This window comes from Ochlerotatus camptorhynchus, unplaced genomic scaffold, assembly GCF_037179485.1.
Source record: "Ochlerotatus camptorhynchus isolate MF236.1 unplaced genomic scaffold, CSIRO-AGI_Acam_v1.1 ptg000041l, whole genome shotgun sequence".
Lineage (NCBI taxonomy): Eukaryota > Metazoa > Arthropoda > Insecta > Diptera > Culicidae > Ochlerotatus > Ochlerotatus camptorhynchus.
In genome coordinates, this window is record NW_027040532.1 from 2,223,838 (window position 1) to 2,354,399 (window position 130,562).

A 130,562-nucleotide genomic window follows, 5' to 3' on the forward strand; every position below is an offset into this window, starting at 1 on the left:
TTGTGAATTTTCGTCCATCCTTTCTGGTGGCTTGGCTTGGCTTCACATTTTGCTTGCTAATAAACTCTTATGTACAATTAACAACGATTTAAATTAACTAACAATTTGTATCAAAAAGTACTGCTGTTTGTAATAAATAACTGGTACTGGGAATGTTCCGACTGGCTCTTTTGTGTATGTGTGTATTTGTGCGCGATGGTTCAGGGATGAAATCGCAAACGATCTATTATGGCTGATTGTTGGAGGAGGAGATGGAGGAAAGAAATCAACGATGAAATCATCAAAGTTCTTTTTTTTGTATCTACAAAGAATGGTACGGAGATCTTTTCATTTACTGAAATGTTTTGAATTTTTGCGCATTTTCCACTGAAACAGCACCTTAGAATCTAATCAACAAAAAAAAAACCTACGCTTGGGGGGCAACTTGGACCGGGTTTCAATAACTTAAACACGGAATTAATGCAATGAGATTCAAAAGTTCTACCTGTCATCAAGTAGATTAAATTGTATAAAATGAAGTTCCATTCAACTTTCAGAGTATTGCTTCGCGTTACATAATAAGTAGGTTTCTTCTATTACATAGTAGATACAGCTCTAATAGTGAAGTGTGTAAGTAATATCGACTCTGTTGCGCGCGCTTCGTGTCTCTCAGTGCCGCTTCATGTGGAGCGACAGGTGATCCGAACGGCTAAAGGAACGTGTGCACAGCTTGCAGCGGAACGGCTTGAGACCGGTGTGCTTCCGGTAGTGCCGCGTCAGCTCGTCGGACCGAGCGAACCGCCACACGCAGCCCTCCCAGGTGCAGATGTATGGCTTTTCACCTGTGGGGGGAAAGAAGAAGAGATGTTAATAGATTAACCTTGAATTTGAAGATGTTTGGGAGTTATTTGATAGCGCTGTCTCTGGTAGCTTGTACATGCTTGTTGTTTTTCAGGAATTATACCACAGACTTTAAATTGATCAAATACCTGCATAACTCTCTCATAATATTTCGGCCATTCTTCTGGAGATCTTTTATTGTTCTGTAGTTCAAATTATGCTTCTATGAGTCGGTTGATCAGGAATTAATCCAAGGACCTTCAATTGATCAAATATCTGCATATTTATATTTTGGCAATTCTTCTGATTGGTTAGCAATTATTAAATCAAATAAATTCTCTAAGATATTCTTGCAAGAAAATCGGTTCATCAGGAATTATTCTAAAGACCATCAATTGATTAAATACCTGCATAATGTTCTCTTAAAAATTTGGCTATTCTACTGGTTGATTAGTTATTTTTCTGAAGGTTTTTAATTGTTCAATTGATCAAATCATGCCTCTAAGACAAGCTTGCAATCTATTTTATAGCAAAACACTCATCTTAGGATATCATTGCAAAAAAACTCATTTGTCATTCTCTTATTAGACTAGTTTGCAAATAAAAGTATAAAAAAATGAACTTGAATCTTTTACCAATTATTCTTATTTAAAAATGTAGTCAAACAAAATCTCAGTAGGGTAGTTTTCGCGATACAGGTAAAGCATGAAAATTTACTTTAAAAAAGTTTGTTAACTAAAATACAAATATCTCCGGTTGTAATGAGACCGGCCAAATTAAAGGTAAGAAATTTTTCGATTTTCGATCAACTGGACATCAATTTTCTGTGAGATTAGTGGTATTGTTGTTAATTAATATATTGTTTATTTTTTTATATTTTGCATTTTTCTAAGAATTTGAATTGAGTTTTTGCTTTTAAGCAGTGTAAATAAAAATGTATGTAGTGGTTGTACTACTAATCTCACTGAAAAATAGTTTTCAAACGATTGAAAGACAATTTTATCATCTTTAATTTGGCGTTAAAATATTTAATATAACTTCATTATATCGACCGGAGATGTTCGTATTTTAGTAAACACATTTTTTTAGAGTGAAATTTCATTTTTAGCTAGGGGAAATGGATGTAATGTCGGCCTAAATGCCCCTAATTTGGGCCCATACATAAATTCAGCAATCGAATCAATTTTCAATAGCGACCAAAAATATCCATAAGTACCGTCCCAATGACGCGTTCATCTAGATAAAATTGATAAATAGCAGATTTTGAGCGATGGGCCCAATCTTCAATCCATAGGCCAACATTAGAGCCATTTCCCCTATTATTGAATTATATGAGGTGGTGGCTGGAAATCACTAGCCCGTGCCCTCCCTTGCCCATTCGGTCCTTACGACATAAGATGCGCGGATACTAGCCTCTTCACAGCAGCATGCAGAAGTAGCTGAGCTGCGCACTCCCCCATTTAAATAGCACCGTAGCTTACCTACGAGTGCAATGAAATACACTCAAGTCTTTTTTTACACGGGGGATACGTACCGTGTAAAAAAACCGTGTTGTTTCAAACAACCGTGTAAAAAAAACCACGATTTAAAAAAAAAACCGTTTAAAAAAAATTATGTGTTTCACAAAACCGTATGATAAACCCGTGTTATTTCAAAATTCATCATAACAAAAAACTGAGCAGTGTTCATGGAATTTTATTCGGTACTTGTAAGTCATGATCACCTAGAACATATTCGTTCATGATAAAGTTCTTCTGGTGGTAAAGACCTTCCGAATGCTCAGTTCACACCATTTCGGAATTTTCTCTCATTTGTAAATCCTAACCATCTTTTAAATTCTAACCATCTTGTAAATCCTAACCAGCTGGCTTCCAAAAAGCTGCTCCTGTAGCTGAGTAATGAACAGTACAACGTTGTAGGTACATACATATGTGTATGAATTCCATATCTACGTGGGGCAAATGTGCATACCGTGGTGCATCCTAATTTCAATTCATAGTGATAGCAATGTTTAACATATTAAGCAGGGTTTTAATCATACAAAGCAAATCACTAGCTTTCATGCTAAAAAGTACTGGTTTTCGAGTCAAAAGTTATTATACGTCGTTTGGTGGCCCCCTAAGGTTACTTAAGTCAAAGTCTTTTTACCAGGATATTCGAGAGAATTATCAATCACGTCTCTTTACGTGCAGCCCATTCATCATTTTAGGACCACCGAAATCATCTTAGCAACAAACAGTTCGATTTATTCACTTTAATAATGAGAAAGCAAAACGACGAGGGCAAACATACTTTTGAATATAAAAACTAATTGCTTTGTAATGGAAGTTTGCCGTTGAATTAGGGTACATTACGGTACATATAAACTTGCTGATTATGGTGATCCTCAAAATTCCGCCAAATAGCGAAAAATTGAACGATTTTCAGATTTTACCTCTCAGAATTACATTAAGCTGAGGGGTCAGAAGGAAAGGGTGTAAGTGACTTTGATCGATTCTCTTCATCGACTTTCTCTTTTGATAGCAGCTTTATAAGCAGATTTCGCGCTATTTCTGCCACATAGTTTGATAAAGAAGCTTCTAATCTAGTATCAAGAATGACACACGCATCAAGGAATGTGTTTGCAGCTGAATTATTAACGAAAGAGATGAAGAGAATCGATCAAAGTCACTTACACCCCTTTCCTTCTAACTCCCTCAATTGTAATTGTTCGCTAGAGACAATGAACCAGGTTTGTGTTGGAATTCAGCCATTTCCACTCTTGCATGGTATAATCTAGACGTGTAGAGGCCGGAAATCGATGCTTCATGCCATTTTGGAATCCAAGATGGCGGCTTCCGGTTTTGTGAAAAACTGTCAAATAGCCAACGATATAGATATTTTCGGAACGGGAACGACGTGTAGAGAACGGAAATTGATGATTCACGCAATTTTGGAATCCAAAATAATGGCTTCCGGTTTGTGAATGTTTCAAAAAAATGTTATGCAACAAATTTTAATTAATTTTTTTTTCGATTATCTGTAATTAATCTTCTTACATTTACAAGAACTTCATAAATTCAATGTTGAACAACATGTGATAACAGTGACTTGGTTGTGGAATGCATGTAGCACTAGAGGTTTTTTTGTTTTTTTTTGTTTTTTTTTTTTTTTTTTTTTTTTTTTTTTTTTTTTTTTTTTTTTTTTTTTTTTACAGGGGGAATCTGCTCACAGACACCTGAGAAGGAACTCAGGGTGTGGGGATGGGAGAATTTCACATAGTTTGCATTAGAGGTTATACAGGTACAAGTGGTAATGGCCTGCCGAGATTTGCTCAGCCGAGCTCGGTAGAAAAAGCTAAGTGTGTGGATACCAAAATTGCGTGAATCATCGATTTCTGGCCTCTACACGTCTTTCCCTTTCCGAAAATATCCATATCGTTGGCTATTTGACAGTTATTCACAAAACCGGAAGCCGCCATCTTGGATTCCAAAATGGCATGAATCATCGATTTCCGGCCTCTGCAATGTCGTCTCGGTTCCGAAAATATCCATATTGTTGGCTATTTGACAGTTTTTCACAAAACCGGAAGCCGCCATCTTGAATTCCAAAATGGCATGAATCATCGATTTCCGGCCTCTACACGTCGTTCCCGTTCCGAAAATATGTATGTACCCATGTTGTCCGGTGAATCCACTCGAAGTACACTTTCAAGTTTGTTTTTTGGATAAGTCCAGTCCTCAGAAAACACTTAGAATGTTTTGGTTCTTTAACCGCGTTATTTAAAAAAAGCGTGTAAAAAACCGCGTTATTTAAAAAAAACCGTGTAAAAAAAACCGCGTTATTTCGAAAATCGTCGTAAAAAAACCGTGTAAAAAAAAACCGTGTAAAAAAAGGCTTCAGTATATAAGGGATATCGATTTATAACCACTACCTACTTCTCTCCCTTCCGCTCTCAGGATTAACTGATTCGGTATCTCTCATTGTGTGTTCTACTGAAATTGATAAATATTCAATACCGCAAAATATCTCCGTAGTAACATTTTCTTTCGGCGCAGATTATGTGCCGGAAAGGAAAATTAAGAATGTAGGGGAAATGGATGTAATGTCGGCCTAAATGCCCCTAATTTGGGCCCATACATAAATTTAACAATCGACTAAATTTTCAATAGCGACCAAAATATCCATTAGTACCGTCCCAATGACGCGTTCATCTAGGTAAAATTGATAAATAGCAGATTTTTTGCGATGGACCCAATCTTAGATCAATAGGCCAACATTGGAGCCATTTCCTCTATCTCAGCATTTACAATAATAATCTAGCACATTTTCATTCACGTATTGAACTGCAACAGCCGAACGTACGAAGGAGTAGGGTGCCCATAGGGTGTTTTAAGAAAACGTCGCAACTTTTCATAGGTGTTTCAAATCAATAATTTCGAAGAAACCATAAGACCTACAAGGTTACTGCCAACTTTCATTGTAACTTCCCTGAAGATTCCGCGATGTCCCTGAAGTTTTCGGACCAAAAATTGAAATTCACGGAATATTCCATAATTCGTCGGAACTCATTGAAAGTTTCTGCAATTTACCTGAACTTCATGGGACTGCTCTGAAGTTCTCTGATCATCTTCAAAGTATTATAATGAAACTAGCAAAATAGCTATGATCTTCTTTGAAATTCTTTAGACTTTCGTAAAACTTCTTAGCAACACTCACAACTTTCTTAACATTAATGGAACTGACTCTGATGTTCTTCGATCTTCATTGAAGTCCGAATTCGTTTTAAGCTCTCGAATCTGCCCTTAAAAACACGGAACTTCCTTATTCTATTTACGTTAGTGTACCTTCCCTAACGTTACCAATATGTTCATAAGCTTCTCGGAGATACTCTCATAATCTCCTGAAGTTATTGGTTCTTCTTCTTATAAGCTTTTTACGCTTCTGTAGCTGGAGTTTTGCCGGCTCTCACTTCTTCCACAGTTATTAATTGAGAGCTTTCTATGCCAGGCAATGCATGAATTTGTATATTGTGTTGGAAAGCACAATAATACCAACAATCAATACGAAACTAACGATTTTAAATTGGCTCACTACTTGACTAGCCTATTGGTCCCAAGCAAACGATTAACGTATCCCATTCTAGTCGAAATTCTACTACTACACAATGTTTGTTTTGATTCGCTATGAAAGTTTGACAGATAAAATGAGGGGTTATTGGTTTTTCCTATGTTTCGAGGGGTGAATCGATTAGCTTGGGACCGAAGAGAGTACCAGAGCTGAGCCAAAAAGTTGAGCACGTTATTTCGGGACCTTCTTGTCTTAGAGTTACCTCTATGATGATACTCTATGCCCAGGAAAGTCGAGAAAATGTTAAATCCGAAAGAAATCTGCTCCACGAAGGGTATTGCGATAAAATATCAAATATAATCGAAGAACTGATCATAAGCACGCAGTGAGCTTTAAATTTTCATGGGATAGATTTAGTAATGATCAGTAATGAGGATTTGTAATATTTGTTGTTAAGGTAATTCGAAAAAATCACTAATGATTTACTACAGCCACTAATTTGCTTTCTCGCTAGAAGTCATTTGAAGTTGATGCAGAAGTCCTCTGTTGCCAAGTGAAAGGGAGGGGAATCTTTAGAAAACCGTGATGCGAATTCCACTGTTTTTCCCTTGACGTGACTCTTATACACCAATTCTAATTATAACCGCTCAATCTTAGCAACCGGTGGAAACTAACGATTTAAATTGGCTAACTACTTGACTAGCCTATTGGTCCCACGCAAATCGATTAACGTACCCTATTCTAGTCGAAATTCTAGTACTACACTATGTTTGTTTTGATTCGCTATGAAAATTTGACAGATACAATGAGGGGTTCGTGGATGTTCCTATGTTTCTAGGGGTGCATCGATTAGATTGGGACCGAAGAGTGTAACAGAGCTGAACCAAAAAGTTGAGTACGTTTCTTCGGGACCTTCTAGTCTTAGAGTTACCTCTATGGTCTTAAGCCGTTCGCAATGCTTTTATTCAAAATTGTTTAAAACTACTCGACAGGTATCAAATTTGAAACTGCAACACGATCAGCGCAACGCACAGATTTATAAGGTGGTTGGTATTCATCTCTACATATGTGTGCAAAGTTTGTTTGCTTCGGAGATTTTAGCACGAACGGAGAAGGTGATTCTCAAGAACATGTTTTCTGGAACAAGATGGTTACAACAACGCAGTCCAGTGTCAGGTAACGAGTTCGAACCACGAGAAGAGGTCCCGGACGATTCTGCTGTCAAACAATGTAAAGATTGCTATTCGATGATGGAGGAGCTTTCGGTGTCAATATTATCAACGTTATGGGCACTAGAATCATAGAGGTAACTCTAAGACTAGTAGGTCCCGAAGAAACGTGCTCAAATTTTTGGCTCAGCTCTGGTACTATCTTCGGAAAAAAAAACGCAGTAGGCTCTGCCCGTGAACGGTTGGTTTTGTTTTCGCTGGCGCTGATTTCATCTGTTTTTCGCATATTTTTTAATTGTACCAAATTCAACAAATATTAGTTTTCGCGTGTGGATAAGTGTAAATTAAGATCTATCACGTCTTAAGAAGTTTTTTTTTGTGTTATTGTAAATAACGTGAAAAGACTGGGACAAGAATTTGTTTCGAGTAGCTGTGTTGCTGTGGTGTCGCGTCGGTCGGTTTTTCTTGTTTTCGGCTTGTTTTTGGTGCTTTGCCTCCCTCCCAAGAAGAGTTTTACCGGGTATTTTTTTCTTTTCTTGGTGCTGGCGTTCCGCCTTTCGGAGGATGCACGCGAATGAGGTGTCAAGCAAAAATTCGGTGCAAATGAAAAACTTCGAATGTGATTCAAAATGTCGTGTTGGGTTGTAAAAACAACGCGGAAGATTTTTTCAATTACCGCGAGTGAACAAACCGGTCCTTTTTCGGAGGCAGAATTTGGTGAGATCCATCTGATTTATAATCAATCATAAATGCATATTTCCATACATTACTAAATACGCGCCAGATTTCGAAACATCACATTACGAAATCTGGAAGTGTGTTTGCAGCACCTGGAAGTGTGTTTGCGGGGCTTATTGTATGTGAAAGTAACCTCGGAATGGACGTGAATTACCAGGCATTCTGAAATGGGTTGGTGAATCTGCAGTAGAGCTATCGCTTTCTAACTCCCGGACTAAACTTGCTTTAAATTATTACATCAAGAATTGTTGTAAGCAAATTTCTTCCATAATACCACTGCCGGCCAGAGGGGGTTAGATTGAATACACACATACACACACACAGCTCTGGTACTATCTTCGGTCCCAAAGTAATCGATGCACCCCCTCGAAACATTGGAAAATCCACGAACCCCTCATTTTATCTGTCAAACTTTCATAGATAATCAAAACAAACATTGTGTAGTAGTAGAATTTCGACGTTAATCGTTTGCTTAGGACCAATAGGCTAGTCAAGTAGTGAGCCAATTTCAAATCGATAGTTTCGTACTGATTGTTGCTAGAATGGTTCAAAATTTGAACTTTATGTTCTTAAAGTCCTAGTACTGCGCCATAATGATTTACGAAAAAGCATTTTCATCTGCTCTTATGTGAAATTTCATCAGCTGCAACTTTGCGATAGACCACTTCATGCATAGACTTCAAGGTAATCAGTTATTAATTGATTTCGAAGCCAATAACTTTCTGTTATGATTTATCGACAGTTTTCAGGGCAACATAGCATCTTGCACTTATGGAATAGTAGTCTGAAATGTTTGCCCTATTCTTCGCGCCAAGTACACTCAGAAAATATTCAAATCTAAATAGTATAAAAGCTACGCTAAATCGCAACTCTACCGACCGACGCATAGATCGGTATAAAATGAGAGAATACGTACTTAGTATAAAAATGGTTTATACACTGAAATGTATAAAGTCGCGATATTGATAGGATGTATACAAGCTGTTTATTGATTTTAATTTTTGTCAAGTAACTGAATAAGAAAAAAAGTAAACAAAGTATTCTCAAATACTGAAGATATATTTTCATAGATGTAAATTACAATAAATATGTACAGAAGCGACACGAGTACCAGATGATCGAGAATGGTTATAATAAAGTGCTCGTTGAACTCCGAGTCAAAGTCAATAAACTGCGGACCATGGTGCTGATGATCTGTGTCCGACTGGCGAATTTCCACGTGACCAATGCGCTTGCAAGAGGGAAAATGTTTTGTTGAATTTTCAGTAATATTTTAAGCGAGATAAAATATTGTCACCTATTCAAATTTGTGCTCAGATGTGTTATTATGTTATGTTTATTATTTGCCATCGGGAAGGCGTTCAGTTATAACTCCTCCAACATATTTAGACGCGACTGATTGTTTCAAGCGCCTCGGTTTTTCCAACACGACTCACAGTTCCCTATGAATATTTAATTAACACTTACTACCGGATCCTTACCGTTTCTTGACTGCGACTGTGGGTGCCATCGTGATTGATATTACGTGTAAAACTTGTCAATGTTTATATGTAATTTGGAAAACTCTGAACGAATTCAACACTGTTATTCAGATTTAGTATAATTTTGTAATCAAATAAATGCGTTAATCATGAAATGATTAAATTTAAATCATCAATTGTTTAGTAATATTTTTGAGTGTACACCAATGTTGCCATCTTGCTAATTAATAAATAACGTATTATCCTGACGTTCAAATCAAATGCGGTCTTAAGCAAAGTTGCAGCTGAGAAAATTTCACAGTAGTGAAGGGCTAGAACGATGAGAACAAAAAGTTAACTTTTCTCATGGTAATTTCCATATAAACTTCAAAGTGCCAGGGCAGCTTGATTTCGCATCCAAATGAGCTCAAATTTTACGAAGACCTGCTTTGAAATCGATTGAGCCTGATGGAGTACAATCGATATTTTGAACCACTCTACTGGGACTGATTCGGATAAGGAGATTAGTGGTAAGAATCGATACGGATATGTTGAAACGGTATGCTGCTTCGATGGTGTAAGCCGTCAATCAAGGAAACCTAAGCAAAAAACAGGCTCTGGATTACATGGAAATTAAGCTGCTTGTGATGTGGTTTATGACGGCACCTTGCATAACACAACGGCTGAGAGAAGGCGACCTGCGGTCCTTTAAGGGTCCCTTCACAGATACTTCGAGGCTGGCGAAGTGTGGCCATGGATCGAGTAGAGTGGAGACGACTTCTTTTGACAGCAGAGGACAACAAGGCCTTAGACTGATTGGTAAGAGAGAAGGCTTTGTAGATCTCTAATCACTTGATGATTAGGAATATTTTATACGACACCTGATTTCATGCGAGCATTGATAAGAGACGTGTTTTGAATTATTGGACTGTTTGAGATATTCAGAATGTTACCTGATCAACCTCATGCCTTGAAAAAATATCCTAAGGATTTCATGGAGATCAACCTGAAGGTTTTTTTTTATAATTTCTGACTCACGTAGTATCGTAAGGGAGTATCTGAGAGACGCAATTTTAGGTGTTGGATATCATCAGAATGGTACCTATTTAACCTGCACTGAAAATATTTTTTCGTTAAATCTCTCATGCCCATTTCGTAAAAATGGGTTTCGTAGATATAACATATTTTTCGTATATTGTACGAAACATTTGTAATGTATGTTGTCAGGCATGATGCTAACATTACGCTTAGTTCGTACGATACAAGAACTGAATTTCGTAGGAACGTAAACACTGCCTTCGTTAATCATTAGTACGTTCGTGTAAACTACGTTCATCTACGAAAATCATTCGTGCATTATAGCATTGGACGCTCATTAATATTATGAAACAGTCCGTATGTGAAACGAATGTTTGTAAGTACAATCACAGCTAGAAGAAAACATATATTTGTGAGCGAAAGTTTCTCGATTTGTTCGACATCATCATTGGACTGTAGAAGACTAGCGTTGATTTTTGTTTGGTCCGATCCCGGCGTCGAAAATGCACCACGGAGGAACAAACATGGCTCAAGCTGGGAGTCCAGTCATAAACTATGGCCATCCTGGCGCTGACCATGGTTACCTGAGAGCGATCATGGATGTGACAAATACGTTTTCATCGAGGGCTATCAGGAAGCTCACGGTCCCTGATGAGGTGAGTAATTACCATCGTTTTGCAATTTTTAGTGGAATCCTTGTTTTTTTTTTTCAATAAACACAGCATGTCAATCGTTGTCTAGACGAAAGAGCAGCCGACGTGAATTTTTCGGTGAACATAGACCGCATTCTGATCTTGGACACAGCCGACTCAACAAATCCCCAAGGCTAAATATTTTAGCGAGACCGTGCCACCGACTGGTCGGGAAGGCGTTGGGCTGTTCATCGGAGAGATAAAGTTTTTAAAATGGCTTCCAAAAAAGACAATTTTATTTTCCAACTAAATGTTCGTGTTAAAATTTGTTGTTAGTATGTGGATGATTCGTAATATTTTCAGTCCTTCGATTTTTTCACACGGATATATTCGTATTTAGTTTAAGAAATATTCGTAGCAAGAGTGGCAACGCTGCGTAAAATACACGAATGTTAGGAAGTGAATGATTTTGGAATTTTAAACGAACACACTAAGATTTTGTTTCCGTATTCGGTAAATTTTACCGAAATCAGAACAGCTGAACGTTCGGTAAAACTTTGACCTTCATTTTAAAGGCAATTGAATTTGAAAATAGTTTCAAAACATGTTCAACCTTGTTTAAATGATCAAATCTTGCCATTTCAGTGGAGATTTAGTTTCAAAGTAGCTGAAAAGCATTTGAATTGAATTGCATAAATTTTACCGAAAAGTTCAGCTGTTCAGATTTCGGTAAAAATTACCGAAGTAAGTATAATTTCTAAGTGTGAATCAAGTTTCTTAGAGCGTACGAATATTGTTCGTTGCAGAAAACAACGAAAGAATTCGTGAAGCAAACGAACGCTTTCGTTGTATAAACTAAATTAAATTTTCAGTGTGAAGGCTTGCAAAAATAACCTGAGCATTTAATGAAGATCTCTGATCACCTGATGGCCTGTGGAATAATTTTTAAGCAACTTGGTATCATAACAGAATATCTGAGATACGTGGTTTGATTTAATGGACAGTATAATTGATCAACCCAGAGTATTGAAAAAATATCCAGAGAAGTTTTTGGAAAAATTAGGAGTCATCTGATTTCCTGAGAGAATATTTGACAGACATAATTTGAATTGTTGGACAGTTTGGAATCTTCGGAATAGTATCTGATCACCCAGATGTCTTCAAAATAGTATCTGAAAAAATATCCTGAGTACTATCTCTGCCGAAAAGTTATGAAACAATGTCTAAGTCACTTGATATCGTATGAGAAAATATCTCACATATTTGGATGGTTGATTATTTATGGAGATGGCCTTTTAAACAATTTCTAAGCAACCTGGTATCGAAGGTGAAAATCTGAGAGACGTTTTTTTTAAATTTTGGACAGTTGAAGATCTTCAGAATAATATATGATCATCCTGAAGGCTTGAAAAATTATCATAGAAAGCTTTTGGAGATCTCTGCTCACCTGAAGGTCTTTGGAATATTTTCTGAGTCACCTGGTACCATGAGAGAACATGTGAAAGATGTGATTTGAATTGTTGGACAGTTTGAGATCTTCAAAACAGTACCTGATCATCCAGAAGTCTTGACAAAGTATCCAGAGGACTTTGTGGAAATCCTAAAACACATGAAGGTCTTTGTAATAATTTCTTAGCTGCCTTGTATCATATGAGAATCTGAGAGTTGTGGTTTGGATAGTTGAATAGTCTTTAGAATAATACCTGATCATCCTGAAATCTACGACATTACGTGAACTTCAATTATACTCCTTGAAACTGTTTAAAAATGCAAGTTTCAAAAAGTTTTCTGTTCTCTATGAAACTCTCGTATTTTTATGAAGTTCTCCGAATTTCTCAGAAGTTCCCAACATCTATAAATACATCTAAAAAAAATTGAAACTGGTTTCCAGTCGTTCCCGTTCAGAAATAAAACAGGATAGTCAAGGAGTTGCTAACCTGGTGCAAAATAGTGCTCGAATAATGAAATTTGCAACACAGCATTGCGAGGGGTGCGTTTCTGTTCTAGTTTCAAATTGAAACAGTCCATATAAAATACAACAGCCTTAACGGCCTTAACATAGTGTAATAAAAAATGGTCAGACTAAGCAGTTATAAACTGTTATAAGCCTATCTTGATAACATTTTTCTTGTCGATAGTTATTATAACACGTTATAACTTTGTAGTTTGAACATAGCATAAGATTGTTTCAAATCACTAAACTACTATTGTGACATACCTGTATGCGTGCGCTTATGCGCCTTCAGGTGGGAACTTTTAGTGTACACTTTATCGCACCCCGTTGCATCGCATCGGTGGATCTTCCGATTTTTGGTCGTCCCACTTTTGCCTGGCTCACCAACACCACCGCCGCTACCCCCGCCGCCACTCCCGCTTAGATCGGGTGGCGGTCGTGGAGACAGTGAAAAATCTGTCCGTTCCGATTTGAGCCTATCGGGACTGGTGCTGTGATGTCGAGCTTCCAGAAGGGCACGACCGGCGGCCACTGCGGCGGCTGCCGCTGCCGAACTGGCCACGATTCCCGATGCCGAGGGGGAAGGTTGTAATAACCGATGAAAGGCTGCGGCTGCCGTGGCGGACTCGCTCAGCGGGTGGTTTTTGGGCAGGCTTGATGCGAGACTTGCTATAGATGCCGCCAACGGAATCGGTGGCATCAGCTTGGAACTTAGTACTGGCACTGGTTGCAGCGGGGACGACTGAGGAGATCCCACCTGTTGATGATGGTGATGGTGGTGGTGGTGCTGCTGCTGTTGGAGATCCAGGAAGGAAAGTGGCGGTGAATGGCGAGCTATGTCCGCATGGGGATGATGTGGGTGGGAATGGTGCGGGTGATGGCTGAAGGCACCGGGGCCAAAGGGCGGAAACAGTTGCGTAGGACTCTGCTGAACACAATAGTTGTACATAGGATACGTTTCACGAAAGGTACTTGTTTTCGACTCATCGCTAAGGTAGTTGTTATTGTTGTTAATGCTAAGGGTGTTGTTGTTGTTATTGGCTAGGGCGACGGCAGCGGCGACGTCTTCGTCTTCGCTATTGTTGTTGTTGTTGTTGAGGATGGTGCTGCCGCAGAGCGACGAGAACAGTTGACTGGCTGTGAATGGCGAGTGGGGCGGTTTACTGGCATTGTTGTTGGTGATGGAGAACAATCTGAAATAGAAAGATATTCTTGATGAATAATTTATCAATTAATATCACATGTCCATGATGTCTCTTTTGTCCGTCTAAGTGTCCCTAATATTGGGCCCAAGTTTTAACTCCGAAATAAAACAATTCTTATAAAGTTTTATGCAAATAGCAACCTACAACAGCTATTTGTATTGATCAAATAACCCAATGTTCGAAGCAAATAATAATAACGGGGATTATTATCGATATGGGACAAATCTTTCCCCTATCCCGTAGAACCAACCAAGCTTACGATTTTAAATTGGCTCACTACTTGACTAGCCTATTGGTCCCAAGCAAATCGATTAACGTACACCATTCCAGTCGAAATTCTAGTACTACACAATGTTTGTTTTGATTCGCTATGAAAGTTTGACAGATAAAATGAGGGGTTAGTGGATTTTCCTATGTTTCGAGGGGTGAATCGATTAGCTTGGGACCGAAGATAGTACCAGAGCTGAGCATGTTTCTTCGGGACCTACTAGTCTTAGAGTTACCTCTATGATTATAACACAGACAAACAGACATAACACTCGCAAGTTGTTCATCGAACAAGCATTTAACGGTCAATTTTAAAGTATCGTAGTTGGTAGTACCGCTACAGTGAGAAATGTACAATGTGTTATGTCTGTTTGTCTATGGTTATAATATGTTATAGCGCTATCTTGATGGTGGTTTCTGTGTTGCAATTATTTGACAACCGTTATAACATGTTATAACTCTCCAGTCTGGACAGCGTTTTATGTAAAAAAAAATCCTAACTGATCAGCTGTTGAAAATTGGTAAAAATGACCGAAATTAAATCGGTAATATTTCTTTCGAGGCAAGGGAGAGTTGATTGTAGATGCATTATAGAAAATAATGTTCCATTGTTGAGAAGGATTTTGGCGTGTACGTACACATCATTTCACTAACACTATCACAAAAAGCGAGGTTGGAAACAAAACTGATGTTAAACCTAGTTTTAAGCGAAAAACGAAATAAAGGGTGTCCCACATTAAATTGCGAAAAAAACGCTGTAGAAAATTACCTACATGACCGACCCTTTTCATACTTTCAGACAGCAAAATATAATTGTTAAATAAACGTTTGGCATATTTATTTCATTCAACTTCAATGCCATAACCGTACGCTCGCACCTTACGCTTAACTCCACTCATTAGGTACTGTACAACATCTGGCTGCAGCATTTTCTGTACGGAAACCCACTTTGTCTTCATGTCTTCCTCAGATTTGACCTCCTTAGGATGCTTCCGTAGTGCCTGCTTCATAATAGCCCAGTATTTTTCGATGGGCCTTAGTTCCAGTGCGTTGGAAGGGGGGAGGGGCAGATCACTCATGTATTTTCGTATCATCCAAACGTATTGGGAATACGTATTTATGCGTATTGTTGAATTGAAATGCATTAATGCCATTTTGTGTGATAATTATTATTTTACGTAATGGCGATTATTTACTTGTAGAATATGCACTAAACGTTTAATGAACAATATTTACTCGCATTACTATTACTATTCGTGTCGTGTTTGTTTACATTTGTGTATGAATGACTGCGAACTAAAGGTACCACGATGCGAGCCACGAAGGCCTCAAAAATTTAATCGAGGGTTTTCTCCACATCCCGAATTACCTCCCAAGCTATTCAAAGAGGGAGGATTATTGATCCCCTCATAAATTCGACGGCACGTTTTTCTAAAAAAAAAGTATCCCTAATTATTTCTAAGCAAATTTTTAGCTCTCTGTCTGCCTCATTCCGGTAGGTACGGATATTTTCCCTACGGTTCTGATTATGGTTCATTAGCAGCATAGAGTAAAATATTTCATTTTTAAAGAATATAGTTTATCAAGTGCACACAAACAAAAAAATGGAATCCCTCGGAAAATGATTTGTTCAAATCTATTCTGTCATTTGATCATCATCCTTTTTCTCGGTTTTGGCTGCCGTGGTGCCATTCTCTTCCATGCTGTTTCGGGGCTCTCCGAGGAAGACTATTTGTTCTTGCTCGCATCGGTGTTCTTTTTGTGGGCATTCTCCTAAGCTTTGATGAACTGTTGCAAATCGCCATTAGCTGAAATTGCGATTCGACCGGTCCCAGCTGTCCATATTGCAGAACATTGGAAAACATGGACACCGCTTGTTGGAATTGCGGTGAGGATAGTGCTTTCTTGAGTTGTTGTTTCTTGTTTTCATCGCCTTCGATGTTGGGTAAATGTTCCACTAGGGCATCAACCTTGTTCTGATCTGCGACACCCGACAAAAGAAATTCGGTATTGACAGCCGTAGAGAGATCAACATTGCCTCGCTGCCCGGCACCCGCAGTAGTTGAGTTCATTCCTGTCAGATAGTTCTGCAGATCCGAAAGGAGGACACGGTGACAGTTCAAATCGAATTGACGTGTATTGAAGTTTCGATTGGCGTATTATAAAGGCTGTTCGAGTATACAACCACCCGAAACTACAACCCTGGTCCAGCATCCAAAATCAGTACAATACAACCGGACCATACAACTGTGTGGTCATTGTTTTGTATTCCTTGGCTGTTCGTTTGCTGCAATAGATGGGATGGCGCACCGACGAAGATCACGAGTGGGAGTTCAAAACTCTCGCAAGAGCATCATCCATGACGTCACCCGATATCTACTGCAGTGGTGAATTCCGGCTGGAGAGGATAACGGCAGGAGAGGACCGATCGAAGATCATCGCAAGCGGCGATCCCAGGCTGGATGATGACCGTTCGTGGAAGAGCTCGTCAGTTGGTTGTTCGTACATCCCAGGTCAAACACGGCGGTAGACCTCACGCGTAGTATAATTAAATAGCTTAGTGTTTAGTGTAGCCGCGAGTGTTTGTTATTTTGTTGGATTTCCTGAAACCAAATCCTTTGGAAGGATTCCATAGCCCAAACATACTGGTTAGCAGCAGGCATACCCCAATCACCTTGGCAAGGTCACGGATAGGTTCGAGTGTTGGAGGAACATCGCCAGTGCTATCGAAGTGAGTACTCCGTTCCCCAACAAAGGCATTACTGATTTATTGATGCATTGATACATTAGTGGCGTATTTGTCTGAAATTAGGTATTTTTGTGCATTTAAATAGAATTGAAATTGTTTACTGCATTTTAATGCATTTTATGTGAATTAGTGTAATATGTGTATTTCACGATTCATTGGCAACGTTTCGAGTGTTTACAGATTTTTAAGTATTTTTTTTTAACAAAACGTATTTTCGATTCAGCACACCACATAGTGATTTGCCCCTCGGCTAGATCCTGCCAGAAGATCGTAGGACCCTCGTGTTGCTTCAACAGAGGAAGCAGACTCTACTGTAGACACTCCTTGAGGTAGGACTTCCCTGTTTACAGTCCCGGTAGCCACGAATGACGCACTCCGTTTGCCACATGAGCAGATTGCTTGCCAAATCATGTATTTCTTGGCAAATTTTGAAAGTTTCTGCTTCCTTACTTCCTCCAGAACATCAAACTTGTGCTGGGCGGTGAAGAACAGTAGCTCCGAAAGCTGCCGGAAGTTCGCCTTGACGTAAGTCTCATCATCCATGATGAGACAATGAGGCTTCGTCAGCATCTAGGTGTACAGTTTCCGGGCCCGTTACTTTCCCACCGTATTTTACCGTTCGTCACGATCTGGAGCCTTCTGCACTTTGTACGTATGCAGTCTCTTCCGATCCTTGGCTCTCTGAACGAAAGACTTGGACAGATTCAACTTTTTGGCCACATCCCTGACCCAGGGTTGAAAATTCTCTGGGGAGAATCACCCGGGTGCGAGAGATATCATTATCTTGGGTGAATCTCTGCTTGTCTCCTCGGAAATTTATCCTGGCACCACTGGAGAGATTGTTAGACACAGCACGAGAGAGTGAGAGAGTTGACTGTTTTCTGTTTGTCTGTTTATACACTCACTTCCGTGAGAAAGATGGCTGCGCAAAGGCGTTACTGTTTCTCCAAAGATTCCGGCAGAGCTTACGTGAGTGAGTTAAAACATCAATAAAAAAACTGAAAAACGTATACAAGGGGACAAAGTGCGAAGTTTTTCACGAAGAAAAAAGTTCGGTTTGATGACGGTACCGAAAAGGTGGTTGTGAATTTTGTGCTTTGCAAGGCAAATGGAAAAACATTCAAAGTGGACACGGTATTGAACTTGAAGCGGCATCTCGTCAATATTCATCGGGTGTTCTGGTGTTGCTAGATCACTGCTCCTCTCTCCATTTTCGCTGCAGCTGCTGACGGCATTCCAAGTGCCTTCCATCGATGACATTCTCCACGTTAAAGACGGGCATCTCCCTTCGCACTGTCTCGCACCTTTGACAGTTTTCTATTCACCCAGGTCGAAAAAATCTGTATTAGTCTACGTGTCCATCTACCGTTCTCCGCCGTGTTCCACTTCTGTTGCCACTTAGCCAACGATTCCGCTCTCACAACTTTTCTAACTCTTCCGGCATCTCTCCGCCTGTAGTGTAGCACTCGCTCTCCTCCGCCAGGGCGATGCCGACAGGGATCATTCCGGCGAAAACGCATACTGCTTCCGACGAGATGGTTCTGTACGCACTCCCGACTCGCATGGCCATGAACCGGAACGTACTGCTCAGTTTCTTTTGGTTCTGCTTCGTTTCCAGCGCTGGAACCCAGGTTGGACCTTCATACCTCAGTATCGACGACAACATACTGGACATAAAATGCTTCTTGCTACTGATGGGACCAGCGTTTCTCGGCATGATTATAGCTATCGCGTTGATGGCCTTCGAAGCCTTCATACAGGCATATTCGACGTGGCTGTTGAAGTTTAGCTGGTCATCGATCATCACTCCCAGGTATTTCAACACATGCTTTGAGGTTATGGCGTGCCCCCCACGGTGATATCTGCCCGCTATACCGTTTTACAGTTACTGGCCAATAGCACTTCCGTTTTGTTGGTGGGCTATCTGCAGCTTCGCTCTTTGCATCCAGTTACCAATCATGTCGATCGCCTCGGTCGCCAACACTTCCACCTCTTCCAGCGTCTCGCCTGTTACCGTCAAGACGACGTAGTCCGCAAATCCAACGATCTCAACTCCTATGGGCAGCTTCAGCTTTAGCACGTAAAATCTCCAAAATAAAGATTAAAAAAAAAGCTTTAGCACGCCATTGTCCATCCCGTTCCAGAGCGTTGGACCAAGGATGGAGCCTTGTGGAACTCCCGCTGTGATCCTAATCGATATTTGTCTCATGTCTGTCTGTCGACTAACAGAAGCAAATTTCAATAACGATGCGCTGATGCACTTCCCGTATTCGCATTTCCAAAATGTGTACATTATGATTTTACAAAAAAAAAAAAAATGACTACCTACTGTACGTTAATAGAAAAAATAATCTTCAAAAAATCTTGTATGCAACAAACTAACAACCAAAGTCTTCACCGAGGTGATTCTCCCCGGTGAAGCAAACGAACTCTCTACGGTGCTCCCTAGTGATCACTCATATTCTCCGGTGTGTTAGACTGGTCGAGGTGCGAACGTCAGAAACTGTGTTTGTTTGCGAAGTGGGAGAAGTGGTATACAGTGAAAACAAAATAAGATCTCTCGGGTGAGTTTGCTTTTGTCGTAGTGCGAGGTGTCTTTTCAACTCTTCACCCTGCTTACACTGGGGAGAATGGCATTCCTGCCCTGACCGAAGCATTGGGATTCCGCTTAATCGCTTTCACGACACGCTTGTGATCCTGATCACTAATAGAACTGACAGCGACAAAAATACAGTGTAAACAATACACTCTAAACTACTTCTACCGAAATTTTCATGAGAAAATACCCAATGGGTAATTTTCTACAGCGTTTTTTTCCGTGATGCAATTTGATGTGGGACACCCTGCACATTCTCCATGTTCCTGAAATTATTTTATTTAAAAAAAAACATCACTGAATGCTATGACGAAGCTTTCACAAATTTATAGCAGCAGAATAAAGATGATGAAATCACAAAATAGGTACATAAAGCATCTTATGTTATGCTCAGGCTGACTAGTTATAACATATTATAAGGGGATGTGGGACCTCCCTTAGCTCAGTCGGTAAAGGCGCAGCTACAAAGCAAGACCATGCTGGAGGTGGCTGCGTTCAATTCCCGGTCCGGTCTAGGAATTTTTCGGGTTCGAAAATTTCTCGACTTCCCTGGGCATAAAAGTATGATTAGACTTGCCACACAATTATACCAATGCAAAAATGGTACAGGCATCGAAAGCTCTCAATTAATAACTGTGGAAGTGCATCTAGAACACTAAGTTGAGAGCACGCAATAACCTAATTTGCGATATGCAATAAGCTTGAAATGCGAGAACAAGAAGAACAAGGGAATGTGAAACAAATGGTCGATGGTTAAAACGTCGAATGACAAAACTTTCCAATGACAAATTGCCGAAAGGGCAAAAGGTCGAAGGTACAAAAAGGTCCAATGATGCGAAGGGGGACAAAAGGTCGAATGGAACAAATGGTCGAATGAACGAATGGTCTAATGAACAAATGGTCAAATGGGCAAATGCTTGAATGGGCAAATGCTTGAATGGGCAAATGCTAGAATGGACAAAAGGTCGAATGGGCCAAAGAGGAACAAAAAGTCGAATAGACTACACTGAAAACGAATCTTACCATTACACGTATGGAGAAATTTCTAAAAGCGTAAACTCAAATATTTTCAAATATAAATAGATTAAAAGTTACACTAAATCGCAACTCTCCTTACCGACGCATAGCATACTATAAAGAGAAAGAATTCTAACTTAATATAAACTGGTTTATACATTGGATAGCATTAATTTTTGACGTATTCAGAGTTGCGACCTATCACAATCACGATCGTTAAACAGCTGATGGTAGTAACGTTTAGTACATTCCTATCAATGTGCTTGTCGAAACATTATCCATGACCATCCTTCAAGTTGACGAAAGAAGTAAAAAGCAACTGGTGAATGTTGTCTTCTCATCACCGATCTGGTCATTCCCGACAATCACGACACTCATCTGTGCTCGTTTTGAAGCAGCTGCTGCTGTGCTTGCTTATGTGAGTGTGTTGGTGAGTGAGCCCAACAGCTTCCGTTTAATTTTGCCAGCTTTGTTTGAAACGCACACAGTCACGCGTGCCGAGCCGAACTTGGAATGATTAGGCATTGTTTTCATTTTCTTCTGTCGTTTCCCTTTTTCTCATCATCGTACTGCAGAAGTCTTCACTGTTTTCGTTATGCTTTACATCATCAGCAGAGAGTTTTACGTTTTGCCTGTGATCACCGACCATTACTGGTGATTGTTGTTTGCCATGGCTCTACTCCTTGCTGCGTGACAAAACGTTCTGTCAGCGATAGTCGGTTGATGCGTTGATGAGTGTCGAGTGAGTGTCATGATATTTTGCATCTCTGGACGTATTCTTCAAATGTGTATTGAGCGTTTATTCGCCAAATTCGATTATCCTTCAGTTTCATGTGGTTTGTTATGATCGAAAAAGTTGGACAGGGTGAGCGATATGGACATACATTTATATTTTTATTATTTAAAATTTAAAAAAAAATAAAGAAGTTATGGTTGAGGCTGTTCGTGACAGTAATGACTGACATAGTTGATGATGACTCGGATATACGTAAAGAATCGAAGTTTTGCAAGAGATGTTTCAAAGTCGGATCCATCAGCGGAAATAGTCACCTATACGTATTCCGGATTACGCCCTTCCAGATGTGCCTCATCATATTTTGCTTTTATACTCCCGGTAAATCGAATACTCACCATACTACGACACACGGGATATGGACTAGAGGTGGGCAAAACAGCTCATCTGGCTGAGTGGATCAAACCCATCCAGCTCACTAAAGGGAGTCGATTATTTTGAATAGCTCTTCAGCTCACATTGAAATTATGACACAAATTCAAAATCGAAAAATTAATTAGTGGTTTTAGTGCTTAAAATTGCAAAAAATCGTAAAAGTAGCCTAACCCAATGGATCCGTACCTTAAAACATGGCCCTACTTTTCAATGGAAAACGCCACTAACGCAACAACTGATCAACCATCGCGTTTACCAAAATGCGTGCAAAATGTGCCAACAACATATCAGTAAAAGCAAAAATATATGCGAGAGAGCTACACCTATGTCACACGCGATCGACCTTTTCTCAAGCTATGCAATCCAATCTACATACAAATTTTATGTGTGATGTTAATTCTCCAGCAGAATTTCTCTCACTATTCTCGGCTTCAGCTCCAGATCATCAGCTCAGATCCGGATCCGGAGCTGAATCGTGAAGAATAGAGAGAGAGAGAAAAAAGATCCGAAGAGCTGGATGGGTTCGATAGCTGGACGGGTCCGAGAGTTGTCAACCTAAACAGCTCCCAGTGAATTATTCGAGTAGATGATTCGGATCCGGAGCTGAAGTGATAAGCTGGAGAGCTGCATTTCGCTTTTCGGTTATTTGCTTTTGTGCGGATCTTTCGCTCCCCAGAGAATGATGGGAGGAGAGGTGAGAGCACATTTGCTGAAGGAATAACATCAGCAATAAGAGCCGGGTACATACATAAATTAACCACTTAATTCGAGCAGTTAAAATGACGTTTACTACCACTCGAACTTTGAAATAAAACATTATTTTGAGATTTTTTCTTCTAGAACCACGAGAAAAGTAGCCAACATTTGTGCGTTTCATAAAAACATAGAAATTAGTTGGTGCAGTTTTGTGAAATCGCTGGTAGAAAGTCACACCAAAACTGTTTGACAAAGTGGTCAATTGGATAATACCAGTAGAAAATTAACATCGTGTAGCACATGTGTATATATCTCTCTCCCCAAACAGCCGCTTGGAAGTTTGCTTTTACCATTGGTGCTGTCGATCAGTAGGCACATGGTGTATTACACGCGCGTTTTGGTTTACGCGGTGACTGGTTTGAATGGTTTAGACTTGCGATATCAGTAAGCTGATGAGCTGCGTTTCCTTAAAAATGAACCGTGGGTCATCAGCTCACTATAGAGAATCGGGTTTATAGAACAGCTCGGGAGCGGCGGATCGCCCATCTCCAGGCATGGAAAATCATTTACATTCATTTCATGCATTCATTTACATTCATTTGCCTCTAACTTTTTTTCATCAACAGAATCCCGCAAAATGATGTATGACACTTTTGTAGGTTTTGTTATAAGCTACAACTTTTGTTTGTAACTCAAATCTGTATCTCTTATGCATCACGAATTAGAGCGGGCAGAACTTATTACTGTTTTTCAGTGAATGTAAAATACATTCACTTAAAAACAGTAGTGGCTTCTATTCGCTCTGGTTCGTCATGCATAAGAGATACGGATTTGAGTTGTTAGCAAAAGTTGTAGTTAATAATAAAACCTACAAAAGTTTAATACATCATTTTGCGGAATTCTATTGATGAGAAAAGTTAGGGGCAAATGAATGTAAATGAATGCACGAAATGAATGCAAATGATTTTCCATGCCTGCCTATCTCTAATATGGACATATGGTCGATCCGATTAAGGTTGTTGTAAGACCAATCCTCAGCTCTCCCAGATACAGTACACTTTATACCGGTAAAGTTACCTTTATTAAAAAATATACCCTTTGCCCCCCTTCTAATCAGTCGACCTCTGGTCCCTCTTCTCATAATTTAACCGTTTGCCCCAATTTGAACAATTCGACCTTTGTTCCATTCGACCTTTTTCTATTCGACCTTTTTTCCATTCGACCTTTTTCCATTCGACCTTTGTTCCATTCGACCTTTTGAACCTTAGACCTTCTGTCATTCGACGTTTTGTCCATTCAACCTTTCTATTTTGTCCCCCTTCTCATCATTCGACCTTTTGTCATACCATCTGGATTTCAATATTTTGTATTTTCATAGTTTTTATACCTAACAAATATTAACCCGATAAAATATACTCACAAGTCTTTCGTTTTGTGCCTTAACGCTAACAGGTGCGGTGCGGAGATGAGCGGCGGCGGTGGCCGTTTGAGTATACTGCTGCTGCGGACGCGCAAACTACCGTCGGATTTTGCTGTTGCATCTGAAACGGAGAGGAGGAAAAAGACGAAACAAGATTCAAATTAGTTAACCTGTGGTTGGTTGGCTGGTTAGTGAGCGACATACACGATCCGTATCGGATCATGCCTGCTGGTTTTTTCGCTTTATCTGATCGTAACACATGGGGTGAGTGTGATACATCGTTTAGATCTAATCCGTTTGCACCGTCGTCGTCGTCGTCGTCGTCGTCGTTTGACACCGAAACCGAGACTGCTCCCATGACCTTTCCGGGTTGAAACCTGGCCGGGTGGATTAATTGAAACCAGAGGCAAACAATTATTTCACGGATTTGAATGGCCTCACTGAGTGCTTGTAGTTCACCGTAGGAGTCTTGATTTTCCATAAAGCGATCAGGACTCGTAACGAAAACAAACAACGCCGTAAAGGTAAATCCGTTGGTAAGTGGTCCAACGATTCCTCCAATCATATTTATTATAAATCGATTCCAGCGATGGCAATAACCATTCAATTAAATGTGTTTCCTTGCGGCACAGATGTTGCGGCGATTTAGTGCGCAAATGAAGCTGAGGATCTTGCTGGTGTGGTGCGATCGGCGTGGCCTTAGCAGCCCACCTCTTCCAGAAAGAAGTCAAGCAGAGGTACACCACCTTTCATTTTATGATTTGCTCATGCTCATGCAGGCTCAGTTAGCCATGACCGCGCGCGCTCTCGGTGGACAAACGAGCCAAGCCATTAGTAGTGATTGCTATGGTCAATGCCTGCTTCGTTCACGGGCTTCCGAGTAGGCAGCTGCTCACCTCTGTAGGTTCATTGGGTGCAATTTGGCAGAGCAAGTATGCTCGCAAGATAAGGCTTAAAATGCGAAATGGCCATAATCCTACGTTATCAAGTGTTCGAGACGCGAGACTGCTATCTTCTGACTGCGGCATAAGAAAGTGGTTATGTGTTCCAGCGATCCAGGGAAGGGATCTTCGCGGGTGTGTAAATGTTGACGAAGATTTTAGTGCTTATCAGTGAATGCTGTTATCCATTTCGCACATTTCGGTGGGACCTTTAAGGTGCCGTTATAATGATCGTCATATTAACCCCCGCGTGTCACAGGCCGCTCATCGAGGTTAATGGACTTGAAATTGATGGTTTAGTTTTCGAGCGGTATCTTTTCACAAGGTCGACGCAGGGACGAGCGAACGAAGGCAATCAAAATTAGTGAGATAAAGAAGAGTTAGTGTTATACTTTCTCGGGATACGGGAATAGATATTTCGTATCGTTCTGCCAGATGAACAAAAATGACGGTCCTCGGTGACCTCTCTGACGTTATTTCGTCATATTTGCCTCTTAACAACCACCTCGGAATCACGCCGTGATCCTCTGAAAAGGACACCGTAGCTTTAATTTAATGTTTTGACTTTTGTACGGGAATCCATTACCATTAATTCGTCGCTGATGGCAATCGCGAGAAGCAAAAAAGAAAAATGAATCTGATGCAAATCGTGCGATAAAAATCATTGAACATTAATTTCGCACCATGTGATAATTGTCCATTTTGATGATAATTTATCGCTTCGGTAGTCCGATCTTGAAGGAGTATCGGTTTCCATCTTCAGCTCCGTCCCAGGAGAGCAGCTGGCCGCGTGGGACAAAGCGAGGTAAATGGGGCTTAATGAAAATATTACGACTGCCCATTCGTGTCGTTCCAGTTGTCAACGGAGCTGTGAAGGTTTGCGAGTCAGTGTCAGCCAAGAACCAAGGTTCTCATGAATAATGGGGATTTTATTTTATTTCGATTCTAAATCAAACAATACAGCGAGCGGCGAGTACTATAAAACAATCAAAGGCTTCGTTGGATCGTATGGCACATAATATATAAAATATAATTTAAATCATTTGTTTGAGAAACCATATTTACATGAGTCATATTCGGACTTTTGTAAGCCTTGTTATTGTTATGCCTAAACGCATAGTATATTTAGCAGAACCAGGAGCCTTTAGTATTATGAATGCTACAAGCTCTTGTAACTTGCTATTCGATGTAATTCAATTGGGAATTACAAGTTCCCAGTTTATCCGAATATTAATTGTGATAAAAGCTTCAAATTTAACATTAACTGGGTGATAACTAAAAAACGAGAATAGCTCCAACTCCCTCATTCCAAACCACAAATGTCCACAAAAAGGAGACAGGTCACCGATGATGAGAATGATCCATAATCCAGGAAAATTCTAGTAAACTTTCTCGGCTTAATGCCAAGAGGGAAAAGATTCCCCCTATTGTGATAACCACTTCCGATTTGCATGCTCTTCGCATGGAATTTTTGAACTTCGTGAAAGTTAAGTTTTCACTACAAATTGGACGTCTCAAGTATATTACTGAGAAGCCGCACACATGTTTTACTTACGACACAAAAACTGAACGTATGTTCAAGGTTGTCATGGAAGGACTGCCCAGTGGTGAATCCCTGGATCAGATGAACTGGCAAAATTACTTGGAGTTGTGCCACTCCAAGTGATCAAAATGAAAATGAAATCCCGTCCTGGCGATTCGCGCAACGGGATTTCTAATGATTTTTATTAAGTTCATTTCAAGTCTGGTGAACTAAACAACCTTAAGGCCTTACAAAAAGTTAGCCATATCCGAGTGAAGTGGGAACACTTCAGGAAGACTGGAGGAAATTTCCAAAATCTCACCCAGTGTCGTAAGTCCCATGGATGGGGTCCCGGAACAAAAAACTACTACATGCCAGCTAAATGCATGAATTGTGGTGATTCCTCTCACGCAAAGGCCCGGCTGTCCTGTGAAGGACGATCCTAAGAAATTGCTCGTTCTAAGCGACAGGTAGGAAACGCTCCACGTTTCCGACCGGGTACAAATTCCTCTGTTGTTAACAACGGCCAGCGAGGAACAAATTCTAAATTCGTACCCGTAAATAGCTCCCCTGCTTAAAATTCTTCCTCTATACCTGCTGCTAACAATGTTGAGCAAGTAGATGGAGCTACATATGCTGATGAGTTTTTAAAGCGATGGGAGAAATCTATCATTTTTATACCTTCCCCTTGGCTAGTTTTTGCACCTTGCTGTTGGTGGGCGGGCTTAATTTCATGCTTTTTAGTGGAGTGTTGGAGACGGTAGGTTTATGGCCGGCATTGCTGGCTCATGTCGCGATAGAATGGCGCCATGGGCAGGCAATGGGGATTACTAAGCTTCCCCTCTCTGATAAACCACTGCATGAGAGAACCAAAGATCTAGTCTAGCAGTGATAGTATCACACTTGTTACTCCTTTGATTGAGAGCCGCGTCGTAGTACGCTTACGTATAGGCACTGACGTTGGGTGTGATACTGGCGGGTTTTGCCGCAAATCACTCTTAATTTATTTATTTTTACGCAGATAGATTTATTTGTGTTTGCAAGGGAATTATACTATTCAAATATTTCAGAAAGTGCCCAACAGTGCTCCTTCTACTTGCGTGACAAGCTTTCATTGTTGTTTTAATTGAGGTATTACTCAGGGAACAATGTTAAACACCATTTTTGTACATGGTATTGTAACTAATCTTATATGTGCTTCATTTTGATTTGGGATAAGTGTTTGAACTATGACTCGGGACTTCCACTGTGGTGTGCTTCTATTGTGACATACCCATATGTATTTTTGTGGTGCGACATAGTGGAAACGTGAGAGCGTAATTGGAACATTTACCTTATACAATATACAATTTAAAATTAGCTTGGAAACTAACTTCAAAGTGAAGCATTTTACTCACTTGAAGGTGTCACCTGGGACGAACAAAGATATACTTAATATATGTCAAAGCCAGAAGTATTATTATTATTTAACTTTATTAAGGAAGCTTTCAGCCTTGGGCTGGTTCGCCTCCAAAAAGCCAGAAGTACTTGAAACACGTTAAATTTTAGTTTAAAAGCATGGGTTATGATTGTGTAGGTAGATTAGAGATTTCAGTTATTTATTAAATAAACATAAACTTAAAGAATTCAGAAAGTTAGTTAACATAAGAGATAGGACGCGGGGGGTCTGCTTAGGGAGGCGACTAGCCTTTGAAGTTGTATAATAAATCTTCCTATTTAGTGTATTTGTTAATTACAGACAATGTCAATAGCGAAAGTCATATCTTCAACCATCTTCAAACGAACAAGCGAAGTTTTAAGAAAGATGTGTTACATATGTTGATAGGTTTGAAATAAGAATTAGGATTGTTGTGCTTTAGTTTTCGGTAAGGTATGATGTGTCAACAAAACCCTTTTGAGCAAATTTTCAAACATCAAATTGATTGAGTGATTTATTGAAAGACGAAAATTGACAAGTCATACTATCTAGTCATCTAACATAGTAGTAGTAGCAGTGTCGCATAATCTTATCACAATTGCTGCAAGGGGCCGGCAGGGCTGAATACAGATCAAAACTAACATAACTACTAACACTAAAATGATCCCGGAACTAACACTTATCCATTGCACTTTTAGTTATATATTAGTTTTATTTTTCTACTAAGTCATCTATGCTTCTTTCCATTGTTTGGATCAAGTACAACTAATACTAATCTACTTTTATGTATGTTTACTCCCTTTTAACCCATTATCTTTATGAATGGCGAATCATATGACGTGAGACAGGTACTAGCTGGAACCCAAAGAATTACTTCGAACAGGATATCAAACAAATTCAGGACTAATCCAAATGAGACCAGAAACCAACAAGGCATCGGGGCGTTATATACTCGGAGAGGTATTTGATAAATAATCAAAAGGTGGTAAGTTAAAATCATAGTGGAGCCAAGGATCATGAGAGGTAATTTCAATCATTAATTAGTAGAAATCTCGACAACTTTTTCAAGGGCACGTATCGGCTTTTGTAGGCGGCGCGTTTGGTCGTCTATTTGGCGTAGCTGGTGGCTCGCCCACGCATACTGGCACTATCATCAGATAGGGGAAATTTTCCTCTACCTGAAGGTGGTGTTGGTGAGCGTGTGCGAGCTGCCGATTGCGCCGGATCGACGATCGGATGCATTGTTGGCAGGAGCTGGTGCTTTCCTTTGAAAAAGTAATCGAGAAATAACAATATTATCCTTTCAATTCCGTTATAATTGCTTATCTTTTGACAGATACGCGTATTTCGTCTACTACTTGTAGACTTCATCAGTGCCAAGTACTCAACACCACTGAAGAATCCATCTTTTATCTACGAGTTATATACTAATCAATAGGTACTAAAAATCAGCAGGTATCCACTGCCATGTCAAAATTTACCTAAACAGGTACCTAAATTTAGTCTCCAACAGGTAGAGGCATGCTACGATGTGTTGTTTTAGGTAGCATGCTAAAGAGTCTCGAGTATCCGTTTCCTTGATCTCTATTAAGCAATGTTGATGGATTATGTTTAAATATTTCTAGACTTTCGGCTACGTCTAGTTTCCAAGGTGAAGATACAGTCCGCAGGATATTAATGTTTTCCTTAGTCAAATTGTGTCCCTTTTTAACGATATGTTCTGCAACCTTGGATTTAAATTCATAATGAAGCCCTTTATCCATCTCTTTGTTAGCCTTTTTTACCTCTGCGATGTGTTCCTTAAACCTTGTTTCCAAAGTCCTTTTCGTCTGACCAATGTAGATTTTATTGCAATCTGGACAAGAGATTTTGTAGACTCCGGCTTTCCCTAAGACATTTATTGAATCTTTAGTTGATCCTAACAGTGACTTCAGCTGATTTATCCTACTGCTGAATACTAAATCTAGGCCAAAACTTCTAAACTTTGAAATCAATGGTTTGGTAATGTTTTTGTCGAAATTCACCGCTACCCGTTTTAAACCCTCAGTTACTGGTGTAAGAGTTGTCGAAATACGCCTAAAATGATCCCTTGTTCTTTTATCGATTACTGCTTGAATTGTTTTTTCTTGATACCCATTAAGTCTAGCGATTTAAAAAATGTGAGCTATTTCCTTTGATTTGCCTGTATCGCTAAGAGGAAGAGTTTGCATCCTGTGAACCATGTGGTGAAAAGCGGCCATTTTGTGTTGATGGGAATGGTTTGAAGTGTTTGGTATTACTCTCTTTGTGTTTGTTGGTTTCCTATAGATTTCGAAATTGAACGAAGACGTTTCCCTGATGATGAGAAGATCTAAGAAGGGGAGTTTGCCGTCTCTCTCTTCTTCGTGAGTAAATTTGATGTCCTTGTGAACGTTGCTTATGGCCTCCAAAGTTTTTGATAAATCTTCCCTTTTGACAATGCTAAAGATGTCATCCACGTATCTATACCAACATTTGGGCAACAAATTCCTATCCTCCAGAGTATTTTCTAGGTTAGCCATGAACAATTCACATAAAAATGGAGAAAGCGGATTGCCCATAGGAGCGCCTTTAGTTGGTTTATAGAAATTTCCTCTGAAAATGAAATAATTTTCCTCCATACAAAGACGAGTAAGCTTGAGATATGACCGAACTTTGTTTTTCCAAGTAGAATCCTCACGTTGTTTCAGAAGCCAGTCCTCTAAAAGGCTGATGGCTTCCTTTACTGGTACACTCGGAAAAAGTGCAGTGACATCAAATGAAACCATGACTTGATCTTCCCGAATCTCTCCTGATGCCTGAAGTTGACTTGCGAATTCCTGTGTGCTGTTAACTGAGCGAGTGGAAAAGGGTTTAGGCATATTTTGAAATTCCTTTACTAGCCATTTGGCAAGCTTATGAGTGGGGGATCCTTCAGCCGAGATAAATAAACCAACCCACTCAAAGCTCTTCATAAAGGGATTCCGTTAAGAGGTTCGACAAATTTAAAGGATTAATATTATCCTGTAATTGATATTACTATTTTTATATATCAATGAAATTAGTCATGACAGAGTAACAGAGGGATTTTAAAAACAGATGGGGAAAGACAATAGACACAAGTTGACACAATACACAAGACAAAATGACAAAATGACAAAATAAGTGACGACAGAAGACAAGACTGGGACAAAAATCAACCGTTTAAAAAAACAAGAATGCGCACACAAATATTATCAAAACTATTTGGATCAACACAAAAACAACAGTGACCAAACGGGCACCATAGCCTAGGAACGTCTGTGTGTTGATTTAAAATAGAGGCTCATAGAGGCAAAATTTATCAATAAAAGGGGTCCAGTGTAGAGTTTAAGCAAGTATATGCTGCCACTGTGATCACTAATAAAAAAAAAACAAATCTAGTACACACTAAGATTGTTTTACCGGGATCTGTGGAATTTTACCGGGGTCTCAGCAGCTGGGCGTTCGGTGGACGGTTCGGTGATTTTTCACAGATTTCCTGAAATTTTTCACAGATATTCGGTGAAGAATTACAGGAGGTCTGTGAGGGGTCGCCGAGCTGTTTGCCGAACGTTCGGCTGTTGGGATTTCGGTGGAGTTTCGCGGATTGCGGTGAAGTGATCTTAGTGTGTACTATGTGTCATTCCCTCAAAACCCCCCAATAACCGACCTCTTCAATCCCTTCCTTTTTCCCATGGCGTTCAAGTGGTCCGCATAGACTATTCAGCCATTACCCTTCCTTTATCCTCGGCTTTGGATTGACTTGCGCTCCCATTGCCCCACCAAACGTTGCAAAATGAAAATGAAAGTGATGGGAGAAATCTACCATTTTTGTAAATAAGAAGAGAAAATATCTAAACTTTTCTGTTGTCTGCTGTAAATAACACGAAGACTTCTTCCTTTAGCAATAATGCCTGTGTCATCGATGAACAAAGATGTGTGGCAACCCTGAGGCAAATCAGGGAGGTCCGAAGTTAAAATGTTGTACAATATAGTCCCAAGAATGCTACCCTTAGGAACTCCAGCTCCTAAAGGAAGTCGTTCAGGTTTGGAATTTTGATAATTTACCTGCAGAGTTCTGTCAGTTAAATCATTGTGAACTTATTTCATAGTATAGAGTGGAAAATTCAACTTCTTCAATTTAGCAATCAAACCTTCATGCCAAACCCTGACGAATGCTTTTTCTATGCGTAGAAGAGCAACTTCAGTTGAACATCATTCAGATTTGCTTGAACGAATTAAATTGATAAGTCTTAAGAGTTGATGAGTAGTTGTATGTCCATGGCGAAAATCAAACTGTTCATCTGCGAAAATTGAGTTCATATTGCTATGAAGCATCATTCTACTCAAAATTATCTTTCAAAAAGTTTACTCATTGATGAAAGCAAACTTACTAGCACGGTAGCTAGAAGCTTCAGTTGGATTTTTATCTGGCTTCAAAATTGGAACAACTTTTGCATTTTTCCATTTATCAGAAGAGCCATGCCAAATGGAAATATCTGTTTTTTGATGAGGGTATATAAAATTCCATCATCACCTGGAGCTGTCATATTTTGAAACTTTTTAGTTATATTTCTTACTTCGTCCAAATCAATCATCAAGCATATTTTCCCGAGAGAAAATATTCAGAAAATCCCGAGCAACATGATTCTCAATAGGACTAGTAAGACCCGACTGAAATTATGGGAATTCTCAAATTGCTTGGCACGTTTCTGAGATTTTTTCGAATTAGTGTTCAAAATTTTACCACCTTCTTTAAGCGCTAGAAAAGGCTATTGAGGTTTTTTCAAAATTTTCATGAGCTTCCAAAAGGGTTTGGAACTCGGGTCTAATTTCGAAACAATATTTTCAAAAGTTTTGTTAATCAGGGCAGAGAATCGCTTTTTAATTTGTTTTTGCAAATCCCGCCAGATAACTTTCATGGCAGGATCGCGTGTTCGTTGATATTGCCTCCTACGGACATTTTTCAGACGGATCAAGAGCTGAAGATCGTCGTCTATTATAAATGAATCGGATTTAACCTAGCATTTTGGTACTTTGGTTTGCAAAGGAATGTTTGGATCGAAGCTATTTCCATAAATGTTCGATATTGCTCCCAATCAGGTCTATGGTAATTTAGAGTAGAGCTGTTGGGATTATACTTTTTTTCCTTGATTTTTTTCCGTCGATCTTGTGTTTTCCGTGCTGAGCACCAATGCTACCGACGCCAGGGAGGCAGCTCCCACACCTGGACCCTACTAATAGACCCATAAAACTCATTAACCGGGTACCAACGGCTTTATTTCCATTCCGAAGGAAGGCGTGATCAGAGATGTTATGCCTCAGAACATCCTGGCTGCGCCGACTGGGATTGAACCCAGGCCTGCTGGGGTGAGAGGTAATCACGCTTACCACTACACCACCGGCGCCGCTATGTGTGAGTAAGTGATGAACATTCTTATGTGCAATTCACTTTAAAAGGTGCGTTTAATATTTAATCACATGTAGTTCGAAACAGCCTGAACGAAATGTGGCGCTTGCGAAGATCTCTTGAAGATACAATATGACGGATCATTGATACTAATTGTATAAAAAAACAAGTAAATTCTTCCAGAAATTAGTAACGATAACATATTGAAAAATAAGTTAATTGTTAGTGAACAAATGTAATGTTGCATTGAAATACGTGTTGAATTTAAATGTTCCCTCATTTCACGTAGTTGAACAATTCTGAACGGTCATCCCGTTGTGATCATATTTATCACATCATTGCTAATATTGTATATATCTATATTTTTTTCGGTACCATGGAGTCGACAAAATAAAAGTGAAATAAGAGCTGCAAAATGGAGCACAGACGATACGAAAATGGAGTGATGATCGTTAAGAAAATACACGGAGACACTGTCCATTTGCCGCGGTTTTATAAGACGCAACTAGGAACTCAAGATCATCATACAAAGATAATGGACGTCGAAATATCGTAGAACATATCAGAAACAACATGGAAAACTAGTAGCGACTAGCAGTGAAGCAGAGAAGGACAACGAGTACACAAATAGGCGCAAAAATTGGACAGAAGGGTGAAGAAACAGCAAAAGTTGGTGACATCGTTTTAAATTTTTAATTTTTTTTATTGCTCATATACCTATATAAAACAATGCTGGGATTAGGAGGGACCATAAGGGCACCTGATTGAAGCGATTTTGATGGGGAGAGTGAAATTGTCAACTCCCTGTTGTTAACATCTCGTGGAAAACGCCGGGCTCTTCTCCACACTCATTGGGGTATCCTTCTGTCGGACGGCTCGGTTTTTGACCAATTGTATTGATCATGTGGCTGGAAGGAGAGTCTCTTCCATCCCGTTAAGGCGTATAGGTGAATTTACCTATCGATCCTTCTTCTTCTTATTCGCATTCCAAGCTTATTGCTTAGCGCATATTAGCTTATTGCGTGCTCTCAACTTAGTGTTCTAAAATGCACTTCCACAGTTATTAATTGAGAGCTTTCGATGCCAATACCAATGCATGAATTTGTATATTGTGTGGCAAGCACAATGATACTCTATGCCCAGAGAAGTCGAGAAAATTTCCAACCCGAAAGATTCCCTCGACCGCGGGAATTGAACCCGGGGCCTACTGACTAGGCTATGAGGCCCCTATCGATCCACCAAACCCGTTTTTGGTATAGTCGCTATATTTATAGTCTGGCGGATAGAATTTCGATCTATCAAAAAGCGGAACCAATTCAATAAATTGTAGACCAGCAATCAGTGCTGAGATTTGTCATTGTCATTGATAGACTTTCGCGCGATATTGACAAAATTGTTCGTCACATAGTCACTGACAGACTTGATCCTCAAAAAAACCTCCGTCAAAATCTCATTAATTTTTTCGTCAATGACAAAGATTCACCTGGTAACAAATCGTGTAATGTAGTACATTATGTGTCACATTATTGTTATCCCAGTAGTTCAGGACGTAGATGCTTGTTCACTAAAATGGTTCCATGTAATTGTTTTGCTCAAGTCATTCAGTTTCGTTACAAATTTAGTTAATATAAAAAACTACACATGTTCGTCACTGACAGCATTGTCATTGACAATTGACATGGTTTGCCTTGACTATGACTGTTAGCTCAAATGAGTGACCAAAACAGAATTGTCAATATCACCGTGTCCTGTCGAAATTTTGCAGCACTGCCAGCAATTGAAAAGTTACTACCAACTTTTTAAACAAAACGTTGATTATGGTGTTGAGTACTTGGCACTGATGAAGTCTGCAAGTAGTAGATGAAATACGCGTATCTGTCAAAAGATAAGCAATTATAACGGAATTTAAAGGAAATAAACCAACCCACTCAAAGCTCTTCATAAAGGGATTCCGTTAAAAGGTTCGACAAATTTAAAGGATAGTTGATTATTCTTTCCTCGCCAATCTAACGGAAATTACCAGCATCATCGGATAGGGGAAGCTTTCCCCAACCCAATGATGTTGCTAGTTTGCGTAGGCGAGCCTTGAGTCACGAGATAACGGTTTCCGAAGTTTTCTTCGCAATACATGATGTGCTCTTTTCTGTTGTTGGTCGTGATTTGCTCGATTGGTTCCACTATTTGACAGCTCAATTGGTTACCGAGATTCTATCCGCCAGACTATGAATATAGCGGCTATAGTTTTAGGCCCTTCATACATGTTGAGGACAATCAGAGGTTATTAAGCTTGATCAAATCAAACAGTGAGGAGTGCCCACTGCTATCGGTCTTAGTTTCCGTGCTACAATGAGTGGTTGACAATTATCATACATACATATCATACAGCAATGCTACCTAAGTAAAATTCATCAAAATTTCTGTTCAGTCCGCATCGTGCTCTCTTGCCATGCGGATTTTGCTTTTTGCTGAAGGAAATCTTACTGCAACATAAAGCTACACAAAATTGAAACAGCTCAATATTACCTGCAAATATTCTACCTTTTTTAACTAAAAATAAAACATTGTACAGATTATGAGCAAGTGATTGAACGTGTTACAATTTTGAAAAGAGCACCACATTTTATCCATCAGCATAAAAAACACCAATTACACATTTTTTTCAATTGCTCCCCGTAAAGATTTTAACAGAAAATTTAGGGGTGGGCGGAAGTGGGTTGTCAAAAGTATAAATTAAGACTTATTCCGGCCTTACTTGAAGAAAATATAATTTTGGAGTAATACTTGTGAACTAGGCAAAAACAGTCTTCATGGGTCTTCAAATATCTTGCCAATTCATTCTACTGCACGAGACCAATGCATGGCAGGTGTTGCTATCTTTTCGCACGCTTTCACAAAGCCCTTCTATATCTCGGTTCCTAGAAAATCCAAAGAGCTATATGCTGCAGTAGGTAGATGCATGCAATTCATCCACTCCCTCCGCACATACCGGGACGGCAAACATATATTCGTTTTCATTATTCAAATCAATGGACAATAATATTATGTAAATTCGATTGAAATGTGCTTGATGCTTTGAAAAATCGTTTCTGCATGCATTTTGTCTACCCTCGGCGCTGAGCTGCATTGTAGGTGCATTTGACGTGCAGAGCTACCACATCGAGCAGCTACTATCTCCCGAGCCGAATGAATGCGCGTCCAGTAGGCACAGGCACTGCCACCCGTATCGAAGTTCTTTTTTGTGTCTCTGCACGTTGTTGTCGCGCCTATCGCGAATTTCCACTAGATTGATTCGACCTTTTCCAGCGCTGCTGCTGCTGCTGCTGCTCCCACACGGGTGATGGGAAAACCTTTCCGATAGAGCCGGGGTGAAACCGATCCTCTGGTCGAGGGATTTCGCGTGCGGTGGCAGTTCGGGTGCCTAGTACCAACCGACCGTTGGTTGTTGTCACCGATGGTGGTGTTCAGAAGAAATTGGACACCCAAACCCAATGGCATCCATTCGGGGAGGGTGTAAGAGTTAGGAGACGTCTTGGAAGTGACCTCCTCTCCTACAACAGTGGAAAACATAAATCCGTTGACAGTTAACAACCTCCTGTTTCTCCGGTATGCTGCAACAGTGCCGTTGGCTGGGTCCAAGATGCTGCTAGAAGTCGGACAAATGAAACAAGAGTCGTCGGATTCGTTTGTCGTTGGTTGTCAACCTGTGTGTGCTACACAACAGCCAAGCTGGTTATGCGAATGAGGGTCGCTAGCTCTGAGGGAAAAAAAGTACATCTCAAAACAACAACGTTTAATGGCCACTTGCGATTGGGTAGTGCGGTTATTCCCCAGCCTCGCGGGAGAGGGAAGGGAAGAGGCTCAGATTTATGTTATGGTGGTACCTCCCTGTCCTGCTTGTAGGCATTTTTTTGTAGTTGGGACAGGTTCCTCGAATACCCTTTTGTTAGATGAATTCTTAGTTTTTCCTGTTGCTGTGTAGCAGCCGCTTGTTGCTACTAGGGATGTTGGTCAGCTCAAGGTGCATTTGAGTTGTAATATATAGGTTAACATGGTACAATGCTCGTCGATCGGAATGGAGAGATTGAATATCAGGTGCTGTTTTTTTCACTGTTGGTCAAAAGTTAAAATATGTATTATTGAGAGTCGTTTCTCAGGTTTGAAGGTTAAAGAGATATGTGCAAGAAATGGAAATGTCATGAGAATTACGAGTTGTTCATCTATGAGCACATGTGATCCTTTTGGAGTCCTTTTAGAAGGACGGTTTCACAATACTCGATGCACACATGCAATAAGCATTTCTTCTTTTTCTTTGGCTACTACATTCTAGTCCCACTTCCACCTGTTAACCCAATTTTTACCCCTACCCCGAGCATGCCACGAGTAATCGGTCATTAGTTTTAGGAAAATTTGTTGAACAAAAAGTGATCTTCGGCTCCGTGAAGCTAATACGAATGAGCCTTGACAAATAAACGAATTATATAAATAAGATACATCTGTTTACCTTCAACTTCGTGAGAATTTCTACAGCTGAAAATTTAGAACTTTTTACCTGCACCATTTTTGCTTTCATGTTTTGTGTGGCAAACAGAGAGGTCGGGACATTTTGAAATTATAAAATTTCTTTGAACTGACTGAGAACTGAACTCATCGTCACGCCATAGCTGACCAGGTGTTCAAATTTCCCTTTGTAATAAAAGTTTTCTGTTTCCTGGAATACCTCCAACTGAACCTAATGATTCATTCAATCCCCAGGTGATCATTATTCCATGTTTCTGCATTGAATATTTCCCGCCCCAGAATGGCACACATGATCGTAAACCGACAATTAATCGTATTTGTAAACCGATACCCCGGGTAACCCCCTGTGGAGGTCCCACCTGGCAAGGCTACTGCTCACAGCTTGCCCCTGATGAACATGTTCAGGATATTCCGAATCAAGCTCCCAAGATACAAATCACACACTTCACCGAAACCCTGTCTTCACCGTCAACCACGCCGCTCTGCACTAGGTCCCATCCCATTAGTGTGAATATAAATTTCGCATACTCGTCAAAGCTCGTAAAACAAAGATCCAATCGATGTACCGTAAAATTGCAACCGATCCCCCTTTAGTTGTGCCTTCACTATTGAGGGGTGACCACTCTCTTGTTTTAGCCACCACTGAAGCCAAAGGGAATTCTGCGATTAGAAAAAAAAAGTCGCACTAACGATCTTGCCCTCGTTTTGCCCAACTGCTGCTGCCGACATATCGATTCCCACGATTCGATCTTCTAGAGGAAAAGCCAAACAACAAAAAATCTGCACCTTCAGCAGTGCCTACCTCCAGCAATCAAATACGCACTCAGTACCGCAGTACGTTATACGGGCACTTGATCAGCGTGTTTGGACAAAAAGCGACAAAAAGGTTCAATAATTTTTACGAGATATATTTTCAGGTTTTAATCCAGAGGTTGTTAAAAGTTTTTCTCCTCCAATCGTTCGTCGGTTATTTGCTAGGAGCTAAGGAGGAGGGAGTGTGAATCGTTTCACTTTGTCACTGCAGGTCGCCAACTGCTTGTGGTTGGTGTGGCTCAACGTTGATCTTAACCGAGAGCAGGAGCGAGTAGGAGGAATGACATAAAAAGATCAATCCTTTAGCTATCAAATGCAACAATCAGCGATGCATAAAGTCTTCATGTTGCATTTGCAGTTATTGTAACGTAAATGCTAAAAAACGGTTTAGTGAGATTATCTGGGTGCCATAAAAGCTGGAAATGCATTCTAAATATCGACATTGCGAGTCAATGTTTCAATTATTAACAACAACACGGAATAATTATCTTACTATTGACTATTCAATCGGTAATCGAAGTTTGCGGATTATTTTACGATTGTTAACAATTCATGTACAGTGAATATTGAGAGCATGAGCACATGTCAGCATGAGAGCATGTAAATTTCCGCCAAGGTTGAAATTGGTTAAATTGCATCATGGAAAAAACGCTGTAGAAAATTACCTAGTTGACCGATCCTTTTCAAACTTTCAGACAATAAAATATAACCTAAGCTTTTGGTATATTTATTTCATTCAACTTCAATACCACGCTCGCACTTTACGCTTAACTCCACTCATTAGTTTCTGTACAACATCTGGCTGCAGCTGCTTCTGTACGGAAACCCACAAATTTGACCTCCTTGGGATGCTTCCGTAGTGCCTGCTTCATAATAGCTCAGTATTTTTCGATGGGCCTTAGTTCCAGTGCGTTGGGGGGGGGGGGGGGGGGGTCCTTGAGTACGAAAGTGACCCCGTTGGCTTCGTACCACTCCAGGACAACATTTCAATAGTGTCACGAAGCTAGATCCGTCCAGAAGATCGTAGGGCTTCAACACAGGAAGCAGACGCTTCTGATGAAACTCCTTGAGGTAGATATCCCCGTTTACAGTCCCGGTAGTCACTGTAGGATTCAGGATTTTCAGGAATTATTAGGATCACAACGGAGTATTAATATTTCACAATTTTTTTTTCACGTCCACGCTATCTGTTGCTCCGTATACGTTCTCACTCCAAACCTAACTGTCCGTCTTTCCTCTGCCTACTATCATCTATCATTTTCTTATAATTTCCTGAGGTGTAGAACCCTACAATCCCTCTTAGCTTTTATTATGTTGGAATATAATGTAACAATTAATATGGGACATAGTCCTACTATTTGGTTGGTTCACGTTTTCCGTGAAGTTGCTCCTCTCCTGAACTTGTTTCTGCCACCGAAGTATCCGAAACCTCAATCTTCTCAAATATTATAAATTAACAATATGGCGAGGGGCACGCAATAGCCTTTTTGACTGCGTTGGATTTAAAGTACAAGGTGTTTAACTATGTAATTAAGTAATTAAAAATGAAAATTAAGTATTTCATGTAATTAAATTTAATTTCGCGTAATCAAAGCAGTGCCAGTGTAATTACTGTAATTAAAACACGTTCTTCAATTTGATTCGTAATTAATGTAATTAAAAATTAATTTTCTGTAATTAATGTAATTAAAGTTACACAAATGTAATTAAAAACGTACCCAAATCCTTATTCTTGAACTATTTTTAAAAAAATGAAGAAAACCCTCACCTCATACTCGGATGAATTTATTTATTTAAAAACTCTTCTTACACCCTGAAATACGCATATTAATGTTTTACTAGACAACAAATATGACCAATTCTGCGAATACTTATACTAAATTTCTTGGAGCACCATGCTAGAGTTGGAAACTGAAATAATCCACTCGCGACAATCGATTTCACTTTCGTGTTGTACGTTCAACATAATGTCGTATCTAGTGCACTGTCTTCGTTGAATAATGCGCTTTAATGCAGAACTAGAATAAAATCGATTGTCAATAATGGGTTATATCGGTTTACAACTCTAGCGACAATATATACAGTAAAAAGGAAGTGATACTCATAATGAGGACTGTGATTGCCATACAAATGAAATGGGAATCTCTTAGTTGTGACGACAAGTCTTCAAATTTTACATTTCCTTAAATTCAAGCAATTCCTCAAGCAAATTTCCTCCCGATCAAAAAATGTTCGAATTTTAAGCCATGTTCGCAGCACAGTTCGACAGATGATGATATTAGCTTGTGCCTGAATTAACAGATTCAATGGAAGATGCATATGCATTTGCATTAATTTTCTGATGTTACGCGTGAATTCTTCGATTATTTCAATATTTCTTTCAAACTTAATATTATTATACTAATAATAATTAACAGATTTAAGGCAGAGTTCATTAACAAAAAAATTATAATCAGGTTTTGGTTGCAGACACTAAGATGATGCAAACCAATTGTGTGCTTTTATTTGTATTATCGCCATCATATGATCACATCCGTATTCAGAATTGTCGCGATAGCATTTATGAAATTCGCCTCCCCATTGTTCGTCTTTCCATGCGTCAACTAAACAATACTATGGGCAGAACAATTAAATGGGACTGTGGACTGTCTAAGACCATTATTAGCCGTGCAGAATCATGAAGCTTGATATGTCGCACGAAGGATTTTAGTGCTTGTCGATAATTGAAAATATACCCGGGAACACCGGAACATGCCAGGGAGGGCCAATGGGATCGTGGGCCATTACTGGCCGAGTTCAGCAGAATCATAAAGTTTGATATGTCGCATGACGTGTTTTGGTTCTTGTCTGGGGACACAGGAATATGCCCAAGAGGGCTAGTGTGACCGTCGAGTCTCATTAAGGCCATTACCAGCCAAAATTTGGAAAATCATGAATTTTGATATGTCGCACGATGGGTTTCGTTCTTGTTGAGAATTGGTCACTTCCCCGGGGGCACCAGAACATTTCCGGAAGGGCTAGTGTAACCATGGACTTTCAATAAGGCCATTACTGGCCAAGATTTGTAAAATCATGTTGTTTGATATGTCGCATGATGGGTTTTGGTTCTTGTTGAGAATTGGCCACTTCCCCGGGGGCACCGGAACATGTCTGGGAGGGCTAGTGTGACCATGAACTCTCAATAAGGTCATTACTGGCCAAGATTTGTAAAATCATGAAGTTTGATATGTCGCATGATGGGTTTTGGTTCTTGTTGAGAATTGGCCACTTCCCCGGGGCACCGGAACATTTTCGGGATGACCTCGAAAGGGCTGCCACTGGTCCAATTACATCGTTTGAGAGAAAAAAAACATGATGTTCATCGTGTGTATACTTATTACAGAACAATAAAGCCGAATGCCGACCAAAAGCGACCCCAACGGGAACCGAAATAACTCCGGAACCATGAATTGATCAAAATATTTTCAGATGTATTCAGAAACTTCAATAGATTCAAGACAAAATTCAATTTGTTGTATATTGAGAAATTATGTTTTTATAGCTAATTGAATTTTGAAATCTATGCAAATTTAGACGTTAGGCACGCAAAGGTTAACATAATTTTCTATTGTAATTCTGTTTTCGTTCGCATCCTCCAAATTAAATTCGTTATTTCTTAGGTTGAACCAGGTAGCACAAACAAACATTCCTTTCATTGTCGCATTCTCCGGTGCTTTTACAGGGGCGTGATCCAGGATATAGTTCATTGCCCTGCCAACACCTCGGCAGTATTGAAATCCGACTACATTTCTAATCACGAACCGATCGTTGTATGTGAATTGGCACCAATCACCAACTGACATTATCCTTAACTTAGCAAAAGGGCCTGTGAAATTTTATGTTTCACGGGCCAATAACGAAAGGGTCTAACGGTACGCTGGGGGAAATTTAAGTACATTTCTCGTTGTACATTAATGGAGTTAATGTACTTAATTTATGCGACTTGTAATTAAAGCTGAAATTTGTACCTAAAAGTAATTAAATCAAAAAATTTCAGACGCTCGTAATTAAAGTAATTAATCATGTAGTTAACTGTAATTATTGTACTTAAAAAAGGCTTACGTAGGAGTTAAAGGTTATTGCGTGCCCCTCGCAATATGGTTCACTTCCAGAATTCCCATATATTTCTGAAAAGACGCATAAGTAATATCCTCTCCCGGTGAGAAAGGTGACTAAAAACATTCGTGGCCTTATTATTTAAGCGTGTAATCAATTCATACGCTTAGTCAAATAAAAGGTGTGGCAAATAGTATTAGCTTTCTCATGCATGTTACACGCCTACCCTGACGTCATGACATTGTTCTACGTTCAGACTATAGTTGATATTAATAACGTAATAATGTTCTATAATATGATATCAAAAGTGCCTAAATAACGTGATATCTGCTATAGTTTGAATGTACAATAAGCTTAGAGGTAATCCAAACAAATAAAAGAAAATGCAGATTATATCTGCCATCCCTCTTTACATACCACATTGGCAACTGACAAGAAGAAAAACATTTCGACACGCTAATAATCGTTAACCCAATTTTGGGTAATAGATTAACAAACACGGTTAGAAAAAGCACTCAAAAACACTTGAGTTTAAAAAAAGCTCAAAAACAAAAAAATAAAAATGAATTCGATTTTAAGTTAAAAGTACTCAACCGTCATGTTTTCACCATTGGGAAATTTTAACTTATTTTTGGATGAAAATCATAGCAACCTGCGCTGCCTTTGATACTGTCATTTTTGTGTGCTTCATCGCCTTCGTTCGTGCTCCATTATTGGCGTTAACGGCACCGTCGAAAAATGGTCTCTTCTAGAAATGATTGACAGTTTCTTATGGGATTTTTCGGTGAAGTGAAAGGATAGTACCATAAAGCTTTTTGACGTTTAATCGGCGCACACTACTGCACAATTGAAATCGAACGAGTGCGAGCAAGAAGGAAACAGATTAGTGGGAAAACAAACCGTCCGTTCATCGATGTGTGCTAGATAGAGAAAGATGATTAAACGTTAAAAAGGTCTATAGAGGTAACTCTAAGACCAGAAGGTCCCGAAAAAATGTGCTCAACTTTTTGACTCAGTTCTGGTACTATCTTCGGTCCCAAGCTAATCGATGCACCCCTCGAAACGTAGGAAAATTCACGAACCCCTCATTTTATCTGTCAAACTTCCATACAGAATCAAAACAAACATAGTGTAGTACTAGAATTTCGACAACGTACGGGCAACAATCAATACGAAACTAACGATTTTAAATTGGCTGACCACTTTAGTAGCCTATTGGTCCCAAGCAAACGATTAACGTACCCTATTCTAGTTGAAATTCTATTACTACACTATGTTTGTTTTGATTCGCTATGAAAGTTTGACAGATAACATCAGGGGTGTGTGGATTCATGCAGGACATGCAGGGGTGAGTGAAATAGCTTGGGACTGCTTGGGACCGTTGTTCTGGTACTGAGTGAGCCAAAAATAATAATGATTTTCTTCGGGACCCAGTGGTCTTAGAGTTACCTCTATGGTACGGGTACGTTAATCGATTTGCTTGGGACCAATAGGCTATTCAAGTAGTGAATCAATTTAAAATCGTTAGTTTCCACCGGTTGATAGTACGAAGTCCACCATGTTTCACGCACAGTCTGAAGTTTACTTAAGGATTTTAACATAGGAGTAAAGAGCTACAGAGTCGCTGTCAACGCCAATTGCATTCAATTGATGGTTAGGTAATTTACACTTAATGGATTATTGATGAGGATTTCTCAAAATTTAGTTCTCATAATTTATTTAATTTTACGTAGCCTCATGAAGCCACATGATGAGTGAAAGTGAACTCAATTTTTAACTAACTGATGTACCCATTATTGGGTCAAAAATATAAATTCAGTGCCAACATTTCAAAGGGGCGTAATTGCTTTTGTAAACAATGGCTTTAGTCGTCGATTTCTCGCGAATGAAAGCTCACTCATGAAAATGAATGACACCAGCACGCAGAGGAATGTTTCCTGTATCAGCTAGCATTTGTAATTTGGATGGGTGGGTTTTCATTTACGAGAAATCGACGTCTAAAACCATTGTTTACTAAAGCAATTACGCCCCTTTGACATGTTGGCACTGAATTTTAAAGATAAGTGACTTACCCTTAAATTAGCAATTTTTACCCATTAATGAGTATCTGTTACCCATTAATGGATAACAGTTATTCATTAATGGGTAAAAAACTACTAAAACTAGTTTAGTCCCTTTTCTTCAAAATGGACGTTTTTTTACTTATAAATTGGTACTTTCAAGTTAGCGTCTTGGGTACCTCGTTCTCCATAGACGAGTGCACGGGTGAACTTTTGTTCATCTACTGAAACAAAATTGACACATCAGCGGGGCCCTGTTTACTAAAAATGAACACATGAATAATGCTCGCGTAACATTTGAAAAGGGATTATCAATTTTTGTAAACAACTTTCTAGATCCTTTTCACGAGAACCGAAGTACACCCACGTTAACTAAGATCACTATCGGGAAGGGGTGAATTTCTCCTACCCGATGGTGTTGTTAGTTTGCATGAGCATATTCGGTTCGCGCGAAAAGGGCTTAACAAGTTTTGTGTACAAAAGTTGATAGGCCGGTTTCAAATGTTACGCGAGTATTATTCATGTGTTCATTTTTAGTAAACAGGGCCCCGCTGTTGTGTCACTTTTTGTCGAGTGAGTGAACCCAAATCCATCCGTGCACTCGTCTATGCACCAACATGTGCAAAGGCATACAAGCCAAATGTATGCAATGCATTTAAACGTCGGTTGTTCCCGAATTGCTACATGCCCACTCAAACCAACTATATCATCTGATAGAACAAATTATCTCTCAGATGTTGGTGTCAGTTTGTTTACATTTGGTAAATAGGCTTTTTTTACATGTTTCTCTACTTACTAGCTTTCTCTATCATACGTCAAAACCTTGTTGGATTGAGAACTATTCAGAACAACCCTAATAAAATTTGTATGGTTATTTTGCTTAACGACGTGTTTGGTGTATCATCCAAATCATTTGTGGAAAAGTTCGACAATTTGGGTTATCGTTCGTTTATGGTATTTTTTTATTTGGGAAAATTGACTCCAGCTACCCTAATAAAAATTGTATGGTTAATTTGCTTAACGACGTGTTCTAGGTATCATCCAAACCATTTGTGGAATAGTTCAATGATTTGGGTTATCGTTCGTTTATCGTTATTTTTTATTAGGGTAGGCATCTTGATGCCATTTGTGACAACTGCCAAACTGCTCATAAAGACGATAATGAATAAAAATTGAAAATGTTCATGCATTTCCAAATGGTTTCCTACCATTCCCATATATTCGAAAGTGACTGGTCCTCTGGATGTGGGTGATGTCAAAAACAACAAAACATGATTAATTGAGTACATAAGATGTTACTTACTTTTGGCTTCCCACATAGTAGTTGGGTGAAATAAACTTTTTTTCCTTGATTTGTTTTCCGTACTGAATGCCAATGCTACCGACGCCCGAGAAGCAGCTTCCACACCCACCCTTCGTGATCAGAGATTTTGTACCTCAGATAATCCCGGCGGCGCTTGAGATATAAATTTAATTTTGACTATTTTTTTCTTACCGTGTGGTTAAATTTTACTCAACAGTGAGTTGTTTTTGATAGCCTTGTTACGCTCAATTTACAGTGTACTAGTCACCTTTCGCGTCACTAGAGCCGCTAGTGTCGGGAAAAATCGTGTCTTGGGGAAAATAGAAGAGTGAACCATATTGTTAATTTATAATATTTGCTTTTTCGTTGATAACTCTGCCTCGATCTCATACCTCTCCATCGTTTAGTGCAGTTGTTGAGACAACTGGTAGCTTGCTACTAATTTTTCTTCCAAACATAAGTTCTCCGGGTGATTTTCCTGTCGTAGTATGATTTGTAGAATGATATGTCAACAGATATTTCTGCATTACTGTTCTCCAGTCCTTTTCTAACTCTTGGGCGATCCGCAATCTCTTTAGCAATGATCTTTTCTGCCGTTCAACCTCTCCATTCATTGCTGGCTAAAATTGAATAGTATTGACAAGAATAACACCATTCGATTCACAGAATTCCCGGAATTCATCGCAATTTTCACTGAATTGAGTTATCTGCTCATAATGTTGCAGGAAGACCGTAACGACAGAAAATAGTTGCTAACTTCTTGATAGTTTCGGATACGGTAATTTCTGCCATTACATAAACTTCCACAAATCGACTATAATAATCGATCACCAACAGTAAGTATTGCCCTTTCGGAAGTGGACTTAAAAAATCAGCTTTGGTAGTTCTCGCGTAATCATCGGTTCCGGTGAATTTGGAGCAGACACCAACATACATCCTCTGCACTTCACAAATCTTTCAATATCTTGATCCATCTTGGGCCACCAAACGTTTGTCCGTAGGTGGCTTTTCATCATCCGTATTCCTGGATGACCTTCATGTCCGATTTGTAGAACACGAGCTCGCAAACTACCAGGAACCCCGATCCGATCTATTCGTAGCAAAACTATATCAATGATGCACAGTTCAATTGCAATTACCTTATAAGATAATGGCAAGTATTGCTCTTGTCAATTTTTTATCATTTCGACTAGAGTGGAGCGCTACTTCGTCGTAATCGCCCATTTCCGTTCTATCGATCACAAAAGATCAATAATATCAATAGTTACACTGTGCACAAATCAATAATAAGTTTATTCCGATGCATTAGTTCACTAGCTACAACACAAATCCTGTTAGAGCGCATTGTATGAATATTTACGCTCATTGTTCTCAAAACAAAAGAAACGCTCCTAGCGAATCCCCTTTTTCTCCGTTTATCCGTACGACGAAATTGAAACTCGTAGAACGAATTTAGAATCAAGAAGCAGTATTAAATGTTAAACAATATCTCAACAATTTGTGACTGTTTATGAAATCCAATGGCACGTATGGAAAGGTGAATAAATTTAGAAGTCACCTTTGACATAAGTATTCCATTTTTTGTTCAAACCCGTTAAAAAAAGGGGGTCAAGTGCGGGTTGGGCTTAGTAGGACGGAAATGTTTTTATTTCTCTCCATTTTAAAACGACAGCCAGCTCTTCTATCTCTCTTACAATTAATTCTTTTTCAGAATCAAAAGCATTTGACGGAAGGGTGGTCAAACGAGAAAGACGGTCTGCTATATTTTGTGATCACGGAATATGCTCGACTTGGTAATCAAAGGATTGTAGCCGCAGAACCCAACGGATTGTTGGGTCCTAAGCCTCAAGAGATTATTAGAAATGATAGATGATAGTAGGCAGAGGAAAGACGGGCAGTTAGGTTTGGAATGAGAACGTGTACGGTAGCAAGAGATAGCGTGGACGTGAAATAAAGAATTGTGAAATATTAATACGCCGCTGTAATGCTAATAATTCCTGAAAATCCTGAATCCTACAAGTGGCGACGAGGACGGGATTCAGGATATTCAGGAATTATTGAGATTACAGCGGAGTATTAATATTTCACAATTCTTTATTTCACGTTCACGCTATCTCTTGCTACCGTACACGTTCTCACTCCAAACCTATCCTTACTTCCTCCGGAACATCAAGCTTGTGCTGGGCGGAGAAGAACAGCTACCGCAAGCCCGCCTTGACGTAAGTCTCATCGCCCATGATGAGACAATGAGGCTTCGTCAGCATCTGGGTGTACAGTTTCCGGGCCCGTGACTTTCCCACCGTATTTTGCCGTTCGTCACGATTTGGAGCCTTCTGCACTTTGTACGTATGCCCCGGTCCTTGGCTCTCTGAACGAAAGACTTGGACAGATTCAACTTTTTGGCCACATCCCTGACCGAAGCATTGGGATTCCGCTTAAACGCTTTCACGACACGCTTGTGATCCTGATCACTAATAGAACATCCATTCTGACCGCATTTCTCCTTCCGTTCGATGCTCAGAGTTTCGTAGTAATGTTCAATCAGTTCCGAGTTGTTTTCTGATGTCCTGATGAGAGAGTTGAGGATTTTCCAGGTGCTTGCGCAAAATCAATTCGCGACGTTGCTTTTCGAGTGATGCCATTTTTTCCAACTTTCGAAAAACTGACAGCGATAAAAATACAGTGTGAACAACGCACTCTAAACTACTTTTACCAAAATTGGGAAATTTTCTGCAGCGTTTTATCCGTGATGCAATTTGATGTGGGACAGCCTTTAGCATCAGAAGCAGGCCCGAAGGTCGTTTCCCTTTGGGGTCTATGATTTCTTTAGGGCATTTAGGCCGACATTACATCCATTTCCCCTATTTATGATATATATTATTTGATATTTTCTGGTAGATTTTTAGGCCGAAGTAGTTCTCTACCCTACCTAAGCATTTTCTCCTAGAAAATTAGATATTGCTCTAATTTCGTCATTTCTTGACCGATTTAGATGAAATAACTTCAATTCGATCAGAAATTGGTTCTCGTTATCATTATATTTTATAACGGTTGAGCATTTTTCTTGTATTTTAGCACTAAGTCTAAAGTAAAAAAATATCACTTTTTGCCGAATCAATGCTCTTGCTTAAAGTTGTTTGGCATAGTTTTCCCAATGTAAGTCTATAGTTTGGTCAAAATTGCGAATATTTGTGAATTTTTGACAAGCATATGAATAGTTTTGTTCCGTTTTCCATAGACATGTTAAAGTGCTCCTGCAAATCCAGGTCGTAGCAAAATCCGTTCAAATTAGGCACAGTTTTACGGGACCTCAATACACACACCAAAATTATGCTGATTTTAGACTTGATGAGAGATCAGCAAACGTTCCAGCAAAATTATGCTCTTTTCCAAGTATCATTTATTAAATATAACCAGTGTCCGAGCCAGTGTGCATACCTACATAATTTTATATATTTGTAATTTGTTTTACCTCTTCCTCTTCCTGCGGAATTTTCTGCGGTAAACGAATCCAAAAATACTTGCGACTGTGATGCTAACAGTTTGACAGCTCTTTGACTGGGTGTTAGTTTATGTTAGCTGATGTTTTCGGTAAAAGTATCGTTTGCTGTTTTTCAGCAAAGCATTTGTTTGCTGATCATGATCCAGCAATCCGTTTTACTGATATTGAAAACTTAAATTTGGTGTGTACTTTAATAAAGATATCTTTTGAGGCACGACAAGGCATGCTCATCAAGTTTAAGGAAAAGGATTACTAATGTGCACAACAGGTACAGCAGAACATCAGACGCCCTTATTCGCACTATCTATTCAGGGATAGAAGAAAAATAAGAGCCACCACAGCCAACTGAAACTTAAACCAGCTATCTGGGAAACCCACAATACCCGCGGAAACAGCCAGCAAACGATGCCCTGTCGTAGTTAGTTTTTGAATATTGTTGCATTTATAAATGAATTTTATGTTATATACTAGAATAAATTTAATGTTTACTAAATGGATACTTACTTACTTACTTACTTACTTACTTACTTACTTACTTACTTACTTACTTACTTACTTACTTACTTACTTACTTACTTACTTACTTACTTACTTACTTACTTAACGATCCTGCGCACCTCCAGGGGTGCAAAGGGCCTTTGTGAAAGATTTCCATACTGGGCGATTACTAGCTTTGGCCTTGACCTGTGCCCAAGTCAAATTTCGGTCAACGTTCTTAATTTCACTGTTTAGGCTCCGCCGCCACGAGCCTCTGGGTCTGCCTCTGCTGCGATGTCCTGCTGGATTCCAGTCCAGTGCTTGCTTGCAGATTGCGTTTCCGCTCCGTCGTAGTGTGTGGCCGACCCACCTCCACTTCCGTTCACGAATTTCTGTCTCTATCGGCTTCTGATGGCACAAACGATGAAGCTCAGAATTTGAGGTCCAATTGTGGGCACGAATTATGTACCGCAGGCATCGGTTGAAAAACACCTGCAGCTTCTGAGTGTTCTTCGCTGATAAACACCAAGTTTCACTGGCGTATAACAGCACAGACTTCACGTTCGAGTTAAAAATTCGGATTTTTGTGCGTCGACTGATCTGATTCGCTCTCCATACATTTAATCCGTGCACTTCTTAATCCATGCACCTATGTCGCTCTTGGTGCCGCCGTCCGACGCTATTTGGCTGCCAAGATATTGGAAGTTTCTGACTTTCTCCACTGCCTGCCCAGCTACCGTGAAATTGGAACGGTTTTCCGTGTTGACATCCAACGGTTTGGTCTTGTTGACGTTGATGGTTAGACCTGCTTCAGAGAAGCATTCCACAAGGTCGTCGAGCTTAATCTGCATGTCAGAGCGCCGTTGCCGCTAATAACGCAACATCATCAGCCAAATCGAAGTCGTTGAGATGCTCCATGGTAATAGGCTGCCACAGCAACCCACGGTTCGGTACAAGGTCAACCGCTCTAACCATTATCTCGTCGATTACGATGAGTAACAGTAGCGGTGATAATATACATCCTTGCCTCACACCCGCGATTACTCGAATCGGGTCAGACAAAGATCCGTTGTGCAACACTTTGCATGAGAAAGCCTCGTACTGCGCTTCAATGAGGTTGACGATCTTATCAGGGACTCCCTTGCGTCTCAGAGCGCCCCACAAGTTTTCGTGGTTTAGTCGGTCGAAAGCTTTTTCGTAGTCAATGAACACCAAGTACAGGGACTCTTGGAACTCATTGACCTGCTCCAAGATGATGCGGAGTGTGACAATGTGGTCCACACAGGATATTCCAGCACGGAATCCTGCCTGCTGTCGTCGGAGAGTCGCGTCGATCTTCTCCTGTATCCGATTGAGGATAACTTTACACAGAGCTTTGAGAACAATACACAGTAACATGATGCCTCGCCAGTTGTCGCATACAGTTGGATCCCCCTTCTTGCGGACTTTTACCAAGACGCCCTGCATCCGGCCGGCCAGAAAAGTTGCGGTGTCCCAGATATTGACATGGGGTCAGCTTTGAGCATCTCTGCTGATATGATATACCCCCGGGGCTTTGTTGGACTTCATACTTCGGATGGCTGCTTCTATCTCCTGCAATGATGGAGCTTCAGTGTTGACGCGAGTAACGCGCCTCACCCTTGGCGGATCATGTCGAGATGTTGATGGTTGGTTGACCGTTGAATCTTCGAGAAGTTGTTGTTGAAAGTGCTCAAACCAACGTTTCAACTGGACAGTGGGGTCGGTGAGCAACTGTCCAGTCGCGTCTTTCACAGGCATCCTTGGGTTCATCCTTGCCCCGCTCAGGCGTCGTGAAACATCATAGAGGAGGCGGATATCACCAGGTGCTGCGGCTTTCTCCCCTTCATCAGCCAGGAAGTCTACCCACGCTCGCTTGTCCCATATACAGGAGCGCTTAACTTCCCTCTCTAGAGCCGAATACCGCTGATGGGCCTCGTTCTTGGCTCCTCGGGTCCTTGTCCGCTCTATCGCGGCTTTTGCTTCTCTCCGCTCCTCGATCTTCCTCCAGGTTTCATCGGTGATCCACTCCTTCCTCTGAGTGCGCAGCTCACCCAGGTTTTTCTCGCTTGTTTCAATAAAGGCATTCTTGATGATCGTCCACTGTTCTTCTACGCTGCCACCTTCCGGAATATTAACTACCTCGAGTTCTTCGACGAATGATCTCTTCACTTCTGCGTCTTCCAGTCGACGTGTGTTGAATCGCCGCCCGAGTCTCTCCTCCCGCCGTTGAACCCGCGCAATGCGTAGGTGGATCTCACCGACCAGGAGATGATGGTCAGACGCGATGTCAGCGGTGCGTTTATTCGGAACATCAAGAAGACTCCGTCTCCATTTTCGGCTGATGCAGATGTGGTCTTGGTTCTGGATTTGGTTCTCTGTATATCCATCACGGGAGACCCATGTGACTTTATGCACTGGGCGATGGGGGAAGAGCTAACCCGTCGATCACCATGTCGTTGTTGCCACAAAACTATGCAAGCAGCTCGCCGTTCTGGCTCATATCTCCGAGACCATGGCGTCCCATAATGCGCTCATAGTCCGAGTTGTCGGAGCCGATCTTCGCATTGAAGTCGCCTGTGTAGATCTTGATATCACCTCTTGGAGTCTTATCCACTACAGCATTCAGTTGACTGTAAAAGTTCTCTTGGTCCTGCAATTTGGCTGCATCGGTTGGCGCATAACATTGAATTATGGTAAGGTTTCGGACCCGTGTTCTGAATCTGGCAACGATTATTCTCTCATTGATAGGTTCCCACTTGATGAGCGAAGCCTAGAGCTCACAAAATTTTGCGCCGGATCCAGTTCTTGTCCAAACATAATGTAATGTTATGCTGACCGCCCACATTCACCAATCCTCTTTCTGAATTCCATTCTCAATACCAATTCAATATACCAAACTTCCACTACCATCATGATCCTTGCTTTTTTCTTCCCTTCTGAACTCGTGACTTCTGAAGCCATCCTTCATCTTCAAAATTCTCTCATCCCAACAGTATAGCTTTTCTCCCGCTCCCACAATTATTCTACAACTTCGATACCGGACTTCAAAAACTCTTCACAGCTGTTAAATCCTTCCTTTATCTCCTCCTCCACGGCAATACTCTATCTCAGCTCAACCAACTAGCACGAATTTCAATTTCATCGAAATATAATGACGACTCAGGCTGGCGTCCAAGTAACCAGCATTATGTAAACAGGGCGTCAGCATCTACCAGCATGGGATTTCAGGAACAACTTAAATTCGTGCTAGTTGTTTGAGAATTTTACTGAGAACCCCATCACTCAGGCTGGCGTTATGATATTTCGTAAAGGAAACCCACACTCGCTTATCCCGTTTGCAGGAGCACTCGACTTCCTTCGGTAGAGTCAACGGGCTTCGTTCTAGGCTACTCTGTTTCTCGCCAATTTTATCGCGGCTTTTGCTTTTCCGTAGTTAAATTGAGGGGTTGTACCGATAAACACAGTCTGAATGGCCGTCCATTGTTCTTCTACACTGCCACCTTCTAAAACATTCGCCTTTCAAGTCTCAAGTTTTTTAACGCACTACCTTTACACTGTTAGGTCTTCTAGACGGCGTGTGTTGGTGTTTCAAATATTTTTCGGAATCTCGTACACACATACAGCATATTTGTAGGTAGTTTTGTGTCAAAATTTAGTAGCACAATAATACATTAAAGTTAAAACATGTTAAAGTTGGCAAACTGAATGAAAATCTGCCTTTGTCAGATTAATTATTTTACCACATTGTAGTTGTATTATCGTAAGTTCTCCAAATCGATCTGGAGTAAAGGTGTTGAATTTATGCAAGCTCATCCAGGTAAATATATCCTTATCCACCGTTAGTTGTGTTTTTCAAAATCTACATTCCAAAGCCATTCTGAAGCCTTGTGCGATGTCCAACTCCAAGTCTTGTTAATAACTTACGTCCCACATGATATGTTGGAGTCTCACGAAGCTCTACCGATTCTACCGATTAGAACATCGTACAAAACTTGGTTGAGCCAGATCAAACTCCAAGGTAATTTGGAGAACCCGATATACTTAATTACATTACAACTATGTATCCCGCATCATATAATGGGGCTCCACAAAGCTCTACGGTTTCAAAAACTTATTTGGGACATCGTACCATACGTCGGCGAGTCTGTAGTGCATCAAGATCGGAACACAAGGGTGATTTCGGGAGTTAACGATATTTTGCTAACACAACTTTACATCGAAACTCTTAGGATTCGTACATTTAGTAGACATTGTACAAAACTTGATTGAACATGTAAGGACGATTTGCAGAATTAATTATGTATCGTATATTCGTATATACTGTTCTGTATTTCATACTATGTGTTCAAGCTCTACGAACATCGTATAAGTCTACGTTGAACCTCTAAATATGAGGATCTGAATTCCAGAATAATTTGGACTTCCTAGATCAACACAAATTGTATTCCGATATCAGTAATTACTGCTACACCCTGTCATCTGTAACAAGCATCGGTGGTTCAGTGGTAGAATGCTCGCCTGCCACGCGGGCGGCCCGGGTGCGATTCCCGGCCGATGCAAATTTCTTCTTTAGATGTGAAGTCTCGAAGCCTTCATTTGATTGTTTTGTTTCCATTAATTTTATTAACTAATCACTTTGCAACATTGTAGCAAATTGAACGAGGCACGCCATTCCCGCCCCTATTCGATCGAGCACGCGCGGTCTCTCTCTCTTTCGTTCTGCTCTACCACCGACCACGGACCGAGATTGACGGACGCAAGATCTATCTGATCGAGATCGATTTATAACTCAATCACGATTTTTTGACACATTCTTTGCTTTTTCCTGGGGCCGTGCTTTAATTACGAGCTACGGAGGTTTGTCGATTAAATGTAAATACACACTCACACCACACTCCCCAGCAGCACCAGGCAGCCAGCCAGCCAGCGCGTGGTCCGGGTTGAGTAAACACGTGTTTACACTGCCCAGTACGATTCCGCGGTGGTGGCGGCGGAGGTGGAGGCGATCGGGACAGGATGATGTTAATGACGAAAACGACGACGTCGTCGGTGAGAACCTAGAAAAGAGAGTGTCACCTTCTCAGAGGCTGAGCTAAAGTGATCCGCTTTAGAAAAGAGAGTGGAGGCGACGGCGGCAGCGTGGCGGTCGTGTTTAAAACGAGTAATTTCCTAATCCCTTTAATTTAGCACAAGTCGCGCGCGCGATCACAGGTCGCTCAATTTTTCACAACACCACGCCGATCTTGCACTGCAGAAACCACACGGGTTGACGCTTTTTTTTTTGTTTCGTTGTAATGAAGCTCGAACTCGCAGCATGATCCCTGTGGTAACCAATCAACGAGGAGTGTAGAAGCCGGGACATGAGGCTCAGCGGTTCATTGTGTTTTTGTTGCTTCCTTCTTCAATAAATGGTGGCGTTTGAATCCCTGGGCATGGAAAAAAAAACCCTTCTTGAACACGAGGTTAAGCACTTTGAAAGCCTGAGAAAAAGTGTAGAAACCTGATCGTGACATGATCGACGATGATCGTCGAAGCATATCTTCTTGGTTGCAAGCGCGCACGTCCCAAACCTGTGCTTGTGCTGTGGCTGTGATACTATGGATCGTAAAGGCGCAAGCTGACGAAAAAGTCTTCAACCAGTCAGTGGTGGAGCTACAGGAGCGCAAATATTGTCGATATTTCAACATTTCGCTACAAATCTATACTACGAGCTTGGTACATTTGTTGATGTTCTCTTAATTTAATAACAACCATTTGATATGTTTGACCAAGTTAAGTGTGCGGTCAACGAAATCATTTAAGGCTTGCTTAATTTCGCATTACAACAACTAATTACTCTCTTGGATGCTTTGACCCTGCGAAGACATTGTTCTACATTGAAAAGCGAAGCTGCGACCACGGCTGCTGGGCTATGATTCAGCAAAACGTAGGTTATAGTCTTCGTCTTCCACAAGCAGGTCGTGCACCGATTGAAAGATGATGACGATGGGAAAAAGCTAAAATTGAGAGTACCTACACCTAAATGTTTGTCTCACGAGACGAGGTGAAGACTTGGGCCACATGATACTTTCCTGCTCGCTCCTTACAGATACATGCATTAGCGGAGGGTTACATTTATGGAGCGGCGGAGAAGCATGATCATGAAATGCATTTAGATCGTGTCTTATGCTGATGATGCTGTTGCGGTGCGAGCGGGGAGCTCTGGGCAAGTGCAAAGCCACGCGTGTGGTGGCAGCATAAAAGAACTATGGGTAGCAGCACCGTACATATCCGAAAGCATCGCGCGCGCCCCCATGTCAGCTGATTGATCGCTAGAGTAAACATTTGCTTTTCGTTGCAATAATTTTGAACCCACCTGGAAACACGGTCCTCGGTCGGTCGGTCGGTCGGACGGTCGGCGCAATTGACGATCGGCAGCTGGGCCTATATGCAGTGCACTGCTACTACCTTGTCAAAGTTGTTGATTCCATGTCGTTGGCTGTTTTAAATGCTCTCCCCGGTACAATTTTCCGACTTAATTAGGGCCACCGTGACGGTCCGTCAAAATATTGGGTAACATTACGAGCGACTTCGGGGATTGGCGTTCTGGAGTTGAAAAAAGATCGTGAGCAGTTTCGTTTGAAGGGCCCGGACATTTATGCACCGAGGAGTAATTGGAATTGGATTGCTTTCGGGTTGCGAAAGGTGGAGATTTTTGAAAGCGATACATGAGCACTGAAATCATGTGAAGATCTAATGATGCTGAAAATTCTGCACAACTGAGGCGATAGAAATGGCTACGAACACATCCTTCAATTGAATTTGCGTAACTTTGCGTAAGTAAACTTGGAGCTTCGTGATGTATTCGTCTACACTTAGAAAAAATCATGTAAGCAGACGCAAAATTGAACTCAATCAAACGTACTTGTCGTCGAGCAACGAACTTTTCAGTCCCGGAGCACTAATTTTACATGAAATATTTGTTTACGTCTGATCCGTTATGTCAAAGATGGAGTCCGTCACGTGTGAAATTAGTTATTTTTAAGTGTGTAGCTTGGCTCTTGATGGCTTCTCCCTTACCTTACCTTACCTTACCAATCAGACTAAGGCCTTGTTGTCCTCTGCTGTCCAAAGAAGTCGTCTCCACTCTACTCGATCCATGGCCACACTTCGCCAACCTCGTAGTCTGCGAAGGGTCCGCAAGTCGCCTTCTACTTGGTCGATCCACCTTGCCCGCTGCGCGCCTCTTTTTCTTGTTCCTGTTGGGTCGCTTTCTAGAACCATTTTCACTGGGTCGTCGTGTGGCATTCTTACGACGTGCCCAGCCCACCTTAGTCGCCCAATTTTTTCAATGTGGACGATGGATGGTTCTCCCAGCAGCTGTTGCAATTCGTGGTTCATTCGCCTCCTCCACGTTCCGTCATCCATCTGCACTCCACCGTAGATGGTACGCAACACCTTCCGTTGGAAAACACCAAGGGCGCGTTGGTCCTCCACGAGCATAGTCCAGGTCTCGTGGCCGTAGAGCACCACGGGTCTAATCAGCGTCTTGTAGACAGTCAACTTCGTGCGGCGGCGAATTTTATTCGACCGAAGCGTCCTCCGGAGTCCAAAGTAGGCACGATTCCCTGCCATAATGCGTCTTTGAATTTGTAGGCGGCGCTCAGCAGTGTGATCGCGTGGTAGTTGCAGCAATCCAACTTGTCGCCCTTTTTGTAGATTGGGCATACGACACCCTCCATCCACTCCTCCGGTAAAATCTCCTCCTCCCAAATCCTGGCAATTACCCAGTGCAGCGCTCTAACCAGTGCTTCACCACCGTATTTTAATAGCTCACTTGGTAGTTGATCTACACCAGTTGCTTTGTTGTTCTTCAGCGGACCGATCTCCTCCTCAACTTCTTGAAGATCAAGGGCCGGTAGCCTGTCGTCTTCTGCGCGTGCTCCAAGGTATGTTGTCGTGCCACATTCGTTTTCAGCAGCTTCACCGTTGAGGTGCTCGTCATAGTACTGCTTCCACCTCTCAATCACCTCACACTCGTTCGTGAGAAGGTTACCGTCCAAGTCCTTGCACATATCGGCTTGCGGCACGTAGCCTTTGCGCGTACTGTTTAGCTTCTCGTAGAACTTCCGTGTGTCGTTTACGCGGTACAGATTTTCCATCGCCTCGCGATCTCGCTATTCCTGCTGACGCTTCTTCCTTCGGAAAACCGAGTTTTGTCTGTTCCGCGCTTGTATGTATCGCTCCACATCACTCTCGTGCGGTGTTGCAGCATTCTCGCCCGTGCTGCATTCTTCTCCTCTACTAACAGTTTGCATTCGCCGTCAAACCAGTCATTTTTTCGGTCCGGGATTGTAGTACCTAGTGCCACTGCAGCAGTACTACCTATGGTGGAACGGATTTCCCTCCAGCCATCTTCAAGAGAAGCTGCACCAAGCTGCTCTTCCGTGGGTAGTGCAACTTCCAGCTGCTGCGCGTAGTCCTGGGCAACTCCGGCGTCCCGTAGTTGCTCAATGTTGGGTCGCGGCGTTCGACTTCGACGGGTGTTATGAACCGTCGAGAGTTTTGAGCGCATGCATACTGCAACTAGGTAGTGGTCCGAATCTATGTTTGCACTGCGGTACGTGCGGACGTTGATAATGTCGGAGAAGAATTTCCCGTCGATTAGAACGTAATCGATTTGGTTTTCTGTGTGTTGGTCAGGTGATCTTCAGGTGGCTTTGTGGATATCCTTGTGGTTGAAGGTACTTCGAACTACCATTCCTCGAGAGGCTGCAAAGTTCACGCATCGTTGGCCGTTGTCGTTCGATACGGCATGCAGGCTGTTTGGCCCGATTGCCGGTCTATACATTGTCTCCCGTCCTACCTGAGCGTTCATGTCGCCGATGACGATTTTGACGTCCCGTTGCGAACAGCCGTCGTACACCTGCTCCAGCTGCGCATAGAACGCTTCTTTCTCGTCGTCGGGTCTCCCTTCGTGTGGGCAGTGCACGTTGATGATGCTGTAGTTGAAGAAACGGCCCTTAATCCTCAACATGCACATCCTCGCGTTGATTGGCTGCCAACCAATCACGCGTTGGCGCATCTTACCCAGCACTACAAAGCTTCTCCCAGTGCGCATGAATGAGTGATTTTGTATGTGATCTAATTTCCGTCCTACTAAGCACAACCCGCGCTTTACCTCTCTTTTTTGACCGGGGTTTCAACAAAAAATGAAATATTTCTTTCAAAGATGACTTCTAAATTTATTCACCTTTCCATTCATATCTTTTGATTTGATAAAGAGTAACAAATTGTTGAGATATTGATCCAAATCTAATACCGCTTCTTGATTCTAAATTCGTCCTACGAGTTTCAATTCCGTCCTAACGCATTGAAACGCCATTACATTTTCTTCGTCCTACGGATAAATGGAGAATAGGGGGATTCGCTAGGAGCGTTTCTTTTGTTTTGAGAACAATGAGCGTACATATTCAGACAATGCGCTCTAATAGGATTATTGTTGTAGCTAATGAACTAACGCATCGGTATAAACCTATTGTTGATTTGTGCACGGTAAAATCATTGATATTATTGATCATTTCTGATCGATTGAACGGAAATGGGCGATTACGACGAAGAAGCGCTCTACCCTATTCGAGAATGAAGTGCACAATCAAGAAATGAAAAAAAAAAACATTATGGAACGTATGCATATATTCCATAACTCCAAAGTGACAATTGTATTTACAGGATAACTGTCTATATTCTCGGCAAACACCCCTATTTTAGGCAAAACAGAATAGCTCTCGTGTTTGTAAACTGAACCACGATTTCGGCATTTCCACTGTCGTCATCGTATAGTGGATCATCTCTTGTGTCGAAAGCTAAAATCGTAGTTGAGATTCAAGAGATATTGGGCTATGCCGGGAATTGTTTGTGCAACGTCATCTACATGTACAAATACCCTACCCACTGTAGCTGCTATACAAACGAAACAATAGACCAGTAGTTCGTTTGCCTCCGCCATGGTATGACGGCCAGACAATCGTTCGTCTTTCGATTTATAAAACAACACAACGTAGGGATCCCACCCGTGCGCGATCAGGAATACATACATAGAGTCGGAGATAGAAACTTCTACGCTATCTATCATGTAAGCATTGCAAATTTAATGCTATGCTGAATTTTTAGGTAGAGTAAATACATTTTTTACACAGCTGATTATTTAAAATGTTAATCGATGAACGCGTGATAATTATACTACCTGTAATTATCACACGTTCATTGAATAACATTTGGATTTCCTTGAGCTTTTTCGGAGGCGAATCGCCAACCTCATCATGATCTTTCAACAGTCCATGCTTGACCGTCACTCCAGGGTGCTGACCAACCACATGTCTTTTCAAATTGAAGTTGTGTTTTGTTTTAACTTTTTCTCACAAGATTTACACCATCTGCTGAATCTCATAACTTGCCGAAGAACAGAGCCGTATCAAAATTTGATTTGTGTTCCTGCGACTTCTTGCAATCAACTGAAGGTTATGAATTAATCGATTCAGACTCAACCTGCTTTAAACAACACTAGACCAACAATTGAAATAGGCAGAAGAACCAAACGTTAGTTTACGTGGTAGTGTTTTGTTGGTCCAGAAAGATCTCCGAGCTACCGTATGTGCAGCGAGGGTAACGAATTGAATTAATGAACATGTTAAAAGGCAACAGGAGAACACGAAAACATCACCAAGGATAATCCATAAATGGATTAATTAGTGCTTACTAAGTCAGAAATATAATTTCGTTAATCCACTACTAAAGCACTTAACGGAAAAAACGACCAAAGATTTTTGTGACTGAGTTTGAGCAGCTCAAAAAGTGGTCCCCAAGTTAAAAAAACATCAATCTCTCAAAATGTTACGTTCTCTGGGAATGGTCCTATAGTCCATTGAATGTATTGTTGTGTGTCATAATATTGAATGGAATAACCGTGCATCAATCAAAGGCCGTGCGTGCTCTCTCAGAATACGTAACGAAGCTCTATATTTACGGTTTCACCGAGTCCATCCCGAAGTTCAACATGTTGTTTGGTGAGCAGAGCCGATGTAAAGCACGTCTCACTCAATAACGAACCCCGAATCACTCATTGTGTCAATCTGAGCTCGAGCTCTTTTGCACTCCTTGGATTTGACATCATTGCTCTTTATATGTGAGGGATGAACTAGCTCACGATGAATGAGCATCTATACGGCATAATCTGAGTTCGAGGAGTTTAGGCAAGCCTGGTTCTGCATAAGTTGCCCAAATATAAAATTTGGAAAATATGTGAATTTTGGTATTTTTATTCAAATTAATATGTTTCACCCATTTCCAAACATTTTCCCATTAAAACTTTAAAAGTTTCCCGTGACCTCAATACAACCCAAAAGAGCAGTAGGAACCACCCTAATGTTCATACATCCACTTTTATTAACCAGTTGATGACCTGACCATTGAATATTCTACATTCTAGATTGAGAGCTAGATACTCTAGAGTTTTCATAAGTGCGGCTCCCGCCCTGATTAAATACATGTGTCTCTGTTCAGGAGTGGCCATACATGTAATAAAGAACATTTTTTAAATGCTTGTAAATACAACTTGGTTCCCTCTAATTAACACTGGAGTTGCTGTATGAGTTAAACATGTATACAGTCAGCTCGCGAGTAAACATAGTAATACTTACCAACTGGGGTCATCCATCAAATGCAGTCCATGCAGGCTTTGTTAGCTACCAATATCTGAGACATAACATACTTTGGACCTTTACTTTAATAAGCCTATCTCGAAAGAATTAAGGCTATGTCTTAGTACACAACTAAAAGCCGGCAAACGCTTATAACGAATCGTTTTACTGCATTGAAAAGGAACAGGCAACAGCCGCTACTAATTTGAACGACAATATAAATTTCCAGCAGATATCGATAGACAGAATAACTTGAAATGCGAGTGTAATTTACTACACTTATTAAAAACTAGTTTCCTGATAATTTCTGAATACCTGTGAAGTTCGCAAAACTTTTTAGAAGACTTCTGAAATTCTCAGGAGACCTTTCAACTTTCCCGAAATTGCCGTGAATTTATTGGAACTAATTCTTTAAGATCGTTAAGCTTTCCTAAAAGTCTAATCTTTCCAACAATTTTCGGAGTTTTCCGGTAGTTCCCTAAACTTCACTGAACTTCTCAGAACTTTTGAAAAAATTTCGCAATTTCCAGAAGTTTTCTTAACTACAATGAAGTTCTTTGATCTAACATGCAGTTCCCACAAGTTTTCAAAGTTCAACATGGATCTTCTCGCAAATTTCTAAGCTTCCTTAGACTTATCTGAACTTCAGTGAATTATAAGATGCTTCCCTGAAATTTCAAGGACTTCACTTATGATCCGGAAATCTTCCTGGAGTTTTCGAAAGATATCTGACATGTGTGGAAGTTCTCATAAATAATTCCTTAGAACTTCTCGAATGTGACTGTGATTTTCTTGAAGTTAATGGAACTGCTATGAAATTCTCTGATCTACCCCGAAGTGTACAGAGCATACTTGAAGTTAATCTTTAAATCAGATCTTTAAATTTGCTGGTTTTGCTGAAATTCCCGCAATTTTTCTGGAGTTCTAGAAACACTTCTCAAAATGTCTTAACGTGCATAGAACTTACTTGAGGTTTCCGATTTTTACTGAAGTTCTCGGAACATTACTGACGCATTTTGAATCCTTAAGTTCCTGTAATGGACAAGGATTTAATGGAACCATCCTAAAGTTGCCTGATGTTCTCGCAACCCTACTACTATTATAGTTCCTATAATTTTCCTCAATCTCTTTGAACATTAATGCGACCCATCCCGAGCAGGAACGAATATCTCGATATCTTAAATTGGTATGGATGAGCCTGACATAAGAGGTAAAATATCAAACAATAATACAAAAAAAAAAAAAAATATTCCCACAATACCATTCCAGTACCAATTTTTTTGTAACGGGTGTTCAATAAAAAATGAGAATGTTTTCAGTCATATGATAAAGCTAGAAAAATATTTTTTTTTTTCAATTAATTCAGTATTTTTTATTAAAAACATAATGTTTATTCTTCAAAAAAAAATATTGGAGAAGGAGCCCTGGTCAGCCGTACGACGCAAATTAGTCGCGATGCTCTCACAAGAGCACTGGACGACACTGAAATCATTCTCATTTTTTATTGAACACCCGTTAGATTGAACAGTGGTCCAGGATGGGAGTTTAGTAAATCAAAATTCTAGGGCTTTTGTCTTAAGCTTTAGAGGTTTAGTCTCTTCTGTGAACTTTTTCAGCTCAAAAAGTTCCTGCTTTTGGCCGTTTCTCCGTCCCACCTTTGTTCTCTACTAAAGGGTGTCCACATCAAATTGCATCACAAAAAAAAAAAACGCTGTAGAAAATTACCCATTAGGAATTTTTTTCATGAAAATTTGGGTAGAAGTAGAAGATGACGATTATCGCTGTCAGTTTCTCGAAAGTTGGAAAGCAATGGCGTCACCAGAAAAGCAACGTCGTGAATTGATTTTGCGCAAGCACCTGGATGATCCTCAACTCTCTCATTGGGACATCGGAAAATAACTCGGAATCATGCAGTCAACGGTGAGTCGTGTGTTTAAACGTTACTACAAAACTCTGAGCATCGAACGGAAGGAGAAATGCGGTCAGAATGGATGTTCTATTAGTGATCAGGATCACAAGCGTGTCGTGAAAGCGTTTAAGCGGAATCCCAATGGTTCGGTCAGGGATGTGGCGAAAAAGTTGAATCTGTCCAAGTCTTTCGTTCATAGAGCCAAGGACCGGGAGGGACTGCATACGTACAAAATGCAGAAGGCTTCAAATCGTGACGAACGGCGAGTGTCTACAGAAGCGTCTGCTTCCTCTGTTGAAGCAACACGAGAGCCCTATGGTCTTCTGGCCGGATCTAGCTTCGTGTCACTATTCAAATGTTGTCCTGTAGTGGTACGAAGCCAACGGGGTCACTTTCGTACCCAAGGACATGAACCCCCCCAACGCACCGGAACTAAGGCTCATCGAAAAATACTGAGCTTTTATGAAGCAGGCACTACGGAAGCATCCCAAGGAGGTCAAATCTGAGGAAGACATGAAGAAAAAGTGGGTTTCCGTACAGAAGAAGCTGCAGCCAGATGTTGTACAGAACCTAATGAGTGGAGGTAAGGGTTAAATTTTACTGTCTAAAAGCGTGAAAAGCATCGGTCTACTAGGTAGTTTTCTACAGTGTTTTTTTTTACGTGATGCAATTTGATTTATTTTTTTCCGGATTCATGAACTACGTTGGATCGCTGGTAAGGATGCCATATGTGGTCAGCATTCGGATGAAGAAATACGAGCAAATGAACATCCGGAAATAAGGATTCCCGACTGTATCGGCATGTGACACGTAGCCTTTACGTGAACTATTTAGCATCTCGCAGAAGTTCCGTGTGTCATTTATTTATATTTTTATATGAAGTCTGCATATGGATTTTTCCAGCTCAAGTGTATTCAAAGTTGTGGTTAATGACACCCATTTCAACCAAACTGTGTCAAAATGCTTATTTTGATATTCTAAGAAAACGCCTTTTTGAATTTTGCTTCAAAGTGTTTCGTTCCCTCTGGGCAACAACCCTACAGGATTTCTTCCCCCTGGGCTACAAGATTTCTAAGATTTTAGGAATTATTGTCAACTTTCCATTTGTTGATGTTCTATATCTCGATATACCTCCCTATCTCCATGATTTGAGCAGTCCCTTCAGATTTCCACACACTTAGAAATACCTAATCTTACACGTGACGGAATCCATCATTGACATAAAGGATGAGACGTAAACAAACATTAAGTGCTCCGAGACTGAAAAGTTTGAAAGTACGTTTGATTGAGCTGAATTTCGCGTCAATTTTATGTCAAAATTGACGCTCGTATATGTCAGTCTCAGAGCACCTAAATTTACATATTTTTTCTAAGTGTGCATGCATTCTGCTCTATATAGCAGGGAATCATGAAGATCCTACACACTTAGAAAAATTCATGTAAATGTAGGTTCTCTGAGACTGACTTATACTAGCGTCAATTTTAACAGGACTTTGAGTCATAACAGACGTGAAATTCAGCTCAATCAATCTTACTTTTTGTCGAATAACGAATGTTTCACTGTCGGAGTACTTAGTATTCATGAAATGTTTGTTTACGTCTCATCCTTCAGGTGAAAGATGGATTCCGTCACGATTAAAATTAATTATTTCTAAGCAGTGACGCAAAATATCATGACACTCACGTGACACTCGTCTTCGCATCAACCGACTATCGCTGACAGATCGTTTTGTCACGCAGTGAGAGTTAGAGCCATGGCAAACAACAATCTCCAGTAATGGTCGCTGCTCACAAGCAAAACGTTACAAAACGAGCACAGATGAGTGTCGTGATTGTCAGGAATGACCAGATCGGTGATGGATCACAACAGAAGACGACATTCACCAGTGGATGGTCATGGAAAGAGCATCGACGAGCACATTGATAGGAATGTACAAAGCGTTACTACAATCAGCTGTTTGATGATGGTGATTGTGATAGGTCGCAACTCGGTAAGCGTCGGCGACGATAAAAACACTAGTAAACGGAGTCATGTTCAGTGCACATCTGTGATCATGGATTAACGATAATCCACAGATATGATAACAATCACTATGTAACAATATGGGTATTGTTGGCACATTTTGGAATGTAAAATAACTATTCAAAATGGCGGCGGACATTGATTTTCGTCATCTACATGTCATCCCGGTTCCAAAAATATCCATATTGTAAGGTACAGTTTTTTTTTTAAATCAAAATGGCTGAAGTCATCAATTTTTTACATCTGCATGTCATGCCTGTTTCGAAAATACCCATATTCCCATAACATACCCGAATCGATGGCCGACATATTTGATGCCAAATTGGCGGCAGACATTAATTTTCTACATCTGCATGTCATCCATGTTCCAAAAATACCAATATTGCTGGGTATTTGACAGTTTCTCTGAAATCGATGGCCACCATCTTGGATTTACAAATCATGGCAGGCATCAATTTTTGATCTATATACGTCATCCCCGTTCCGAGAATATCAATATTATATTTGAGTATTTGATTTCTCTGGGAATTTTCAGTGACGACAGTTGATGATGATGATCGGAGATTATCGCTATTTCATATGATCATGATCTGTAACACAAATGATAGCCGCATTATCGTTTCCAGATCTATCCGTTGTGATTTTTGGGTTTGTACTAATCATGAGTGCAAGGTTGGAAATACTCATTTCAGCTAAAACAATGTTTTTCTAAATTATGAAATAATTATATGCCATGATCAAATTTTGAATTGGTAGGATACAAGAAGAGGTTGCAAAGAATGTGTTTGACATATTAAACCTGTTTATTTCACTTCATGAGAGTCACAATCAGCGATTTTTCACAAACTCACTCACTCATTCACTCACTCACTCAGCGATCAGCAAATCACTGATTGTGACTCATAGAAAGCAAAATTTACAGGTTTTATGTTTCCAACGCATACTTTGTAACCTCTTCTTGTAAGTTACAAGTAAAACATGCCATCATACCATCTTTTGGTTTTATTATTCCGAAAAACATTATTTTAGCTGAAATGAGTATTTGCAACCTTGCATGAGTGTAACCAAAATGAGAATGACATTATATTTATCTGAATCGGTGATTTTGATTCCCTGACCTCGATATTCTCTCTATCTCGATCGTTCTCTATGTCGATGAACCCTAGACAATATTCGGGTACAAATTACTCTCCTCTCCAAATGTCGATGGAAAAATCTAGAGACGGTCTAGTATAATATAAGAGCGAGTTCAAAATAAACTGCCACGGTTACCTATACCTAAGTGGTTTTTAGCAACATTTCCAATGCAATCAAGATAGGCGCTGCTCGATTGGCTCTGTCTTTGACAGTTTGTTTGGCTCAAAACCAGCCAACTGCTCCTCTCGTATGCTAGTTTTTAGTAGTCACTAGTTTTTCTCCCGTTTTGAAGTAAGCGATATAGTTTTGCTTTGGACACGGGATAAACAAATACACTTTTTGAACCCGAAGTGCTTATAGAATCGTACTAGTAGGCTTATAAATTACTGTTCTGAATATCGATCTCTCCCTATTTCGATGGATCCGTCAATATCGATTGTTTAATAATTGAATAGAGATTATGTACTCCAGAGATTATAATTAAATGCGATTTTCATAAGGTTTCCACTAGAGTGGATCAACTTGAGAGCCCCCTGCTCCCCAATATTCTTTCGTTTTGTATTAAGATCCCCAAAAATTGTGCAAAATTTGGTTATGATCTGGATTTGCGGGAGAACTTTAAATTGTATAAGGTAAAATGTATGGAAAACGAAATGTTCTGAATGAGTACAAAAGAAAAAAGGTTTTTGAGAACCTCTTGCAAAAAGAAGACTGGTTTCAGAGATAATTGCCCAAAGTAAACTCGTCTAAATAATGCCAATGTGATATATACAGGGTGATTTAGAATAACTGTCACCGATTGCGCAAATATGCAATTGTCAATGGGTAAAATCCCGAGCAGGAACGAATGTCTCGATACCTTAAATTGGTATGGATGAGCCTGACATAAGAGGTAAAATACCAAAAAATAATACCAAAAAATATGTTTCCACAATACCATTCCAATACCAAATTAAGCAAATGTAATATCAAACCACACAGGCATTCTTTTGGTATCCAAATATCAATTTTTGTTATTTACAACTTTTTAGTATTATTCTTTGATATTTTACCTCTTATGTAATGCTGATCAAAACCAAATTTTAGTATCAGGCCAGAATTAGGTATTCATTAGTTATTTTCTCCTACTCGGGATGGGTATATATATATTCAAGTATTTTGTGAGTACAAATATCAGTTTGTATTGATAGTAGGATTTGAAATTTCATTCTTTTGCGATTTCAAGCAGCCATGGACGTCAAAATGGAGCATGTCATAAATCTGTATAAAATCGTGTATTATCTTTTAGAAACAGAAATCTCTTCGAAAGCATGAAACATTTATTTTTCGCATCCTTATAGAGGTACAATGGAACCATGCTTGGAAAATCCGTTCAATATCAGAGCTTAAACGCATCGCCAGTACTCAAACAGTGCTGGAACCAGGCATGGAAAATCATTACCATTCATTTCGTGCATTCATTTACATTCATTTGCTTCTAACTGTTTTCTTCAACAGCATTCCGCAAAATGATGTAGAGAGGTTTTGTTATAAGCTACAACTTTTGTTAACAAGTCAAATCTGTAGGGTTAACTACCCCATTTCCGGCCTATTAAGCACTTAGTTTTTCTTAATCTAGTTCAGTTTAGCACCAAACGGAAAGCTATTATTACTGATGGCTTCCAAATTTATTTACCTTTCCGTACGTGCCATAAGATTTGAAAACGTCAAAATTCCAACACTGCTTCTTGACGCCAAATTCGGCCTACGGATTTTAAACTCGGCCTAACTCATTGAAACGCATTTAAAACGCCATTGAATTTACTTCGGCCTATCGGATAAAGATAAAAATTGATTCGGTCGGAGCGCTTCTTTTGTTTTTGGGAATAATGGGCGCAAACCTTCGCATTGACTTCGTTCGGTAGGTTATTAACTAAAGTATCGTACCAAACGCATAATTGACTTTTTAACTCTGAAATGATGGATTTATTTGAAGTTTTCTGCTCGATAGGCCCAAAATGGGCGATTAGGCCAAAGTAGTTCTCTACCCTATCTCTTATGCATGACGAAGCAGAGCGAACAGAAACCACTACTGTTTTTCAGTGAATGTATTTTTCATTCGCTGAAAAACAGTAAATATTAAGTTCTGCCCGCTGTAGTTCGTGATGCATAAAAGATACAGATTTAAGTTATGAGTAAAAGTTGTAGCTAATAACAAAATCTACAAAAGCTCTTTATATCATTTTGCGGATGACTGTTGATGAAAAAAGTTAGGGGCAAATGAATGTAAATGAATGTATGAAATGAATGCAAATGATTTTCCATGCCTGGCTGGAACTAAAGCGTGCGTGCCATCTGTGGTTAATTTTCGTGAAAAATGTGGCTGACTATTAAGGTAAATGGAGAGAAATTATTACATACTCACAGAATACACATATTTGGTATTGATGAAATATTTACCTGAAAGAAAAATTAAAGGAATGTTTTTAGTATGCCGTTAGTTGATTTTTTATAATCTGTTTAATCATGGATCCTCAAACATCGATGGATCAAATCTTTTGATACGATCTAGATAAAACAACTGTTTGGAATTTTGTACCAAATTAAAGTTTATTGATCATGTAATGTGCATTAGCTTCACTTGAAGACAGAAGTTTTTTTTTTAAGATTCTGGTGAAAGGTTCTGATGTAGCATACCGCCACCATCGTACTTGTCGTGAAGCCCTTCACTCAGCTGCATTTAAAATATTCGTCGCAAGATGAAGGGTTTGTCGATACGTACGATGGTGGTAAACGAGTGGCAACAACAGTTTATTAAAGGTGAAATACAATGTAGTTGTGATAGGACATCCATTTTCAACCTGGGATTCGCGTAACCCCTCTTGCACGAAAAGCATGTAAAACAGAAGCGGTGTTGAGCGAGCTTGATCTCACGGTGGATGAACGCCCGAGAATATGTCGGAGATCAAATTGAAAACTAAATTTGATGTTGTGATGTCGTTGACAATGATTACTCAGGTTCTTTATAGCAGAAACATATTGATAAGTTTGGCTGACTTCGCTAGTTTCGTTGTAGTTTGAGAATGGTTTTCAACTTCAAATTCTAAATAGATTTGCGAATTTGTGGTTGTTCAATACTGGATGTTGCAGTTTTGCAAGCGAAGCAAAAGTTACTCAAATAAAAGGGTATTTCGATGATTTTGAGTCTATAATAAATTCAGTTCCCACTGGGTGTTGTCACATTCAGTTCCGTTCCGTTCAGACGTTGTTAGTTCTTACAAAATTAAGCTGCTTATGGGAATGTACGTTTCTTAATAGATGTTATACCTATTTGCGTCTGACAAAATTTAACCTTCAAGTAGATTCTGCGTCTGCCAGATCCAGCTGTGTCCAAATAAAAGTCAAACGCTTGAGCGCATTGGAGCGCTCTGCGTTAATGCAAGAATGTTTAAGAGTTAAGCTGGACTTAAACAAGGCAAGTCATTGATCAACTCAGTTGAATTCAATTGGCTTGCAAAGTTGAGCCTGGTTCAACTTTTTTTTTCAATTCTAGTCAGTTAAATGGTATTTAGTCAGTTGAATTCAATTCAATTCAATTTGAGTGAAAACTAAAGACATCCGCTTCATCAAGAGTAGCAGAACTTCTTTAGTCAAACGTCAATATTGAGTGCCTTCACCGCCTTCTATGACCCGCCAGCTGCCAGTGAAAAAATAAGACCATTTGACTGTCAGAAAAGGCCATTTTTGATTGGTCGATATTTACAAACGTCTGTGTTCACACTATTACGTTAAATTACTTAATCATGATTCACAACAATGAAAATCATGGTATTTGAGAAATTTTACAGTTAAAAAGGGGGTTGTTAAGCAACTGAACAATAAAATAAAGTGATTTGCATTTTCTTGATTACATTTGTTCTCATAACATTCATTTTCAATTTTTGAGCATTGTATCGTTCAAAATCGAAATATATTTTTCTCCGGTGCAACAATTTAAAGTACTCGAAATCATTTTATAGTTTATCAGCAATTTTATTTTTGTACAGTGCACATAGAGCCTGAACTATGAAACGCTGTCTGTCGTTTTTTCCCCTATCGAGATATCTATTTCAATGAATTTTTACTGATTTACTACCTCAACGGGGAAACCATCAGAGCCTGCATTTTCTACCGCTAATATATTCTCGAACAAATCTTGCAAATTGAAGCAAATCATCCAGTCCTCGGATGCAAAAACTCTAGGACCGATGCTCACTGGCTCGTCCAAACGATGGGAACCGAAACGCGTAAATAAATACACATGTACCGGTGATGATTTATTGCCACTCATTAGTTATTACTGAAATGATACCCCCCGGGCCCCTGGTCCCCGCGATCACACGCTAAGTACGAAAAACAACGCCCTCCGGCAGCTCAGACAAGACGACTGAATAAAGCAATCCCATCCCGATGTGGCTCGGACCGCAATATCTGTCACCTCTTACCACTCCGAGGGCTAGCTTATCGCGGCTGAGGCCACGGCACCAGTAGCAATTCGAAACCTTCGCCACGCTATAAAGACGCGTATTCGAACACTGCTGGCTGCTACCTGACTGCCACCGACGATGGTGCCGCTATCACACACAAGTACCACATGTACACAGGTAGTCCTTCTCCGACGATTGCCCTGCGGCCGGTCAGCTGGCCAACCAGTCAGTCCGGCGAAAAGCTCACCCCGTATCGGAAAGTGCAAATCTTTATTTACACTCTGGGTGCGATTCCGTGAGAAGCCCTGCAGCACCTCGGCCCCGGCCAGCGAGGGACTGCTCTCATTACTCACAATAATGAATTAATTAAAATGTAAAATGATATGTTTCTCTTTCTCCTCTTTCACTGGACCATTCGCGCACTCGGCAGCAGAGGGCTAGACGTAATCTCGGGACTGTAATCTTCAGCACAGCTTGCTCCTTGTCACCACAGTATTGCGCCCACCACCGGTCGGTCGTACCGCAGTTGAAGTGATCCGGTTTATTTGGGTACTAGATCTTTGTGCCAGCCTTCACCGCGTGAGATGTTGGGTTTGCAGAGACCTCACACATGCGTGGCCGCTGAACCCATCATCGTGACCTCCGCCTGCGTCTACCACGGCCCGCAACTATTTGGACATTATTGTGTTGAATAAGTATACACAGCAGCGTATAGAGCAGTCCCTGCGCTATGCCTTGGGGCAACGGTACTACTCCTCACTACCTCTCTGAAGGTGAAGATCTGAAAATGAAGATCTGCCCCCTCAGAAGACCGTGACGCGATTTTGGAACTCGAGCACACATGTGAATTGGTTTGTGTTTCTCTCGAAACGTCACTCTTGCCCGCTGGATGATGACCGCAAATAAGCGTCTCTTCTTGCATAACAAGTTTATTAATTGAAAAAGGAGAGTAATGTTTTGTGTGTTGTTTCAAATCACTTCACTCTGCTTGGGTTGTGATCTCCAGCTAGGAGCCCATTTCTGCAACCCTGTACGTAATAGAGGTCTTTCCCTTCACGGTGGCGACGACCACGACGACGATGATGATGGTGGCTTTGGATGCGTTGGTGAGGGAAAGCAAAAAAAAAAACGGTGCAAAACATTGGTAATGGGCCAATTGAGAACGAGACAACGACGACGATGACGACCAAGACCAGCTAAGCTCTATAGGTCAAGTAGGTTTATAAAGCCAACTGAGTAAAGTTTTTGATTCACTTGTCCACGAGGAGGGCCACCGGCCGTGGTTGTATTTATACCATTTGAAGTTGTACTATTTTTGATGTCTCTATGTGTCGTTATCTCCCGGCTTTATTTCTGCTCCTTGAAGCATTTCAATCAAGACCAGCCAGTACCTAACAGCAGCAGCAGCAGTGAGAGTTCAAATCAAACACAACCGTCCGACCGTCCGTCAGTCGGATCAGTGCAGATGTTTATTCGAAGTGTTTCCATGACATATACCAAGCGGATCATTGAAATTGAATTGCTTGCGTTCACGTTGGGCTTGGATTTGAATTGAATTGGCTGGGATTGGCGATTGGGAAAATTCATGAGACCGCCGACCGTACTTTCTGTGGCAAGGACTGTGGGAAAATGTGGCACCGGTTGGTACTATTTCTTCGCTAAAATGTAGTGCCTTTTTACTGGTGCGCTGCTGGAGCGCTGGAGCAGGTGAATGGGAAATGAAAGTTCTTGAAGGGTGCTCTCATATAGGAACGGTGATCGTGTGAACATTTTTATGACTTTGCACGGGAAAATAGAAGTGGGCTAGCAATAAGTTTCTTAAGGGGAACGTAAGATGGATGTAGGATAGTTAAATATATGCTTAGAGCTATCATCCAATCAATCAAGATATCGAAATATAGCTAATGAACGATATTATGTGCCTTCTGGTTCAATAATTTGCGTACACTAAATCAATTTTATGAACAGATCTAGTTTCCATCCAACAAATATTTTCCAATTGCCTTGTTTTGTCGAAGGCAGCAACATTCAACTTAGTCAGGATCTAAAGTTTAAGTAGAACACAATGCATCTCAGTTGGTGAGACAAAACAGATCACCTCACCAGTAATCTGGATTAATTCTGTCTACATGAAAAAGTTTTCCGACGAAAATGTTCTTTAACTAGTGGGAATCCAGTGAGGCCATTTTAATGGAAAATTCTGTAAATTTATTTAGATTGATCAATGTCCACGGATTTGGGGATCTGATTTTAGTTCACTGAAAATAACACAATGCACAGTGGTCGAATAGGAATTCAGCAGGAATTTAGAGTCTGAAATTGAAACGTTATTAACCCTCATTTTGGTGTCAGCTAATACTAGGTGACCTATAAGAGATATTTGGAATTTCATGAGCCGCAAAATTTATTGCAAAAACACTCTCTGTATATCTTTTTATAAAGCAGTTATTCCCAATCATATGTTTAAAAATGAACAAAGTCAAATTGATTTTATACAAGTTAAACAACTTAATATATCTTTAATTTTTGATATTTTACAGAATACTATAAGGAAAAAAAAGCCCCTTCAAATGTCGTCAAACCAATTTTTTTTTTATGTTTGCCCAAACCAGAGAAATTAACATTTAATAAGGGCATATTTTCATGAGAAAAACGTCCATAACTCTTGATCGGCAAAAGATTGATATCTGATATCTTTGTGCTAAGCAGCAGCAAAAAATATCTGAAGACAACTTTGCTAAGAAATTTGAATTGAAAAACGTTTTTTTAGAGATATCCTAAGTCAACTGAGTGATTGCTCTAAATCGATCAATACTAAAGGCACAAAAAAGTTTTTTTTTATCAAAGTTACTTGTAATTAGCTGAGTCACTACTTTGCCGAAGAATGTATCCAGCTTTCCATGCTCGGTAATGGCGGCCTGTTTGTATGAATTAATGTATCCTTCACTGTGCTTTTTGACACTAACTGGACGGCGTATGTTGTTCCATTTTCTTCTGTTCCAGGAAGAGGGAAAGGGAGGGGTCGAAATTCGAACATCCAGATATGTAGTGTCAAAAAGCACAGCGAAGGATACATTTATTCATACAAACAGGCCGCCATTACCAAGCATGGAAAGCTGGATACTTTATATACAAATAAAAAAAATTAATTTTTGATATCAATGGTAAAAAGGGACCTCCCTTAGCTCAGTCGGTAAAGGCACAGCTACAAAGCAAGACCATGCTGGAGGTGGCTGGGTTCGATTCCCGGTCCGATCTAGGAATTTTTCGGGTTGGAAAATTTCTCGACTTCCCTGGGCATAGAGTATGATTGTACTTGCCACATAATTATACTAATGCAAAAATGGTACAGGCATCGAAAGCTCTCAATTAATAACTGTGGAAGTGCATCTATAACACTAAGTTGAGAGCACGCAATAAGCTAATATGCCATACGCAATAAGCTTGAAATGCGAGGAAGAAGAAGAAAGGTAATAAGAACAACCCTAGTATTAATTGACACCATATAATTCCACTAGCATCATAGGCAGGTAACATATTCGACTTGGCAAACGGTTTGATTGATCACGTGGTTGAGTTTGGAGAAGAAAGAAATATTGATGCAACCCATGCACAGAACCCATGATCTTCTGATCGGATCGGTCAACAAATCTTGTCGCCTCTAGGTCACCGAGACAAAAATAAAGCAATGAAGTTTGGTGTGACATTGTAATGGCATTCAGCAATAATTTAAATAACTTGGTGCAGGAAAAGTCTGAAAATCCGTAAAGTACAAAAGTTAATAAAGAAACAAATTCAGTACAATAAAAAAAAATGTTGTCAGAATGAATTTCACGTCACGTCACGTCATTTGATTTGTAACCCTAGTCAAGGGTGACAATTATTAACCACCATTTTAACGTATTTTCCATGAGCGTGTGTCTTGTTTGTCAACATTTCAAGCTGAACATTGCATTAGGTCCTAAGTAACATTGACAGATTCTCTTCGTCGACTTTCTCTTTGTATTCCCATGGCCATGAAAAGACATTCCCAGGTATTTTCAGTACACAGATCGATAAAAGAAGCTTTTATCTAGTATCTGATACGACAAACACGACGAGAAACGGTTATGTGCTCAAGTTATTAACGAAAGAGAAAGTCGACGAAGAGAATCGATCAATGTTACTTAGGACCTCATGCAATGTTCAGCTTGATTTGTTTTTATTTTGATCGCACGCTTACACTCAAAAAATTCTACACGTCATCATCATGTGTCTCACACTTAATTTTGCGCTTATTGTGAAACACATCCATTTCATGTGTGACTCTCATGCTATGAATCATGCCTGAACACTATGGATTTGAATTGTGACACACTTGGATTCTATGTACCTCATAGTACCTCAGCTTTGCACATCATAGTTCCATATTCTACTTTATCGACTTCTGCTTTACCGACTCTAAAATGAATCGAAAAATACATAAACAAAACTTCCAGAGGCCAGAGCTTTCACATACATTTTTAATGCATGGGTCTGATTTGGGATTCGATCATGGACTGTTGGGGTGTGCTGCTGCTGGAGTCTTCGTTCGATCTCACTGTGCCACGGTTGTTCTCATATATGAGGCGAGTTGATAGGATAAAGTCACAACTCTTGTTTTCGATGTTTACCTTTCTAAGCAAGCAATTCACATCGTATTGAAATGCAAAACACTTTAAATCCATCTGTTTTGAACAGTAGTGTGATTCAATGTGCAATACACTTGAATAGATAGTGAAAGATTTTCAACATTTCAAAGTTTGAAACACTAGAAATTAACGTGTATAACACATTGAACCAAGGTGAAATACACTTAAGGTAAATGTGATTGCGCATTTAAAAAATCAAGTGTTTAAACACTTCAATCAAACGTGTGGAATTTTTTGAGTGTATGAAACATACTCACTACTGTTGTTAATTCGTAGTTTTTGTATTTATTTTTATCCAAATAGTTATGTTAGGATTTTTAGAATGTAGGGAAATTATCGTTTGGAATTAATTATATGATTTGAGTAGTAGCTATACTGAAGATCCGAGAGATGTCGCCCCTTCAATGGTAGGAAAATCATTTTTGCAGTATGGAGAATTTCAGAAAACCCACGATTTGTGACTAAACATGCTTTCACAGAAGGAAACAAATAAACGAGTGTTTACCTTATCACCATAATAATGTACTCGTGCAATTGTTGTGCACCTAAAACTGCCCATAAAGACGATAATGAATAAAAACTGAAAATTTTCATGCATTTCCAAATAGTTTCCTACCATTCCCATACATTCGAAGTGACTGGCCCTCTGGATGTGGATGATGTCAAAAACAACAAAACATGATTAATTGTCTCGCGTTTTGAATGAAGCTAGGTCCAGTTTCTCCCCCCACTGCAAAAGAAGGCGAAAACATTAGCAGCATAAGAGTCGAGCGCGGTTGCAGGAGAACGATGGCGGTTTTTTGTTGTCCGTGATTGTGCCAAGAAGAAAGTTTAGAACCACGAAAGGAGTACGACGTGGTTTTCTGTCCCGTTCAAGTGTTTTGTGCAATTTTAAACGGTGCGCGTTCGCTGGAGGAACCATTTCCAGCATCGTCGGGTGTGACAGTGGAGTTCCCCCGAAAAGTGCCGGCCCGTGGTTTGGAAACTGAGCACAGTAAAGTGTGTTGGACTGTCGTTATTGTGGGAAGCTAAGCGTTAAGGAGTCTTTCGCTTCCCCGGCTAACCCCTAAGGATCCTAGAAATACACGCCGTCCTGACTGCGTTGGCTCAGCCAATAGAGCCACTCTCGCCTCCGCAGTTAATAGTTAAGCAGGACGAACCGAAAGACCGTTCGCCTGGGTAGTGCACTGCGGTGACTCCTGGGACCATCTACGGCGAGTAATTGGTCCGGTGCTTCGTCACCACCGTCGCCGAGGGGTTCTGATAGACCAGCCCCGCTCATCCCCCCGCTAAATGTCAAGAACGGCTGCTAGGCAGCAATAGTGAAGGAGAGGAGACGCTCGGCACAGACTGTGTCTGGAGGCGACGTGAAAAATCAACCGCCACCGTCGTCGATTTCTTCGTTTTATTTAGTACATTGTGGTATTTATAAGATATACCAAGCACTTGCTTGTACATTTTTCGGGTTCTATAATTGTTTTTGTCTCCCAGAAGCTCCGTTATCGACATGAAATTTTTCACTTCAGAATGAAATTCATCCGATGCTAACGCAAAAAATCTGGTTGCCGTTTACTCTGACGAAAAATAAATCACAAACAGTGCGGCTTGTTCGGAACATTTTCTCTTGGCGGGACTCTTATTATAACATCGATTCTGGTTTGGGTCTCCAGAGATGATAGACCTTTTTGACGTTTAATTGTCTTTCTCTATCTAGCACACATGGATAAACGGACGGTTTGTTTACCCACTTATCTGTTTCCCTCTTGTTCGCGCTCATTCGATTTAAATGGTGCAGTACCCAAGTAACATTTTTAGTTTTATAATCCAACTTTTCCAGTTATGTGCTGTAAAGTAGCTGAAACAAAGCTGCAGATACAGCTACAAGCAAAATAGTTTTGGAGAGCGTTTACTCAACTTTTTCACAACCATTATTCAATTTGTCAGTCGCACTAAATAACACCAGCCAATAAACGCTAATGTCACTTCTATGCAAATATTAATCAACTTTCAACTTTTAGCTGCAAAACAAAGCTAAGAAAGTGAATACATTACTCATTTGTTGGCTTCTACACAACCAACCCCTCTTGCTGAAAAACATTAACATCAAAAGTGCTTTTTCAACAACTAAACAACCTGTACTCAGCTAATAAACTGTGTTGGTGCTATTTTGGAAGCATTTTTACAGTCAGCTAGGTTTATATTGCTTTTACTCTGCTCCTTTACATAGCTAAAATAATTAGTCGAGAAAAGTGATTCATGTACAGTATTATAAAGCCTCTATTCAGCGATCTTGTTGTAGAAGGGCATGTAAATTTGTTTACGTCAGTTCAAAGTGTTGGCGTAGCGAAGTTGGTAGTATCAAGGTTCGCCAATGCGGTCGTCTCGAGTTCGATTCCAGGTTCCGGTACAATGTTAATCATTTGGTGGTGTGCTTATAACTAATATATATCGATGAATATGATTCGCAGTAAAATAAACTTGATAAATTCTTCCAACAAAAAAAAAAAGCGTAAGCAATACCTTGGCGTCAAGAGAAAACTGTGTAGTGATTATTGGTCAAGGTTGAGTAAGCGCCATTCTTCACACACAACTAAGCAGCAAGATAACAGCTGCATAGAAGTGTAAATAATAGATATGCAATAAGAACTTGTCCCCCAACCGTCACAACAGCCATAAGTACCCAACAAACATTTAAAGCTGAATAAAAGCTTATTCATCCACAAATTGGCTAAAATATGCTTATGCAACTTTTAATCAGCCGAAATTGTTTGTTGGGTAGCTGACTAAGTTTGCCAGATTTGCTTGAGGTTGAGTAAAGGTTTCCTCATATCGTATAACATTTAAATACAGCTTGAGGCTGTATAAATGAAATGAGTAACGCGTTTACATTGTGAAAATTATAAGTTGGGTAGTGCACTACAGTTTGACGAAAGCTTCAAAGACGTTGAGCTGGTGGATACATTTGCTATTGGCGTTGACGGTGACTCTGTAGCTCTTTACTCCTATGGTAAAATCCATAAGCTCGTCTTCAGCTCCCGCTCGGGCAAGATGTTATACGATCGATACGATATGCACACTTCTGTTCCCCCACCAAAACCAACCGGAGGCCTGTGGGATATTCATGACGAAACGGTAAAGAATGTTATGAATCTACATAGGGTTTTTGATCTAATTTCCGTCGTACTAAGCACAACCCGCGCTTTACCTCTCTTTTCTGAACGAGTTCAAACAAAGAATGGAATATTTCTATCAAATATGAATTTCTATGAATTGCAAATTTATTCACCTTTTCATACGTACCCTTGGATTTGATAAAGAGTCACAAATTGATGAGATATTGTCTAAAATCTAACACTGCTTCTTGATTCTAAATTCGTTCTACGAGTTTCAATTCCGTCCTAACGCATTGAAACGCCATTAGATTTTCTTCGTCCTACGGATAAACGTAGAAAAAGGGGATTTGCTAGGAGCGCTTCTTTTGTTTTGAGAACAATGAGCGCAAATATTCATACAATGCGCTCTAACAGGATTTATGTTGTAGCTAATGAACTAACGCATCGGAACAAACCTATTATTGATTTGTACACTGTGAAATCAATGATATTATTGATATTTTCTGATCGATAGAACGGAAATGGGCGATTACGACGAAGTAGCGCTCTACCCTATGTACAAACATTCACTTCTTTGAGGTTCATCAGTTCTCTGCTCTGTCAAAACTGAATCGCCATGAGGGGGGGGGGGGCATATCGGCAGAATTACAAAATTTCTTGCATCAGCCTGTTCTCCCACGTTCTGTTGATCCTTTATAAGCATGGGAGGAAATCCGTAGTGAATATCCTCATGTACATATACTCAATTTCTTGCGACTATTTAACAAGAATGGTAACAAAAGTGTTCCGTTAGAGAGGCTATTCTCTAAAACTGGTGAAACCATACAGAATCGATATCGACACAATGCAAAACGCATGGCTCAATTGGCTTTCTTGGGGTCCTTTTCAGATGAGTTTTGGGATATCTGGATTAAGTACTTTCCGTACTTACCTGATTTTACACTTCGACCATCTAATCGTTTTGTTTCATATGTTAACCTTTCGTTTTTTTTTTAAATAAAACGAATATTAAAACTTGTTAAGTCACTCACCTAATCAAGTATCCTTGTAAGTATGTAATTTACTATTTTCTCATCATGTATGTATGTTACAATAAATGACTATTACAAGTAAAATGTCATAACAAGATAGCTTATGTAACGTAATATCAACTTTAGGCTGAAATTGGCGTTAATTTGCACCAATTTTCCTATAATCCGTAATATTTGAAACATTGTTGAGCCATTTTTAAAAATGAATCGATTCATAAGATCGATTCAAAAAGATCATTTCAAAATGATTGATTCAAAAAAAACAATCGATTCTTGTCTCAAGATCGCCCAATGCTAGGCCCCACCGTCAGCGAGAATGAGCGAGGAGAAAGGGAAGGTCAGATTAGACCTAAAATTTCATCTTTCTTCCTTTTTTTCCTACCATTTTCACCCGAGTGTACCCCATTAGGCATAAATACGTTAGGCATACGGATGTTAGGCATAATGGATGTTAGGCATAAAGTCATTAGGCATAATGGACGTTAGGCATAATATACGTTAGGCATAATGGACGCTAGGCATAAAATACTTTGCTGCTGTGTAACTCTAAAAACCTGTTTCAAGCATGGTAAACAATGCTTAAATCAGGCTAAGCGTTGAATAAAAAATGATACAAGTTAAACAAACATAGTTTATTTAACAAGCACAGTTTGGAATCTATTATTTATCATATCATAAGTTACGTAGCTACATATTTACTTAGATCCAAGATAAGTAGCGATAGTGGTTGAGTAATCTGGCAATGAAAACTCAGCATAGTTTTGAACTATATCTTGAAATAATCGCATCTAGAAATAAAAAAAAAACACACATTTGTTGTAATATATTCTTACACACATACCGTGGCGAACCGAAATCCGTACACCTAAGAAATGAATCAAAATCCGTACATTTCATACAAAACGCCTACTTTTTGTATGAGGTGTACGGATTTCAATGCTGTACGGATTTCAGTCCCCCACGGTATTGCAATTGTCTAAGAAGAAAAGGTTTTCCTCAAAGAACAGCTCATGAAATAAAGAATGGTGAATTCTGTAATTTTTCATTTAATAACAAAAAAAAAACAGCTAAGGTTGAATAAAATATGATGCCAAAGAACAGCTCATTAAAATAAAGAATGGTGAATTCTGTGGTTTTTCATTCAATAACAAAAAACCTAGCTGCTGCTTCCAGGATTTCCTGCCATACTTTTTGATACAAAGATTCTGTTTTTGTTGTCATCAGAATGAAAACTAGCAGAACCGTCTGCTGATGTGAGGGAGCGATACTTCCATGAACAGTGACGAGTTGCCAAAACAAACAAGGAGCTGTGGCAAACGTACCATCTGTAACCCAATACAAGTGCAAGTTTTCATGAGTTCCAAAAATAAAGGCTCTTTCATTATTGTCACCGAAGTCAGCAATCAATAGACGGTCCCCATTATCATCCTTCTGGAATTCATCGGGTAGATTATGCGTAACGTCCATTATGCATAACGTCCTTTATGCCCAACGTCCATTATGCCTATCGTACATTATGCCTAACGTCCGTATGCCTAACCACCGTATGCCTAACGACCGTATGCCTAACGACCGTATGCCTAACGTCGTGTACCCTTTTCACCCATATCCGCTATAGGCTGGTAGGTAAGCCGTAACTTACATTCAATCCATTCTACGTCCTCTGAACATGTTGCTTGATCATGACTGGAAATGAGCACAAACCCGATTCATAACATTTAGGAAACAACTTCTTTGGCTTTAGAATCAATTGATTTGACCCCAGATCTTTGGGAGGACAGCCTCGAATCTATATTTTGAACAAAACTACAAACTTCTTCTTACATCTCAACCTTAAGTGTTCCAGATCTTCCGGAGGAATTGCTCGTGTGGGAATTCTTGAATTTCAAGCACTTCACAAAATTCCAGAAATTCTGAAAACTGAAGATAATCCAGATGAAACTATTGCAGCTCGAAGATTTCTAGAACAAGGGGTTAAGGAATCATCGAAATTATCAAAACTATTTCTTTAAGTGTTTTTGGAAGTTATTTTAATTTTCAATGGCTCAATTTTTCTACGTCCCAGCACTTTCAGAAGTGGCGGGGGGTTTTGGGTTCTGCTGCAAGAATATCTGGAAAATTTAATTGCCATAAAGAGGTCCGTGAATATCTCATATATAAAATTTCAAATTTTCAATAACTGCAGGGTATTTACATTTTTAACATGCTTGCAAAAATACTCAGGGTTTCTATTAGTTACACGAATACGATGAATTATTGATTACTGTGTGAACAAATCATTCCTTACTCTCAACTATATGCGGACAGCTCTCCCTTACTAAATTTTGTTAAACTTTTAATCAAATATAGAACGTAAAACAGTAATCATCACTTCTCGATTACTTTTTCGAAGGGACGTATCAACTTTTGTAAACAATGCATTTGATCGTCGATTTGGCGTAATTGGTAGCCAAAAATGGAACATGTAACAAAATTATGAAAGATTTTGAGCGTTAATAACTCAGCTGCCCCTGGACCAATTTCAATAATTTTATCACCAATCGATCAGATATATTTCTACGCATCTGATAAATTTAAGGCTTTATGATTTTTCGAAATGTCACTATAGAAAATTGGACGAATGTGCAACTGTTGCTATGATAGTTAAAATTATGTGAGTGGTGGTGTTCTCCAGTACACAACAAAGTGCTCCCCGCTAGCAGCTAGTTATCAAGGCTGGCCTAACCACTGATCGGATTCAGTTCCAATCACCGTGTGTGGTGGTGTCCGGTCGTTGGGATCAGCAGCAGCAGCAGCAGTGCTTTCGGCGCGTGGCGTTGAACATTGTTCTCCAGTACACAACGAAAGGCTACCTGCAAGCAGCGAGCTGCAGCCCACATAAGCATCCATAGAAAGAGGAAGATGCTGCACCGCTATTGATCGGAATCAGTAGCTCTTCGTGAGTCGCTGTGGGCCATCTTTGCCAAGCGCGTTACCCTCATTCCAAACAACATACAGCTCACCAGCCTCATCTGTGTTTAACACCCTAATAGCTCAGCATTACTCAACCATCACGACAAAACGGTCCTTTTCAGGACCACCATAAATTTGAAAAAGAGTATTTTTTGGACATTTTTCAAGCCCATCAATCGGATGCCAGTTCCCATATCAAGATAGAGCTGGAATTAGGGCGTAACAGCTTTTGTAAACAATTAGTTCTTTCGATGATGTCTTGAAAGGCAAGGCTCGCTCACGCAAATCAACATCACCATCAGGTAGGGTAAGACTTTCTTTATTCGACGGTAATTTTGGGTTGCGTGGGCGTACCTTGAATTCCTAAAAATCATCGAGAGAAGTAATTGTTTAGAAAAGATTTTATGCCTAATTCCAGCTCTATCTTGATATGATTAAATCTAACATACCATGTACTTTAAGGCAACATGCAATTTCAAAAGCATACGCCAATTTATAGGAATTTTTCTACGAATCCGTTAAAATTAAGACTTTATCATTTTTCAAAATGTCACTATTGAAAATTTCACGGATGTGCTACTGTTGCTATGATAATTGAAATTAGCAATGATTGTCTACGAAAAGCGATTTGCCTAACACAGATTCACCAAACGGTGTTTATTCAATCACCGCGAGGTGAGTGCTGGTGTTCTCCAGTACACAACGAAAGGCTGCCTGCAAGTAGCGAGCTGCAGCCCACATGAGCATCCATAGAAGGAGGAAGAAGTCGCACCGCTATTGATCGGAATCAGTAGTTCTTAGTGAGTTGCTGTGAGCCATCTATGTCAAGCGCGTCATACTTAAGAGTATAAACATAGAGAACCCCGCTCAAATTCCTATTCTTACACATAACACAAGCTCCTTCTGCAGTTAACAAATAAGATTTATTTTTTTAAACCACGTAGTTCTACGTCCCCGTCGCGTACAACCCCATAGGGCTGCCCTTGTAGTTTTTATGACACAATTTTCCCATACCTTACTGTGACCTTAACTTTCCGTTCAGGTCTTTTGTTAAAATAAATTAATTTCCAGTTAAGACTCTATAGGCAACTAACGTCACTGATACTATCCAAAGTCCGGTCCTGCCACTAAACAAATGGATAGCGATTTGCTTCCTTCTGCAAGAATGTGCATTTTCAAAGCATTTACAACTTTGTAGATCATTAAAAAATGGTGAAATTCAAACCAAAAAGTTATGATAAAAACACTTTTTAAGGGGGCAGTTGGTTGGAAATGTTATACTAACATCAACATGAAGCTTTAGTGCGATAATTCATTAACTAGAGTGATGAGTTTTCACTCGGGTTTTCACTAGACGATCTTTCAATTTAAACATAACTGGTTGTAGCAAGGTCCGAATCGAGAGTGATTTACTCGATCGGTTCATATATTAATAGAAGCTCTCGATCTCGCTCGCAGGCATTACATGCGTTATCATGCATTGACAGTTGATGGAGAAGGTTGGTATCCAACATAGAGAAAGTTCTGAAGAGGATAGGTTGATTGTTCCGCTAGAGTGCGACAGTGTAAAATTGGATAGAAGTTGAAATTAAGCGAAGGGCCATTAATGCAACAGTACTAGTCAAACGCATACTCTTTACCTAACTCATACACTAACGGATGAGGGGACTTGAAGTCTTTCTTCAAATCCACAGACAAAAGAGTGCGCGTTTGACTTGCTCGTAGGGGTTCCTGGGGTAAAATGCACCAGTTATGGAAATCAAGGTGTTTTCCGTTTATTTTGAAGGCTCAATCACGTTAGTTTTACGGAGCCGATAGCTCATTGTTCTTTGTTTGTATCAAAATTCACTTAATTCTATGTCTAGTAGGAGTTGGGCCGAATACTCGCGGCTTACTCGAGGTTAGAGAGGTACATTGTCGAATAATAGGATCAGAAGAGGAGCTTGGGGGTAAGGTTTCGTTGTCTCATCAGAGCGTTGTCTCATCAGAGTGTTGCCCCAGTATGAACGGTAGTGCGGTTCTAGTTTCGTCTGGAATAAGTTTATATTATGTATTGCATAAATTTTCTTAAGCGTTAATTAAAACTTTGAAAAAAAAAAACCTCAAAGGGATTTTACGAAATGATAAAATAATCTGGAAATGCCACTAATCGGGGAAAAAATGTACCCATGCTGGGGTAACATGCACTACAACAAAGGGGCAAGACGCACTATAATAATGAGGCAAAATGCACCCCGACAATGGGGCAAAATGCACTACAATAAAGGGGCAATATGACTCTCCTTGCCGTGACCAATTGATGCAGAAAAACGTGCCTCCAGTTCCAATCGTAGTTGTTCTAAGGTCCATGACCGCTCAATAGACTTCGAAACGTTTCGGAGAATTTCTGAAGAAGAATTGCACGTAAACAAGTTTGTTAACTAAAGGATCATTTTGCCCCGAACTTAGAAGTGTATATTGTTTGAAAATGTTTGATCATAAAATATAAATACTTACCGCTATTTTATCTGAAAGATGTAGGTCCAACCTCAGTCAAATGGGTAATATCTTTCATCGACGGTTACTAATGTTTGAATCGCTTAAAAATCTTAACAATGCGGAGCTCAAAATTACACTATATCCAATGCAAACTGGTTTTGTTTTTATTTATATAGTATTATCTGTTAATATTGAGCTGCCAAATTGATACGGTGTCTAAGAAAACATAGATTTAAGTTGTAGGGTAACTAATTTGTTGCAAAAATGAATTTTAGGCTTGAAACGAAGGAAGTGCATCTTGTCCCAATGGTGCATGTTACCCCCGATGCACTTATATTGTCTGCGTCCAACTTTCACACTGCCGTACTCTAGCGGAACTATCAATCTATCCCCTTCAGAACTTTCTCTAGTTATTAAATTATCACACTAAAGCTTCATGTTGATATTAATATAGCATTTCCAACCAACTCTGAGATTTTAAGTGTCGAACACATACTTTAGATCCTCTTCTTGTAACTTACAAGTACAACATTTCATTATAACAATTAATGATTCCACAATTCCAAAAAAACATTTTTTTCTAATGAAGTGAGTGGAATTGAAATTAAATTCGACATAAAACTGTACAGAGTCAAATTACATCCAATTTCAATCCATCCAACAAAGACACGAATGATAACTGAATGCAACATGTCAATATGCAATTGAAATCTTCATTCAAAGGCTGGTCCGTTTTTTAATTAACCAATCTCTAAGTGTGACAAAATTAATAACGCTTCGAGAGAAGTACACCTTTCGTCGCCTTTTGCTGACCATCACTGCATCAGATAAACACTGCAACTGCATGTGTTGGATAACCTAGCGGGCAGATCCTTCTGAGCTGGACCATTCGTTCGTTCGATCGTTGGAACTAATTCACAGCGCTCACCCCTGAGGGGGGTAATGCACAACCAAAGCTCGATCGTCGTCCCAACCCCACAAACCAAACAAATCAACACAGTTAATTATTGAGAAAAATGTACCCATTACAAATTGGACGCACACTTCTTGATAGCCTTTAGAGGGTTTAATTACTCCTCGGCTCTTGGCCATGTGCCTTCACTGGACCGTCCGTGGACTGTGTAGCTGTGTGACTTGTTCGCTGCAACACCCCTCACAGAGATGTGACTGGTTTTGTCCCATTTTTTTTTCTCCATGTGACACCAGCGGCAGCGGTGGCGATGGTGGTAGACTTCGATGTGAAAATTGTCTCCATCGGTCTGATCCGTAACATGATGATGACTAAAGTATGTGCGAATGGAGAAAAATTCCACCCCTTCTGCCCGCCTCTCTTTCCGAATGCCCGATGGCATTTTTATGTGACAAACGAGCACGCTTTCACGCAGAAGAAAAGTGTAAAACATTTCCTCCTCATTAAGTTCGATTTCAATTACTATTGGTACCGAAGCTGTGTAAAGACCGCGCGCGGTGACTAGTCGATAGTCATCGACGTTGTCGCCGCGCCACGCCGCCGGTGTTGTCAGGTGGACTGAAGTTTGTTTGCCATCAGCTGCGGACACACATAGTAAAACGGTTGAGTAATTTGCTGCACTCTTATATGTCAAAATGGGAGTCTGTCTGATCAAGCAGCATAGTAGAGCAGGCAGGCAGGCTCACGATCGGAGTGTTTTGCCATGTGCATTCTCTTGGATGTCTGATGTCTCAGGATTGATAGCCCCGGAGGCAAGCAAGAAGCAATTTATGCGTTTTAAATTTAAGCTGCTGTTTCGTCTAATTATGCGTAGAACATGTGCATGTTCAGGAGCGAGAAACATGGATTTAATTAAAGGGAAAGGGGTGAATAATTGATTTTCGTTCGATGTAGCAGCGGTTAAAAGCTAGACATTGTTGTAGCAGTGGCGAAACCCATTTTTTAAAAGAAAGGAGCAATGTGAATTAAAAAATGACGCAATGCAAACTTAAATTTTTTACTGGAATTTTAAGATTTCATAACTGCGTTTATTATTTTGTACCAGCGTCGCGATGTCCAGTGGAACGATTCCCTTAAATTTTACCGCGTTTGCCAGCTCTAAGGAAGCTAGTTCAATTTCCTGGGAAAAAGTATACTAAACACACATTCCCGAGAAACAGTATCTTTGTAGACCTATCAATAATTCGAAAAAAAAAACCAGTGAATGTTGATAGATTATTTTTTGCTAGATGTAAAGGAGCTTCTACAAAAAAAAATCTTCTGGTAACAGTACGAAAAAAAAAACTTCTGGAGGTAGTCTGGAAAAAAAAAACTCATAGATGATGTCGGAAGAAGCTTCTAGAGGAAACTAGAAGGGTTTCTTGGGGAACACGAAAGAAACCTTGTGGAAGTCGTAAGAAACACCTTAATAAAACTAGAACTAGCTTCCGCGGAAGTATGGATGAATTTTCGGAAAATTGGAGGAGCTTTCTTGGAAAAATGAAAAAAAAACAATTTCGGAGGTAGTCGGAAGGCACTTTCCGGAGAAGTCAGGGGAAGAATCTTTCAAATTATATCGGATAAAAACTTCCAGAGGTAGCTAGAAGAACCAGAGATCTCCACCAGGACCACGAAAGAAGCGAATGGATGGGGAGAGTGGAAATGTCAACTCCCTGTCTTTAAAATTTCGTTAATAGAGGGCGGGCTCTTCTCCCTACTCATTGGGGCATCCTCCAGTTGAATGGCCTGTTTTTTGACCGGTTGTATGAACAGGAAGGAGATTCTCGTTTATCCCGTGGATGCACGTGGACGATGTTACCCACAGATTTATCTAAACCATTTTTGCTCTTCATACAATTCATGAATACAATTAGAGGTTATTAAACTTGCTCAAGTCGAACAGCGAGGATAGCCCAAAGTGTCCGGATTTCGGTGTATTACGGTAATGTTTTTGAGATTTTCAAAAATTAAAAATTTTTGGGCTGATAGTGCGTATGCCATATAATAGCAGTGACTTCAGTAACTAATGTAATAGTGACCAAAAAGTGACATTTATTGATCGGAAAGGTATGATTCCAATATTCCATTGATTGCAACCCACTTCGAGAAATTTTCGAGCCATCGCAAAATTTGACCTAAAAAAAATAATATTTGATTAATTGCCTAATGAGCAGTTCCACGCCAAATGACGCATCGGAAAAACTCGACCTTCTCCGATTTTCGTGACACTTTGCATAATTGTGTGTTATGAGCTATCATTCCCATTTTTGTAAAAATTCGGCCATTTTGAATCTAGTATATTTTTTAAATGGCGTTTTCGTCATTTTTCAATAAATTGTATCACGAAAACGTCACATTCTGATCGAAATGACGTCTGAGACAAAGTTGTAAAGACAAATAAAGTCTTTTTGCGAAAATAATACGTGGTATTTTTTAAGTGAGTGAAAATTCCAAAAAAGGTTTTAAATCCTCAAATAGTTTTGGCACTTACTAGTGCCTAACTAGTGTCTACGCATATTTAGTTTTCATATTTTATAAAATAGATACCACCATGTTTAGTAGCAAATGATACCATAGAATTGAAGTTTAAAGCTTTCTGAATAATAGCACGGTATGCAATCTGATAATTTTTCAACACAATGATCGTATTATTTGGTTTAAAATGTTTATCTTTAGGGGTGTTTATTGGCCGTAGGGGTGCTTCAGTTTTTGGCCGTAATGATTATTTCAACGGAGCATTCTTCCATTGCTAATAGGTGCAATTAAACCACACGGATTTCGACACAAATTCAAGATCTTATCCATAAATTTATAGAATTTGAAAAAAAGAGTGGGTGTTCTCAAATCACGTGGACAGTTAAGAAGACATGCTTGCGTCAACCCATACTAATGAAAAAATGATTTGAATGGTTATCCACGGAGGGGGAAGGAGCGTCTGAAATCTAAAAAAAACCTGCCTAGGAAAGTTGGGCGGTAAATGTATTTTGTTTTTAAATAAGTCATAAGAAGCGCAAAGCGAGAAGATAGCATAGTTGCATAGCTCAAGCCTAGATATGGTTCGTGTGTGAATTATTTTGGATTGCGCGGATGATAGAAATAAGCAGAAAGTTTATTTGCTTGAATTCATTAATTACAAATTACTATTTTTCACATAGGGAATCATTCATAGGCAGCTGTCATTGATTTTCTTTGCGTTTCAAGAGGAGAATGCGAGACCAAAACAGTATCTTGTAAGGACGCAAGAAGTACCAAGGTTGACCACAACCAGACCTCTATTCAGGCAGGTCGATTCCGATTGTAACGTCATCTGTAATGGTATGGTAATCTGCATGGAAGAACGGGCCAATGTACTGAGCAGTTAGTCTTTTTATGGTTGCTACCGGTGGAACGCAGTGCATGCAGAGTGATGATTAATAGCAGCTTGCTCTTCACAGCAACGCCCTGGGCAGCCAAAATAGATGCGCCGGGCGAAACCTCATCACGCTCAACCTCCCTTGGCGACACAGAAAATGGTTTCCTTTCCAAACAGATCGGTGGAACCCAGCGAACCTGCACTTCTTTTTCGACGATTTTGCTTTGCAAATTGAGTAATGCAGCAAGCGTAACGTAATATCATTTGGTTTTCTCTAATTCGCCTGAGCTTTTTCTGATTTGTATCGCTGTGAAGCGGCTGTGGACTCTAGAGGGAGTTTGTATCTATAACTGTAACCAGTTAGATTTTGTTTGCGGACCTGGTTGGATTGTCATGTTTAGTTGTCTTAAAGATGGGTCGTCCAGCTCAAACCTGGTCACTGATCTTGATTTTCACGCGATGTATGAAGTTCGGTTGTTGCGTTAAGATGCGTATGTTGAGTTTGAAATTTCGGAAAGGGTGTATTCGTGCCCAAGCCTCGTTACATTACTGAGTTGATCTATCCAGGCCTCTATTGAAAAAATCGTGGAGGTGCCGGGCAAAGGTGGTATCTCCTAGACAAATGGTAAGTTACAAATTCGCTGTTGTCGTCGTCGTAGGCGCCGCCGTAGGCGCCGTCGTAGTCGCCGTAGGCAGTACTGTTAGTATATTAAAAATTAACCTTCAGCCGCTGAAACTATATGAATTATCGTGTATCTCTATTGGTTTTGAGATGCTCGATAACTTTAGAGGGATCGGTTTTGCTTAATGAGCAGAATATCATGGGTTTAATCCCAAGCTCGCCCGCAACAGAATAAACCACCATCGTCGAGTTCCGAGAGCATAATGAGCAGTTAGTAACCAAAAGTTGAATAGTTTAAACCATGAATTTTGGAAAGTGTGTATGCGTGATCCAGTTTGGAAGACATTGTTGGCTGCTTTCAGAGACGTCGCTTCATTTGAATAACTTTTTGTTGAGTTGGTCGTAGATTAAGGGGCACGGTGGCTATAGAGCAACTGTTCATGGGTGGCAAGAAGATCATGGGTTAGAACCCAAGCCTCATTACATTACTAAGTTAATATATTCAGGCCTCTATTGGAGAAAATTGTTAATAACAGAAAAGGGAGGAACGATTCAGAAAAGTAATAAGTATATTTAGACAAATGTGACGTACGCCTGAATAGGTTCGGAAGACTTTTTAACTACTTTGGATGATTTCATTTTATTGTAATAGCTTCTTGTAACCGATAATGAACGATCTTCGGTCGTACCTTGTTGTGATGTAAGGGGCACGGTGGCCTTAGAGCGACCGTTTTTGCTTACTGAGCAGAAGAAGAAGCCTCTTTACATTACTGAGTTGATAGGGTCGCGTCATTTGCCTAACAGGTTTTAAAAGATCGTATCACTTTCCAATGTGAATCCAGATCAAATTTACCCTTCCCACTAACAAAAACGTCCTTCCCGTGACAACCGTGGAGATGCAGAGGTATACTCGGTTTCTAGTAGTAACGGTTGTTGAAATAACAATCCTTTCCCTCCCCGATGCCCGTAAGACCGTGGTCGGCGCCGTTATTGACCTAAAAATATGGATTCTCCGGATTTTGTACACTGAGAATGGATTGCTACTCCCAAGCCCCAATTCATATGGTACTTTTTGCAAATTTCGCTAAATCTGGCCAATCACGGAGTAGCAACTACTGAAATGTATGGTCGTCAATGCTCATGCTCATGCTCATTAAGTAATTAGGTAGATAATGAAATATTGAAGTAGTCTGATAATCATGTAATGTGGTTGGAGAACCTCTTTCTAAGGCCTTCCACTTTTTTTTTTATGAAATTACTACCCAGGAAATACTATTTGAGACAATCCAAATCGTTTTCTGAGCAAAGATTACATAAGAAGGCTTGCTAACAAGAAGTTTAAAATATGACCAAAAAGTTGATGTTCTACGATTTTTGTCAATTTTCATTGTCCATGGTTTTAAGTATTCCAAAAGTTTGCATTTTTCATGAGCTTTTGATATTAGAGTTTAATTTCTTTTTTGGAATTTTTGCTCCAAATAAAAATAAAAATAGGGTAAATTATGGCTTCGGCACCCATTGACTGTTTTCGGCAACCGAAATTGAAACGTTAATTTCACTGTATTTTCCCATCAAAACTCTTCGCTGAATGTATTAAGCCGATTCCTTACCTTTTCAGCTTCAATCTGATTACATTTTTACGACTGTGCAATCCTGTTCTGCCATATTTTTCTTTAAATGAAATATACACACTACAAAATACGGCTGTTTTCGAGTTGCCGATAATAGAACAGCTGGTTAACACGCAGTTCAAATGGAAAGGGTGCCGAAGAAAAAGAGACTGCCGGCAATAGTCACACTCACCTGAGAAGTTTGGAGCGTTGTAAAAACATGTTCAACCCGTTTTGATCAATTATGTCGATTGGAATTGGTAGAACAGCAAGCAGCAGATAAATGTCAACAAACAAACCTGTCATGTATGTTTGTGACGCTGAGAAATCGCTAATAGAAGTTCGGACGCTGCTTAGATTGACGAGAATACGTAAATTCCCCTACTGTGTATATTTTTCCCAGAAAGATTTTACTATTCTCAACAACTTTATCTTAGACGTCATTTCGATCAAAAGTGACGTTTTCGTGCTACAATTTATTAAAAAATGTCAAAGACGCCATTTTGTAAAAAATATAAAGTCCAAAATGGCCGTATTTTTCGAAAAATATGTGAATGATTGCTCATAACAACAAACAGTTTTATGCAAGCGCAAATTTATTTTTATAGAGAATTAGGTTAGACGCCGATTAGCTGAACACCATTATACCGAACGCTATTATACTGTATGGATTACTAGGTCAAGCGTCGTTTAACTGAAACTGAATTTTCAGTCATACTTCGGCGTATGTCATAGGTATTTTATGAATTTGTTTAAAAATACAACATATTTATAAATATTTTATCCACGGTGCCAGAACCTTTTAAAACTCTAGAAATTGTCTTTAATTTTCCAGTTTTTTTCTAGTCATATTAAAATTAAGTTAGTTTTAAGTCTTATAATCCTCTGATTTTCCACTCCCGGATCTTTTTAATTTCCCTAGAAACCCCTAAAAACTTTTTTTCTTTAATTTTCCCAAGAATTTTCTTAGTAACAAGTTTTAAGTTATCTCATTCAAATTACTGATAAAGATTACGGGAATCATGCTCAATAACATAAGGAAGCAAACAAGAATTAATAATTAACCAGGATGTAAAAGCAATACATTGGTGACAGATTTTAAATTTTTCCTGCTTCGGTAAATGCTTCGGCATTTCGAACCTTTTTTTTTAAACCAAGGCTTATAAAAGGATCATAACCTTGCAATAATAGTCCTTTTAATGTTGTATATGGACAACTTAGCTTTCATTTCCATCAACCTTGCCTCTTTTGAATAATGAAAAAGTTGATTTTGACTCAACAATTATTAATAAATCGTTAGAACCAGGGAGAATATAGATAAATATTCGTATTTTTTATGATTTTAAATTCATTTTAACTTTCTTTACTTAACTAACCTCGATTACTTATAATCCGAACAATCAAGACGAAATATTCCGATAACCATTTATTAGGATGGAAAAAATATCCCAAACGAGCGGAGTAATAATACAGGCTATTTCAAGGCGAAACAACTAGAGGTGAAGCTAATTTTCTATTTCAACAAGAACAGCATCGAAAAGAGTACCCTAAGAAATCGAAGAATATATTAGACTGTATTGCCGCCGATAAAAAACGAGAGCCCAGCAGCGAAAGGGTTTTGTCAGCGAAAGCAGCATCCAGTTGTGAATGGGCGAAGACTGTGAACGCACCCGTTAACTAACAGTTTTCGACGGCAGAAGATGATCCAAATGAAGACACGCATACATTCGCATGCAGCTGTTCGCGCAGTGGGATCAGCCATCGCAATCTGTTATTGTTGACATTGAAGAATGAAGATCGAAACGAGATGGTGAAAGTTTCATTTTGGAAATTAGATTAGTAATTTAGTGAAGTGAATTCGTCTGTCCACTTGTGATTCAATAGTAGAATAAGTGTGAAGTCGATTTTATTTCGTCAGCTGATTGTTGGTCGATGTTAGGTTTGTTTGTTGTTCTGTGCTCACGCCTAGATCCGAAGGCTCCAGTGTTGCCGAGAAACGTAGATTTCATAGTAGGAGGAAACTGAATTTTGAAAAAGTTGCTCCCATTCCATTCGGATCGAGCAATGGAAATGAAACCGTACTTTGTAGAATCATTCCCATTGCTCGATCCGAACGGTCTGCGAGCAACAGACTGAAATATAGTCAAATTGTGTTTGAATAACTGATCCGAGCATACCAACTGGGGAACTCCGAAATTACTTCAGTATGCAAGTTTACTTTCATTTACCGTATGCGTAATAATGTTTTGAGCAATGCCAAAATTAAAAAAAAATCTCTAGAATTTCGTTTTCAAGTTTTTATTTATTCAAAGGGGGGATGTTTCTCAGAGTCTTAAACTATGTTAATCATCGATCGAGTTTCCACTTGCTGCAATTACGGCCTCCACACGCTTCCGGAATGCACGAATGGTTCTAATAATGTAGTTTTTATCCATTTCTCTCCAAGTACGGGTCTATGTTTGTCTGAGGCTTGATGTACTCGGGTGGCGTTTAGAACAGGCCTTGGCCTTCATGACGCACCAGATTGAGTAATCCAGCGGATTAAGATCGGGGCTGGATGGCGGCCACATATCCTTCGCCCGATGTTCCTGCAACCAATTCTGAGTTCGGTTCGAGGTGTGGCATGGAGCCCCATCTTGTTGAAATACAACATTTGGCTTCAGACCGTACTGTTTTTTGATCCACATTTTTATTTAGATTCATCTTCCTACGAACGGTGGCCTCCGGAATACCAAACGAGGCAGCAGATTTCCGAACTGATGTACCTCTTCGTGCCATGTCCACGGCTTTACCGAGTGCAGTCTTGCTGTAGGTCATGTACTTTGTTTTGGGCTCCATGTTTCACATATAAAATAATAAGGGCCACTGTGAGCCTAAATTGACGCAAAACATTTTCGTTAAATAATGTGCTCTAAACATACTATATATTGCTGAATCAGCTGTTAAACGTTAAAAATACTTACAGTTTAAGAGTTAGTAACGTATTATTACACAAAAACTGATTTTCTGCGTGAAAACTAACAATAAACATTAAACTTGCTCCTTAGCGTTGTTGCTACGATGAGAAAAAAATGACGCATTTGACAGATGGCTTTTTCGTTTTGATTTTGATTGCTCTTATTAGCAATAAACAAAGTATGTTTTTTGTTATGAATGGGTGGCATGAGTGTAAACAAAGGACAGAAAATGACAATTTCGGTGCAATTCAAACCGAAACAGGAGTTATGATCGAATTGATTGGAAAGTGCGTCAAGTTTGGACCCGCGTCAAATATGGTGCTTCCACGGTACTTACTTAAAATCCCGATGCAGACCTCCGTGTTAACCTTGTCGCCTTCTAGAATGAACACCGGGTCCATTGTTTGCCATCGGAAGCCACCAATCGGAAGCTAGCAGGATGCATGGTCAGATACACGTTCTTGTGCTCGTCGGCCACGTCTTTTACCGGAAGAGAACTAATATACCGGTCGGTTCTGGAATTTGATACGGGATCGACGGTAAACATGCTCTCGTCGGTGAACAGGATTACCGGATTTTTTCGCTTAAGGAAGTTCAAGATTTTCTTGCATCGTTCGACTCGTAGCTCCCGGATGCGGTTGGTCATCATGTGAGTTTTTTCCGTGCCCTCGACTTCACCCCGCAATCTTTCTTTACGATCTTCCGTGCCGTAAAGTCACTGATCCCGTGTTCCTTTGCCATTTTCCTTATTGAACGCACTGGATTCACCCGAATATTCCTTTTGATAGCAGCGATAACCCTCGGAACCCGAGCTGACCTCGGACGACCTGTGGTCACCTTTGCGGATAGTTGTCCTTTCTTTTCTCGATCTAAACCCCTTTTGACGGCCAACATTAGGGCCATTTCCCCTATCATTCATTATGCTTAACGTATATTATGTTTGCACCAACGGTGTGCAGTGCGGTGCGTTCGTTTAGCAGCACCATCTTTTTCGTTGTTTTCTCAGTAAGAACAAATTGAAATGGAATAAGTTGTACATATTTACTTTTTTTCATATCTGTCAACTAAGATTGACAATGCCATTTCTTCAAAACTAGTTCACGTTGGTATAATTTAGCAGCAAAACATAAATAAATAAACAGGTGCAATCGTTTAGCCGCACCCCAAGTTAGGGTTCGTCCATTAATTATGTCACACTTTTAGGGGGGAGGGGGGGGGTTTTGGAAACTGTGACGAGCCGTACAACAAAAATTAAGATCCATACAAAAAATGTGACAAAGGGGGGAGGGGGGTTTGAAAATGGGCAAATTTGGCGTGACATAATAAATGGACTATCCCTTAGAGCAGAATAAGTTCGAAAACTTAAACTCTCTTTGGCATCGAGTTGACGAGGTTTTGAAGTGTATTGAGAGAGATTTGCTCCCAGCACTCCCGAATACATGTTTTGAAATCCTTCACGGTATCGAATTGGCGTCCATTTGCATAAACTCTGGAGGCCAATATGCCCCAAAGGTTCTCAATTGAATTGCATTCCAGTACGGTGATGTCATTCTCCTTAAACCATGTTTTTGTTTGGCGGGAAACGTGGATGGAAGCGTTGTGCTGCTGAAAAATAACCGGTTCATCCATATGATCTTCTAGGAAGGGAACCAAAACGTCTTCCAGGAGCTCGCAGTAGTTGCCAGAATTAATTCTGGTGGCGATCCAGCAGATAGGAAGCTTGTTGTCAGACCAAAACGCTCCCCAATCCATAACCGTGCCACCACCAAAATTTCACCTGGACGGGTGAATTTTTCGTCCCTCAAATCGTGCCAATAGACGAGTGCACGGGTGAACTTTTGTTAATCTACTAAAAAAAAATTGACACAACAGCGGGGCCCTGTTTACTAAAAATGAACACATGAATAATGCTCGCGTAACATTTGAAAAGGACCTATCAACTTTTGTAAATAATTTGCTAGGTCCTTTTCACGAGAACCGAAGTACGTAAACCAAGAGGACTATCGGGAAGGGAAGAATTTCCCCAACCCGATGGTGCTGTTAGTTTGCGTGGGAGTATTCTGTTCGCGCGAAAAAGGCTTAACAAGTTTTGTGTACAAAAGTTGATAGGCCCGTTTCAAATGTTACGCGAGCATTATTCATGTGTTCATTTTTGGTAAACAGGGCCCGCTGTTGTGTCACTTTTTGTCGAGTGAGTGAACTCAAATCCATCCGTGCACTCGTCTTTTAGGTACTGCATCGTGACGTCATAAATGAACTCAGTGTTAATCGGCTGAACCTTTTTGACAGTTCAGTGGTACTGTTTACAAGCACTTAGTCGTTTTTTTCAATAAAAAAAAAATTTCTAAAATTTACGAACTTTACCTTGCAAATTGTCGAGAAACAGCGCGGTGAAAGGATGTTGCTCGTGGACATGTGGTTTACATCTCATTGCAGTCTAAAAAATTATCGAGAAAATCTACCCAAGAAAAAATCAACTAAGTCCACGTAAACAGTACCACTGAACTGTCATCAGATTGAGGTTAACCCCGACGGTGCAAAACTTAATACTGACTGTACACGGCGAATGAGAACGATCCAAATTTGAGTTTAGTTCACTCATAATCGCCAAAAGTGCAGGAACTCAGCGCTGAGTAAATTTGTCTCATGGTTTCCTGTGGAAAACCTAAAAAATCTGCCGGAAAATGAAGAAATTGACGAAAATTTTATTCAGTCTCGGAGTAGTACCTATGGACTGAGTGAATCCAATCTTTACTTTTCTCAAATTCGGGAATTTTTCCCTAGAAAATCCTGGAAAAACCTGGGAAAACATGAGACAAATTTTACTCCTCGCTGAGTTCCTGCACTTTTGGCGATTATTAATTTTATTTTAAATTTGGGTCGTTCTCATTCGCCATGTAGCAATCAGGACCGTCAAGATTGAATTTTTTCTCGTCAGAAAAAAAAAACTTGACGCCACTCGACGGTCCACTGCATGTACTTTTGTGCAAACTTCAAGCGATTATCCTTGTGATAAGCATTAAGCTTCCGGTTTGGCTTCGGTTTCGGTTTTGGTTTCATCCATTTGACGTTTGGTCCGGAAGGTTCTATTTGCTCAATATTTGACGACAGTTTAGGTTCCCTCCCCATGGACATGGAGGTTGACGGTACTGAAGCAAAGGGTTATGTTTAATTTCTTTATATTTGCAACGATGATGATTTCCTATAGTGACACATATCACCTTCTTAATGCTTCAGTATGCCTCAAACGATTAATTCTTGGTTGTTAATAGAACTTCCTTGATGAAATCGGCTGCTTCATGCAGACTGAGCAATTCTGATTATAATATCAGATTTGTTCTGTATACAGAGGAACTGGGAGGGCTTATTAGATCTTCTAGTAAATTTTGCACATAATTTTAATAATATTTTATTTTTTAAGCATATTATTTTTGTTACAGTCAATTAGCATTAGCATACGATACAAGAGGTTTAATATTACTTGCTCGTTTTTGCGTAAAATAATCAATATTTATTTTACTTGTAATTACATTTAAAAGTTTTTTTCAAGTTTTTTTTGTGATCTGAAAATTTTCCCAGTTTGGTTAGAAGTTTCGAAGCTAACGCATGTCCACAGGCCTAATAGAAAGATAGGCAGAATAAGTGTATCATGAAGAATGGTTGCATGCAGGGTTGCTTCCACTCACTTGCTATAGATGAGTGATTTGAGGAATTTTGAATTCGTTAGATGTTGTAATGGAGATTTGTGTTAATGGATACGGGAGGGGATTGAAGGGCGGGTGTTTGACGCATAGAGCTTATCAATTTCGCTTTCAGAGTGTCGCAGTCAGCGGTTTTATGATTCGTGAGCGCTCGCGATTCGTAGAATCGTTGATTGTGACTGCAAGTGGATTTGGCGGGTTTTGTGTGTCGGACGCTTGCTTTTTTGGCCTCTTCTTGTGTCTAACATGTGCAGAGTATCATTATAGCGTCTAATGGTTTTGAGATTCCTGGTTGCGTGAAATACATTTGTGAGAATATCTTTTTGAGATTTAGTAGTCACGTTTTGTTTGTAGTTTATATTTTATTTCTTTTATGTAATTATGGTAAATAATAGTTATTCAATAATAGATAGTTCATCCATATATTCGTACCTTGACGCGAAGCGCTGTGGATTATGAGATGCCCGATGACCCTGGAGGGATCGATTTTGCTTACTGAGCAGAAAATCATGGATTTAACCCCAAGCTCTTCCACAGCACAATAAGTCGCCACCATCATTTGTATATTTGATATTGAACATTAACCTCGGAAACTATTTGCATATTAAGCAAAAACGCAGTCCTGTATTGTCGCGAAGCGTTATAGTTCTGAGATGCTCGATGACCCTGGAGGGATCGTTTTTGCTTACTGAGCAGAAAATCATGGGTTTCATCCCAAGCTCTCCGTCATGACTCTTAAAATCCATGATCACTAAACAAAATGAATATGTTCTTTCGATAGCCGGCTATCGAGAGATTAAATAAACAACAAATAAATAATACATCCTTTTGGTTGCATCGCCAACTTGAGGTGAATCCTAACCGAATACCCTACCCAACCCTCCAACTCCGTAGCACTTATGAGGGTGTCGCTAAGTCGGTGGCCTCTCGTTAAGTAAGTACTACATCAACATTTCCTTCCCTATCCCTAGTTATGGTAAAGATGGGCGTGGCCGGGAATAGCGACAGTCATGCTTCTGTTAATCTTGTTTAGATTGGAACCAATGTTTACTCCTCAGCATTATTCCTGAAAGTTGTCTGACTGAGAATTTCAGAAGAGACGTGAGTCTACGAAGTATACCATAACAACGCTAACGCTAATATTTGACGACAGTTTAGGTGATTTTTGTTGGCTTCATGGCAAAGTTGTTCTTTTTTCTCTGGCTGATAATTTCGAATTTCCTCTGTACGAGCCTTAATTCCGTACTTTTGGGGATTTTTCAAATATTTTTGCACAATTTTTTTGGCCCGGTTGATTTTCCGTGAAATTTCGCGATTTGAATGGCCTAAATCCTTGCAAATTATAAACACTGACTGTGTCTAAACGAATGCAACGCTTCAAAAGAAAAAAATCCAAGAAAACGTCAACAGTGCTATACGAGGGCTGCAATGTGTGTCAGTGTGTGTATATAATACGAGATACACATACACAACATATAGAATTTCTTACACTAAGACAAAAATAAAACGCACTATACACGGAGAAAAAATACCCTAAAATTTGAGCTCTTTTTACTTAATATTGACTTCAGCCTCTCCCCAATCAGAAAGGCATAACAAAATTATAACAACTGAAGTTATTTATTTAACAAAAAATGTAACAGAATGTGTTGTAAACATTGGTTGGTTAGTTGTTAAAATAATAAAAATCATAACAAAAATTCGTCTAGTAGTAACAAAATTATAACAGACTTTGATATGATTATATCAAAATTATTACAAAATTAGATGTAATCTATCGCATTCAAAAATATACATCTATAACAACCGTTTTTATGAATTAGATATAAAATTTGCCATATTTCTGGCAATGGTTATGCCATTTCTCTCACTTTTTTTTAAATCTAAGTCAAATATGAATGAATTATGGTTACCCCACTTTTTCCGGCTCATGTGGAACGCGTTTAATGTTATGTGGCAGTTGAGCCCGATGCTTGGTTGCCGTCGTTCGTGGTTTTCCACATGGATTGTTAGAGGATCTTCCATCAAATGATGAGATTCCTATGGTGATGGAATTTCATTCATCATCTGGTTCAGAAGCAGTAGGTAACCAATCTATTTCGGATCGCGGTCGGTAGAGTTAACCGAGAAAAATCTGAAGGTTTTATACAAGCATAATTCTTCTAAGGATGCGATAAACGATATTCCGAATCGGTATTTATTATTGCCAATTGAGTTCTCCAAGCCGAATCTCACGAACACTACACTAATAACATAATTTTACACACACTAGCGTATACTGTACACACTTAGAAACTTTTACAGAAATCTGTAAAATTTTACCGAAATCTCAACAGCTGAACGTTCGGTAAACAGTTTTGCAGATTTCCTGTAATTTTTCACAAATATCTGTGAGTTTTTCACAGATATCTGTAAATAATTACAGGAAAACTGAAAAATTGTTTACCGAACGTTCAGCTGTTGAGATTTCGGTAAAATTTTATATAAATCTGTAAAATAATCTTAGTGTGTAATGTGCACGGTAAGAATCAAACATTCATTTATGAGTAAAAGTGAACCCATTGTCAATAAAAGCGGCACCACTAATTAATGAGTAATTCATTATGCCAATTAAGTAGTAACTGTTAGCTACTGTTAGCAGAAACTCATTGTTGTTAAAATAATTTACTCATTAATAAGTAAAGCCAATTTTATCAAAAATGGGTAAACCTTTACTAACAAAAGGGTACTTGACTGTTACCGTGCAAGCGTAGGGTTTGTTTTCGTTTTGTTGTTTATTTTTACTTTAGAATGACAGTTCTTACAGCAAACAAAAAATTTCTCACAGCTAACACAAAATTTCATCTCACTAACACACGCAAATCGCACCAATATGAACCCGCCTGGAGAGGACTATTTACAGAAATCTTAGGATTCATTGAATTTTCAGAAAGAAGAAGAAGAAACAACTGCATCTGTCATTCATACATAACACTGGCACAAAAACATATTATTAGACTCCGAACTTCTATAAAATTAAAAGCTAGTCAAAACTAATTTCTTCTGAGATACGTTCTGGCATATTTGACATAACTTATCGCAACCGAATCAATTATGCATAATTTTTGAACCTCATGTCCTGCCCTAATTTGTGAGGTTCTGTGGATATCTAAGACCTCTGTTTGTCCCGAATATCAAGCATTTTACCATGAATTTTTTTTTTAAGTTTTGAAGTAACGGTTTGTTGACATAAACATGATGAATATAGTTGGATCGCTATACAAATTTATCCGGTTTACCTAATTGGAATGGATTGCAGGCTGGAATGCAGGATGAGCTTTCGGTGTATTTGTAGGCATGATTGGTGGGTTTAACGGCCGGTGGCTGGATTGTCAGCTCGATTATAGACTGCAGAACTTTGTATTTAAAATGTTTTACTCTTTATTTCTTCAATCTTTATGTGGCCAATCGGGGATGGCGCAGCTGGAATGCAATAAATCCGCACATACTTAATTTTTCTTTCATTTTGACTGCGAATCTTCCTCTGTTTTATTATTGTTTTGTTATGCTTTTCGCGTTGTCATGAGGACATGGCCTTCTGCGAATAGTTTTGGTTCAGTGCTTCGAAGTTTCATTGACATTGACTATGAGTGACGGTTGTCAATTTCGGTTGTCAAATCTGACGCCAAATGCTATTTTTTCTCTGAATTGGTAATATCTTATTTATTCAAGGTAGACAAGACTGAGAACATCCTTTCTTTTTTCAGCAGCCTTCGAGTTACGATCAATCGGCAAAATTTCATGACAAAATTCGTGTCAAAGACATAATGTTTATGGCACTGATTTTTTACATAAGGCACAAACTTACCGAAGAAGGTTTGAAAGACTTTATGAAAATGTTGAAAGTTTTCACCATAGACAAAACTTTTCCCGAAAGCTTTACCACTTTTACTAATGCTTTCCCAGCTCCAAAAGGGTTTATTTTTGTGTGAATTGTCATTATGGGTGTGTCGTCTTCTTGTTCAATGATGACAGCACACTAACAACCTATTTTATTTTAAGATATGAAGCTGCTCCACAACCTGAACCTCTATGCCCTGTGAAAAACTGTGGATTTAATTGATTCATTGAACGGACTTTTTTGTCACTTTTCCCATAGAGCAGCAGAACAGAAAATCATTTTTTGAAATACTCCAAAAGATAGCTGAATACGAGACACCGGTTATTACTGAAGAAATTCGCGATATAAGCCGTTTATGATTTAAACAATCTTTGACAATCATTCGAAAATCTTATCCTTTCTTACTATTTATACACAGATGCCTCAAATTATCGTCACTTAGAAACAGAAAATAGTGAATAAACTGATATGTTGGAATCATTAATTCATATTTTATGCATTGCTAGTAATTATAATTGACTTTGTTATAATTTTGATATGATGGCAAACTTCACTCAAACCACTTTTCACTAATATATCAAAATTATAATTTATTTATTATTGTTATTATTTTGTTATGCCTTTCTGATCGGAAATCTCTTGCACACGTTATTGTTGTTAAAAAAGGAACGAGAGATTCGACCCAACGATATAGTTTAGCCCAATAAGTTACTTTTGAGTAAATTGCATATTCTCAAATTTACGTGAATTAAACTTAATTTTGGATAGAATATACATAAGATTAGGTAAGTTTTTGCTGATGTTAAATGGAAACTACTATATGCGATTTACTCAAATTTGGGTTATTGGGCTGAACCCCGTAATTGAGGGAAAAGTACTTAATTTTGGGTAGTTTTTCATCTCCGTGTATGTGTGCGGCTAAACGAATGCATCGCACTGTATTATGTCTGTCGTACGTTATGTGTATCGTATGTTTCCCTAACGTCTCTCGCCCATGCCAAACAACAGGTTGCCTGTACGAATCTATCTAACTGAAAAATCAACATCAAGATCTTAATTTCCAAACCATCAAAAGTGAGTGCAAAATTCCAAATACCAAGCCGAGCAGATTTTCTCAGCCCCCACTTCCTCTCACTATCTGAAACCGAACAAATTGTTTCGTTTATTTTACCTTCCGTGCGATCAGGCTACGATGTTTGCAATCCACTCCAAGCGAGCACTTGCTCTCGGAAAGAAAGTTCATACTCGCGCGCCATCATCGTCCCAAAACCTCCAGCAGGCAGCTACACAACCCACCTAGTACCTACCTAGTGCCAGGAGAATTAATTTATGCGACAAATGCTATGGACATCGTTTCGTCTGTAAAGCACCCGCGCGACTCCCGTCATCGAGGAGGCATCCTACCGACGGTCGACGGACGAGCAATGCTTGCAATCTCTCTATTCCATTTCGAGATCCGATTGGCACCCTCCTGGCACTTTGGAGTCTCCGCGCAGCTCTTTTGCAAGCATAGCTAATCTCGCAAAACAAGCGTTCAGTTGGAAAAGCTGCGATAACGAAGGATGACTTTAATTAGCAATGTTTGTCACGAAAAATCTCTCGTTGGCGCTGAAGAGGTCTCCTTTCGCAACGGACGTCGTCGTCGTTGGTGTTTGGCCTTTTTTTCTCGCGGGGTGCAACTATGAAGCACCGGAGGACGGAACTCTTGAGGTCTAGAGTGATGTCGAGTTTTCCTCGTAACTCGGTAAAATGAAAACGGAAAATATTTTCACACTCGAAAGACGCATTCGCACGGTGACGATGGTGACGACGCTATCGGGGCACAGGTACAACGTGTTGGAATCTGTAAAGTGCTGGCCGTCGACTAATTGTTGGCGTGTGTGGGGCATATTAATAAACTCGGTTGAACCGTGAGTGCAGTACAAATCATGTACTTGGTTTCATGATAGGATTATTTATTTACCAGGAGGAGCTTGGCGCGCTTTCAGCAAACTTGTAAGTACCTTGAAGAGAGTTGTACACCGACCCGTCCCTATATGTATAGCTCAAGTAGTGATGAATTGTTTTCTATTCCAAGGAAACGACCATGTGGGAATATATCTGCGCGCTCAGAAATTTAAACACCATTTCCAAACCTGTAATTACGGTCCTCCTCAGTCCTCAGACAGTGCAGCCTGATAAATTATCGTTTCGATTCACTGCCAAATAGATCCCAAAATTACCCCAATTTTGCCTTATGCTAATTTACGACCGCTCGATGTCAAGTGATTTCAGCAAGTCCAAATATCGGTAATTCCCATAAACCCTCGAACCACATATGTCAGATACATATTGATCGCTTGGAAACAGAAAAAAAGCCACCTGAACTTATGACAAACTATACGGAGGCTGCCTAGGTCTGAAACCTCGTAATTTACCAGCCCGTAGCAGAAATCGGCTAATTAAAATGCAATTATTCTCAAAACAGTCTCATGGAGCATTGATTTTCCTCTTCTTTCTACTTCATCTGTTCCATCCAGCTGACACACTAAAACTGACTGTGTGGCAAAAGCCAAAGCAAAAACGACAACAACCAGAACCTCGCCAGGTACTCAAATTATTACCTTCACCCTTTGAAGGTAACTCTCGCAAGGCATGCAACACACATTTATACGCATTCGGTCGGCTCAGGTACCTGTAGTATACTACACATGATTTACAAACCAATCAGACCATAGGAGACCATTGGATGGGGTGATTTGGATGCGGTGGGTGGAGGGTTTTTAGGCCTTCAAGGTGATGAAAAAAATCGCTGATCTGGAGTTTGACTGCTGCAGTAGTGCACTGCGTCTGTGGGTTGAGGGGGAGGCGAAAGTGCGTTCACGTTCGCGCGCGCATTTGCAATGCCAAATAATTACAGGTCGCGTGGTAGCTCTCTTCTTTCCTTCTTGTGAAGCCGATTGCCGCCGTCGCAGGCCTTACAGGGCTGCTTCAGAAGAGAGTGTAGTGGTTCAGGGATGGAGTTGAGAATGAACCGCAGTACGTATTACATTGTGGACAAGGTCGCTCGAAACAGATGGTTGGTGCCCTGTGATGCTGTAATGATGATTTATCAAATGACTAAAAAGCTGAATGAACGATTGACTGAAAATAAATATAGTACTGCCCCCATTGACGTGGATGATTGGAGCTGCCATACTGGAAGTCACCGGAGTGAAGATTACACGTAACTTGGGCTAATTGACGCAGAACTTGATACAGTCAACTCTCCATAACTTGATATTGAAGGGACCATCGAGTTATACACACTTAAACAGAGACCCTGAGTTCGGTAAATAAAATTACCGTCTTAGATCGGTAATCCTAAAAATTACAGATGTTTCGGTATTTTCTCGCTATATTGCTGAAAACTGTAAATAAAATTACCGAATTTCGGTGATTTCATTTCAATTCAACGAAAACGGTAAAAAAAATACCGGCAGATCTGTAAATCAGTTTAATCACTGACTTCGGTGAAATATTTTACTGAAGTTTCGGTAAACAAAGCGTTCCATTACCGAGCTCGGTAGCTTTCACAGCGAGAAACGTCAAATCCGCCGTAATGTGTTTTCGACCTTTAAAAAAAAGTGTGTAAGTGGAAGATGTTATGAAAAACAAAAAGTGAAATGATGGAGGCTTTTATGGACCAGCTGCAACGTATAAAGATGAGCAAATCGTAGATATTTTCCGTAAGTAATGGTATTTCGTTATCTAAATAAACACCCATTGTTACAGATGGCCGATTTTTTCTGTCGGTCGCAAGTAGTAGGCTATGTTACTTGACTGCACCGACATATCAATGACTATATAAGAAGAGAAATTTTATACCGGCAGCAATTTTCAACTTTAATACATTGACCACAACTGCAGCCAAATATTTGCATGGATTGCAGTGACCGCCAGCGCTACGAGTAAGTTTTGGGTTTTTAGATTTACGAAAAGCATATCCGTAAGAATAAAATAAAATAAAGGATAAGGAAAAATTATTTAATTCAATTGATAAAACCAAGAAAATACCTTGAAACAATATTTAAGCGAATTACAGTTGAGTCGAAAACCTTTTAAAAAACTACAGATCTTTCGGTAAATTTCATTTTCCATATCGACTTCAAAATTACAGTTCTCCGGTAAAGTCGATTACAAATCATGCTTATTTTTTCGGTAAACGTTACCGGTCGTTCGGTAAATTTGACAGCTAATTTTGCTGATTCAGTTTACAGATTTTTCGGTAATGTTCTCGATTACCGAAAACATTACCGACCGTTCAGCTGTTGAGAATTCGGTAAATGAATTACCGAAGTCGGTAATTTTTTCTAAGTGTGTAGAATAAACAAAATATTTGTTTTATCGTCTATAATTTAAAAAAATAATTCTAATATATTCCATTTAGTGGAATATCTGGCCTTATTTACTCATAAGAATTCGAAAAATGGTTTAAGGAACAGTTTATGGAAGTTCTTAGTAGTTAATTTATAATATCAAGCCATTGTACACAAAACACGCAATAGGGCTGCCAGTTCTTGAAAGATAATTTAATATGATATCAAAGGTTCTGATCATTTATCCATGTGGCACTATCCACACATATGTCCAATATCTCGAAAAAAAAACTACAAGGGACAGCCCTATGGGGTTGTACGCAATGGTGACGTAGGGCTACGCGGTTTTATAAAATAAATCTTATTTATTAACTGCAGCAGGAGCTTAGGTTTTGTGTAGGAATAGGAACTTGAGTGGGGTTCTCTCTGTTTATACTCTTTAGTATGACGCGTTTGACATAGATGGCCCACAGTAACTCACGATTCCGATCAATAGCGGTGTGGCTTCTTCTTCCTTCTATGGATGTACATGTGGGCTGCAGCTTGCTGCTTGCAGGCAGCCTCTCATTGTGTACTGGAGAACACCACCACTGACACCGCGGTGATTGAATAAACACCTATTTTGACACCGGATGAAATTAAACTTTGAAATCTGTGTTAAGGGAATCGCATTTCGCAGGCAATCCGTTATAATTTTAATTATCATAGCAACAGTTGCAATTCGTGAAATTTTCAGCAGTGACACTTTGACAAATGATAAAGTCTTAAGCTTAACAGATGCGTAAAAATATTTTGGATCGATTGGAGATAAAATGATTGAAATTGGTCCAGGGGAAGCTGAATTATCAACGTTCAAAATCTTTCATAATTTTGTTACATGTTCCAATTTCGGATTTCACAAAGTGTACCCCCATATAGAAATCACAGACGTAGTCCTACGTCAAAAATTCTATGTTGCAATCATCTTGATCCCCCGTAACGTGGATAGATCACCTTTTCGTGGTACGTTACGGGATGTAAGATCTACCACCGATTCCTAGTTCTGACTACTTCAAACTAGGGAACAGGATTTTTCAGTAATCAATGCAACACATCTTAGACCCCTCTTTCTTTTCATGCCTTGTTGATAGTGACAAGACTCGGCTTTGTCCACCGAGGATGATCTTGAAACAAGGAATAAATGAGTTGTTAGTCTTTATCTATGTGATTTCTAATCTTCTATTCGTTGTTTCCTAGTTTGAAGTGGTTAAGACTAGGGTTCTGATGCATGGTCATTATCGGTGTCATTCCTTAATTTGTTGCTAAGGAATCAAATTTTGACTGACAAAGGGGCGCGCCTTTGGAGGGTGTTACAACACTTCGAAGGGTATAAATAGCGGGACCTTTCAATTAGAATCGATTCCTTGCGATGAAGGCAAGGATGACAACTGTAAAAAAATCGAATACTTCATCATTTCTCAATAGTGATGGCGTAATACGACATGCACTAAACTAAGGACAGAGCAGAGGAAAAAAATCATCCTGATACCCTTGGAAATCTAGACAGGATTTCTTCAGTATTTACTGAGGAATTTGCTAGAATCATTTCAGAATACCTCCTTAGACCTCCATAATACGCTTGAAATCATCTCTAGAATACTCTTTGAATTAAATCTACAATGCTGTTCAAATTATAGATAATTTATGCAGGATTACCTAGGACTTCTCCAGAAATTTCACTGGAAAATTCATTTGGAGTTCTCCTCAGCATTCAGGAAATTTTTATGGAATTTTTCTAGAAATTCCTTTTTAGTTTTGCTCAGAACTCCTATAAATTCTTTGAAAAGCTGGTCACAGTTCCCTGTAACTCCCCTTTCAATTGACTAAAAAATACCACCGGAATATGTAATTCCCTTAAAATGTTCCTTGAAATGGTCCTTGAAATTTCGTTGGAATCATATTTGGTATTAAATTCCCATGCTTGTAAAGTTTCCTAAGAATTCGCTTGCCTTAAAGTAATAACATCTAGCGGAATTTACGTATTCTCGGCAACCTAAGCAGTGACCTTCTTTCTATAGCCTTTTTCTCTAAGGAACGCACACATATGCAGTATTGGTTTGTTTACAATCTTTTGCTGCCAGCTGCTCTAACAATTTCAGTCGAAAAAATTGTCAAAAACTGTTTTGAAACGCTTTTACAAAGCTCCAATCTTCTCTAGTGAGAGCGAGTATTGTCGGCAACCAGTTTTTCTTCGGCAACCGTTCCATTTGAACTGCATGTAAATCTGCTGTTCTATTATCGGCAACTCGAAATCAGTTACAATTTGTAGTACGTGTGTTGCATTTCAAGAAAACCTTGCTAGATTGCTTTTTCTCAGTGGTAAAAATATAGTCAAATTGAAGCTGAAAGCATAAAGAATCGTTTGCATGCACTCAGCGAAGTGTTTTCATAAGAAAATCCAGTGAAAATAGTGTTTCAATTTGGGTTGCCGAAAATAGTCTGTCATGCCGAAGCCGTCATTTCCCCTATCTCATTAAAAATTATTTGACGATCAAGTCAGAACTCTCCTGGAATAATTATATACAGATTTGATTGTAATCCTCCTTTAAGCTTATTCCTGAAGTATTCTCCGATAATTCCCATGGAGTTATGATCCGGATATTGTTCTCCCTGATTTTTTTAAATTATCCTCAGAATTCCTTTGGAATTCTCCTTTGTATTTCCTTGGAGTCCTCGTCCTTAGGAATTAACTTCAGAAATTCGTATAAATTTTCATTAAAATTTATTTCAAATCCTATTCGCGGTTTACTTGGAATTGTACCACCGACATAAATGACCGTACAAAGTACCATCAAATTTCTGATCAAAGCAAAAAACTGACATCTACCGCCGTGTTCGCGAAAAATGTGTATCCTAGCCACGAACACGCATACAGAATATAAGAGTTGGCTCGTGTCTAATCTATTCCGGGCAAATTATTTTTATCTAGATAACAAATTTCAATGGTTTTGACAGATGGGATCGCTGCACATTTAAATCTGCCGTTATGGATTCTCGATCAACACTTAAGTTTAAGTTTCATGTCGGTTTGTCGGTGATTGTACTTCTGAAACCGGTCGCGTAGCGAAGCGTTGGGAGGGTTTCGTAACACTTATTAATTCAGCCACCACTAAATTGTGCGTTACCAAAAGTAACGCCTTCTTTAGTCCGGCTATGATTGGGCGATCTTGGATCGATATTTAAGAGATCGATCTCTTTGATCTCGATTTTCGATTTTTAGGATCGATTCTTTATTTAGAAGCAAACGAATGTAATTTTTGTGCATCGAAAAACTGATTTCCATTCACCGCAAATCTAAACTTAATGAATATAACCTCAAATTTAGCAATAGCATAGTCGCTCCTAATGTTGTAAATAATAGGACTGAGAACATAAATTTGATATGTTGCCTCTTTCATACGCATTATGACAGTTAGGTTGACAACAGGATTACTTTCATTCATTTCGCATGAAAATATGTTTTATGCAATAATGTAATCATAAGATATTATGATTATAATGATATTTTGTATTTGTTAGTAGGAAGAAGAGTTTGTAAAATTTGTGTTTCACTCATAAAACCTGACAATTTCACTCATTCTCGATTTTTCGTGAACAGCGATTCAAGCATCGCTGATTGTTACTCTTTGAAAGCAAAATTGGCAGGTTTTTTGTGAGTAATACATTCCTTATAATCTCTACTAATACAAAATATCATTAAAAGACTTCTAAATCAATTCTTCTGATAAATAAACAAACTTGTCTAAAAACACGAGTATGTAAAAATTTAAACATGTTACTTTTGATATTTAATTTCAAATTTCAAAATATACCGTAATGAATCGAAATCCAGATACTTAGCCCATTAATCCGAACTTTTTTAAAAGTTTATTATCACTGCCTTCTATGCTCAAAAAAGCACGTAAACGTGTTTTAGGCTCGATCTGGGTCACACATATTAGTTATCTTGCAAAGTTGATGTAATAATTAATTATAATTTAAATGTCCAGGTTCACCGACCGTCCAGTATTCGGTGCAATACGGTAATTCAACATTATGAAGAAAAGATCGATCCTGCAAAGATCGATTCTTTTGTACCGATTAAATCGATGGATCGATTCTAGTGCCGTAAATAAAATCGATCCTCCAAGATCGATCTTTTACTAAATATCGCTCAATCCTAAGTCCGACTGATTTTTCTAGCCCAGACAGGAACCAACATCACGCGAACCGGTCGTCGCTCTCTTGACCACAGGAAAACCTTTCTCTAATTCTCTTCAATTGATAATCCAATTTAGCCGATCAGGAGGCTACACATGCTCGCAAAAAAAAATCCGTTCCCATTTGTGAACTAGGATTGGGCGATCTTGGATCGATCTTTCTCTGGAACAGCGAAAGAACTCTTTTTTAAAATGAATTTTCCAACACTGCTGCCAACGAAAAACTTTCTTTCAAGAGCCAGGTCTCAGCTTGGGCCTTTGGGTTTGTGCTTCTTACTATATATCTCATGTAATGGCCAAATTGGCTACTCAATCTACAAGATTATGTATATTGTAACTTTCATAAAAATATCTTGAAACGTGTTCATCAAGCCAGCAATATCAATACCTTGTGATTATCATATAAGTATTTTCGCAAGTCATCAATCTAACTTGATTGATAGACAACGGTGAAACTTTTATACTAGACATAGAATTACGTGAATTTTGTTACAAACAAAGAACAATGAATTAACGGCTCCGTAAAGCTAAACGAACTAGATAAAAAAAGAACGGTGAAACTTTCACACCTTGAAAATTTTGTTGGGATTTCGAGTGGTTCTCCATAGTGGAATGATAGTTACTGAAACATCATATGAATTTATGAGTTAAGTACAGTGAACTCTCTACAACTAGATATTGAAGGGACCATCGAGTTATATAATAACAATCCCATACAAAATCGTTATCACATTAGCCATGAAATTCATTTTATATCATTTCATTATTCGGAATGCTCTAAACTACAACTCAATTGTATCAGTTAAAAAAAAACCTGGGAATTTTTATTTCATAGAACGTGAAAAAAATTTTGCTTACAAACTGTTGCAATGACCTGTTTTTTATCTTTCAATAATCTCACAAACCCGTAGTTTTAAACCTTTCATCATTCGTCTTCAAGATGGATGTTTAAGGTATACATTGGTGCAATAAGACAACTAAAAAAGCGCATGGGTTTCGTAAATCATTAGAAAAGGTTTTCAAAAATGGAACTGAAAAAATCGGCCTGCTGTAGTGCCAAACCTTTTTTTATATAGGGGAAATGGCTCTAATGTTGGCCTATGGATCTAAGATTGGGCCCATCGCTAAAAATCTGCTATTTATCAATTTTATCTAGATGAACGCGTCATTGAGACGGTACTAATGGATACTTTTGCTCACTATTGAAAATTTAGTCGATTGCTGAATTTATGTAAGGGCACAAATTAGGGGCATTTATGCCGACATTACATGCATTTCCCCTATATCTTTATTAAGGATATTTTGGAGACTTAAAAAAACATCACAACTCGATAACGTCACTTCCAATCGAAATAACGTCTGGCACAAAGTTTTAAGGAAACATTATTACTTTTCTGGAAAAATATACACGGCAAAAAATACTAATAATTTTGACTTTAAATAAAAACAAGTGATTCATTATAGTCTTCAAGTCCATTCTAAGCTTAATAAACCTCTTCATAACTAACGTATGCATTAAAAAAAAAGACTAATTTTAGCGATTTTGGGTGGTGAATCCAGCTATGCATCGCCAATCATAGCAATCCAGTTGGGTACAGAAAAAAATTGACAGCGTTATCAGTTGATTTGCAGCAGCCATGGCGAAAACAGTTAAGCAACTGCGCTCAATGGTTTGTTCGTACTGCCAGCTCCACCCCGAAGTTGAACATCGTGAGGCGTTTCGTGTCCGCCGGATATAGCCGATCCGGTACTTACAACATTCTCTCCTTTCTGGAGAAAGGCGAGAGCGTCGAACGGAAGCCTGGTTCCAGCCACCCGACGGTGCTGCACGACTGTAAAGTGCAGCAGAAGCTGAAGCGGAAGACCGAGGGCAAGGTGGCCATTGTTGTGCGGAAGCGTCAGTCGAAGCCGGCTGTGTCTGAGCAGCAGGCAATCACCCAGAAGGAGCGGCTGAAGGTGCTAGTGAAAAAAAATCCCGCGATGCGCGACGTCGTGGTCGTGGAAGACCGCCACCCCTCCCAACGTCCATAAGCTGCGACCTATAGAACATTTTTGGGTGAACCTCAGACGGAGGGTCTATTTGAATAGTTTCGTGGCCAAAATGGGGCAGCAGATCGCCAAGGCCACGAAAGAGCTGAAGAACATGCCGACATCCATCTTTTCATCGTCAACTAAAACGGCCCGACTGGAACTAGATGAAATGGCGTGCTGCCGGGCAAAGTGTATCAACGCTGGGGAAGGCTGGTATCAGTCCAGCGACAAGAAGCAGCATTCGACTGGATAATAACTAAAGTAGATGTACTAACTAAGACTATGCGTTCCTTCCTTCTATGGAAATTGGGATTTCCACACCGTAATAGGAAAGTCTAGCCATAACTGGTTCATCCATAAAAATAATGGGAAAACATGGAAAATTTCAAATACTGCTGATCAGTGCAGTTGTTTTAGATACAGTCAATTAAAAATACTCTAGAATCAATTGTTATTTAAATGAGTTATTATTAATAATTACATTATGACCTTCACCTTTACTTTCCATAAAGGTTATTATTTCTTTGATAACTTCTGAAAACATAATTTAAATTATTAATAACATCTTCTTCTTATTCTTCTTCTTCGCATTTCAAGCTTATTGCATATCGCATATTAGCTTATTGCGTGCTCTCAATTTAGTGTTCTAGATGCACTTCCACAGTTATTAATTGAAAGCTTTCGATGCCTGTACCATTTTTGCATTGGTATAATTGTGTGGCAAGTCCAATCATACTTCTATGCCCAGGGAAGTCGAGAAATTTTCCAACCCGAAAAATTCCTAGACCGGACCGGGAATCGAACCCAGTCACCTCCAGCATTGTCTTGCTTTGAGCTGCTTTATTAATCACATGTTACACACCTTAAGCAGTTAGACCGTTTCTGATAGAATTTGTTCAACTAATTAGAACGTTTATCTCCATAGATAAGATTAACTGAAGACCTTCCCAGCTCAACATTAATCAACTTCACCCCTGAACCCCGGGAGATTTACGGTAGTAAACTATAAAGGAAAACCGCCAGCACACTTAGAACAATCGCACTCCACCTGACTCCCCGGGAGGCTAGATAAACGAAAGCTCCTCCAATGCCGACCGTGTAGGGAACCTACTATCTCATTGCCTCCTCCGCACCAACGCAGCCACCTCCGCCTTTATGGTTAGCTTTGAACTTTGCCGTCCCATGCCTGTCTGTGGTGACACGCATCGGAATTAAAGAACACGCGTACAAGGGCCTTGCCTCCACCGCCACCAGTGACTAATGGTGCAAATTACAGACCGGGAACACGGCTGATTTTCAACCGAATCTCCTCCGTATGCATGGCGTCGAAATCTTGAGAGACATGGGGACCCTGGCGTGTGAATTTTGTGGCGGCGTGAAAAATTATCGTGTGTGTGTGTGAGTGCTCGCACTTTGGTTTTGACGAAACATGTGGAGTGTTGAAGGGGTTGCGCAATCGACGACGCAAACACCGTTGTCGTCGTCGTCGTCGTCATCATCGATTGGCGCAGTGTCCAATTTATCAAGCGTGTAATTTATTGCGCTGCCTAATTTGGGCCGAAATTTAGAATTGCTAATGCTGCGACAGAACTGGCGGAGATTGATCTTTCCTTCGAAGATTGGATGAGTGAGGTTAGATGTATGGCGAGGAAATGTGGGTCGTAGCAGCTACAGCAGTGGCGGGAAAATTACTGCAGCTAATCACGAAAGGAACCTCAAAGGCCATCTCGAGCGGATACAAGCAACTGATTAGCGATGGGGATTGATTTTGAGTTTAGATCCCTTCGAAAGATTGTGCGGTTGCCGTAGATGGATGTAGGCAATTTTTCTCCAAATTGACACTAATCAAAGAGTGGGTATGGTTTGGCTTGAAAATTCGTGACATGATATTGCAGCATTGCATTTGTCGATTTTATTTCGTGATGTCGAGACTTATTTTTTGTATTATTTATCGGGTTTTTGGAGCGTATTTCATTTTTCATCAGTTATCAGCAAACAGGTCCAAGAAGAAGCCAGGCTGACGCCTCAGGACAAATACAAAGGATTTTATTCAGAAGGTGTAAATCCAAAGAAACGGCATCAATAGTCATTATAACCGTCAAATTACGGTCGGAGAATTCCGAGACAAGCCCAGAGGTGTCTGGAGCCTGAATTTAAAGATCTTTCTGCCAAGAAATTAACAAACTCAGACACCATAATCAGAAAATGTTTAAATACGCTCTGTTTAGGATCAATTATCTAAACGAAAATTTAACAATCGTTAAGATTAGTTAATCAAATGTGTTAAAATTAATGTTAAAGAGTAGAAAAGTCTAAGAGTTAAGAATGACATGCCTAGAATTCCTAGATCACCAGAGTTGATAATCTCCTTTTATGCAAAGTCTCACTCACTCATCGTTAGCGCTCAACGACCTTTTTTTAAATCTTGTTTCTCTAGAGCTCAAACATAGCGTCGAACATCATTTAATTAGCCACATGGTCATACCATAGAGGTAACTCTAAGACTAGAAGGTCCTGAAGAAACGTGCTCAAGTTATTGGCTCAGCTCTGGTACTATCTTTGGTCCCAAGCTAATCAATGCACCCCTCGAAATATCGGAAAATCCACGAAACCCCTCATTTTATCTGCCAACCTTTCATAGCGAATCAAAACAAACATAGTGTAGTACTAGAATTTCGACTGGAATGGGGTAAGTTAATCGATTTGCTTGGGACCAATAGACTAGTCAAGTAGTGAGCCAATGTAAAATCGGTGGATATGTTAGCTAATTCAACGCTTTTGGACAATGCTGGACATTTACCAGTTTTTCAATAAAATTTTGTTAAAAATCAACATTCGGAAGCATTGTTATCGATGCGTAGCCATATTTTTGATCGATTGGTGATAAAATTATTGAAATTGGACCAGGGGCAGCTGAGTTATTAACGTTCAAAATCTTTCTTAATTTGTTACATGTTCCATTTTCGGTTTTCACAAAGTGTACCCCCATATAGAAATCAAAGACGTAGTCCTACGTCAAAACGATGTCGTATTGAATAAGACAGCTGGAAACGACAGTTGGTCATAAATTACTTTACGCAAGATTTCAATACCACCCTGTGTATTCTTGTTCAACTGTAAGAAAAGCATCATCAAACTGCATGGCTCCCAATGACGGTTCGCGACAGCTTGATTCTGGATCTTTTTGAGTTCATATTTTTCGAGTCTGCTTCGCCCTCCCAGGTCATACTGACCATTACATGACATTTTTGAACATTTTTGGTTCTTAATGTTCCTTGAACTCGGCTTTGAAATCAATTTTATCTGTCCTCTAAATCTTCCAATCTTTTCCCATCGGACTTGCTCTAAAAGTTCTCAAGCCACCAACCTTCAAACTGCCTGAACTCTTTAAAAAATATTTGCCTCTATCAAATCTGGCAGTAGATCATTGAAACCCAAGTGAATGCTCCAAACCTAAATCATATCCCCCATCAAGCAAACAAATTGCAACCAGAAAACAGTGAATAATTGCTACGGCTACTAATGATCGTGATCACCGTCAAATCCCCTATGTAGGACCCAAAACAATCACCGCCATTGTTCTAAATATCCCCTGTGGCAACTCAAATCTACCCATTCAAGCACAAAGAATGGTCAGCATTCTTAGTGCTCGCAGAGGCAAACCCGACCCTGCTCTCAACTACTTCAAACCCCAAATCACCCATCACGGTCACAACATGCCACCCGATTTACTCTCAAGTGGATCCATAGGTGCTCTAATTCTTCGGACTTGTCTTCAATTCTCCTTGCGTTCCAAGGCCACCCCCGGTCTTTCTCCTCCCTTGGCTTTCGTCGGTCGATACCTACGAGATCAGGAGACGACGACGGTACGGTAAAATAATAAAAACGAATAAAATTTAAATTACACTTATGCGAGCGGGCGGCTCGCGCTTTTTTTTGCATAAATACTCAAACGAAATAGAACAATCTCTAGCTTTTATTGCTTTTCATTCCACCACACTACTCCCCGAAGTGGCTCCGTATGGGTCCGGCTTTTTCGCCCTTCCAGCCACTACAGCGATTGCGGCGGACGCGGCGGGCTCTCTTGGAGTGGCCTCTCAAGTGCAGTCAGTAGGTAGGTACTCCACTTCTTATGCAAGGCGGAGGTCTTTTACCGGCTACTCTACGGTCCAAAGCAGAGGGAAATGCCATTTTTTTTCCCCCGCACACCTAGATAGTGAGTGCTGGGACCGCCCGCCGAGATGAACTGCCCGGACAGGAAAAAGTGGAACCTAATTTAGTCATCTCATTTGTAGCGGAAAAGAGGTAAGCTACGGATGAGTTTTTTTTTTCAGGCGTTAAACGGTAGCTGAGTGCCAATGGTCAAAAGTGTAGAATGGTGGGGCCACCGAGGGCAAACAATTATGGCATTATGGCTTAGTTCTTTTTCTAGTCAACTTTAAATGAGGCATTGACGGTAAGGTTTCTTTCAGCGTTTTTAAGCTCTTTTAGAATCAGATCGATTAGACGATAAGGCAAAGACAAAAGCGAGTTATATCGCCGAATGAGTTATTTCTTGTTATTAAATCGTCAGTGCTTTCCCCTAGTGACATTTTGCAGTCAAAAATTCCTTTTTTAGGGAGTATGAGTACCTAGTTCTTTTAGGTTTAACATTGAAATTCGTCTCGCAAAACATTGTTTGAATTTAAATTGTAAATATCGCAAAACTGCAATTTTCTCAATTTCCTGCCAAAAAATAGTACACTCATAAAATAAATCACATAACCAGTGGAAAATATCCATGTGAATTTCACATAACTTTCATGTGATCCCATAATTGGAAATTGCACCTCTAAATCACATGAACGTTATGTGTAGAGTGAAATCTATATGATTTCTCATATAGAATTTCTAATGCTATGTGATATTCAGGTAAAAATCATTGTTTTTGTTTTTGGAATAATACTATGTGCGTTCCTAATAAAAACTAAGTGAAAACTTTTTTTCAGTGTACATATCAACTTCTCCATTTTTCTATTTTTTTTATTATAATCACTACCGACATGTTCTGTGATTGTGTATAACAATTTTAATGGAGTTGCAGTTGTGTTCAAACTGATTAGAGATTAACTCGTTAACACGATCTCAAGTTTTCGAAATGTTTCTAAAGTCCTCTCTTTTTTAAGTTCTACGTTCCCACTAGTTTCCTGAATTCAAGGGAACTACTGTAAGGTTCTCGAAATTTACCTGGAGTTCTCAGAGCTTCCCTTAGATTCCCGATATTTTCCTGGTAATCAAAGTCTTAGTTCTCTGAACGAATCGAACTATGTAGTAGCTTCCTTTGAAATCTTTAAACTCAACTTAATGTAATGGGTCTTCCCTAAAGCTCTTTGATATTCATTGAATTTCTAGATATACCGTATGCGTGATAATGTTTGCACCATCGTACCAATAAGGTTCCCGTTTCACCTGTACATACAATGCCTTGGTTTTCTTTGCATGCACGTAACCTATAGCTCATACCGTAGTAGGCTGTGTATAAAAGAAAATGATTTACTTAGTTTGACAGTTGCACCATGACGAAGTGGCAGCGTATTCGTGATTTGTCCCACGCGCAAATGTTGCAAAAAGACATTTCAATCGCCGTGGGAGTGTTTCGGTGGACCGTCAAAAGGGTTTTAGGCCGAGAAGAGAAAGGACAACTTTCCGCGAAGGTGGCCACAGATCGTCCGAGGTCAGCTCGGGTTCCGAGGGTTACCGCTGCTATCAAAAGGAAGATTCGGGTGAATCCAGTGCGTTCAAAAAGGAAAATGGCAAAGGAACACGGGATCAGTGACTTTACGGCACGGGAGATCGCAAAGGAAGATTGCGGGGCGAAGTCGATGGCACGAAAAAAAACTCACAAGATTACCAACCGCATCCGGGAGCTACGATACGAACGATGCAAGAAAATCTTGAACTTTCTTAAGCGAAAAAATCCGGTAATCCTGTTCACCGTCGATCCCTATCAAATTCCAGAACCGACCAGTATATTAGTTCTTTTCCGATAAAAGACATCCTGCTAGCGTTATGGTGTTTGGATTGGTGGCTTCCGATGGCAAAAAAAAATGGACCCGGTGTTCATTCCACAAGGCGACAAGGTCAACACGGAGGTCTACATCAGGATTTTAAGTAAGTATGTTCTTCCGTGGATCAAAGAACAGTACAGTTCGAAGCCAAATGTTGTATTTCAACAAGATGGGGCTCCGTGCCACACCTCGAACCGTACTCAAAAGTGGTTGCAGAAACATCTTCCGTTCTGGGCGAAGGATATGTGGCCGCCATCCAGCCCCGATCTTAATCCGCTGGATTACTCAATATGGCGCGTCATGAAGGCCAAGGCCTGTTCTAAACGCCACCCGAGTACAACAAGCCTCAAACAAACATTGACCCGTACCTGGAGAGAAACTACAGACTACATTATTAGAACCTGCCATGCATTCCGGAAGCGTGTGGAGGCCGTAATTGCAGCAAGTGGAAACTCGATCGATGATTAACAAAGTCTAAGACTCTGAGAAACATCCCACCTTTAAATAAATTTAAAAAAACTCGAAAACGAAATTTTTGAGATTTTTTTAATTTTGACATTGCTTAATGGTGCAAACGGCACATTATCACCCATACGGTATACCTGAAATTTAACAATTTGCCATGAACAGAGTTACAGTCTATCACAATAATGATCCGAAGCTAATGGAAATAACGCTTGGTAAATTCCTATAAATGTGCTTGTTGAAGCTGTTCCCATGAGCATCTATCAAGTTTTTTTTTCTCCTCTGTTCGAGACCTAACACTACTGTGACCAGTAGTTGATCTATTGTAGTGTCCTTAGTTTAGTGCATGTCATATTACTCCATCACTATTGAGAAATGATGAAGTAGGGGAAATGGATGTAATGTCAGCCTAAATGTACCGTCCTAATGACGCGTTCATCTAGATAAAATTGATGAATAGCAGATTTTTAGCGATAGGCCCAATCTTAGATCCATAGACCAACGTTAGAGCCATTTCCACTAGCTAATCTAATCTATTCTAATCTAACACCTACACAGCCAGTTCATGAAAGCATCCTGGAAAATGATAGATATACCTCCATCCTTTTTCTAGTCTGTTTGGTATATTTTGTACATCAGAGATGCGAAAAATATATCAAAACGGCCTGGCCTACTGTGCAGCATTTAAGGGGCAAGATGATTCAGACACGATGCTTCAGAATCAAATAAATGAAGAAACGTGAACATCTCGTACCGTTCGTCCCGTTGTTATAAATGATTGGGCGTTGGGTGCATCTAATCTAAAAAAAGTTAAATGATGCTCCATTTTCCTCGAGTGGTTGGGCATGAGCACTAACTCTTTGTTTAGCCCTATATGACTCATGGTTATAGCGCCATTACTCGCTTTCTGTAAAGAGAAAAATGGAATAAAAGGCCGTAAGAGAAAGGAAAAGTATGTCTCTAATCAATCTCCAGGAAAAGTTCGCTAAAACTCACAATGACTCGCGAACTTTTCCTTTTGTGTGTTTCATAAAACCTCTCAAAATTTTCCAACGCTGAACACGAACAGGTGAGAGCTAGATTTCAGTAGAAAGTAATAGAACGAAAATATATTATAAATTTAAGAACATATTCAGGCAAATCATGATCACAAAAATGGAACTTTAAGGTACAAAACATCAAACGTCTAAAACCAGAAAAAAAGCACTAGGACGACTCTCTTGCCGAATTAACCAATTGGCAAAACAATGTTGCAACTTGACCATACCCACTCGTTCCCAACCTTTGACAATAGCGCACTCGACATTTGATTTCTCATGAACAGCACGAAAGCGAAATTATGTCCAAGACAAAGATGTAGAAACAGAAACAGGTGAATATATAAACAGGAACGAGCTCACCAAATGAACGATGGTTTGCCCGTGAAGCAAAAACTTGAAAGACTGTTGCATCTCCTAGTTCTAGCTATTTAAACCATTCTATCGGATCTTCAAAGAAACTCTTGCACAATCCGCCTCCAATCCAATCAGAATCATCGGGCCAACTTGCCAATCGCCTAATAACAGTTCTGACGAAAAGGATGCTGATAAAAAACACTTTGAAAAGCATTTCACCCGATCACTTGCATTTGCTTTGCATTAAATTTCTTTTCTAGAACTAAATACACACTTAGAAATAACTAAATTTACACGTGACGGAATCCATCTTTGACATAAAGGATGAGACGTAAATAAACATGTGATGTAAAATTAAGTGCTCCGAGACTGAAAAGTTTGATACTCGACGATACTCGAATTGGCGCTCGTTTTTCAGTCTCAAAGCACAAAAATTTACATGATTTTTTCTAAGTATGTATGTTATCGAGTGACACATTGTTTCGAGCTAAAACGCGATGAAAAAGTCAATGACAGAAAAAATTAAGCCTAAAATTTGACACTCGGAAATTTTTCACCTCCTTACAGAAGCAGAGCACACTTTGATCTCCAACATTAGAGCCATTTCCCCTATTCGATTTTTTTTTTACAGTTGTCATTCTTGCATTTATCGCTACACACTTAGAAAAATTCATGTAAATTTAGGTGCTCTGAGAGTGACATATACGAGCGTCAATTTTGACATAAATTTGAGTCATAACAGACACAAAATATAGCTTAATCAAACGTACTTTTCGTCGAACAACGAACTTTTCAGTCTCGGAGCACTTAATATTACATGACATGTTTGTTTATGTCTCATCTTTCATGTCAAAGATGAATTCCGTCACGTGTAAAATTAGTTATTTCCAAGGGGTAAGTCACTCAGCACATTGTGCCGAAATTCGATTCGGCACAGTTTGGACACATCCATTGGCTTACCTTCGGCACAATCTCGTAGACATTGGATTGTTGTAAATAAAATGCGAGCACTGCTGGACATTTGTCATTGAAGTTGTTCACAACATTACGTGCTGTTTGACTGTATATTCATGAACATCCTCTAATTGAATAGACCAGCAGTTCACTTATAGATCTAAGTACGAAATGTAGGTTCTAGAGTGGGCTCAAGAGAAAGCTGCATTTAATCAGACCCCATTAGCACCCTTCATTCAAATAATTCTGCAATTCACACAAAACAAACCACAGAAGTCATATTCGTCATCCTCTATATACGGTCACTAACAATGTTCCCCACCGGTTCCAACTCTTTTCGTCCGCTGATAAACCTTTGCTTTTCACATAATAACAGGCTAGGTTTCTGGACTCCCTTGGGAGGGATTATAAAACCCTAAAACACAGGACTTTTATTATCATATGAACACAAAACACCACAATTTTGCACACCAGCCACTTCCCGCGTCATCCTCAACCCCATTTTTGCATACGATTTCAAACCAAAACATTCATGGTGCCAGAAATACCGGGTTGCCGAGATGGGATTTTTACAAACAATCGCAGTTGGTTCTATGACCGGCACAATCGGCACACTTGCGGCACACTAACAAAAAAGATGACCCAAGATTGGTGTGCGGAGTGACCTACCCCTTGGTTATTTCTAAATGTGTAGGATCTGACTCTAATTGAAATGTCCCGCTACACACTTAGAAATACCTAATATTACACGTGACGGAATCCACCTTTGACATAAAGGATGACACGTAAATAAACATGTAATGTAAAATTAAGTGCTTCGAAACTGAAAAGTTCGGTACTCTACGAAAAGTACGTTTGATTAAGCTGAATTTCGCGTCTATTTTGACTCAATTTTATGTGAAAATTGACGCTCGTATATGTCAGTCTCAGGGCACCTAACTTTACATTATTTTTTTCTAAGTGTGTATTTATACCATGAAACTCCCAGGCCGAAGTGAATTCATTGGCGTTTAGTTTAGAATCCGTAGGCCGAGTTTGGCGTCAAGAAGCAGTGTTAGACTTTTAACAATATCTCAACAGTTTTTTTTTCTCTTTATCAAATCTTACGATACGTGCGGAGAGGTAAATCAATTTGGAAGTCATCAGTAATAACAACATTCCGTTTGGTGCTAAGCTGCGCAAGATTAAGAAAGACTAAGTTTGGGTTGTGTTTAATAGGCCGGAAATGGGGTAGTTAACCCTATTAGAATCATATTTTTTTTTTTCCAATGTCTGAGATCACAGTCCAATTTTTTCAAATTTTCTAACTCTGATGTATTGAGAATTTTTCGAGTTCAGGATTTTTTTTAACATATTGAATTCGGACACTTCTATTATAAAAATGCTTACAGGGTGATTCGGAGTAACTGTCACCGATTTCACATGTATACAATTCTCAATGGGTAAAATCAATAGATGTTCAGGTATTTTCTTTTAAAGTGTGTACTTGTATTGATATGTATTGTATGTAGCTTGTATTGCTAGTAGGATAAGAAATTTCATTCGTATTCGATTTCAAGCAGAAAGTGCAAATGGAGGATGTTATAAATCTGTATAAATTCTTATACTATCCGAATTGGGAGTAAATGCTATACTTACATCAACATGAAGCTTTAGTGCGATAATTTATTAGCTAGAGAAAGTTCTGCAAAGGAAAGATTGATAGTTTTGCTAGAGTTCGGTAGTGTGAAAATAGAACAAAAGTTGAAATTGAGCGAAGGGCCATTTTAATGCGACAATATTATTCAAATGCGCACCCCTTTACCTAACTCATGCTTTGATGGAAGAGGGGATTTGAGGTATGTCCTCAAATCCATAGGCAAAATAGTGCTCGTTTGACTTGCTCATATGGGTGTGTTATCTATTTGAGTGAATGAAACCTTTATTTTCGCAACATTATGGAGGTTCAAAACAAACCATTCCAAGTAACATTGCAAGATTTATCGAGATTTTAAGGCATGTAACAGGTCTAAATCTTGATCCTCATAATGACAGAATTATCTAAAAACCAAAATTGTTACTTGGGATGCATAGAAAATCCGTTCAACATCAGGGTTTAAACGCATCGCCAGGGCTCCAGAAGTGCTTGAACTTAAACGTGCGTACCAGCTGTGATATGGATGGTAATTAAGGTAAAGGGAGAGAGATTTGAATTTAAGTATGCCATGTTGAAGGTTATATATGTATTATATCCGAATATCAAAAATGAATGTAAGCGATCAATCGTGATTACCGTCTTTTTAAGTGACAGTTACTTCGAATACCAGCGCCAGTGGTGTAGTAGTAAGCGTGACTGCTTTCTGACCCCAATGGGTCTGGGTTCAATCCCAGCCGAGCCATAAAAATCTCTGGTCACGTGTTCCTTGAGAAGCGAAGTAAAGCCATTGGCCCATGTGTATAGAATTGTGAATGGATGTGATATCCTACGCAGGTGTAGAAGCTGTTTTTCTGCACATTCGGGTTGTCGTCAATGGATGGCAATCGATGTTTGTCGGTGATTGGCACTAGATTGCGGAACAGAGACCGACGTTAAATAAAGGAAAGAAGAAAAGATACTTCGAATCACCCTGTAAGCAAACTATTACGATCGGTCACAATTTCTAAAATATCTAGAGGTGGATCGTTATCAACTCATGATTGAGAAACTTTTGATTAACAATATTATGAACTTAAATTTGTTTCTACATCTTTTGTTGCTTGTTAATAACCAAGAAGTCATTCGGCTCCCCATTGGAGATTCCAATTCAAGGCAATGATTTTTGAGTATCTGGTGACTCGATTGGTGAATATGGGCCTCCATTAGAGATCCGGGGCCTCCCTTAACTCAGTCGATAGAGGCGCAGCTGCAAAGCAAGACCATGCTGGAGGTGTCTAGGTTCGAATTCCGGCTCGGCCTAGGAATCTTTCGGGTTGGACAATTTCTCGACGTCCCTGGGCATAGCGTATGATTTTACTTGCCACCAAAGCTCTCAATAAATAACTGTGGAAGATCATCTATTCAAATTTTGCTGACGTCGAAATTTTGGAATTCGAGTAGGAAGTTTCTCAACTGAACGATGTTTTTTTTTATGATTTAATGGCTTGTATTTACTCTTGAATCATCAACCTTAGCTGAGAGCCTTACACGCTCATATAATTAGTTGCAGAGTACGGTTTGAAAATTGTCTAAATTAGTCCTATGAGACTTTGCAAAATTGTGTTTCTCAATTGAATGATTCCGATTTTACTTAGGAGGTAATTTTGGAATTCGAGTAGAAAGCTGCCCAACTGAAGGATGTTTTGATGATTTTATCAAATTGATTAAATGACTTGTGTTTACTTCACTCTGAGCTGAGGGTCTTTCAAGCTCATATAATTAGTTGCGGAGTACGGTACGGTTTGAAAATTTTCTAAAATAATCAAATATATGAGGAGTTGCGAGCTTGTTTTTGCTCAGTTGAATGATTTTGAATACATCAGGGCTGGTAGCGAACAATGCTGTCAAAAATAGTTATTTTAGTGCCCATGTTGAAGAAATAAGTGACCAAATAGTGACTTATAGTTGTAAAAAGGTGATAAAAGTGACATAGGGAAGAAAATTAGTCGTTCGGATGGCATACCAAATAAATGTTTGATGTTTTAGACTTATTCAATTAGAAACTCATAAACCATTATATATGTATGGTAAGAGCCTTTAAAGCGAAAGTTTCAATAGAAAGTTTATGACTAAACCTGAAAAACCGGAAATTCTCAGGGAATTTTATTTCTCCTGAAAATACCTGGAAGTCTCAGAGAATCTTATCATTGCTAAGGATATTCCAAATAAAATAATGCTTCACAAAATAAAAACATTTAATATTCCCGGTTATTTTCATTCATACATTGAACTTTCGAGAAGGGGGGCTATCCCCTTTATGGTTCTAGAATATGTATATTTCCAACCAATTTTATAAATTCTGAACTGAGTCAAATTCCTTACACAGTTTTAAGGCTCATAGAATTTTATTATAATTTCTACGTGCCTCATTCCACGGAAGTTCGGGGGAAAAAGTCTATGAGAAAATATCCAGTGCAATCTGCTTTCATGGTAGTTCTGCAGAAATTTAGATTTCATGTGAAGCATGAGATAGTTTTGAATAGAACTTCAAGAAAACTCGGAATTGAATCAATGTAAACTTTAATGAAAATTCATAGGAATTTCTCCTCTCTTGAACTTCAGAGGAAAATTCCAAAGCCATTCTGAGGATAATTACATGAAGTTTGTGAAAGACAATGTAATTGGAGCATAAGTCGCCGTAATTTTTTGGTGAAAACTTAAAGGGGAATAACAATTAAATCTGAGAATAACTCCAGATATCTTTAAAGAAATTCGGAAAATAATTCCAGGAGAGGCCATACAAAATAAGAGGAGAAATCTGAGGAATTTTTGAGGAGACATGAAAATGAATTCTTATGAGACTTTCAATGTGAGTAGAATTCCAAGGGAAGAAGTGAGATTAAAATGTAAATCTGAAATGAATTCAATCAAAAATCTTAAAATCTTTCCATAAAATTTCTTACTGATTAGAATTTTAAGGCAATTCCTAGGAAAATTGGCATTTTCACGACATTTTGAGCAATATTTCAATGGAATTGCGAAATATATTCTAACTATATTCTTGTGATTTTTTTTTAGAGAATTAAGAGAAGTATTCCAAGTTAATTTCTGAAATAATTCCATGAGAGTTTCGGAAGAATACAAGCGTAGAATTAGGAGAACTTCAAGCAAATTTGCACGAAAAATCTCCGTTGAATATGTAATGGACTATTCTTAGGTCTTCAAAACAGCTTGTAGGTTCCCAAAATATTCCTGAAGTTAATTAAACTGCCTTCAAGTTCTTATACTTCTAATCAATGTTTTCAACTTCTCTAAACTTTTTCGGACTTCTTAGAGTTTCCACAACTTTCCTAACAATCATAAATCTTCTTTATAGTTTTAAAAATTCATTGAATTTATCGAAACTTTTTGCTCTGAGTATATCTGTTCTTTCTTGATTTTTTTTTTTGTAGAGCTTAATTAGCTAGATCAATATCTTTCTTGAAGTTCTCGAAACTTCTCTAAAGTGTTTGCCGTTTTCATGCAGCTCATTTTACTTCCCTGAATTTAATTGAACTATTCTAAAAATGTTTAAACTTCCATGAACTCTGGACTTATATGAAAAAAATAATAACTTTCTTAACATCTCTAAAGTTCTCTGAAAATCTGGGAACTTCTTGAAGTTTCCCACTAATTCATTGAAACTAATGGAGCTGATCTCCTCTGAAATTTGCATTGTTTTTGTAGTTTTACTTAACTTATTTGAAATGCTCCCGAAAAATCCATATAACTTCCTGCAATTCTCGGATCTTCCCTTATGTTTCATAGACGTTTATGAAGTTCTAGAAAGTTTATGACGATCTCTGTGCTTATGTAAAGTTTTCGAAGTTATTCTGAAATTTCAGGCACTTGTTTGAGCTCCCGTAACGAAATAATTAATATAGTTCTACGATTTTCACTGAAGTTCTCATGATTTGTCTGAAGTTCAAATTATTTATAATAATAATAATATATTGCCTTATTTTATGTATGTACAGTGTGTATTTAATTTACCAAATGAAAGAAAGAAATTAAAAAATGTACAATTCCCCAATAAGCGCCAAGAAAATTCTGAAAATATATAGGCCTTCTAAACGTTGGGCGCCAAAATGTAGCGCGCAAAATGCGGCTAACGGTTTTCCGTCTCTTTGTGTGGAGAATCTCGATCCATCGTGCTGTTTGAGTCTTCTGTTTCGTTTTGAAATTAAATTTTTGGTTCTGATTGAACAAACCCGCCCTGAGGTCGGGTTTCTAGCCGGGCAAACAAGACTCGACGGACGGTCCTCCTTGGAGGTGGCGCTTAAGCCGTCCGTTTATCGAGCCAGGGAACGATCCAGAAGACTGAAAACCGTTAGCCGCATTTTGCAAAATGGCCGCTCTGTCGAAACGGTTTGTTTCCTTCCGGCTTTCCCCTCAAGCCGGGACTTTTGACGCAGAATCGTGGGGTCGAGAGTCGCGCTTTATCTCGAGATGCGGTGTGCCGAGCTTTGGTCGTATATCGCTAGAAGCGAATCCTACATAAAAAGCCGTCGAACGGCTGTTCGACGCGTTAACAATAAAATTTCCACACAAAACAATTATCCACGAATTACCTTTTCTCTACGTACGCACACACAAAAAAATGACCGCACGTCAACTTTGACCTAACTGCTGAACTTTAGGCTACACGAAGGAAACAAAAGTAACATTAAATTCGATCACTAGACTTCTCACATTTTTATAGGTACCAATTAAAACACACCGCGACACAAGAAAACTATTTCACGCACTGTCGCCTCTTCCACGGTCCAGGTCAAAATGGACGAGTGGACGTTCCGAAAACCCTCAGATCAAATCGTGATCATAGTCTTCGTGGCCGGAAGTACGTCAATTACCGAAGTAATTAACGACCTTTTCAAACGACAAATCTCATCAACTACGATCTCGAGCCGATTTTACACTCTATCTCTTTCTCGCTCGTACCGTTTGATTAAACTGTCTCGCTTCAATCTATTTCTGGTTTGATTGATTTTTTTACGAGAGAGAATGTTCGGATTCGAACCTCGGACTTTACGACGAGTCTCGCAAACCAGTGAACGTTTCCAGTGGCGGATCAAATGAATTTTGGAAGGCAGCTTGTTTCGTTTTTATGCGGATTTACAATTCGTTTCATTTGTAATGGTGATTTCAATTTAATTCAAGTGAACATGTAGTTATTATGTAATGAATATAAATAATAAATAAATAACGTGAACGATAATTATTAATGGAATTCAAAAATAGATGGAAAAACAGAATATAAATTCAAATAAATAAGTGGCAATCCTTAAATTAGTTAAATTATATTTACATAAAAGAGACCATGCTACAAATTGATTGGATAGCCTTTAAGTTCTACAATTATCCTTAAGCTTATAAACGCTCAGTGAACTTTGCCTTAAATCACTAACTATCCCTGTTTTCTATGCTTACCTAAATTTCTCTAAATTGATCAATATTCCGGTAAAATTTTCTGATATATGTATTTATAAGTCCCTGAATCTTCAAAAGTTTTCAGATCAATCATAGAATTCTCGGAACATCCCATAATTCCACGGAACTCCCTGCAAATTAATAGGATTTTTCTGATGTTATCTCATCGTCCTTGAAATAATCGGAACTTCACTGAATATAATGAAACAATCTTAAAATATCTAACTTTATTGAAAGTTCTCTGGAATTTCTTGAAAATTACGGTGCTTGCTAGAACATATTTTTTTTTAATTAATGGAACTTCGTTTATGTTCTCTTATCAACTTAGCTCAATTTTCGAAATTTTTTAGATCTTGAAATTTCCATTATCTAACACTTTTTAAATACTGTCACATTTTCCGGATGTTCATATCATTTTTATTGCGTTCCAGACATTTTTTCTGAGCAAACCGAAGTTTCCAGAAAATCCCGGAAATTTTCTTGAAACTTCTTTAAGGTTTCTGCAATTTTTTGATCTGTCTTGATGATCTGTCTTGATGTTCTTGGAGCTTCCCTAAAGCTCTCAATTCTAATGAAGATCTCGGTTCTGCTATTTCATAGATTGAGAGATAAAAATCAGAAAAGAGGCCGTTTAGCTAAAATTCACAAGACAACAGAACCAATAAAAGTCAATTAGATTGACAGAACATAGTTGCATTGTTTTTCAATGACGACCGATGACTGTTTCATTGATATATGATTTTTTCATAAATATGAATCCTCAGTAGACGTGTTTTTTATCAAAGGCAAGTGTCACTCGAACCATAACAGCAATTTATAAAATAACGAACATTTTGAATGGCTCGAGTGACACTTGCCTTTGATAAAAAACACGTCTACTGAGGATTCATATTTATGAAAAAATCAGTCATCGGTCGTCATTGAAAAGCAATGCAACTATGTTCTGTCAATCTAATTGACTTTTATTGGTTCTGTTGTCTTGTGAATTTTAGCTAAACGGCCTCTTTTCTGATTTTTATCTCTCAATCTATGAAATATACACGAAAACTATGTTGGAACGAAACTTCTAGAACAATATGAGGAACATTATGCCGTACACTACACATTTTTATATCATATGGGTGGAAAATTTGTAGAACAAATACTTTAAAATTCTTCACATTTTAAGATATCTTCGAGCATGAAACTAAGTGAAAATTCAATAAAATCACTTCGAATAGTCAACCTTTGGTTACAAAGTTGATACATGACACATTAAACTTTGCTATGAAAGTTGTTACAGCAGTTTTCGTTATTTCAGTCTCGAGATACAAATATTGTAAGCCGTAAATTACCTTAAAAACATAAAATTAACTTGAAGCACCTCTAAATCAACACCGATTTTGCTGAAAATTTGCACAAAAGTTCAAATTAACATGACGAACAGTAATC

The 130,562-nt window shown here is 39.4% G+C and overlaps 1 protein-coding gene, 1 non-coding gene and 1 pseudogene across 2 annotated transcripts; 1 reads left to right on the forward strand and 2 right to left on the reverse strand.

The window, feature by feature from the left end:
• Positions 1 to 441: 441 nt before the first annotated feature.
• On the reverse strand, positions 442 to 94,881 carry LOC135713484 (dendritic arbor reduction protein 1-like). The gene is made up of 6 exons (XM_065236611.1): positions 94,759 to 94,881; positions 94,564 to 94,712; positions 24,182 to 24,354; positions 23,978 to 24,098; positions 13,124 to 14,052; positions 442 to 821 (listed from the first exon to the last, which is right to left on the reverse strand). The coding sequence occupies exons 1-6, from the start codon at positions 94,879 to 94,881 to the stop codon at positions 649 to 651; spliced, it is 1,668 nt and encodes a 555-aa protein (XP_065092683.1). The 3' UTR covers positions 442 to 648.
• LOC135713452 (proteasomal ubiquitin receptor ADRM1 homolog) lies at positions 15,761 to 16,442 on the reverse strand (annotated as a pseudogene).
• On the forward strand, positions 54,563 to 54,633 carry TRNAG-GCC (transfer RNA glycine (anticodon GCC)). Its single transcript has one exon. It is a non-coding gene; the product is annotated as a tRNA-Gly (tRNA).
• Positions 94,882 to 130,562: the final 35,681 nt, after the last annotated feature.

Bases quoted from the DNA above. Each gene is read 5' to 3' on its own strand.
- LOC135713484 (XM_065236611.1), bottom strand. From the start codon at position 94,881: ATGGAGCCCAAAACAAAGTACATGACCTACAGCAAGACTGCACTCGGT. The intron at 14,053-23,977 runs GTGAGTATATTT...TTTCTATTTCAG, and splicing joins AGGCACAAAACGAAAGACTT to ATTGTTCTCCATCACCAACA. The intron at 822-13,123 runs GTATGTCACAAT...TTCCCCCCACAG, and splicing joins GCATAAGCGCACGCATACAG to GTGAAAAGCCATACATCTGC.